Source organism: Acanthochromis polyacanthus, chromosome 19 (genome assembly GCF_021347895.1).
Source record: "Acanthochromis polyacanthus isolate Apoly-LR-REF ecotype Palm Island chromosome 19, KAUST_Apoly_ChrSc, whole genome shotgun sequence".
Taxonomy (NCBI): domain Eukaryota; kingdom Metazoa; phylum Chordata; class Actinopteri; family Pomacentridae; genus Acanthochromis; species Acanthochromis polyacanthus.
Window position 1 is genome coordinate 26,218,779 of NC_067131.1, and position 144,179 is coordinate 26,362,957.

Sequence of the window (144,179 nt, forward strand, 5' to 3'; positions counted from 1 at the left end):
AGTGAACAACTACAATCTGTACCTTGATCTGTGGTAAAATAATCTGAAATGTTCTGTGCAGTAATGCAAATTTTAAAGTACAATAAAATACAGTAAGTAGCAACATATACATTTAAGAGTAAACCTGAAAACAATAATAAACAGTAACAATACTCCATATTCTCCCTCCTGTTGTCTTCATTTACGGGCACCAAAAATATTGCTTCCTTGTCTGAAAAAAATCCCAAAATTCAGCAAAAAAAATCCCCCAAATTTCTGAAAATTTGCAAAGAAATAAAATTCCAGTAATTCCTTAACAGTTTCCCTGAAAATTTTTATTTAAAAAAAAATCCCCCAAATTTGGCAAGAAAATTCTTGTAAATATTTTCAAAAAATGAGTAAAAATATCTCAAGTGATTACATATATATCAGTAAAATGTCTAATATTTTCTTAAGAACACTGACAAAAAAAATCAACCAAAAACCAGCGAAATTTGCTGAATTTTGCTTGTTTTTTTATGTGAAAGTTCTGAAACGTTTTTAATGTCTTTTTTGCCACCCAAAAAATTTTCAAAAATTTCCCAAAAATGTTGATGATGTGGACATATGGAGTTTCACTGTAACAAAAAATATTATTTTTTCCACATTTTCAAACTTTAAACCAGCTCAATTTTGACCCACAGGATGACACGAGGGTTAATAACGCACAGCTCCGCAAACAGAGTGTTCTGCATAGAAATAAAAGCTGAAATGTTGATCTCTTGTCTCATATTCATCTTTTGATCTCAAACCCAAATGTTTTCAGTCTACAGCAAAAAGAAAAGAATTGGCCTCACTGTTGTAATACTGTTGGAGGGGAGTCTGTGTCTACTCATCTCATGCTCACTCATGAACCAGATCTGACAAACTTTGAATGAAACATTTCATATTAATTTCAAAGCCAAGGCAAATACAAATAATCTTCACATTTGTTGTCAGATATTTGAACCCCACTGACCAAGCACTACATTAGATTATTACATTCTATAACACTCATTTAGGCTTGGGTACTTATACTCGGTGTGCCTTCAGGCAAAGGAGCAGCATTTGTGAGTTTAAACTGAAGCACAGTGTCATCAGGCATTTGTCAGAAAGAGCCAGACAATCAGACATTAAAAAGTCCTGAAAGAAAGAAGTTCGCAATTAGGAGATGATTTTTCAAACAAATAGAAAATATTCAAAAACACTCCATTAATGACTCGGGTCAAGAAAATGTTTAACATTTTTATTGTTGAAAAAATAATGAATAGAGGGACCTGCTTGAGTTCCTCTCCTGTACACTGATATTTTCTGTTCTGCTTCAGGCTCATTATAAGACATGTTAAAATCCAGTTTAGCAAAATTCAAACACTCGTCACATTCCATAGTGAGGCGTTCCAGAGCTCATTTTCTATGACAGGGTTCACAGAGCAGTCCATGTTCAGCTCCTCGCTCAACCCTAAAAATGTGTCGGACTTCACAGAGATCCAACTCTGACAGAGAAGCTGAACTTGACCTGCCACTTTCAGTCCTTCAACAGGTTTTATTTTCATGACAGCAACAACACAAGCATTCACACTGTTCAATCCTACAGTCAGCCATAGGAAATGCATTTACACCTTAAAGTTAGCGTCAGGCATGGCATGAAGACACTTAAGTGGCTCAGTGTTATCCCTCAGAGAATGTTGGAGGATATCGCAGCTAATCTGAACCTCACATGAACACACAGAGAGAAGTTTGTACCTACAGCAAACTTTCAGTAAAACCAGCAGACGTTTTTCTTTTCTGTTCTCTAACGCTGCATCTGTGTCAAAAAAGGAAAGACGGTTAAAATGGAGCTCATCTCAGTTTTGAACTGTAAATGTAGCTTAGTAAACATCTGATGAATGCAGTAAGAGGAGACACAAATAATAAAACAATGATTCACCTCATTTACTTCATTGTTCAAATCGCTGCTCTGTTTTTAAAAGCGCCCAATCAGGTTTTAGACTGAGTTGAGGCAGCTGCTGGTTTCACATCACTTCAGTGTTCTATGAAAATTCTTCACGCTTAATTGCTGCAGTATATTCAGTAGTTTCTCTGTGGTGTCTTAGTAGAGTGTTAATTAAAAGCCATAGGATGTCTCTCCACATAGAGTTGCTGCTTTTTGCTTTCTTGTGACAGAGTAGCTTTTAACTTTTTATTTAAACGGTCACATACTCGGAATTTTCGCTTTGATTTTTAATTTATTGTAAGTTGTATGTAGTTTTTGTTTGGGGAATGATGCACAATCATATTCTTGACAAAACAGTTGAGTCTAATGCAGGGTGAAAGCTACAAATGTTTCTGATACAGAGACTCAATGGACATTCAACCTGCTCTTCATTTGAACCCTTTGATGTGTAGTGTGGGCCAGGAGATACCCATTTTCATTTAGTTTTGGGTCACTTTTGACCCATGTTGCATATCAAAGGGTTAAGACAGAGGTCCTTATGGGTTCTCAGTTCAGCTGTTTTCCACTACAGAAACTTCCTGGCTGTTTTAGGGCGGCCTTAACCTTTGTGCATGTTCCAACTGCAAGAACCGTCCCTATGGAACGAGGCCCATTTTCAGAGCAGAGAACAGCTCAGAGTCCAGGGCAGGTACTTCTGAGCTGCCGATTGGCTAAAATTGGACACAATTGCCATTTTTCTACCCTCTTGATGTCCTCGACCAATAGCAGTCTTCCTACTATTACTGCTAACAATGTAAAATTCAATAATTGTACCATTATCCTGTCTCTTATGTGCTCATAGACATGGAGTCAGGTCTTGAAACTATTGTTTGTTGTTGTTTTGGTGCAGTTGGAGTTACGGTTGTGGTTGAAGCCATTGAATCTACACCACAAAGGAGAAACAAAAGGCTGAAATGGCCGTTTATGTGGCTGTTCCTGTGCGTGACCCAGTTCCTGCAGTGGAAATCCAACTAATAACTACGTTGATTGAAACCTGTCTGGCAGTAATGTAGAGCACACCATCCGTAGTGGTAGAAAACATGTCACACCACCTTTAAGGTCCTTTATTCGGGAGCAACTACTTTTACTTACATAATCAGCTCACAGGAGAAAGAGCAAATGTCATACATAACTATTCCATTAGTCTGCATGACAGACAGTTACAGATCAAAGAACAAAAATCAACCCAGAATCGACCTGTTAATGTCTTAGAAAACAAAGCAGACAAATCATGTCCTAGCCTCTAACATTTCCTGGCTGTGAGGAGAGCAGTTCAAATGTAAACAAATGAATAGAGCACGTATAAAGAGCAACTGGAACACAGCTTCACTTAGTCTCATCCAAGCAAAGCCACTGTTGCATCCTAAACATCATCAGTGGAAAGTCAGGAAAGTCAGGTAATGCACCAGTTTAACATCTACTGACCACACCTGGACTGACATTCATGTTACATCTCCATGAATCCCTCTGTCCTGGTCAGTGTGGTCCCTTCTAAAGATAGGTAGATATGACACAGTGTGAGTAATTAGCAGGACTCTTAGGTACTAACATGTACTGAAGTTTTACAGATTTCCAGTAAAGGTAAAAGTGCATCCAGACATTATACTGCAACGTGCTGGGGCAGAGGAGGTGGGCAGCGTTAGCCACATGCAAATCTATGCCCTTCACTGACTGTCCACAAACATCCGGCCTGAATCTCAAACCTGGGACTGATCTTATTCCACACAAGCCAAACAAGGCTGAAGGTAGAGGTCAACATCAGGCTACATGGCAGTAAAATATTTATGCATATTTCAGTGAATCTTTTACACAAAAGTATTAGAAGTTCTTTGCATTTTAATGATGCATTACAAATATCAAACTAAAAAATAAAATTAAATGCTTGTCAGTTTTTTCTGTTTCCTTAGTCTGTCTTTGCATGCTGAATGAATGAACGGCGCATTTTTAAAATCTCTCTACTTTCCATTTCATGGCTGTGTTTTTTTTTAGACAAATACGTATTACAATCTCCACTTCTCAGCAAATTTAGTTAACAGGAAAAAAACACTAAAAATGGTAAAATAAAGTATGGGTAAATTAAATATATAAAAAAAAACATGCAATAATTAAATATGTTGTGTGATGCAATCCATTCTGAACATCTCGCGACTGTTACAGCGCTTAAAGATAGAATGAGGAAACAGAATTATCATGATTATACAGTTATTCTTTTTTTTCCCATTTTAAGCTTTATATTGCAGTTTAAATACAAATGGAAATCAATCATATTCTTTATTTGATCATTTTATTTAATGATAGAGTTACACTAACAACAGTTAATTCTGACTTTTCAAATCAGTCTGCACTTACAAATTGTCAAAAAACACGGAAATGCAGACATGATGTGAAAGTCATTTGAAAAAACAAAAATTTATCTAAAACACTATAACCTCCTTCATTTAATAGGCTCTAATATAAAGGAGAAATGTGTAATAAATGTGACTAACAGGCTTGTAAAGTAACCAGTTTAAACAGACTAAAAGGCTGGTGTTTGGAATCTCCTCAACATTTAACACGAGGTCAGAAATGGAGTGGATGTGCTGTCAGTAACGCTGCCCACCTACAGAAACAAACTGCTTCAGCAGCACGACCTGACTTCATGACTTTTACACTGACTGAATGGATTTAAGCTGAAAGTTGCATCACTGTGACTCAGCCAATGATCAACAATGCCCTGTATCGTATGCATGATATGGTTTTTCTTAGTGATCCGTGACATGACGGGCTGGAAAATCAGAGATTCACAGAGCTGCCAAAATGATCAATATTCAATATTCAAAACAAAGAGAGCACATTGAGACATTAACAGAAAATAAGGCAGTGATAAAAACAAAAGCTGTTCTTCTCTAATTCCCGTAAACATCCTTTAAAAGCCTCCTAAAGGTTCCTCTTGATTATTTCAGACAAATTAATAAATCAAATCAATAAAAAGAAGCAACGTTAAAGAAAATATTGTACTTAAACAGCTGTCTGTTTCTTTTGGTTCTCAGCAAACCAAGACACATTAGCTGAAAAATGATCAGGATTTTCATATGTTTCATTATGTTCATATATTACAGGCTACATGAACTGAAGAGGCTTGTGCATATTACTGTTAGAATCAGGTGGGCTTGTGGCAGATGGGGGCAGTGAGATTCAACACGATGCTTTAAAGCAGCTCCAGTGTTAGAGTGGAGAGCACAGGCTGGAGCACACAGAGGCACCAAAACTAAAGACATATGCTCTGAATTTAAGAAAGACAAACTCAAAACTATTTACAGAAAATCCTCTTAAAAACACACAGATGACTCATCAAATCACAGACAGGTCTTCAGAACTTTTTAAGTACTGCCATCGCACTGGACAGTAGGGTTATACTCATTTCTATTTGGACTTTTTAAATGCCCTCAAATGAATCAAATGAAATGAAAAGAAACAGGACTGCATTGGTAATTCTGCTTAGTCTTATCTCAGGGTGTTAGACTTTTTCTAGCCGTTTTTAGGAAACAAGAACAGCCGTTTGATGAAGCTAAAGTCTTATCTTAAAGTCTACTAGCTAGTTTTTTCCAGAGCTTTCAGACACATCTCATTGAGGATCAACACATGACCCTTACAGTTTTGTCAAATTAAAGCTGGGCTCACACTACAGGAGTTTTTAAATCCTACACAGAAGAATACATTTTAAAGATGTTCTTTTTAAACTCACACATGGACAGTACAGAATTGGGAACTACTGAAGCATCACAGACTGCAGGATGTTACGGAGATAATGGTGTCAGAGGGAGCAGAGCACCACCTCAAGTCATCTCATGGGATGGAAACAAGAGAGACTGTGGTGGAACAACTTGCCATAACGCTGATAAAATACAATTAAAAAAAACCTGTAGTGAGAGAAAAAAAAAAGGCTTAAAAAGATCTGGATGAGAAAATGTTGCATGTGTTCAACCTGGGTTGTTTTCTTAGCAAGAACTAATTGTGACATTGTAGCTACCACTTTTATTATAGCTAGCTATTTAGCTAGTGTAACTTTTAAGGGCTCGAATGTTCTGTCTCTTAAAGGTAACCATCTCAATTTTAATTCACAAACATCAAACATTTAATATCGGTAGCAATAATTTAACATTGACTGATTAATTCCCATTAATAATTCAACCAATTAAAAATGTACCAACCAATAATGCAGAGGAAATGCAGATGTGTTGTACTGAAAATGTTTTATAGATTATGTTGTAGAACGTAAACTAGCAGTACCTGATTGTATCATGAGGTGGAGCCACTTGCTGCTAAATGGGATGGAAGGACTGCAGCGCGTTTACCGTTTAATATCAGAGGGACCTAAAGAGGTGTCATTCAGACTACAAGGAGTTTCACGTTGGCAAGCAGGGAACATTGTAACGGTTTAACACCATAATGGAGCAGTTAATGCTTCCAGCAAGAGCTCACATATTGACATGCAAAAGGTTACCAGGAAAACATTCCTGTAGCTGAATATCAAGTATATTCAAAGGGATTTACTGGTGAATATTAACTGTTTAATAACCTCATAAGAAATATCTGAAGATTAATTCATAATGTGCATGACCATAGAGGGTTTTTTTTCCAGTTTGTAGCCCTGTTTTGCTATTATTGGGGGAGACCTAGTGAGTTTGCAAGTAGTTGTGGAAGTTCAGACTGGATCAGTAAACTCCTCACATTACCAAATAATCTGGATTAAAGGTCAGTTTGGACAAGGATCCAAGCCCAGATTGTTCTTCTAACTGTTGGGAACGGTAGAACAGGAATGAATCTGCCTAAAACTCCTGTAGTGCAGGCCCAAGCTAAATCTGTCTTCTGAAAAAAAATCAAGTCTTTCTTGATCCAAATCTAAATCTACTACAGCGACAGGATGATCTTTGTTTCAACAGAGAACTCTGGTTAAAAGACACATTCACTAAACCTTTGAGAGACGAGCATGAAAATATTAGAATCATCCAATCTCTGCTTGTTTATAGGGTGCCTGCTTCATCAGCCTGGATCTCAGCATAAAAATCAACATTAGTCAGGCTTCAACCTTTAGTCAACGGCTATTGTCTGAGCTTTCAGCTGAAATTAGAGTAAAAAGATGTGCTGACTTGTCTCTCCCCTACCACCAGTACTCTGACAGTTCTGTCCATCTGTGCCAAGCCAAAAAAAAAAATCAAACACAAAACACATGACATAAAACCATTCAGTTGCTGTCTTTCTATCTTTAGCATTCTGTCACTTTTTGAGCCTGTCCGGACTCGTTAAAGCAGCATGTTTCACACATCTTTTTACTACAATCTTAAAATCCTCAGGGAACTTATATCATATTAGTCCATACCATGTAAACCAATCCCAGCCCATCATGTGTCATTGAGTAGAACACCTTACTTCTGGCAAACAAAGACACTAAAACAAAACAAACAAAACCCCTGAAACGATGATCTCTCCAGGATATGGGAGGGAAATTGCAGATTTTCCAATTGTTGCCCAGTTACAAATAAATTCATTCCATTATAATATATAATAACTTAAAATCACAGAATAACTCATGGGTAATGCTAGAGCAATGGGCATGAGCGACGTATAGGTATAACATTAGCATATAATCCTGTTGCTAAACCCAGGACAGAAAAGGAGGGGAATCAGAATAAGCTCGGCGAAGAACACAGGCTTTTAAAAGGAGAGGTGATTTGGCAGTTCAACATATACATCAATTAAAACAGCCACAGTAAAAGACAATACTTGAAGTGTAAGCTCTTAGTAAGGTTAAGAGGTCAAAAACGCGACTCAGAGGTCAACATTAATGAGATAAGGTCAATTATGAGATAAACACCGACTATATAAAACAACCGTTCACAACTGAACAACTAGACAGCATGAGGATCATCTTGCTGAGAGGATAATAGGACTGATAAGTATTTTTTCTAACTGTAAATACCTGAGTTAAATACTTGTAGACAGTGGTTTAAACAGGAAAAGGACGACCCGACTTTAATTTCAACTTTCTCCAGGTTTCTTGCTTTACCGCACGCTCGAAGACTTTCATTCTCAGCGGGCCCAGATGAAGTGTGGCATCGGTTTCCTAGCCCTGGCATGTTTTTTAATTTCACTGTGTACTTGTAAACAGAAATGAACCAAATCCAGCAAACCGCTGTGCAGCTGGGTGGCCAATGTGTCAGCATGAAATTGGACTGAGCCATGTCAAAAAGTAGAGTTTAGGTAGTTTACTAGGCAGACTGCGTTGTCTGATATATGAGGGTTGATCATAAAACTACGAAACCGCTTCTCATGCATGAGCGTCAAGCATGTCACCTTCACATGCACGCAAAATGTGCAAGTAGTAGATGCCACGAGTCCAGACGTTGCACGACACCACGGTATCAACAAGCAGCATTTCTGAGGGAGAACTTTAGGGTAAGTTTAGGTAGGTGCCCCACACCGTTTATGTGCCAGGTCATAGCACATTAGCTGGCCACAACAACACAATTGTCGCTCTCAATCCACCCTGCTAGCCAGAGTTGGCCCCTTACAACTTCCCATTTTGACACAGATTAGAGATTCAGTGCATTTGTGCTGCCTCTGTTGATAGCACAGGGTCATGTGACATCCTCCTGACAGTTACTGCTCACGCATACTGCATGACTGATATGCTCAGAGCCTAAGCACGAGGAACGGTCTTGCAATTTTATGATCAACCCTTCCACACATCTTATAAATCACACAGAACTGTTTCTGGCATTCACTTTCCTTTAAAAAACTCCTGTTGAATCTGGAGACCCGCTGCCAATCCATAAACTAACAGCTACTAGGTCTGCATGTCAGCATGCCTGTGAGACTGACAGGAAGGATCAGGAGTGGGTCTGATCCAGGATTTTCTGAATGGATTATGTGAGACACACAAATCCATTTTTGACTCTTAGTTTGCTCCTAATATGTGTCGCTGCCACAATGGTAAAGAAAAACAGCCAAAAATATATGGACATCTGACTAATTCTAATTGTTCCACACTGTGTATTATCACCTCATCCAGCCCTATTTCAGGTGTACTGATTTTAATAGAAACCCAACAAATGTTTTCAGTAGCCATGGTATCAAAATATAACAATCAAACATTTTTTTTAGCTGAATGGAATAAAGGTGACACTTTGGAGCATCAGTAAACCAACAGCTGAAGATGTTGTGTTCAAGTACAGGGTCGTAATGCCTTCATAGATTGATTAGTGCATGTAGAGGTGCTGATGAAAACTATCAGCCTCTACTTCCGCCACTCTGCTCACAAGACACCCAGACAAACAGAGACATACTGACGGACCATCGCAATCTGGTGAGATGATGATGATGACAGTGATGGTTTTGTTTCAGCATTCTTTTCTTTGATTCTTCCTTTGCTCCTCTGAAGATCTATGTCTTTTGAGGGGGAAAAAAAAAAGCAGGGTTGACAGGAGGACACTGGCTTTTTTGAGCAGGTAAGGAGGTAAAGAGATTGGGAACTCTACGCAGCGTCACAGAGGATTTGCTCCAGCACTGTCAGCAGGTGTTTCAGGCCATAGATGTAGCCGTGATCGTGGCTGTCGCTCGGGAAAACGTGAGCGAAATCAATCATCCTGACCTCAACTTCAGCGTCTCCTGCACCCACGTCCGTTGCGTCATCTTTCACCTCCTCCTCTCTCCTGCTGCTGCTGTCTTTGTCCTCTCCATCCTCATCCTTCCCTTCCAGTTGTGATTTGTTTCCGTTTCCATTCGGTGCTTGCTGCAGCTCCACTCGTCGTTTCCACACTGAGTTGTCCTCTTCACACAGTGCCGAGAAGTTATCTCTACAAACTGAGCTTTCTGTATTCTGCACAAAACTACCGTCTCCACTGCTGCCGTGGAGAAGAGCCTTGGCGCAGTGGTGGTCGCCACCTTTCCTGTGATTGGTGTAAATAGTGGTGGCCAGGCTGTAGTCCCAGGGCACCGCCACCTGAATGTTGTTGTTGTTGTACTCAGCCACCCCCTCCTCCTGCCCTGCCCCTTCCTGTTTTCCCTCCCCGTCGCGGTCGCCCACCAACGAGGCGGTTTTCGTTGCAGTTGGACTGATCGATGAGCTGCTGAGGAGCGAAGAGAGAGAAGACGAGGAGAAGGAGGAGGGAAGGCCCTCGTAAACAAAGAGAAGGGAGCTCGCATAGAATGTGAGCTGCTGCTGGGACTCGAACCACTGGAGGATCTGCTGGACTCTGCGGATGCTGGCCGACAGCGAGTCCTTCCTCAAACTCGCTCCGTTGTGGAAGAATTTAGCCAAGCCTGAAGGGAAGGTGAGAAGAGTTAGGGTTAATCCTTGTGCCTCAGTGGCCGTCCTTCTCTCAGCGTATGTGTGGTTTGTCATGTGACAGCTTTACCTCACTTTACCGCCACTACACTGTAAAAAAATTTTGATTTTATGGTAAAATTCTGGCAGCTGTGTCTGCAAGAATGCTGTCTTAAAATCACCGTAGAACATTTTTTACATTTACGGTAAAGGAACGTATTGATATTGTTGATTTTGGGGTGAAAAAAAAAAACATGCTTTATTCCATATTTTACTGTAAAAAATAAAGTTTTAACCTGTAAAAATTTAAAAATTTACATAAATATTACAGAATTTTTCCAATGACAGCACAACATTTAGCATACTTAACTTTTAATGTGTTTTTTTTTTAGCAAAAACTGCAGTTAAAGCTGTCATAAATATTAAAGCATATGTCCATTATTAACACAAAAGTACATCAATCTGACTGCACTGTAAACTGTATTTTTACATGTAATAAATGCAGAAATTCTCATGTTACTTGTTATAAATATTGCAGCATGTTTCCATTATCAGTACAACAATATGTACATTTAACTGGGAAAAACTGTATTCTTTTTCGAGAATTAAATAAATTTATGATGTATTTTATTACTGTTTTCATTATGCTCCTCTTTTTTTATGTTTGTTGATTTTATATGTAAAGTGTCATTGAGTGTTCTGAAAAGCACTATACAAATAAAATGTATTATTATTATTATTATTAAAGTATTGTTACACACATTACAGCATTTTTCCATTAAAAACTGGTGCAGGAGTCAGAAAATGTATTTGTTTAAGAGAAAAACAATCTAAAAAACACACTTTCTCCTGATTAACCTGCTTATGGTGAATCAGGGTTCTATAAACTGCCTTAAACTGTTTTAGAGTTTACAGATTTTTACCGTCATGGTTTAAAAGTTTTTCATTGCAAAATGTACACACATTTTTTACAGTGAAGGGACTCAAATTTTAAACAGTTTTTGAGCTATAGTCAACTATATTATCAATCAATAATCAATTGATCCTCCATATGTTGATGAAGCCAGTTTTAACCATGGAGATTTCATATTCTAAGCAAACTCCACACAGCGAGAATGGGGGCTTCAGAAGGTGATCTCAATATGTGAGCTCAGCATCCCTTATGAAAACACTTGGTAAAAATAATCCTGTGTATAATAATACAAACTTTATTCCTAAAGTACTTGAAAAAATTAAGAGAAATAAAAACAAACAGAGGGATCAAATATAAAAAATAAAGTTAAAAAATATTGAACAGCAACAGAAGGATAATAAAAAAACAGCAACAGAACAATAAACATACATAAACACTCTGAGTATTAAAGAATGTTTTAAGAGGGGACTATAGCCTGTCTGATTCAACAGCCAGTAGTTCACACACACCAGTGCAAATGGATGCAGACTTACCATCTTTAATGGTCTCCTTAACCAGTCCCCTTCCATAGTGTTGGTCATAGGTGTCAAAAGAGTCACTGCACATCTTATACACCTGAAATACAAGAAAGTACTTGATGTTAACGTGTCTGTACTGCATTCGTACTCACCTGTCAAAAGAAAGTTAACGTATGCTGACCAGCAATGATCTTGACTAAAGTGCTGACTCCATCTACTGGTCCACAGATGCACAAACAAAAGCCTCCACACCTCACCAGATCAAACAATAAAAGCTTTCATTAGCATGTTGCGTGCAAAGCCTGATCATAAAGAGCTTCATATGTGGTTACAGAAGCATCCCAAATAGAATGATGATGACTGTATCTGCAACAAGTCCTTCAGCCCAGACCTGAAAAAGTGCAGCTGGATAGTGGGCTACTTTGGGTTGAATCCCCAACATAAAAAATGTCATTACAAGTCAAAAAGAAGTCCAGGGAGAGGAGGAGCTCCAACATGTCTACATCATGTAACTGCATCCAAGCACATGAATGATGATGATGGTTTTAAAACTCATACTAATTTGTCATTATTTCAAAATAAACTGCACTGTTGCTCGAGATAATTCCATCTAGATTTAACAGACAAACTCTCAGACTGCATTGACAATCAGATTAGCTGGATAAGAGTGAACAGGATCTTTTTAAGTCTGACAACAGCATGCTAGAGTGAATTAATCAGGACACATTTAAAGAATATGTCCAAAGTCTCTGCTGTTTTCTTTTCAGTCCCTCTCCAACTCCCTATTCCCCCTCTGGTACTCCCTGATCAAGGAGATCCTAATCACTAATTAGTCTCCGTTCCATCTAAACAAACACTTAACAACGATTAGGATGGAAGTTTACCCAGCTCAGTGACAAGCACACTGTGTTCTAAGAGGTACACTAGAGTTTAGACTAGTGCTGTGCAGAAACAAACTGACTGCTTCCAATCTCTGTGAATCTCCACCTACTGCAGGACCCGTTTCTTTACACACTGATAGTGGCAACACGTATTCAAACCTACAAAACTCCATTAAAATGTGTATACGGATCAGAGGGTCTATATTTTTTCAGTCACACCAAACACTACATGTCAGGACAGATGCATACAGATTGCAAGAACTGTACAATTTTATCAATATTTGGACCTCCCTTGTATTGAGACCATTTTTTCTATCTGGATATAAGTACGTTTTACTGATTACTGCAGACAATATGCAGACATGGTCCACTTGTAGGTTTCTACATCATATATGTACAGTGGGTCATATGTGTAGATATGCACTTTGGGCTGCATGTGGAGGGGGTTGTGCATAATCACCTACTTAGGAAATTTATGTAGAAATTTTCACATTCACCCAAGTAGACCCTCACATATCTGGGGAAACAGAAAGCCTATGGCCAGATTTATAGTTTGCATGTCTGTGAGTGTACCTACAGACCCATTTGCAAATGTCCATGTGCTGCCTAAAATTCAGGTGTGTTCCATACTGTATAATATGCCAGAAAAAGATTTAGTGTGTCAAAATGCATAGTAGGTGAGACGCAGTACACCAGAAATACATTCAGCTGCAGTTCACGGTATGAAAGTCATCGTGCTTTTCTGGCTGTTCTGACTCACAATCCTCTGTGCAACAGAAAATTCATCACATAGGTCACAGTGTCTCATTACTGAGGCCAAGCCAGTGAGGCCACGCAAACGGGTGATTTCATGTTGCAGTTTGTCATGGATATGTGAGCAAGATGTTAAACACCTAAAAGCACAAATATTATGAAAAAGCAACATGTTCTAACTGTATTCAACAACTACTAATGTGAGTATAACCAAGGCCTAGCACTGGTCTAACAGTGTCTACTAGCTATTTGTTACTGGACATGTCCTGCATAGTGATTTTGAAGAGCTTTTTACAGCTTGTTGCAGCTGCAAAACAAAGCTAAGTAGGGCAGAGGTGCTGAGCCAAAGCTGAGAGAGCCAAGAGGCTACAAAGCTCTGTAGAGCTGAGAGGAACTGCAGAGTCTGTGATAAATATTGGTCACTATCAGCAACACTTTTCAAACTATAAATAATAACTGTCTATTCGTATGTATATATAAAAAAAAAACACTGAACAATGCGGGAGTTTAGCCTCATTAGAGGACACTGGTGAATTCAGCCCCCTGTTCAGTATATGCTTCCAAATACAAAGTTATAATAGTTGGTTAAACATTAAAGTTTACTACTTATATATTAACTACCACCAGTCAAAGCACTCAGCTGAAGTCCTCGTTCAATTCATGAGCCGTTTACAAAGGGTGGGGAAGGACGGTCATAAATCCACTGTCCATACAGCATCAGGACAGACCATCAGTCAGTAGGCTGCTTCATCACACAAACACTAGCATTTAGAAATATGTTGCTTATTTCCTTAAAACACAGTCCACGACCTCTCCTCTCTAGATTTGACGTGCTCTTTCCCATTTCTTTCTCCACTAAGAGGCTGTTGTTCAGACTGACCCTCCTCAAAGTTATACAATTGTGGACAAATATGGAAATTCACAGCTTTAAGGACCTCTACGACTGTGGACCATCTAACCCAATGGGTTTAACAGGCATTTTCTGAAAACATGCCCAGAAAATTAATATGGTCTATGAAGCTTGTCATTTTGGCAGTAATCGGGTTTGCAAAGACAATCATGTATTCTGTACTAAAGTGAGAACTGTGTTGGTATAAAGTCTGATTAATTCCTTCTAAATGAGTCTTTTGGTCAGCACACAGCAGTTTAGCAGAACACTTTTACAGAGTTCATTCACCTTTCTAGCAAAACTCCAAATTTAGATTTAATGCCTTAATCATAATTTGTTCAGGGACATACAGACTCATGATGGTTAATGGTCTTAAGTACATAAATGTTTTAAAGAAGACAGAAACCAGCTCATTTTTCTTTCTGTCTTGCAGCAGGCAGGAAAAACCAAAAACCAGAACACTTACTGATGCTGATGTTGACAGCAGGTTGTAATGGAAACTGATTAAAGTGATAAAGGTTTCGCTATCTAACTCTCTTCCTTTCAAACTGATAAGTTATCTCTGTCTTTCCTGTCATGTTTGGGTTTTTTTCATGTGGAAAAAAAAAAACGAGTGCGAGTGCACGTGTGCGATACAGTTTCTGGAACCACATTGAGTTCTAGACTATCAGACTGAGAGCAGTTTGCTAAAGTGACCAACTTTTGACCGGTCCTGCTTTTTCACACCCTGTTTATAAGTTATTGTTTTGTTCTAGGGCTGAGGTTAGAATTAGCCTCAAATTAGTGTTACAGTTGAATGAAGGATTCAGTTTAGCGTTTTGTAAAAACAAGCAGTGCTACTCACAACAAAGATGAAACTAGCGTCTTATATGGCACATCGTGTCTGTTTACATTTACAACCAGACAGTATTGATTCCATCAACACTTCCTGGCATTATTAGAGGTCTAACAGGAAACAGAGTTAGTGAGTCGCTGAAATATATGTGCAACATGAAAGATCTGTTCTTTTTTTAAGTAACAAAAAGATCAGCATTCTCTTTCAAAGACAGACTGTAGCAACGCCTGCAATAGCAACAGCAATGTGAATGATGCCCCAGGGTCCAAGGGTCTGTCGTTAGTTTTCACTTGTCAGTTCTTATCCTTTGACGGCCTGGTTACCAGAAGAATTATCACATTTTTTGTCATAAATGAAAAGTCAGTTTAGGGCTTGAAAAAACACAGAACATCTTAGTCCTTTCAGTAAATTTGCACTTGTCTGCAAATGACAATGACTTACTAACGGGGCAGTTCAGTAGGTGGTGTATTCTGTTGCGTATATGATCCCAGATTATCAAGTTTAAAAGAAGAAATTACAACGTGACAATCTGTAGAAACACAGAAAATTGTAGTTATGACATCCAAAAACAATTACTGAGGCTGAAATGCAACTAAATGCGATGGATGCAAGAAGTGTTTCGACATCTTTATATCATAGCAGCATCAAGTTTTCTGCAGTTTGTGCAACAGTAGCTCTTCTGTGGTATCGTCCACAGTGAGTCTTGGCTGCCCATGACTTTATCTGGTTCATCAGTTGTCCTTCCCTGGAGCAATGTTGGCAGGTAGTAGCACCTACAACTAGAGGTTCAATGAAGGTCAATTGCATACCAGGAACATCCCACAAGACCTGGGGCCTCATTTATAAAGTTTGCGTACACACAAAACAGGGCTAGAAAGTGGCGTACGCCACTTTCTACGCAAAGGTTGTGATTTATAAAAACAAACTTGGCGTGAGAATGTGCGCACCGGTGCGCCAACCTTGATTCTTGATGCTTGCTTACGCACAAAACAGGGCGTAAATCACAAACTTTGCGTAGAAAGTGGCGTACGCTGTGTTCGTTGTGATTTCTAAAACAAACTTGGCGTGAGAATGTGCGCACCGGTGCGCCAACTTTGATGCTTGCTTAAGCACATTTTGGACACAGAGGGAACGGCAGTGCCGGAGGGTGAAGTGGCGAATTGAAACCAGACTGATCTCAAACCTTTATTGTTATCACATATTAGACTTGTAGAGCCGGATAATCATAAACCCTCATTGTTGTAGATGTTCATATAGTGCGTCATTCGGCCGATGACTGTATTTGCAGAACTATGTTCATATATCAACAGGGGCGGATTGAACGTTATTTCATTTGACCGAATTTCCGGTATCTGGGGCCGGTGCGGTGATCTTTATTAAATAATTTTGTTTACTGATCGCCCGGCGCCCATATGACTCATCAGGGAAAGCAGAAGACCCATTTGCAGGGGTGGTCTCCGACGCAGTGGCTCGGCTTCGATTCCTGCCCGCAGCACTTTTATGCATGTCTTCCCCCTACTCTTCTCCCCATTTCCTGTCACTCTTCACTGCAACTATCACAGTAAAAAGGCAAAAAAAGTAAAGAATTTTGTTTATTTATCCATATGTGGCCGAATGGGATGAGCGTCCAACCATTAATCAGCCCTACAGGCACGCAGGCACACATGCTTCACACCACAACCCCCGAGTGAAAATGAATTTGTCTATGTGAACCGAAAAAATGTACATTCAATCAGTGTACAAATTATTTGTACATCGGACATGATCATAACAAATTTAGTGGCAGGGTGGCCTGGGTCAACACATGATTCATTCATCCTGACGCACAGCAGTGAAAAGACTGCAGGCCGGCGCTGCGTGAAATGCCGTGGATCAGCAGCTTATTTATATACAGATACATTCATGAGTTACTTTGCATTGACCATTCATGATAAAATGTGGGTGTGTTGTGGGCGGAATGTGAGGTGGATCCACCTGTGCAATCTTCCAGCTGGTGTGTGATTTATCAAGAAATTGCATGCAGCTGTGCTTACGCACAGTTTTATAAATCAGGGGCGAGGGGCATACGCCCTTTTCGTATTTTCGGCGTACGCAAACTTTAGTATGGATCCTACGCAATGTTTTATAAATGAGGCCCCAGCTCTTTAGTGAGTGTGTTGACCCGGTTGTCTAGCCATCTCGTCAGTGTTGCTCAGATCGTCACATTTTTCCTGCTTCCAACACATCAGCTTCAAGACCTGACTGCTCATTTGCTGCCTAACATATATATATATATATATATATATATATCCCCTACTGACAGCTAACACTGGAATGAATATAAAGGTGCTGTTTATGTCACCTGTCAGTGGTTTTAACATAGTGTACAGGTGTATTTAAATTCAAACTACCAACCAGATACAGTATAAAGTTTGGTTCAATTCACATATCTGTGTGTAATTGAATACAACTGGTTTAAGTAAAAAAAAAAAAAAAAAAAACAGACAAGAGTTTTAAAGTGATTACACAGAGATACTGAAAACATTCCAGGTCAAACTCACCCTCATGCCAAGAACAAGGAAGCCTATCTCCTCCATCAGTGGGTACTTTCTGATCTGCTGTTCTCGCTTCTCCTGGGAGGCGAACGGATCGTAGCTCCGCTGGCCCAGCTTCACGTCCATGATGCACGGCTTGACGAAGCGCCGAGTCACATCCTCCAGTTTCAGGTATAAGTCTGGGTCAGCAGCACAGATGATATCGGGTTTGGAGTTATTGCACGTTCATTCACGTTTTCTCATTCTTATTCATTGAAATTGCATTGATTCAGATATGACAGATGTGTAAAAATCCACTAAAAAAAATTGCTAATTATCAATTAATATTTAAAAGGCCTATTCAGGAGAAGGTACAGTGGTTTGTGGTGTTTGGCTTTTATAGCTCAAACTCTACAAATGAGCAGTTTTTACACTCTTGTTCCCTTGAGGTTCTAGAAAGTCGGACCTATTCAAGCATACACTGGGTCAGAAAGGTCACCATTAAAGCTAGACTCATATGCTGATAGTGTGACATACTAGCCAATGTCAGTTTATGAAGATTCAGTATAGAATAGAAGAGAGTGTAACGCCTGTAGATATACGAAAATATGGGCTGACAAGATGACTCCCAGTATGCAGAGGCCTGGCAGAAAAAGAATAAGTATCCAAAGCACACTGCCAAAATGAAAAGAGTTTCTAAAGATGAATAAAGGGAAAACAACGACCTGGACCAGCATGACATAAATCCCATAGAAAACCCATCAGATATTGTAAAGTGAAAGGTAGAGCAATACAACATTTACAGCAAAGTAACAGCTGAAAAAAAACATTTCTGAAGAATTGAAGAACATCTCTTTAGAACTCTTTATGCAGATAAGGATTAAATCTGTCATCCAAAATAAAGGTGGACATGAACTATTGACAGAATAACTGATTAGAATTTTAGTAATGTACTAACTTATGTTGCATTAAGTTCCTACCTAGGCACTGCATTTTAATAAACTCAATCCAAACTTACATGAGAGTAAATACCCCGTTTACCTTAGAAATAAGGCAGAAACTATAAGGCGATACAATTTAGAATCCTTTGACATTTATGTGATATTGTGCAGGGATGTACTCACTTCTGTTGTATCAGTCAAAGTCATTTACAAGTGGCAGCATGTACATGCAATAAAACTGTAATAAAACTTAACAACAACGACCAAAACGCCCAAGGGATCCTATTAAGTCGGTATTTGTGCAAACAAAATACAGCATTTCTTTAATAACTCAACTTGGCCGCAAACACCAATTTGGCCTGAGCTATAATTGCCAGTTTATCATCGGTATAACACTCATACAACAGCCCAGACCAGCTTGTTCCTTCGCTGAAACAAGCCTTTATCACCAGGGTGATCTGAATAAGAGAGAGAGATGGTTCAGTACAGTTTAGTCTTTTACCATTGGGGCTGTCAGGAGAGGACCAGGTCCCGTAATATTTGGGCAGATAGTTCTGGAGGTCTAGAAGACAAGGATCACAGCAGTCCTCTGCATACACCTAGGACACACAGAGGGACACACACAAACATGTCATCTATCGCAGGGGGCTGAAGCCTGTCGGACCGTACATTCAGGAGTGAGTTATGCCTTAAATGGTAGTCTTGCATCGTCACTGAACAGTTATTGCCAATATAGCAGTTAGTATTACCTGATGGCACTGATCCCAATAGTTCTGCAGGAGCCTCAATGCAGAACTTTAATGTCATTTTACGACAATTGGCAAATAAGTGGAATAGCAAGTTAAGAGGTTAAACTGTAACATGTATGGTGTATGACTTTTGATTAAAGCCTGGTATAATTGCCGGTTAAATGCTTTTGTGTGTGAATAAGTGGGATCTTTGCATATGATGTAGCCTTGACGAAAAGGGTGTGTAAATTGTACAAGTGTACAAAGCTGTCATCAAAGCAAAAGAGGCTACTTGAATCTGAAATATAAAACATATTCTGGTTTAACACTTTTTTGTTTAAAACATATTTCCATATGTGTTCTTTGATGGTTTTGGTGTCTTCAGTATTAATCTACAATGTAGAAAACTTTTGAAACAAAAAGCATTGAATGAGAAGGTGCGTCCAAACTCTTGTACCTTCAGTACTCAATCAACCAACTTCAGTTCAAATGTAGCTACTACCACTGCAATGCTAAAATAATGAGATTCTCCCCATACATTCCTGATTCATCATGTTCAAAAGAATGGGACAGAAGTGAGATCACAGCAACTATAGACCATCAAAATCTGAACAGTTCATCCCGACATCCAAATGAACATTTGTGCCAAATTCCTTTAAGGTACTTCTGATGGACAGAGAACCCTGAAACATAAGGGCCGTGGCTGTTGAGTATAAAACTGCAACAAAAAACAACCCAAAAAAACCCAGTGCAATTTATAATACACTCTTCGGTGAGCAGCGTGATAATAGTTTTTGTAACTAGTCATCTCGCCCTGTGCAGGATTAACGAGTATTGTGCCTGCTGTTGAGATCTGGTTTGATTGGTGGGTCAGTAGTCAGACAGGCTTGATGCCATGACTCACTCCTGTTTGTATTAAAGCTGCTGAGGCTGACAGTAGTGCTAAGCTCTAAAGCAAACAGTGGAGCTTTGAACCAGGAGGGTATATACAATCAAACAGAACTGATTGCCTATACCTATAAGGAATGTCTGATAAGTCTACTGATTCATTTTAAATTATAAGTATGTGTTTGTCTTTTCTGCCAGCATGTCTGGATTACTTGTATTTGCTCATATTATGTTCCAATGCAGTTTCATCTGCAACAAGTCAAACATCAGCAAGCAGACCAGATTTTTTTGGAGAAGCCTGGCTGGTCTACACTGATGTTCTACAGAGAGGTGGACTAAGGAGCAAGTTCAACATAATCAGGCTGTTGACAAAACTTAAAGCCTCTATCAGAAATAACGGGTATCATGATGATAGTTAGCAGCTTCTGGGGTCACAAAATTAACTGACCTACTTCAGTCAATAAGAACAGGTTGATATAATGGAGAGCTAGGAAGAATATAAGAACTTTATTACAGCAAAAAGCATTGTTACTTCAAATGATGCAAGAGAGGGAAAGCTGGTGAAAACTGCTAATGATGCAAGTTATTTTATATATATTTTACCTCTCAGTGCAAAGTAGTCGCTTATTTCTACCGTGACAGATGCACGTTAGAGCTGTGAAACTTCAAAAACTCTTGCTCAGCATACCTCCCTAACCCATTAAACTCCCTGGATTTTTTGTTGTGATGACAGCTTAGACAGCTCATGTTTCTACTGAAAAAACTGAAACTACTGTGTTTGTAGTGTCCTGTTTGAATCCAGGATTTGTACCTAGATTTCTGCACGGTTTCTTTTTTAGAAAATAAACAACAAATACCAAAGCGAAAAACAAAGTTAACAATCAAGACATACAAAGAATTAAGTGTAGAAGTGTGTGTGTGTGTGTGTGTGTGTGTGTGTGTGTGTGTGTGTGTGTGTGTGTGTGTGTTACCATGCTGTAAAACTGTAACTCTCGTGGACCTCTTGGTGGAGGCTGAAGCTGCTTCAGGACTGTTCCGTCTGGGTGCTGCAAAATACCTGAAACAAACACAAAGGTGGCTTTAAAAAAACGAAGCAAAGTGTAGCACAGTAAGGGTTCTGGAGCTTTACACAGGGAAGACTGACATGTAACCACTGATAAAAGGACCCAGCGATTTAGCTTCAGTTCTGGTTCTAGCACATCAGTGTTTCTGTGAAGTACAGATACCTCAGTTTAACAGTTATCCAGAACAACTGTATTTACCATGACCATTAATTAAGAATTGTCACTAACTTAGGAGCTGTCGTCTCTCTGAACTGCAGCTGAAAAATCAACTCAGCAACTGAGAGAATATTAATGGGAAAGACAATTGTAACGGCTATATCCCATATTTTTTATTGTTTTGTTTTAGCGCAGGCAACACCAAATGTTCTTGTTGCCTTAGTACAGTCCCCTCAGTGAAAACATACGGTCAGTCGCGATTTACCGTTAATTACTATTATTATAAAAAAATGCTGCATTTCTGACAATGAGGAATGAACAGCCTTGATAGAGTAATGCGCTCTCTTAGTGTCTCCTTGTTCATTCTTCATCACTGTGTGTTTCATTAAATGGGTTTCATCACAAATCTGATTTTACAAAGAAAGACGCAGTGAGGAAAAGAGGAGTCTCCTGTTACATCATCAAATGCCGACAACAGCTGATCATAGATAGACTGAATGAACCTGCGGTGAAAGGATTAATCCGGTCTTTGGCTGATCTGTATCTGCTTCTTAGAATGTGTAGATGTACAAGCAAATATAAACGCATATCAATATAACCAGCACTCCACTGAGGAGCTGGATGAGCCTGAGGATGACATTTGGTTGGGTTCTGTACGCTCTGAAGCACTCTAGAGCTAATGAGCTGCTACTGCTTTTGCTTTGTCATTTATTTATCAGATATTTTGAGAGAAAATACGCAGAATTATTAAAAAGTTAAAGTGCTCATTCTGCATTATGTTCTCTATTCCACAGTCAAATGAACACACACTAATGGTATGAACAGCAGACATGTAGATAATTGTGTATCATTTTTGCTAAGAAAACTAATTAAATTAATTGATTTTCAATGTAATCATTAGTAGAAGGCTTATTCTAGTACATTGCAACTGGGGTTATATTTTTGTAATTCTGACCAACACATTTTTCAGGCCCTGATACACGGAGTCAGAGTGAAAGTGAGAAATCAACAGGCTGACTGATTCCAACTTATTACAATTATCAATACCAGAGTAAATGTTGGCTGAAATGTCACCCCATTAAATGTCTTAATCAGTTTACATCTAAAGTTATTATCCAAACTGCCTGTTCCCAAATTTGCCGTAGTTATGTCATGTTCCTTGGTCTCAGCTAATTCCCTGATGGTATTTAATGGATATAAATGACACAAACGGCAAAAGCTATGAAAATTAAACCTGAGTTGCTATACAACACAATATTTATCGATACATATTACTTTCACATAATAAAAAAAAGCGACATCAGATGTTTGCGGGTGAAACATGTCGTTTTTTTTTTCCCGTCGCAGCACAAACCATCACTGTGGGGTTTATTTGAATGTAGTTTAACGCTGTTTTACTTACTTCTCCCCTGTGATAAATGCACAGTTTCACAATTTCAGTACTTGCATGATCCAATGAAAGTTTCCACTCAGGTTTCAAACCTAAGTCCTGCCTTCAACATAAAGAGTCAGAACAGAGCTGCTGACAGATGAAACAATCGGACTTTCACCTTTGCTTCTTGGTCGGCACATGATAAAGCACCTACACAGACATACAAGCACCAGCAGAGCTCTATCAGAAAACAGAGACTGGCATGTAACATTTTAACTTCTCTGAAAATGTTCTGTGTTAATGCTTAAAAATTACACAAATCAAAAATATACAAAAGAAATAGTAACCACAAAAATTTAATAAAAATTAATACCACTATTTCAACAGAACACAGAGACAGGAAAATTAAATGTGGTCTGTTAAATATTAGATCTCTCTCGTCTAAATCTCTGCTAGTAAATGAGTTGATAACTGATCACCAGATTGATTTGTTCTGTTTGACTGAAACCTGGTTGCAGCAGGAAGAATTTGTTAGCCTAAACGAATCAACTCCCCCTAGTCATATTAACTGTCATATTCCTCGAATCACAGGCCGAGGAGGAGGAGTAGCAGCAATCTACCATTCTAGTTTAAAATTGAACCAGAGGCCTAAACCTGATTACAGCTCATTTGAAAATCTCACTCTTAGTCTCTCTCATCCAAATTTGAAAGCTCAGAAACCAGTTTTATTTGTTGTTATATATCGTCCTCCTGCTCCTTATTCTGAGTTTTTATCTCAATTCTCAGACTTTTTATCTGAATTAGTGCTCAGTTCAGACAAAGTTATTATTGTGGGTGACTTTAACATTCATGTTGACATAGACAGCGACAGCCTTACAACAGCTTTTAATTCATTATTAGACTCAATTGGGTTTTCTCAACATGTAAATAAACCAACTCATAGTTTTAATCACACTCTTGACCTTGTCCTGACTTATGGCATAGAAATTGAAGAGTTAACAGTATTTCCCCAGAACCCTCTTCTTTCTGACCATTTTATGATAACATTTCAATTTAAAGTAAAGGATTGTTTAGCAGCTGAGAACAAATATCATTACAGTAGGTGTTTGTCTGACAATTCAGTATCTAAATTTAAGGAAATAATACCTTCACTCTTTACTTCAGCAACATTTACTGATAAATCAGAAGGCAATTATTATTATTTTACCCCCACAGAAGTGGATTATTATGTTAATAATGCTTCAGCCTCACTGCGTACAACTCTTGATAGTGTTGCACCTGTAAAAAAGAAAGTTATATCTCAGAGAAGACTTGCTCCTTGGTATAATTCCCAGCTGCGGACTTTAAAGCAGGCATCCCGAAAGCTGGAAAGAAAGTGGTATTCCACTAATTCAGAGGAAGTGTATGTGGCTTGGAAAAATAGTCTAGTAATCTATAAAAAAGCTCTTCGTAATGCCAGGACAACTTATTATTCATCTTTAATAGATGAGAACAAGAACAACCCTAGGTTTCTCTTTAGCACTGTAGCCAGGCTGACAAAGAGTCAGAGCTCTGTTGAACCTTGTATTCCTTTAGCTTTAACCAGTAACGACTTCATGAGCTTCTTTACACATAAAATAGTTATGATTAGAGATAAAATTAATCTGGCCCTTCCTACAAATGTCACAGATGCTTTTGAATTGGCTGTTAGACCTGATGAATCTTTAGAATTCTTCACTCCTATATGTCTCTCTGAACTAATTTCAACAGTTTCTACATCCAAACCATCAACATGTCTTTTAGATCCTATCCCAACTAGACTCTTCAAGGAGATTTTACCTTTAATTAATTCTTCAATGTTAGATCTGATTAATCTCTCTCTAGTAACAGGCTATGTACCACAGGCTTTTAAGGTTGCTGTCATCAAACCTTTGCTTAAAAAGCCCACTTTAGATCCAGATGTGTTAGCTAACTATAGACCGATATCCAACCTACCATTTCTCTCTAAAATTCTGGAAAGAACAGTTGCAAATCAATTATGTGAACACTTACAAAGGAATAATTTGTTTGAAATGTTTCAGTCAGGCTTCAGAGTGCATCATAGCACAGAAACAGCTCTAGTGAAAGTTACTAATGACCTTCTCATAGCATCAGATAATGGACTAGTCTCTATACTTGTTTTGTTAGATCTTAGTGCAGCGTTTGACACAATCGACCACAACATTTTATTACATCGTCTAGAACATTCAATTGGCATTAAAGGGACAGCACTGGACTGGTTTAAATCCTACTTATCAGATAGGTTCCAGTTTGTGCATGTCAACAATAACTCTTCTGAGCATACTAAAGTTAATCATGGAGTTCCTCAGGGTTCTGTCTTAAGACCTATACTTTTCACATTATACATGCTTCCTTTAGGCAATATTATTAGGAAGCATTGTATTAACTTCCATTGTTATGCAGATGACACACAATTGTATTTATCTATGAGGCCAGATGAAACTGATCAGTTAGCTAGACTGCAAGATTGTCTTAAGGACATTAAAACCTGGATGACTTTTAACTTCCTACTGCTAAATTCAGACAAAACTGAAGTCATTGTATTTGGCCCCAAACATCTTAGAAACTCGCTTTCAAAGCAAATAGTTACTCTGGATGGCATCACATTGGCCTCCAGTACTACTGTGAGGAATCTTGGAGTTATTTTTGACCAGGACATGTCCTTTAACTCACACATAAAGCAAGTCTGTAGGACTTCCTTTTTTCACCTGCGTAATATTGTAAAAATCAGGAACATTCTGTCTCAGAGTGATGCAGAAAAATTAGTTCATGCTTTTCTTACTTCCAGGCTTGACTATTGCAATTCCTTATTATCGGGTTGTCCAAATAGTTCTCTCAAACATCTACAGTTGATCCAAAACGCTGCTGCGAGAGTACTGACAGGAGTTAGCAAAAGAGATCATATTTCCCCTATACTTGCCTCTCTTCACTGGCTTCCTGTTAAATCCAGAATAGAATTTAAAATCCTTCTTCTGACATATAAAGCTCTTAATAACCAATCTCCATCATATCTTAAAGATCTGATAGTACCTTATTATCCTAGTAGAACTCTTCGCTCTCAAGCTGCAGGCTTACTTGTTGTTCCTAGAATTTCTAAAAGTAGAATGGGAGGCAGAGCCTTCAGTTATCAGGCGCCTCTCCTGTGGAACCTGCTCCCAGTTTGGGTTCGGGAGGCAGACACCCTCTCTATTTTTAAGACCAGGCTTAAAACGTTCCTTTTTGACAAATCTTATAGTTGGGGCTGACTGGGTGACCCACAGGGGTTCGGCTTGTGTCTTCATTTGCACAGCTGACTCCTTCTTGGACGTCCCTTCGTTCTGCCTCTAGTCATGCTGCTATAGGCCTATAGGCTGCTGGGGGACTTTTCTTGACGCACTGAGCCCTTCTCTATCTACCTTTACATTTAATATGTATACCGTTATTGCAGTTCATTCACTCTGTTTCCCCCTGTGCTATTTCTCCGAGTGTCCCTGGTCCCAGAGCTGGATGCTTCAGATCTGCGGTTGATGTTCCACCAGCTGGTCCAGTCTCCACCATGTCCACTGTGGGATGCTGTTGCTGACCTTCCTCCAGCCCTCTGCTTCCAACTCCCTTTTTCCACCAGTCAACTCTGCATTGCCTTCACTATACTGTTATGCTAACTTACATACTGTTTGAATTTTACTGCTAGCTATATATGGAGTATGTTTAATGTCAGAGCCGTACATCATAAGAGTAAATTATGAGTCAGTTTTCAATGTTAGCTTATACTTTGTCTGTGTCACATATCCTGTCATGCATGTATCCAAATGTGTGTTGTGTTTTCCTTGCTTTCCCACCCCTCCCTCTTCTCCCATCCCTCCCCCTTGCCCTCTTCTGTCCTTCTCAACCCGCCCGGCCAGCAGGCAGATGGGTCCCCCCTATATAGAGCCGGGTTCTGCTCGAGGTTTCTTCCCTGTTAAAAGGGTGTTTTTCCTTGCCACTGTCGCCTTTGGGCTTGCTCTGGGGGTCAGGCATTTGGGTTCTGTAAAGTGTCTTGAGACGAGTTGACTGTAATTGACGCTATATAAATAAAATTGAATTGAATTGAATTGAATTGCTACAGCACATCTAGTTCATGAACCCTCTGAGCCAATAAGCAGTTTCTGGGTGATTTTTGTTCCCGTCACATTTTAACTCACTGTAGGCCAATTTTTCATGGCAATATGAAGTCCTACAACTTAATGGCAATAGTACAACATTGGCTGGAAGAACAAAATATTTTAAAAAAATGCTTAAAAATGTGTAATATCTTTCATTATTAATTTTATCGAAATAAAAAAATTCTGATTCAGAGGGTTAAATCTAATTTCATTCAAAACAACAGGGGTTGCAGAGCTCATGGGATGACCCCACACACATGTTGCATTTTTATTTTTGTTTCTAGAAAGCCAACTAAAAATGGATATCCATACCAATTTGCACACAAGTTAATGCAATGACCAAGCTAGATTAGTTTCTAAAGGGGAGAAAAAAAAAAAGCTAAAACAACACCTCTAGCAAAGAGCAGCTGAACGTCAGAACATCTCTACTGAAATGTGGTTTTCTCCATGATGATCACCAAAAATGAGAAACAAAAGACTTGAACCATGAATATTGAAACATCTAGCAGTTTTTGTTGCATTCAGTTTCTACTGTGGGGCATTTATTTTGAAAGAAATCTAAACTGCTAGCTTGTAATTCTACATAAGAACAAATACCCTACTGTTCTACTTTCTGTAAAGGTGATTCAAATTTGAATCTCTTGACATCTAAGTGATAAAGCACACTGTAGGGCAAATCTTCTCAGTATCATTAGAAAATTATAGCATTACTAGTGTGACTGTTTCTACAGATAAATTGCAGCAAGAAAGAGACTCACCAGAAAAACAAGTACGAATAAAGGAAAGTCAAAAAGTAAGCGGTTCACAAATCTCCCCACAGTAGGAAGCATCTCACCAATGTGACAGCTCCCTCTGATGCTATGGGAAAGTCTACCGAATGCCCAGTGGCAAGAACAGCGAAGATTACAGCTGATACATTTGGAAAAAAACACATTAAAACTACGGTTTTAAACAAATGGAAAACAACCCAAATTAAAGTAAGCACTGTGGCAAAAACTATTAAGTCCTTCTATCATGGTAAAACAGTGCTACTGTCCACTCGTACCACATCAACAGCATGACATATCAGTAGCAACTTTCAGCGTTAAAGCTTTAGCAGGTCCGAAGAGTAGCTCAGTGAGTGCATCAACAAGTAAATGACCAAAAAAGAAAACACATACAGCATACAGTGAGTAAATAGTACAAAACATTTAGTCGCAGATATCTGGAACTGAATATAGTATTTTACAACTTGTCAAGATCCAGATTTTTTTTTAAAATTTACATTCATTTCCACATCTGTGCAGTAATCCTGACCACCACACCACACAAACTAAAGTGGAAAATATAAAGAAAGAAGGTTCAGTTGTCCCCTGCCTTGTAAATGTATTAGATCTATACATAAAAACACATACAAGTTGTGATAGTACAGTGGACACACTTAAAATAGCAGTTACTTTTTCTGAAAATCTGCACTTCATGTTGTCTCTGTAATTTTTATGCTTTGCAAAGTTGTCCGGCGGGCCGGATTGGACCCTCTGGTGGACCGTTTTTAGCCCGTAAGCCGCATGTTTGACACCCCTGGCGTAAACTGTTGAACTATATTGAACTTTGGCATTTTCTGACAGAGTTGGTGTCTGCTCCAAGAGATGCTGTCGTGCTTTGTATTTGTTCAAACAAGCGTAGCGCCCACTGTCAAATGTGACGTCATGACACGACATGAGACATTAGTTGTTGTTGCCTGGCAACAGGGGCAACACCACAACCAGGAAACAAAGGCCTGCTGAAGATATTGTTGTGAAAGTGTACCAGAAAACAGGTTTAAGTCTAAATATGTCACACTGCACATCCACACGACTTGAAACTTCACACTGCACACTAGACTTCCTTAGATAGTCGGTTATACACCCACAAATGTGTGTAGATCAGATGAACATTGAACACAAAATGTGGGGAAAAGAAAAAACATTCAGACAGAGATCATTAGTGAGATGTCCCCACAAGTGTCCCTGATTCACTGATCTCAGGTCATATCAACAGAGTCATTGCTCTCATGTATGGATCCCTAATGAGGTCATGGTGGGAAATTTCTATACTGGAGAGCAGATCAGCTGGTGGTGTCCTTGTCCACTAGAAACTGACTGTTTAGGCAAAAGTTTTGCAGATAGTAGCCAACAGAAAGGAGAAATGATGTGACGAGTGACATCTATTGTTCATTCTGTCTTTCCAAAGGCTGAGCTCTGACAGATACGGCCACAGGCTTTGAGTACAGCTGCAGCTGCTCTGCCTCACATGCTGGTTAAAGCTGCTGTGGCTGTGGAAGTGAGTGTTGGTCAGACTATGACTGCATTTGTGGTTAAATATATAAAGCTAGGGGGAAGCTAGGCTACAATAGCTGCACTGTGACATATTTCCACTGCTTCCACTAAGATTAGCTAAGAAATGATCGTTTAGTCACACACAATCTAAACCAGCAGTGTTTCTATGAGATGTGTCACCAAAACACCACAGGGCTTCCAGAACACGTACTACAAAGCTATTAGTAGTTCAAACACACCGAGGCCGTCTTTTCACTGGAACCTTCACAACCTGCTGTCACTACTATTGAGCTACCTGTTGAGGCACCAGCAGGATGTTTTAGAGGAGAGAAATTCTAAAAGTCAGGTGAAGTGCACAGGCTCAGTGGATAAATGTAAACATAGGAGGATGATTCACGCAATTAAATAAACAACACTGTGAAAAATTTTAATAGTTTCCATCAATTTTTACTCCAAGGAGCGTGGCAGAGGTATGTGGCAATCACCGTATGTCTGTGCACAACATTACTCAATAACAGAATAATGGATTTAGGCAAAAGTTTCCAGGGAAAGTCAGAAATGACACAACAACCACCGAATTAGATTCTGGCAGTGATGCGGCTTATAGTCTGGATCCACAGATTTGTCAAAGATTTATGTATCATTGAGAGATAGCAGCACGGTGTCACTGTAACTATGACTACAAGTGAACACGACATCAGCTGCCTGCTGAGGACCACATGATTGCGATCCTGCTACAGATCAACCACGTCGGACTTATCAGGACTTATCCGTCGAAAATCATACAAGCGATTAAACTTTGGGGGTGTTTCCGAGTCTTATCAATTCACGCGTTTTGGTATCCGTATATGATGTACACATGCATAACGCACTCCTGTGCTCAACACAAGGCAATTTTCCATTAAAGTTTTTCTTGTTTAAGAAAGTGAAAAATGTATATATTCTAGACTTATAGGTAAAGTGAAATACTTGAATACTTCTTTATTTTCATTTTAGACACTGGGCTTATGGCTCATGAAATCAGAAATCCAGTATCTCAGAATATTAGATGAACAATTACATTTAATGTAAAGTTTGGGTAAATTGCTATTCAAACAGTAGAAAAACACGTATCTCTCAGTTTCATAAAAGTCACTGATGCTTTCGTCTTTTTGTTCTTCACCCAAATCCTGCTTTTTTGTATAGAGATTTAGCGAAGGGAAATTCTTTCCTCTCAGCAATATAGTCACAAATTTTCCCTTTCATTTAATTCTTAATTCTGCTTTGAAATTATTCTTCTTGAGTTTAATTTGACTTCTTCCAATTAAGAGGAGGCACAATGCAGCTACGTAAAGGTGCAGTGTTGCCTGAGTAAAAGTGTCCAAGTGTTACCAGGAAAATACATTTAAAGTACTAAAAGTAAAAGTACTAAAAGCAGAAATGTCTTAAAATGTTTTACTATTATACTGGATTATTACTAATATTCATGCAATAATGCCAGAGCAGGATTTTATGTGGTAGAAGCTGTAACCACCTGCCCTTCCAAGGACCTGGAATTGTTAAGAACCAGAATCGATGAGCAAATCTGGAACCGTAGTCAGAATAGTTCAAATATAAATAATACGTCTAGAGTACAATGTTAACGTTAGCCTGGGATACACAGCATTCACAAAATAGCTACGGTTTACTTTTGTCTTGCTAATTAGCTAATTGTAAGTCATGAAGTTTGAAAGGTAGCCAAACACCACTTTTGAAGATGAACCACAGCAGAACTCTAGTCTGTGTGTGCAGTACAGTGTCTGGACGAGAACTGTCAATGACTCTCAGTTAATCTACTGATGAAAATTTATTATGGAATTTGTTAATTGATTCGGACACACAGAAGATAAGAATTGGGATTAGTCCATGCATTCATTTTTTTCCCTACAAAATATGTAAAACATCTGAGAACTACAGAAAAAGGGTGGATTTTGTTTCACATACTGTTTTATTTTCAGACACAGATAACGTGACAACAACAAATGACGTTCAGTGAGATAAGTTATTTTGACTTTTTGGCATTTTTACTGCTAGTAGAACAAAGTACCATGTATGCACTGTGTTCAACAGCAACATTCTCTGTCTAAATGGCACGGCAACCATAATCACAACTTGAAGTGGCTCACATTCGCTTTGGATAAGCACTGGGGCTAATGTGGCAAAGCAACATCTTCAGCTGCATCGTTTGGATGAAATCTTGTTTTCTCCTTGAACTTACAGGTCAATGCTTCTCATCTCCTCTGAAGCCAGACCAGGAATGAGCCATAATGGTTAACAAAGTGTCAGTAGGATTTCAAAAAAACACCAGCATCGGATTACTTATCAGCTTCAGTCTGTGATCCTTCACACTTTTAGCCCTTTGTGGCACAACTGTGCATCACTGACATACATTTGAACAAAGGCCGATGTTGAAGAGGTGCTGGAAGCCAAGGGAAAGACTGGGAGGAGATCGTTTTCAGGCAGCAGCAGTACAAGCTGAGCAACATTCTAGGGCTTGTTCCACAACTGCTGTACTACTCACAGTACTCCCTTTCTCTTCCTGTTAGCTGGAACCTATGTGTACTGGTTTAATAATTATTTAGTACCAAGCCCAAGAGGGACAAAGATAAGGTTCTACATTAATGTCAAATACACTGCCTGCCTCACTGAATGTCTCTTTCTACTTCCAAGATACATTTTGAACAAGTCATCACCAAAATATTCTGTACAATTCATTAGTGGCACTCAATTTCCTTTAACTTTTAAATAATGAGAGAGAAAACTGATTTTATAGCATTAGATTAGTATTAGTGCTCGATTTCTGTATACTGTCTAAACTGCCTCAGAAAAGGAAATACAGGTCCTGGTCATGCAAGGCTATGACAGCGTCTCTCTGCTTCACCCTCATCACTGCAGTTGGTCCTAAAAGTACGTCCAGTGTTATACTTTTTTCATTTCATGAATACGCAAGGGTCCTGGTGATGCAACTTTCATGATCTCCTGAAGCCCACAAGAATGAACCAGACCCTTCCACAGATGTCTGCACGCAGCCAAAATTTACGACTGTGCACAACTAGGGAAGTAGCATGCCTGCTTGACAGTGGTGTGCATGTGCAGAATATGGTAAGTAAGGACTACTGCATATGAGTGGAATGGAGTTCTCCCAGCAGATTCCAAGCAGGCTTGAAAGAAGTAGAAGCAAAGCTTTAAAGACCAGTAAGCAGCTACAATCCAGGTTGGACAAACACTCAGCCTAAAACCAGTGGTCACCCTGCCACTATTAGGTAATACAGGATGTTAAATGCTTGTAATGACTTGGCTGAAGAGCTGGGTATTCAAGACTGACAGCACAGTGTTACGAACAGATTTGTCATTCTTGGACAAGTTTGTGAGACAATGAGAGGAGGACTCAGCTTGACAGTGAAATAGGATTTTAAACAGCAAAAAAAGGACATCAATAAATGGAAGTCAGTGTATTTTTGTGGTGGGTCATTACAAATCACTTCTCGGATATCATTGGACTTTTAAATTAGTGTTGGGCAACTCTGCGAATATATTGGCAGCCATTGGTGTTTGGAAAACTTAGCATACTATTCAACCCTAGATGCAGCATGTTAAACGACAGTCTCACGTCACACTTGTTACCAAACATCTACCAACTAAGTTACACCGTGGTATGCTGATTCACAGTCACAGAGTTGGTACAGATGGTAGGCGTGTAATTCAACATGGATGAAGTAAAACACTAATGTTCACACTACAAAAAAAAGGTGTGTACTCCACATCAAGACACTTTAACAAGAAAAAAAGGCTTTGACCAAGTAAATCTTTGCGGCAGGACAGGTTTGTCCAGAATGCACTACAGGTCACAGATAACTCCTGAGAATGCCGTCCTGTCTGTACAACAACATGGCCAGGGTATGTGTCTTTCGGGAAGATGCAATTCATCGCAGTAACTGACTGGTCATCAACGACTCACCTACCTGAAACAACACTTCAACTAATACCAATTAAATGCACAATTAATTCTGCGTAATACCTCGTCTGGCAGCATACAATAGACTCGTTCTGAGTCAGTGAGTGTGTAGTGTGTGTGTGTGCGAGTGAAGACAGGAGGAGACCACTGAGCAACTAAATCACAGTCTCAAATCGACAAATGATCTGTGATCCGTGAAGATGTAGCTGGAGGAGATCAGTAGTGACAATATATGAAAGATCCTTTACTTCATTTCCACAGGTGCATACATCTTATCTCATATACATCCTGCTCCTTCATCTGTTAAAACACCACATAAAGCTCAGATTTAATAACCTTACAGTTCAGTACAGCAAACATACCTGGCAGAGCGAAAACAAAGCAATTTCCTTAACTGTTACTTTGTCATACACATTTCATCAAATAATGCACAGGTGACATGTGCATTATTAGCAGTAGTGGAATAAAGAAAGCCGTGTGATGGAACTGATCAGAAAGTTCTTAGGAATATTTCAAATTTTCCACTGATCCCAGGCAGTTAACGCTATGTTTTCAGTGGTCAGTCATAGCTCAGGTTGTCCACCTGGCCAAGCGCAGAATCCCAAGTTGTGAACCACAGGTTGCTGGTGTGCGAGTGTGTGTTAATGAGTGAATTAGAAACACATTAGAAACACTGAAGCTCAAAAAGACGCTATATAAGTATTACTCAGTCCTCATAAAATGCTGAAGCAAGGAATTATGCTTTGCTCTAAAATTAAGATTTTTTTTCCAGGTAACTTACCCACTTTATCCACTCCATACTTGTGACCCGCCACCTGATGTGACAGCGGGACGCAGCCGTTCAGGTGAGCCGGGCTCTGGAGCCCTACGGGTCGCTGGCCGGACTTCTCCTTCGTGGGGCCGCTTCCAGAGAGCCGCGGGGTGAGACTAACCCCAACAGCGGCGGAGCTGGGGGTCAGCTCCAGTCTGCCGAGGGCCAGGGAGGACTCCATCATCACTCGATGTTGAGTTGTTGACATTGGTAAAATAAAAAAGAGTTTGGGGCAAGGCCTTTGTCCAGAGACAAAAAATAAAAAAATAAATGTAAAAGTCAAGGATGTGAATGCATCGATTCACATACTGTCATTACGTAAGCACAGAATAGAGCCCGCACACATTCAACAAAGTGTGAGAGGATGAGAAGCCTACTCGGGAACGGTCCAGTCCACACGAAGCTCGCACAGCAGCTTCGGTCGTGGCCGCTATTTTCGCCCACTGACAGTATCCACGCTGACAGGCAGCAGCACTGTGGAAACCCCGCTGTGTCCGCTGGTGAAGCAGCACTCCTTCACTGATTTTCATATCTTGGACAGCAGCATAAATACATCTCGGACACATCCCACTTCCTACCAGTGTCGACACACCCACAGCCAGGCACCATCTCCGGTCGAAGGCTTCAAAATAAATGCAGCCGTGCACTTAATACAACGTACACGCTTGACAAAAACAGCACAATGCTCTTTCTGGAATTGCAAATCAGCTGTTGTTTCTTTTCACAGCGCTGCCTCTCTGTCCAACCACCAAATTCTACTTTAACACGCGAACGCTGTTATATTTGATGCCTTTATTACGGAGACTAGTTGAGGCCAGCTGCTGTCGCATCCTCCTGAAGTTGAGCTAGCTTGACGCAATCCCACTTCCCCGCTTCACACAAGTAAATACTGCTGCCTGTCAGTAATGGTGATGTTACGACACAGTCAGAGTGAGATCCAGCTCCACTTAGCAAACACCGAGACGGGCGGGGCAAACGGACACAATAAAATAGCGAAATTGCGTGAAGAGGTTACTGAGTTCGGGTTTCGATTGCTAACTCATGGATACTGTCCATTAGACTGCTAATCAAAGCGTCACCGTTCAAAATAACAGAGCGACATCACGCCTGCCCTGTAACCTCCTTCAACACGAAGGCCAACCAGCTGTAAATGAACATAAACACGAAGCAGTGTTGTCCAAAAATCCATGATATGAAAAGAGGTCGGTGGAGTCCTTCTCAGCCACAGATATCCAGGTCAGTGTAGGCGGTTACCTCTCTACGTAACGAGCAGCGCCCAAAGCCTCCCACACGTTTGCGACACTTGCTGTCGCAAAAACGTCCATTCTGTCCCATTGACGGCAGCGCACTGAGACTGGTTTGTATTTATTATTGATCTATGGCTGTGTAAAGTAGATGTTCATAGATATTTATTGTGTTGTCAGCTTGCTGTCACTGTCAACCCTACGAATCATATCAGCACAATTATTATTATTATTATTGTTATTGTTATTATTGTTATTATTATTATTATTATTATTATTATTATTATTATTATTATTATTATTATTATTATTATCGTTAAAGTGTTTTTATAAAGCCCAACCACATTGAAGCTGTTCCTAAACAATAAGAGACTTTTTTTTATTTAAATTTACCAAGATTTTCTTTAAATCTCCATAACACTGCCAAATAACTATCACCTAAAATAATTCCTCATTATGTTTTCTAACATCTATGTGCTAGTGATGCAAAAATTATTAATGATTTATGATATACTTCAACTAATTACCTCTCTGTTTTAAAAAGACAGTCCTTACTACAGCAGCAGCACTGACCTCTGTCTTTGTTTTTGCCTCTGCAGAATTGACTTTGAGTATTATTATATTATCTAAACATTTACATTTTTAAGATGGTTTCATATTGGACTGAATAAAGAATTATATTATAATCACCCTTGTGGTTACTTCATCATAAAATTAGTTTAATTTATTACTGATAACTCTACAAAAAACTTTCAGGACAGACTTTTGTGTTTTTAGGGGTTCCCTTCTGTGAATTGTGCTGTTAAATGTTTCTACATGTAAAGAAGCATCGTTCCTGGGTCATATGGGAATATGACAGTTTTTCAAGATTTTTCATTTAGTTTTGAGATGACAAAATTGTGATCTGTTATGCTAGATATGTAACTGAATAACAACAGACTACAACTTTGTTATTATAAATGTTAATGAGCTCAAAACTAAATGCTTGGGCTCATGACCTGGGGGGTTTGGGATAGGGTGGGGGTTGTTCTTATTACATACAGCCCAGGTGCTCACATGAAAGCATTTTTTTTATGTAGACTTTCTTCAAAATTAAGATATTCTTACAGACGCCGATAGATTCACTTTGTGCTACTCAACAGATGGAAGTTCATTGATTCTAATAAGCTGTTTATTGTCCCTACATGTCATCTCAGCTACTGTTATAAGAAATCTCATTACAGTTTATTAGAAAAATATCTCTAATAATTGAGTACTGAGACAAACCTGAAGCATGAACACCAGGACAAATTAATCAATCCGTTTCCAATCATGTCTCAAAACAAAAAAACATCATAAATAGCATAGCCCAGAATGCATTATGCCACTTTGTCGCTTCAATCAAACAAACTGTTTTGAGGCCCCACTGCACATGGATGAAGCTTTTTATCATATGTGAAGAGACTCATAACTGCCTATATTTTAATGCCCCAGTATCTCATTGTTGTCTTGTAAAATGTAACTATGGCTTATTTTCTTGAAATGCATTACAACATCTAATGTGAACACTATATATACATGAATACAGAATATACTTTAAATATTTAACAAACAATATTTTATGAAGACAGTAATGTGTTACAGCAAGAAAAGGGAGTAGCAATGACAATATCTAGAGCATTATTTGACCTGCTTTGTCATTACAGGCCCTGTATATTATTTCAATAATACAGTGACTTAGAAAAAAACTCATCAATTGGCTCTACACTGAGCTTAACATACCTGAATGGTTGTGTAATTTCTACTATTCCACTATAATATTTCAAACCATTCCTATGACATTTTTCTGTTATCATTACTGCACATATACCAGGAGCTGTTATGTGGTTTTATCTCAGTTTTATCATGTAGTGACAAATGTTTGCTGTAGGAATTCAATAGTGAGTTTTATTTTTCTCTTAGATCAGTCGGTTCATCCTATAAATGATAGCTATTGCCTTTTTACCTCTGTCAGCATTCATGATATCAGCCCAGCTGTTTAATAGTCCTAGATGGGTCAATCTTTGTTTTTTGAATGTCAGGGTACTTCCTGAAATGTTCTATCTGGTTTATGTTTGCTTTAAACAATTTGGATAAATTGTTCCGAATCAAAGGCAACATTTGTCTGTCTTAATGTGGCTTTCAGTGTTCAGAATCATTTGATAACAGTAGGACATCAGATTTATTTTCCCTCCAATTTCTCAGAGAAAATATGTGACAAGATACTGATAAACGGTCCACTAAGTAATGGAATGTATGTGAAATAAATGGCTGTTTACTGAGTTCCAGATCCTCGTCTATAATTTCAGGGAGTGCGTGTCCCTAATTGCACTGACAATTTTGCTATCTGTTGGAAAGTTATTGCTATCACTCTAATTGGCCTGAATTCACATAAACACAAATGCTGGAACCAGTAAACAGATAGCATTCAGTTTATAGTAAGATGAAGAGCTGCTCAGGACGTCCTGATGCTCGCAACAGCATGAGAGTGTTTATGCTGAAGACTCACATCAGCATTACAGAATGTACAAACAGCAGAATTACTATTTAGATTAAGCACCATTTATGTCTGTCTAAGTTTGAGTCAGAGGCAATGTTCTAAGCCTGTCATATCACATTCATTATCAAATAATCATCTGCTTTTATAGACTGCCAACCGGAATTGAGAAAGGCAGACATCTGACATTGTACTAAAAACTAAGAACTAACATATAGAACACGCGATGATTAAAGCTGACAGTTAATGCAAATCAATAGGTATCTCTCTCACTCTCTCTCTCTCTCTCTCTCTCTCTCTCTCTCTCACACACACACACACAAACACACACACATGCATGATTGCAGGACAAAAATAAATTGTGTTTTATTTCCTTCAATAAAGGCTCACAACGAAATGCTAAAATATTAAAAGACTTAAAGACCACAGACATGACCTACCTAGCAAAACTTTGAGTAATATCAGCATGGTACAGAATAATAATAAGGTAAAACTCCACGTCATCCCCATAGTACAATAAAACAAGTCTTAAGAAAAACTAGGTTAAAAATTATAGTACAAACAGAGTGCAGAGGTACAGAAGACTGACTGTGGTTTTACAGGGTAAATTCAGGCAATTTTCACATTCACTTGAAGGTGAAAAGAGAACTCGGTGCAACAGTTATTGTTTTTTAAGGCGATGTTTGCCGCTTATCTAATTTCTACAGGCAATATCAATACTTTTTTGTCATATTGGAGATATTTATTTGCTTAATTTTGCATTTTGAATGATTTTAAAGACTAATGGCTTATGAAACTATCACAAGATACTATCTTTTCCTTACAGGATGTAAGCAGTAACAGGAAAGGAGAGGCAGTAAACTAATTCAGACGTGCTGCATTCATGTCCTGAGGGAATACCTCCTACACCCTCGTGTGAATCACTCATCACAGATACAAGTTTTGTGTACAATGTGGTTTGCCCTTTATTTTATATAGTTTTTATTTATTTATTTTTACTATAATAAGCTTCTGCAGACTGGGAATCATCTTGTCAGCCAGTATTTTCATTTATCTACAGGCATTTGTGGTGCCATTTAAAAATGTCATCTCCCCAACACCGTTTGACTGCTTCACTGTCAGGAGTACGGTAATACTGTGGTAGTCCGGGCTAAGTTCTTGTCAAATGTGCTGAAACCCATCTGAGAAAACCTTTTTTATTTAGCTATTTTCAGTGTTCTTCCAATATTCATCAGGAATCTTTTTGTGTCATTTAGTGTTGCAGTTTTGTACCAAACAGCAAGCAACAGAAAACTGACTGTACTTAGTGATCATGAGGAGAGCGTGTTTGGTATAGTATAAAGTGGCATAATAAGCAAATACTTAAATGTATGTTTCTTAAATATGTCCTTATGTACAGTAAATACGCACTTATGGTACATTAATGTACTGAGTGACATTCCCTCACTGATGTAAACAGCTTCAGTGTATTTCCCTTGGATGTATGTGTTTTAACAATATTCAGAACTACGTTTCCCGTGATGCACTTCGGAGCAGCGACCGTAAACAGAAGAAACGGAAACAAAAGAGGTTTTTATAAAAACACAAACACATCCCCGGCTGTCGAAGTACTCAGGGAATATACTATAGCTACTGACTTCGCCAGCAATAATACTGAAATCGAAAATAAAGAGCGAGTCGAAGTGAGTTAAACAGCGAACTGCATCAGTCAGCATGGCACTCAAAAGAATACAGAAGGTAAGATTGACCAGCTAGCTTTGGTTGCCAGCTAAAGGTAGCTAACTGGCTCAGCACAGGCTAACGTCAGAGTTCAATTTTACAGTAAGGTTGATAAACAAATAGTCCAACGCTCTCCACGTGTTAAAACAACTTATCTCGAACTTCGTGGCGTTTCTGAAAGTAATGCTCTTGCTGACATGTATCATAACAGACACAACAGAATAACAACTTCAAAGTTTCATGCTAGCTCGCTAACAAATATCCAAGTTACCGCACTAACTACTCTCTCTGACTCCTCCATATCTATCTGTCACCACTTGCGAAGTCGTGTGTTCTCTAACTTGTCTGAGTAATCAGTCAACAGTCCTGTTGTTCTTGTTCTTGCTCTCCTGTCGGTGGACAAGTACTGCAGTGAGTAGGAAAGTTACTTCTCAGCAATTTATTTTTGTTTTCCGGTTTTCCCTGTCGGCTGCACAGTGTGATAGTGGTTTCGCCTTGCAGCAAGAAGATCACCAGTTCAAATCCCGGGCTGGGCCTGGGATCTTTCTGCATGGAGTTTGCATGTTCTCCCTGTGCATGTGTGGGTTTTCTCCAGGCACTCCGACTTACTCCCACAGTCCAAAAATATGCTGAGGTTAATTGGTTTCTCTAAATTGCCCATAGGTGTGAATGTGAGTGTGATTGTTTGTCTGTATATGTAGCCCTGCGACAGAGTGGCGACCTGTCCAGGGTGTCCCCTACCTTCGCCCGAGTCAGCTGGGATAGGCTCCAGCACCCCCCGCGACCCTAATGAGGATAAAGCGATGTATAGAGAATGAATGGTTCTCCCTGTCATAACTCTGTTGTTTCCGTGTTGCTAGGGTAACTGCTTTGGTATAATATTAAGATCAGATAGTATCTCCAAACAACCATGAGTTCTCAGAAGCACTAGACTTTGCATGAGAGAATAGTAGATAGAAAATATCTGTCCGTATACTCATCGTTTTCTTCCACTTCTCCAGAGTCAGGTTGTAGCAGCAGGCTCAGCAGGGCATTCCAGTTGTCCATCTGCCCATCAGTGTGTTCCTACTGGAGGATCCCAAGGCGCGAGCGAGTTCTGGGCATCCCCTGGGGTCTCTTCCCAGTTTGCCAAAAACCCTCCAAAAAATGGTGCTCATTCGACATCTTAATCAGATGCCTCAGCCATCACATTCGGATCCTTTTGACACAAAGTAGCAGTCACCATTCCAAGCTCACTTCATATTTCAGATCTCTTCATTCAACTCGTAAGGCTGAGCCCAGCCACTAACAGAGAAAACTTATTTTGGCCCCATTACTGCTGCTGCTGCACCAGTCTGTCTGTCCATGTTGCATTTCATTTTCCCATCACATGTGATCCGGAGATACTTTAACTCCTTCAGTTGGGTTAGAAATGTTTACGTCAAACTTGGAGCTGCTAACTCATCACAGTCACTTCACATTGGGCTGCAAACCACACTGGTGTGTGCTGAGTGTCATGGTCTGATTTCAAACATCAGAACCACGTCAACTGCAAAAAGCAGCTTTAGTCACTGGCTAAGCTCATAAAGAGAGGAGTGTCGTAATACCGTCAAGATTTATCATTTATCAATAGTAAAAACAGGAGAAAACACCACAATAGTTCCCACAAAGTTTGATTCAAATGTGATCTCCAGTTAATTCCACATTAAAAATACGGAATGTTATATTTAGCCATGGGGTGCACAGTGGGTCGGTGGTCTGCACCATTGCCTCACAGCCAGAAGATCCCTAGCTTGCGTCTCGACTGGGTCTGAGATCCTTCTGTGTGGAATTTACAAGTTTTCAGGTTTTCTGGCTTCCTTGCATAGTGCTAGCTACTGCAACACTGTGCTGCCTCAATTATTTCACATTACTAAATAACTAACAGCAGTATTTTTTTCTGTGTTGAGTAGGAGCTACAAGACCTGCAGAGAGACCCTCCAGCGCAGTGTTCTGCTGGACCAGTGGGGGATGACTGTGAGTACATGACCATTTTATTTTACAATATGTCACTCAGGTGTATTTAAAATTCCTTCTTTCCTTTGCGGCTCTTTTTTTTTTTTTAACTTAATATGTGTTAATGGCAATAAACTATGGCAAAAGCAAATGTTTACCACTGTGTGTGAAACCAGTAAATAAGACAATTGCATAGCTGCACTATGTCTTAGAAATCAACACAACATAGGCATTTTTCCAGAGGATTGTTTTGTCTTTTTCATCTTTTGATTTGGTGGACTGAGTCATTACCAAGCATTGTCAGTCTGTCAGCTACACTGACTGTTATCCACATCTTGAGTTTTACACTTTTATAGTGTAAAACTGAAGACAGACTCACTCTCTGGAAAGGCAAAACATGGAGCCAGGTTATTGCCTAATGCACTGTGTTTCATGTAACAAGAAAACTTGACTTTCCTGTTTTGCCTTGTTACGGTTGCAAAGCTATGACTGGACAATCAATGATTCACAGAGGGGCTTACCAAGAGAGTCACTTATTTTCTCATTCTTTTTTTGGAAGTGACAAGAACAATCCCAGAGCTGAGAACAATCCCTGAGCTGAATGTATCTTCCGTACTTCCAACATGATAGGTTACATTTTAACAAGCAGTGACTGGAAATCAGAGTGACTGATATTAGCAGCTCTGTGAACACAGAGAAAACCCTTCCTTTTCTATGTTCTATATTCCGTAGAATAAGAATAAGTGATGGGATGATGGCCGATGAGCATGGTGTTAGCGCCGTGTAATTAAAGCTTATATTCTTATGTGTCTCTCTCTTTCTCCCTTATTTGCTTCTAGTGTTTCATTGGCAGGCGACCATAATGGGTCCGGTAAGTATCATGCCATCACTTGAGGCTTTTGTTCCTTTCATGCAGATTTCTGTGCTACACCATAGAAATTGCCTGGAAAATCCAGACTGACTTTATTTATGTATTAATATAAATACAAATAAAGGCAGTCTGGCATTGTGATGATAGGAGACGATTTCAAAAAGGAGGGGCTAACGAATGCAGCTTGAACGAGAAAGAACCATTCAGCGTAACACGGATGTGACGCACAAACAAATCGACCTTGAAGTCCATGTAGTCCAAACAATCAATGGCATGCAGCCGAGAAAGCGTCACGGTGAATGATTACTGCCGTTTTTGTCACAAAAATCTGCGAATACATGGGGTACTCTCAAGTACAACACTTATTTTTGAAAAGGCTACGCAACAAAAGACTCCTTCCGAACGATTAGCGGTGTTAGGAATAACTTTAAATCGGAGCCAAACCAAGTCGGTGCGTATGTGTAAAAGTTGCTTAAATTTACTCACACGTTTGGAACGGGATTTTCCTCTGTACAAATCTTGAATATTTGTGTTTGGTTATGGGAGGTGCGCAGGTGTTTTATGGGTAATCCAGGCGCTGAAGATGACACAGCATTAACTCCCGCCTCCCGTGCTATGATTGGTCGTACCAAACTGTACCGGGAGGGAAACGCGATTCAATTCGCCCAATGCCAAACTGACTCTCCTGTATCTCCTAACATGGAGATAGGAGATTACATGGAGATTCAGTTTGGATTTTCCAAGCTACCATAGAAATGGTCTCTTATTTGTGTGGAAATTTAAATTGTTACAGTAGTTTTTATAGACCTGAGGGATTGCAATTCCATTCAATAGTTGTGCATTTTTCATGTTACTGTGGTTCAGTGCAGTTACAAAGTGCTACATAAGGGGTAAGTTCTAAACTGACTATTAACTTGAATTCAACTTTCTGAACCCAAATAGCCGTGATTAGCTTTGAAAGGCATGCTTTAAAGTTCGCCAAAAGTACACCATTCATTAGCCAGACATAAGAAAAGCAGGAAGAATCGGCAGATTTACAGCCGTCTATTCTGAACTTTTCTTGAACTACTCACCTGCAATGTGCCATTCTGTAAGGAAAATGAACCAAATCTGAGCTTGAAATCACTTTATTTTGCTTGTCTCATTTAAAATTTCACGAAAAATAAACAGTTTGCATCAGATTATGTACAATGCAAAGAAAATGTACTTCTGTGCTGCAACTGTCAAACCATGAATGATTTAGCTGTCACCTGAAATCATGTGACGAAAAAATCAGGGATTTTCAGTTGAACTGCAGGCAGTGTTTAGACACAGCAGACAAGTATGGAAAAAAATAATGTCAGAACTGAGACATGATCAGTAATCATTTTTCCCTCCTGCAGAGTTTTCTGCACACTGCCATTAATTGTAGTGAAGTTATTTTCTAGTGGTGGGAAGCAATTAAAAATTAATCCAATTAGTTACAGGCTTTGTAATTAACCATGATCAATCACATTTTTGTCAAATAGCAATATTTGATACATTAAGTAAAGTTTTTCGATTGAAGTAAAGTTTGTTTGATGACTGAATCAATGAATAGACATATACTATAATTTAAAATTTATAGAATTCAGAACATATAGAAAAAGGTGATTTTGATGATTTAAAGCCTGGATTTAGTCAGTTCCCCCTCTGTATGGCACATAACATAAGCATAAGTAGTTAAAGGACCTTTAAAAAGTTGAAAATGCAGATTCATTCTGCTTTCATAGTTTCTGGGTCTGATAAATGAAGCAAGTGGTTCTTTTTTTAGGAATATATATTTTTATTTATAAAAAATAAACCTGTATTTTCTAAACTTAAAGTTTATAATTAATTTGTTAAAAGACAGACAAACCAACGCTGTACTTCACATAACTCTGCTGAGACTCTGCCTCCTTGGCGGAGTAATAACTTCAACAAAAATGTTTGTTTCATTTATTTTTATCTGCATTTTTCATCTGTCTATTACATTCACGGATTACTTCAAACTCAAAGTGCAATTATAGCGATTATATTCAACATTTTAAGACTTTTGTATAAACTCAAGCACCTTCAGTGTCTTGAAAAGTGGTCTATTATGGGATGGCTACACTATTTGCTGGTACCAGGACAGTCATAGCTAAGCTTAGCTCTGTTGCTCACTGGAACATGTTTTACACTGAGGTGAGACCGTCGGCTTAAAGTGCTGTGGTGATCAGAAAACTCTTTGTTGCACAATTTGCACACAACCACGCTTTTATCCAAGCTGTCATCGAGAAGTTTTTTAAAAGAAAACTTTCTGCCCCACAAGCTCAATGTGGTCTCGTCTTCCTTCACTGTTCACCAAACTTTCTTGTGTGCTGACGCCACTCAGTGTGTCCTGTACTCTGTCTTTGTGGCTGGTAAATAGTTTAGGTTCATTACCGACACGTACGGGGCTGGAGTGTTCATCAGTGTTACTGGTGTGTCATAAATTAGGGTGATTAAGTGTGTTATGTTTTTTAACGTGTATTTTTTTGTGTAATTAATTAGTCGTAATTAAAGCCTTAGTCAAGAAGAAAATAAATTCGTTATTTACAGTCATGAAAATGGTAAGGACACTCATCCAGCAGGTCAAAATCATCATCTGACTTCCTGATGCTTGTCTCACCATCAGAATGCTTCTCTTTGTCACATGTCTTTACTTTAGAGTGACAGTCCATACCAAGGAGGAGTTTTCTTTCTCACTATCCACTTCCCCACGGACTACCCATTCAAGCCCCCAAAGGTAAGAGCTGGTGCAGGTAATCAAAGCTTTGTCTTGTCATACCAGAGCTCCAGACTAACTTTTTTTTCGAGGACCACAGTGGTCCCTAACTTAAAATTTTAGGAGCGCGAGCAGAAAATTTAGGGGCGCACACCGAAATTGACTTACGAAGTAAATATTCACATTTCCTCTCATTTTCACTGTATACTGATAAATATTTGAACAATTATTGCAGAAACTATAATGTTTTCAATTCATGATTTACTGTGCAGCAGTTGACACAACATAACAAGAAAAACACTCAGAGAGTGCAGTACTCCTCCAAGGCTGCTCAGTTGACGTATAACTTCTGACAGATGAAATCTCTAATAAGAAATGATCTTGTGCTGAGTACAGGCATGTGTTATGCATGTGCACGTTATGTGTTTATACCGAATCACGTGTAAACTCTTTCATTCATACTTTTTTAAAATGTCTTTCTTTCAAACTTTTATTAATTTTTTTTTAAAGTGACCTTCCTATGAAACTTCCTGTCTTCATTCACCAGTGACTCCCATATTCACAGCATTACCGTCGGAGAAGTGAACCAGAAAATCACATCAGCAGCGTACTTTACTACATTAGGACTGCTGTTTTAAAATGGTCACTTATAATAAAGATATTATTGTCAGTACTATAACGAGCTCTAGGGCCACATTATAAGCTGATCAGTTTGCTACAAGACAAACACTAGTATTGTAACTGTACCAAGATTTTTCCATGCACATAACTGTGTGAATAAACTGTGGCTGTTCTTTACAGGTAGCATTTACAACAAAGATTTATCACCCAAATATAAACAGCAACGGCAGTATCTGTTTGGACATTCTACGGTCACAGTGGTCTCCTGCACTAACAGTGTCTAAAGGTAACTATTCCTCCTCCTGTCCCCGTATCAGATGTCTTTATATCTTTTTGAATGTAATCTAGGACCACTCAATTTCTAAAAAATGACTCGACTGTATTTTTCCCTACATATATATATATATATATATATATATATATATATATATATATTTTAGGGTGGTTTTATGGAAGGATTAATTTGCATAATTTTTTTTAAAGCTGAAATATGACATTTCTCGTGAAGACTTTGAGTGTGAACTGTATGGAACTTTTTTTCTATGGTGTAACACTGGCAGAGGCATCCAAAATCTTCTTTACTTTGGATGGCATTCCAGTCTGGTTTTGCTCTCATCATACAGAGACTGGTGATGTTTATTTAAAGGTCGTGCACATCCATCATGTTGCAACAATCAAAAGACTGACAGAGTGTCTGTTTTTGGTTAATATCAATATTAATATTTTCATAGAACTGACTAGGCCGGCACAGTTATGACTAAAATGATAATTATGATTATTTTTGATCAATATTGAGGTCATACTTATTTACCATAATTATTCATCTATTTCAGAGATAAAATATTTTTTTGCGCTTTTGAAAAAACAGTGTGCAGCTTTCCCTCCTATGTTGCGTTCTATTCCTACTAAGACCTAAAAGAAGAGTTTTTGCAACCTGCATTTACAGCATCTCTAAGAGGCATAATATTTAGGAAAATCTTGCTCAATGTCTGCCTATCACCAAACTCTACAGTTTACAGGTGTTCTCTAAGCGCCTCACATCCTGGCTATGGTGGAGCCTGGCTGTGTGATGCTTCACAAAAAAGCCCCAGTTTCCAATCAGTTACAGCAGCACAGTTACTCAGGTGTCAGAATCAGAAAAAACTTTATGCATCCCTGAGGGCCAATTAGGTGGGCAAAGAGCAGCACATTAAAAAGAGGAAGAGAAAGATAAAATCACAAACGGTGGATGGGCGAAAGCAGTAGATTATGTGTGGTGGCAGGCCTGCTGCAAGAAATGGTATGAGTGGTTGCTGTGGAGGTAGTGAAGGCAGTAGTGTCCATATAAGCGTCAGACATGTACAAGTCAAGTCAAGTCAAGAAATCTTTATTGTCCCCGCAGGGCAATTTTTGGTGCAGCCAGCAGCAAAAACAACAAACAATCCAGCACAATAAAATGCAGGCGTGTGAGGAGAAATGAGAACTGCGCGAGTTTTCTTTCTGTAGAAAAGTTGTTTTTGCGGTTTCAAGCAACAAAAGCAGCACGTGTTTGAGATCATTTTTTTTCTTACTTCGCATGGCACTTCCCACAGTGTGACTCCTGTGTGCACATCACAAGTTCCTCTCTGAAATTATGTAATAATTATTAGTTTCATTGTTGTATTTTTGTTCTCTTGCTTTTCCTTCTGCTGTAGAGTTTGTTACAATATTGATTTCTTTGTTTTTTGATATAGTTCAGAGGTTTTGAATTGTCACGCAAAATTTACTTGTTTACTAGTTTAGGAAGAATAGTGGCTCTCAGATAGATAGATAGATAGATAGATACTTTATTAATCCCAAGGGAAATTCAAGTCGCAGTTCTCAGTGTCCTGGACTTAACAGGATGTTGGAAAGCTTCCTCTGTGATTCTCCTCCATGTTGACCATTGCATCACATCATTTCTGCAGACTTGTCCTCCTGCAAATTCAGATCTGGTGTCACTGAAGTCATTGTCATGTTCATATAAGCAGTGTGAGACACCAACTTAAGTGTTCAGTAAGTTAACTAATGGGATATTTTCCATTTCTTCATTTCAGTTTTATTGTCCATATGTTCATTGCTTTGTGATCCAAACCCAGATGACCCTTTAGTGCCAGACATAGCACACATCTACAAGAACGACAAAGACAAGTGAGTATAAACACAGATGGTGCTGAATTGTTGACTGATGTTATTGTTCTTATCAGGATCGCATCCACTCACTTTTCTCTCTTATTTTCTCTCTTCAGATACAACAAACTAGCAAAAGAATGGACCCAAAAGTATGCCATGTAAACAAAAAGAACATCAAAGATATAAAAAAAAATCATGCTGAGATTTTTTCTTTTTCTTTCCTTTTTTTTAAGTCACAACACACTGTAAATTATAGTATGAAACCATCAGTAATCTTAAGTAACTTCCATCAAACTGTACCTTCATCGGCACTGTTATTAATCTGAGAGCGTAACATTTACATTCATTGTTTTTGAGAGGAAGCAGGAGGTTTTACTTTCAGCAGTCATTTTATGGATACCTTTATATCTTGAAGTTTGGCATATTGTTTTTGCGAGGAAATTGTACTTCTAACATACAGATTTATTACAAATTGCTCTACAGCGTTCTGTATTCTGAGTCAAACTAGAAAATTGTAGTGCAGAAATCCAACCACATGCTGTTCAGCAACAAGCCATTTTCAGAGGTGCTGAGAGACCAGCTTCAGTTCCTGCTGTGTCGATCAACCAGCAAGAAACGCACAGTACCAAGGGAACATTGAAGGGGGAATGTGAAATACGTCCGGCCCTCATTCTGACATATGTCTGTAAAAGGAAAAAAAATGGAATACTGACAAAATAATAATGTCCCCTTTAACATCAAACCCTCATATAGTTGTGGCGATGGAGGTTTTTGTTAAGTTCTTTTGCATCTTGTAGCAGACGAAGTAGGCTGAAACGATGTACTGTTGCAGTTGTCCTGAACGTGGGAGCAATTACTTACAGGTCAAGTCATGTATAACTGTGTTCTTTTATTATTATTATTATTATTATTATTATTATTTGCAAATGTATAGTATTAAAACCCTCTGGAACAACATTCTAGTTTTTTTTCTGTTTAATTTAATCGAGTCATCACAATGAATTCTGCCATTAAAACAATGTCCTCTTGTTCCCTGAGAATAGCTGTGATGTTGGGTTTTTAGTTGCTTTCACGCAGGCACAAACACCCCATTTTGAACCTTATGAAAGGGGTTATGTATGTATGTTCTTCTGTTTTACCTCCAGTCTATCAGTATGTCTGGTTATACTATAGAAAGGGTAAAATCCTGTTTTCTGTTCCTGTGTAAACAGTGTCTTGGTTTCGTCTCTGATGCCTGTGTGGCATTTTTTTGTACTGAATTAAAGAATTGTGGGGATTTTATCATGACATTATGGTCTAACTCAATTCTTGGTGCTTAATAATAATCTACCATATAACAGAAGTGAGTGCACTCCTAGGAAATATCACTTAAATGTCAAACGATTCGAAATTGTATCAGCTCTTAATAATTGTTATTTCTGAGAAGACAGCAGAGTTTCTCCTGTATGAAATAGATATAGACCCACTAAGAATCAGTGGAAATGCAGCAGTAGTAACCAGGAGGTGTAGAACAAGCCATGGTACCTCTAATTGGAGCTACAATGGTCATTCTCCAAAAATGATACTCCAGACAGTGCATCATTTGTATAATGTAGCTCTGAAAAACAGTCAACTCTATTAGGCTTGGTCTAGGTTTCTGTGACAATGTGAAATGTGAACATTTACAGATAGTGTCCAAGAAAAGTACCATTGCTAATTGTTATAATATCACAGAACCTTATTTTTCTAAAAGACATTAAAATGAGATGGAGATCAGTTTGTTTTGTTGAGATGGGGTAAAACATGTTTTGGTGTGATCCTAGCACCGTGTATTATAATCTGGAGAGTGAAACAAAGAGGTGGGAGTGAAAAGGGTGTGCAAAACAGATGACATTTATAGATTATCATGGACACCTGTGTATAAACAAAAATTCTGACTGACAAGATGACTCCCAGTTTGCAGAGGCTTGGCAGAAGAGGAATATTCAGACATGACAACATTCCAAAGCATCCGTCCATTGTCTGTACAGGTCATTGCTTAATCCTGAATATGGTCACAGGGGGCTGGAGTCGATCCCAGCTGACTTAGGGTGAAGGCAGGGGGCACGCTGGCCAGGTCACCAGTCTATCACAGGGATACACATAGAGACAGTCACACTCACATTCATGTCTATGGACAATTTAGAAATATCAGTGAACCTCAGCATGTTTTTGGACTGTGGGAGGAAGCTGGACTACCTGGACGGACAAGGAGAACATGAAAACTCCGTGTAGAAAGATCCCAGGTCCAGGCCAGGACACAAGCCGGGGATCTTCTGGCTGCAAGGCGACACTGTTAACCACTGAGCAGCCCCATTCCAAAGTATGGTACCAAAATCGCATCAGAATTTCTACAGAAGAACTTTTCAGGTGTTTTAAAGAAATAGAGCAACTGAAAAAACAAAGTCTCTGAAGAATGTTGAAACGTCTCAGGAAATCAATGCACCACTGGTATCCTGCATGCCAAGGAGGATTTAATCTGCTGCAAAAATATAAATGGATGTGAAGTATTGAAAAAATAAAAGTAGCTGGAACATCTCTGAAAAAAAAAAATTGAGTGTGCCAATGCAGCTCCTATAACTGATATGTCCTGCTATGATTATACATAAGGTATAATTTATATAAGTAGATTTTATTTGAAAAGCCAGCATATTTCACATACCCTGATGAGATCTTTCTAGCATCTAGAAAATATAGAACGCTTCGCAGAGTCCTGGTGACTCCTTGTAAATACTAGTATTTTTAATGGACTGTGGAATTGAGATTTTTTCTTTTTAAAACAAAGCTTTTAAATCCAGGGTATAACAGATTTGCTAACTAAGCACTGTAAATAAGTATTACTATTACTTTTGAAGTGAATCCACACTTAAAGATGGTTTGTCCATAAGTATGTATGTGAGAAAGAGACAAAGAAGTACATATTTGGTAAGCGCCTGACGACTGTGGGGACAAAGGATCTCTTGACCTGTTCAATCCTGCAGCACAGTGAGATGAGCCCACTGTGGCTGTTCCTCTGTCCAGCCAGGATGCTGTGAAGAAGGGGGCTGACATTGTTAAGGATGAACTGCACTATGTTGTATATGCGTCTCTCAACCACAGTCTTCAGCAATCCCAAACTCCTGCCGAACTCAGAACCAGCCTGTCCAGTCGCCTGGTTTTACAGTTACATAAATTTCCCATGATGGAAGCAACTAAATAGAAAAGGCAAAATGACAGTGTAAGTGTCAAGTAATGAGTAAGTGTTGGGACTGACACCAGCATAAATGCTTCACAACCTTTCTATTTTAGACCTCTACATTTATATAACAGACAGAACACAACAAAAATGGGACCTTTAACTCTGTCAATGAATTCCCCTAATGGTTTTCGGAGGGCAGAAATGCGCCTCTGCTGCGTCTAGTCTGCTCTAATTTCCTGAAGAAGAAGAAAATTATTTTCCCACAATCCACCGCGCGCGTGCAAAGGCGCCTTTCGCAGTTGTGCATGTCAACAAGGAGGAGGACAGGCTCGACTTCATTTATAACACCTAATGCATGAGTGTGGTAACACGCTAGTTTTGCGGTTCGATACGCCAGTGTTTCAGTACTCCGTTTAACAGCTGTTTTCGTGTAAGGCCGACATGGCTCCATTCAACTTAATGACAGCAGGTGTTAGCCTTCTGGCTAAGTCCTTCAGTGTGCTCTCCTGCTCAAGTTCTGTGGCAAGGTAGCCAACCTCAACTTGTTCTACTGTTAGCTAGCTGCACTTGTGGCACAGCTAAGTTAGCCTAGTAGCTTCAGTTCGCTGTCTTGTAATTTTGCATGCTGAACGTATTTGTATTTTTGGAAGTTGTCACATGTCTTAACAAAGTTCTCTGTGTTGGAAAAAAGTAGCATTAGTTAGCATGAAATGAGTTAGCTGTCATTGGAAACATGAATGAATGACTGTATGACCCTCGATCAACTGTCAGCCAGCCGACGTGTTTACTGATCTCGTTTAGAATTTCACCTGCTTTTCACTGTTTGAAAGCTTTGAGGGTGTAAATACAGAGTGGTTATAGTTAACTAATTAGAAATGTTATTACCTGAAAGTAATGCACAGCTAGGAAAGGATTAAAAACATTTTTAACTCTCTGAACCCCAAACAGTTTCTGGGCGTGTTTTCACCCTTGTTTTATTTCACTGATTCATGTTTTACTGCAATATAAAGTACTGCATATACATGACAAAAACAAACAAAAAACCCTACTGTGGCTACAAGTTAAGAGAATTCAAAACACAATATTAGAAACCTATAGTGCAAATCATAATATATAATTATAATGATACAATAATTACAAGAGCAAAGCAAGCAAAAGTTAAATTCCCTGGACTATTTTACAGCAATTGAGGGGAAAAAAATGGTACTGCTACTGACAACTTGCCCCTCTGTATATTGTTTCTGAATCCTTCTGAATGCATTTTATTGATTCAGTGTGTTTTCGTCTCCTTTCTGCTGTGCATGAACACTGCCTGCACTTTACCTGAAAACAGTTTTGTTTTATGTAAAATAATTGTTGATTACAGCTGAATCAGTCATGGTTCTGGTTGTGCTAAAGAGCTCTTTATTTTAGTATTTTTTTGCATGATCTTTTGCTAAAAGATAGAAGTCTTCAGCCTCTTTCCTTAGAATGCTGTGTGACTAAAAGAAAGCGTCTCAAGATCCTAGCATGCAAATGATCCTGTAAGCAACCAAATAAAACCGATTTTCATCTCTGCAGTGGATTTTATAAGGGATTGAAAGAGGTCAAATCTGTGCTGAAAAAAGTGGTGTTTTGTTGTTTGGACTAGATGGTAAAATATTTGGTTAATAGGAGCAGTTATTTCAGGCTGCGACAATATTTTCTTTATCTGAAATAGAAATAGTAAAAATGTCCTTCACAGCCTTCCAGAGCCCAAAGTATGGTTTTCAGAAGTCTTTCTTTGTTTGAATCAAGGTCAAAAGCCAAAGATATTCAGTGGTAGACTATTATGTTCTACTTACTCTGTAGAAGGCATCATTAGACCGTAAATAACTGTCAAAAATTCTCTATAATTTTGTGTGTTCCTCTGTACGCTCTCTTCAGGTGTACCAGTGTCCTACCTGCTGCATATATCAACCCAGTGAAATGTCTGACCTCTCAGGCCAGTGGCCCCCCAAAGAAACCTCTGAATGGATTCATGAGATATGTTCAACAACAGAAGCCTCTTGTGACCAGACAAAACCCAGGTAAATTTGCAACACTTAGTACTTTTTTGACTTCACCCAAAAACAAACTGCATAACTCCCATTTTGTGGACAGCGATTTAAGGCTTTATAGTACACAGTGACCCTCCAAAATAGGAGTTACGCCCTTTGGTAGTTAAAACTGAGATCTTTTTGAAGTACCCTTACATTTTAAATTTATGTTGCCAATTCTCTTCTGGTATGGAAGTAACAGCTTGTAGAACTTAACAGTAATCTGTGACAGAATGACATTAAAATCTGATTACAATGTGGTTTTACAGCGTGTACCTTTGCTACCTCAGTATGAACTTTTTCTGTAAAAGACTCAACTAACACAATTCTGGTATCAATTATAACCATCTTCTAATTATTGCCTTCAGAAATCAAATTACTGGATCTCGTTAAGAAGATTGCCCAGCAGTGGAGAATGATGAGCCCAGAGCAGAAGCAGGTATTTCCAGTTCACAGTATCAACCGTATCATTTTAATTTAAAGATTTAACAGTTCCACTGATTAAAAAGTGGCCAATCATTCTCAGATAAACACATACAGTCTCTTCTGTTGTGACCAGAATGTGTTTTGGTGGCTCTCTCTTGCAGCCTTATCAGGACGCTTTTTTCAAAGCCAAAGACCAATTCAAGGTGGACCTGGAGCGCTACCAGGCACAGCTGACTCCAGCACAGCTCCAGCAACAAGCCCTGGAGAAAAGGCAGCGACTGAACAAGAGGAGGGCCATTCGAAAGAAGAGGGTAAGTAAGATAGTTGTTTGATGATACCTGTGTTCATCTTGCGATAGAGCAAGGTAATAAAACCTAAGTAGCTCCTAATGATTGCACCGGTACCTTGCGTGGCACTTCAGCCTCCACTGATGTGTGGAAGCAGGTGAATTGTAAAGCTTTTTGTTGATGAACGCAACAAAGTGTTATCTCAGCGTAATTTGTTAATCAGATCCATAATATCTAGACTTTGCTCACAGTATTTTGCTGTGCCACACCAGCCCCCTCACTGCAGCAAAGAGTGGGTCAGGACAAAGCTGTTGGGCTGCAAATAACTGGAGCTCTGGACATAGTGTGTACTCGAAGCACAGCCAGCGTTCTAACTAGTAATGCTCCTTACAACTTTTTTATAATAAATATGCCTGTGTGTGTGTTTTTCAGGAGTTAAACAGCCTGGGGAAACCCAAACGTCCTCGCTCTGCTTTCAACATCTTCATGTCAGAGCACTTTGAGGAGGCGAGAGGACTCACCACCCCGGTATGGAACCGCAAAACTACACACGTGGACAAAATTGTTGGTACCCCTCAGTTAAAGAAGGAAAAACCCACAATTCTCACTGAAATCACTTGAAACTCACAAAAGTAACAATAAATAAAAATTTATTGAAAATTAAATAATCAAAATCAGCCATCACTTTTGAATTGTTGATTAACATAATTATTTAAAAAAAACAAACTAATGAAATAGGGCTGGACAAAAATGATGGTACCCATAACTTAATATTTTGTTGCACAACCTTTTGAGGCAATCACTGCAATTAAACGATTTCTGTATTTGTCAATGAGCGTTCTGCAGCTGTCAACAGGTATTTTGGCCCACTCCTCATGAGCAAACAGCTCCAGTTGTCTCAGGTTTGATGGGTGTCTTCTCCAAATGGCATGTTTCAGCTCCTTCCACATATGTTCAATGGGATTCAGATCTGGGCTCATAGAAGGCCACTTTAGAATAGTCCAACGCTTTTCTCTCAGCCATTCTTGGGTGTTTTTGGCTGTGTGTTTTGGATCGTTGTCCTGTTGGAAGACCCATGACCTGCGACTGAGACCAAGCTTTCTGACACTAGGCAGCACATTTCTCTCCAGAATGCCTTGATAGTCTTCAGATTTCATCGTACCTTGCACACTTTCAAGACACCCTGTGCCAGATGCAGCAAAGCAGCCCCAAAACATTACTGAGCCTCCTCCATGTTTCACCGTAGGGACAGTGTTCTTTTCTTCGTATGCTTGCTTTTTGAGTCTATGAACATAGAGTTGATGTGCCTTACCAAAAAGCTCCAGTTTGGTCTCATCTGTCCAAAGGACATTCTCCCAGAAGCTTTGTGGCTTGTCAACATGCATTTTTGCAAATTCCAGTCTGGCTTTTTTATGAGTTTTTTTCAGCAGTGGTGTCCTCCTTGGTCGTCTCCCATGAAGTCCACTTTGGCTCAAACAACGACGAATGGTGCGATCTGACACTGATGTACCTTGGCCTTGGAGTTCACCTTTAATTTCTTTGGAGGTTGCTCTGGGCTCTTTGGATACAATTCCAACGATCCGTCTCTTCAATTTGTCATCAATTTTCCTCTTGCGGCCACGTCCAGGGAGGTTGGCTACTGTCCCGTGGGTCTTGAACTTCTGAATAATATGAGCCACTGTTGTCACAGGAACTTCAAGCTGTTTAGAGATGGTCTTATAGCCTTTACCTTTAAGATGTTTGTCTATCATTTTTTTTCGGATGTCCTGGGACAATTCTCTCCTTCGCTTTCTGTTGTCCATGTTCAGTGTGGTACACACCTTTTCACCAAACAGCAGGGTGACTACTTGTCTCCCTTTAAATAGGCAGACTGACTGATTATGAGTTTGGAAACACCTGTGATGTCAATTAAATGACACACCTGAGTTAATCATGTCACTCTGGTCAAATAGTTTTCAGTCTTTTATAGAGGTACCATCATTTTTGTCCAGGCCTGTTTCATTAGTTTGTTTTTTTAAATAATTATGTTAATCAACAATTCAAAAGTAATGGCTGTTTTTGATTATTTAATTTTCAATAAATTTTTATTTATTGTTACTTTTGTGAGTTTCAAGTGATTTCAGTGAGAATTGTGGGTTTTTCCTTCTTTAACTGAGGGGTACCAACAATTTTGTCCACGTGTGTATCACTGATCGTATTATTGAAGCATAGACTGGCTAGTTACTGGTCCAACCAAACTGAGTTACAGATGGTGTTAAAGGACAAACATGTTTACACCTGGATCACAACAACACAAGTACAGTGGGCCTCGTGCAAGGATTACTTGCATGAAGACATTTGTGTCACATAAAAATGAGAATTTATTGCATTTAAAGATTTTGTGTCATCAGTATGTTTTTACAAAGGGATATTCAGAAGTGGCCTCCCTCCACCAGGACAAAAAATGAAATGAACTAAAACAACACAAGAAACGACTTAATGCAAAATTAATTATCAGTCAGTTTTATCAGATGTGCAGCATGACTGAACTCAGGTCAGTATTTTTTAGAAAATCACCTGTCAGACTCTTAACTCTCTGAGCTGAAGGTGATCTTAGTCAACGCTTAGGCAACAGAGTCATTGCTTTAATGCGGGGGTGTCAAACATGCGGCCCGTGTTCCAAAACCAGTCTGCCAGAGGGTCCAATCCTGCCCCCCTTGGGACAACTTTAAAGTGTTAAAATTACAGAGAAGACATTGACTGCAAATGACAAATTTGTAAAACTATAAATTTAAAATAATTTCCAGATCATGATGAGTAATTTTGATCATAAAGTAAAATACTAAATTGCTCATTGTTCTTTTGTCATTTTGTGTCTCATTTTTGTAATATTGCTTTTGTAGTTTTTTTTGTCTTTTGTTGCTTGACTTTTGCTATCTGTCTCATGTTTTTGTTTCCTTTTTGTCTATGTTGTTTTTATCTTATTTTTGTCATTTTTTGTTTTGCTTTATTTATTGTTTTATTTGTCATTTTGTTTTTTGTCTTACTTGTGTCAATTGTGTCATTCTTTCTCGTTTTTGTTGCTTTTTAACTTTTTTGTCTAATTTTTTCTCTGTTTTGTTTCATGTTGTTCATCACATTTTTTTGTCATTTTGTTTCACACTTTTGCCTTTTTGTACCTTGTTTTTGTCATTTTATGTCTCATTTTTGAAATATTTTTGTCTTGTTTTTGTTGTTTTTTGTCTTTTTTTCAGACTGTTGTCATTTTGATCATAAAGTAAAATACTATATCATTCAGTTCACGTACCTGTGACTACATGTTTTGTGCCTTTATAGACCCTCTGTGATCTGTAGGTTGTAATGTGTAAATGATAAACAGAGGCATAATGTTGTTGAACTTAATTCATTCATCTTAAGAAATTTCATGTTCATAATATTTTGCAAAAAGATAATTCCTTAAATGTGAACTTTTTTTTGCACTAAAACAAAAGAAAAATCAGGAGTTGTGGTGATTTCTAAATGCTTATGCTGTGATTTTACTGGTGTGGCCCACTTCAGATCAAACTGGGCTGAATGTGGCCCCTAAACTAAAATGAGTTTGACACCTTTGCTTTAAAGTAATGCAGCTGTGGTTAGCTAGAGATGGATTAAAATGTCCCTTAACCCTCAGAACATCAAAAGGTCATCATTTGCTCATTTCTCACACTTAGGGCTCATTTTCACTGCAACATAAAATCCTACACCTCTATGGAAATGACACAACTTTGGCTAGAAGTACAAAGAACTTAAAAATGTCTTCTGGTCACAATCATAGAAAACCCCTTGAAAATATTTTTTTATAAAATATCATTAGTTGTGCAAATAAAACAAACCTAGACGCTGCATTGACAACACTGCTGTTACCAGTAATGAAAAAGAAATGGTGGTTCCACATGTTATAGGAATTTAAAGGGGAACTTCGTTTTTTTTCAACCTGGGGTCTGTTTTCATGTCTTTTCATACATGTGAGTGATGGAGAAATGAATTTTCGACATAGCTCTAGTATTTAGCCAGGCAGGCAGCTTAGCAGCTCGGCTAGCAAAAAGTATGGGGCAGCTGCCCCCCCCCCCCCCCCCGCGTCAAAGTCTGCCCTAACGTGCTTTTTTCCCACACTGACCGGCTCAGATAGTCTCAATGAGTGTTCCACAACATACTAGAGATGAGAAGTGAACGAAAACCTCCACATTACCTGGCAATCGCTATTTGTTGTGGTCTGTATCCAAATCTGAGGATGCTAGAAAGCAGATCTCGTTCCGAAATCGCGCGAGAGCTCGTGCCAAAACACCGGTGACTGTAAAGAATCTGTTTTGTTTTTTTCCTGCTGATTCATGACAGCAGAACATTAAGCTTTGCACTCTGAAGTTCTTCTTTGGTAATGTCCAATATTGAAGGTTTAAAAAAAAAAAAGGAGCATGACAGGTAGCCTTAACACATCTTATGAGCATGGATTATGCTAATCTCTCCAACACATAAGGAAACATATTTGTGTAGTTAGAGAATCTGATGAGTTAGATTTACTTCTAGTGAATCTTGAAAGGAGAAGGTTAAAAAAAAAAAGTTTAGGGTGGAAATATAAAGTCCAAGTGTATTCAACCGTCCACAAGCTTTTTTCTTCTGCTTACCTCTCTATGCAGTTGAGATCTGTGCTGAAACCAAGTCACATCTTCTGTAACTAATAGAATGTTGCCTCTGATATTGTTACAGGCAAAGATGAAGTCGCTGTTGGAGGACTGGAATAATCTGTTCAGCCATCAGAAACAGGTTGGCCACACAAACGCAACACATCTTTTATTCTTGTACTTCTAAGGCCAGCCAGGTGTCCAGTGTTGAGATCTCTGTTGGTTCCTCATCTCAGGTCTACACACAGCTTGCAGAAGATGACAAAATTCGCTACAAGAATGAGATGAAGTCATGGGAAGACCACATGTTGGAGATTGGACGAGAGGACGTGATCCGAGAGCAGACCCTGTCTGCCAAGAAGAAAGCCACTGCTAAAAGTACAGCAGCTAAGAAAGGAACAGCGAAAGCTAAAGCGAAGGTAGTGAAGAAAGCCACTGGTGGAGGAAAGTCAGAAACAACCAGGAAGACATCGAAAAGTACCTCCACAAAAACTGCCTCCCAAAGATCTACCAAGAAGTCATAAGAAGCATTTATATGGTGACACCAGAGGATAAAGATGTGTTTATGACAGCTGAATACAGGAGATCTGATGAGCCTGGGCTCTGCTCTGCTTTGTTTTTTTAAAGCCACAAAGTCTCCAGTTCTAATGAATGTTCTTAAGGTCCAATATGACAAAGCTTTCACAGCAGCTGGACAGATTAAGATCATTCCGCACCACATCAGCGTCTCTTTTGCTGAACCTTACAGCACATAAATCCTACAACAGTATTTTTAATGATACATTATTCTCCCTCTCTTCAAATACACATCAAAATAATGTAGACATATTTCAGTCTGTAATGTTTAGAAGGCTCTGTAGCCCAACCACAGTGTATTTAAGGACAATATAAATGGTTCTATTGCCATCCAAAACAGCCACAACTTTTTTCTATTTTTGGTATGTCATATATAGTAATAATGTAAACGTGCTTTTCAGTTTGATTAGATCTGTTGACTTTGTTAACAGTAGCTTTCAGAAAGCAGTGTGCTCATTGGTTGCAAAATCCTCAACGGTATTTCATTTGACAGCACATCTGTTCCCATAAATGCAGCCTGACTGAATTCTTTGTATCATTACTGGTATCAGTGTAGCATAAGCGTCATTTGCAACCTCAAACTGTGAAATCCTGTCATTTCTCCTTTATGGCATAAGAAATATTATTAACTGACTCTTCCGATGTTGCATGGCTCCAGTTTAGAGTTATAGAAGATGCTTTTTGCTCTGGTAAAAGCTGGAGAAAACTGTTAAGGTTGATAATAAAGTTAGCTTTTCATTATTTCCCCTATGATGAGAAATGCCAGTTCATTCCGACTTCACTGAGTGAAGTCAGTCTTTTGCTACATGTCTCAAACATGAAGGAACTTTGGCTAATGTCAGTTAACATGCTAACATCCACCATCTTCCTGGTCTGCTGTGGTCACCCACACTGGTTCATTATTTTTAGTACTGCTTGCATTTTTGGTTTGTAGGATGTATTTAGTGCTACCATATTAACTGCATTTAAGTACAGCTTGTTTTCTATGTGTTGTGTGTTTTCTCAATAAACATTTACATACACTTCTCAACAGATGGCCTCTGATGGTGCTATCACATTGTTAAAAAGAGAATAAAGCAGCAAATTGTTTTAAAAAAATACATTATTGTATTATTATGTAGAGTTGTAGAATGACTATCATGAGAAAGAAACAAAATAGCTTTAACCATGTTGACACCTATAGTGCTAAACTAAAATGGTTTAATATCTGCTAAGCTTCATTTATAAACCCTTTATTACATGGTATACAGTTTCTAAATGCTGAATGGGGGACCGTGTTACTGACTTTGTTATCGAAGATGAAACGTTCTTTGATAATAGTGAATGATAAGTGACACTTTTATTAACCGTTTCATGTACACTACTGTCACTGAGACACGTCCAGGCGTAAACTAACCGTGACATCACCCGTTGGTTTCAACGCCGAGAAAATGAAGCCCGGATTTTGCTACTTCCTGGTCGCTGTTTTGGATTTTTTGGAGCCAGTGACGTAAAAAGCGTCATCAAACAGGCTGGACCGGAGAGCAACTAGGGGCAGGATTGGCTGAGGACTCTCTTATCCCGCCCACATTTTATCGCAGAGGCTTCTGTTGCTGTCAATCAAGTATAGCCACACCACCTGGCTCTGCCAACTTTAACGATTTATTTAAAATTCAGTATTGATTTATTTTAAGATCGGCCACCTGATCTCTCATTTTGACCATGAAAACTAACGGGAAAAAAATCCTGAGCTGTAGAAAATCAGTCTATCAAATTTTATTTTCTCCAAAAATGAATTGGGGTCTATGGAGAAAAAGCTTTTTGGAGCCAACCCTAGCGGACAGCGTGATATTGCAAGTTTTTGACACTTCCGGGTTGGCTTCAATTCTGGAGCCAGATGCTACGTCCACTGTATATACAGTCTATGGAAACGTCCTTATTTATGAAAAAAGCCATTCGTGTTTTTTTTCAGTTAACATTAAATGAATCAGAAATCCAGTCTATACATTGTTAATGTGGTAAATGACTATTCTAGTTGGAAACAGTTGATTTTTTAATGGAATATCTCTATAGGGGTACAGAGGAACATTTCCTGTGTTCTAATGCTACATTGTGTTAGCTAATGGTGTTGAAAGGCTCATTGATGATTAGAAAACCCTTGTGCAGGTATGTTAGCACATGGATAAATGTGAGAATTCCCGGGGTGACCCCAAACTGAACAGTGGGGGGACGTGAGCTGTTTTTGGCTGGTTGAGAACCAGACGTGCTGCTGCATTCTGCATCATCTGCAGAGGTTTGACCGTGCATGTAGGGAGGCCTACCAATAAGCCTGGACCAGGAGCTGTGCCGCATGTTCACACACTAAGGGTCTGATCTTCAACAGAGAGCTCCATATGAGCTTTGAAGGTTAGTTGGTCGTCAATCATGACACCTAAGTTTCTGGCAGATTTGCTGTGTGATGAAGAGACAAAAATAAAAAAACAAACAAAAAGATAGTACGACTACAACTGCATTTACATTTACTAAATACAAATGTTACAAATTCCATTGTCATTAGGTACATCATTGTAGTACTTAGCACTGCTGGTGGGTGTGGAAGTGGCTGTGTTCTCCCAGTAACAAGTCGTTCTTCCACTGACGTGTGCTCAGGTAACAGCAAATGACAGTCCATGTGGATCAACATATATTTGTCACAGTACAATTCTGAAAAACATTGTTTCTAAGATTTCACAGAAAAAATATAAAAGTAAATTACCTCGATAGTAACATTTATAGCTGCCCTAAAACCCTCATAGCAGAGAAGCAACAGTGTGATTTTACCCCCTCCACAGTGATCAGATTGTGTGGTAACCAAACAACACATCCCTTTGGATCAAGCAAATCTTTCCTTGTGTTACAGAGTCTGTAACATTCATCTCTGCTCAGCTCCAGTGTAGCAGATTTAAGATGAAGGGCCCTGTGGCTGCTGTGTTGAGGCTTGTCTCAGTAAAGCCTGGAAATCAGGAGATAAGACCAGTTTGTGGTGTACGTTTCCCAACACCATCATGTCTCCAGTTCGCCCCTCAGACAGACGCACAGATACCAGTTGCTGCGGAAAGAAGATGGAGAGAAAGTTTCTCTGTTACCTTTCACATACTGATACAGAGGTGGCAGTCTTCCGCAGTATGGCACAGTGCTGCTAGTCTACTACTCCAATAGTTTTTAAAAGGGGTTATTGCAAAAATGAAAGTCTGTTCCGGCCACTTAATGGTGTCCACATGACTGATAGCCACTGAAGGCAGAGAGCGCATGTGCAAGTCGAGGTATTCATACTACTACAGCTGCATGTTAGTCACACATATCACACACAGAAAAACACACTGGATCCCTGTGGCTGTCTGAAAGGCTGTGACTTTGCATGTTTTACAGGTATACCAGTCAGTGACAGTATACCACCCAGTGAGATATATATACATATACATTAATATATATATATGTGTGTGTGTATATATGTGTATATATATATATATATATATATATATATATATATATATGCATCAGGCAGTATATATAATGTGTTATAATGTGATACAGTACCTGCAGAAAAGAGAATGCAGCGCCCTCTGAGACATCCATGACAATGTCACCCAGCTTCAGCTCCACCTTTCCAGACTTCCTGATTTGCAGTTTACCCAGAAATCCTTCAGGGAATTGTGAGAGCACAGGACAGCCCTCCTTCGACACAGGATCCTGACCGGAGACACACAACTTGTAAGAAAGGGCTGATTAGTACAGCATTTTATGATTGAAAAGGTCAACATGTGATATGTTGTCATAACCTGAAATAGCTGTGAATTTTAAGATGAATGTTTAATTCTGTGAATGGTCATGGAGATGTACCACTGGAGGGAAGTAACATCATCAGGACTAACACAATTTAAGTATTTGGAAATAACTGATCAAAGATGCTCAGAAGTGCACAAAGGCAGACACTTCATGAGTTGGATTGGCAGCTATTCTGGATATGTTTTATACACATTTATATAGATAACTCACTTGTGCTTGATAGTATGTACCGGTAGTCCTCTTGTCTTCAAGCTTGCCTTCCTTCTTGGCAGGTTTCTCTACTGCAGATCCCTGAGCAGAGTCGACCTTCAGTCCAGATGCTTTGCCCGGCATACAGTCGGGTAACTGCATGAAGAAAAGCTCCTCTCTGCCAGACAGGCTGAGATCCTGCAGCAGTTCACCCAAGGAGCACTTATCTGGTGTGGGCATCTCATTCCTGCTGTGGCTCGCTTTACTCATAACTCCACAGGACGGAGGCCTGAACAGAGGGGGGTTCTCTAAACCTGTCAAAGTGACATCCACAAACATTTTTGACCACACCTACATGGGGTCTGCAGTAGTTTAGGCAGGTAAGGAAGTCATTTTATTGTCAAATGTTTAAAAGACACTTGCATCAATCAAACAGTAGCTGCTCATTGAGTCTGAACACAAAATCCCTCAGTCCTGTATCCTCATTAACACACTGCTGCCAAATTTTAGAAATGCAGCTCCCTCTAGCCCTCAGCCACCATCTGTACAGCATTTAGGTATATATGAATTACTGGCAGAGGGCATGGCCTGACACAAGCATTGTGCCAGCACTGGGTTAGTGTTGTCAGCAGCAGTGTCAGTAGTCAGAGGTGGTTTTCTCACATGTCTTGGTGGTCAGCGTCTGACACTTGGTGAAGCTGCTGGACTGACACAGGGGCAGCTGGATCGGCTTCAGTTTGGCATCATTCCTCAGACCTGGATCATCAATAAACTGTAGGGACACATAATATAGCATTAGTTATGAACCAAAAATGAAATGACAGTGACTATCGTTATTATAAATGATGATTAAACTTCACTGACTCACAGGTGGAGCACTATAAACTTATGCAGTGCAGTTAAACATTGTCCAAATGATCAGAGCCTAATAAGCTGTGACTATACTGGTGTGGCTGGCAGATAAGAGCAAACAGCCACGTTTGACTCACCTGATGTGAAACACATGAAACTGTCCAATAGATCAACTTTTCTTTCATCCAAAGAGAGGGAGCAGTCAATAGACTTAATACACAAATGAAAAATAATGCTACCCCTTGTCAGTTTGACAATAGAAAAAAATACAGAGCATTCATAATGTACGACATCAAGTGTTGTGTTATCAATTTCTGGCAAAAAAAAAGTATGCTGTATCTCACAAGTGACAGATTTATTATTGTCAAAAATCTGGTCAGGTGACCATGACAAAACATACAGTAGGGAGTACAACCCTGTGTAATATTATTTAAATACCAAAATTATCTAACCTCTCAATTGCATTATTTCTGATCTGAGTTAGTCCCGTAGAGTAAGTTGTCTGAACTACTTTATTGGTTTTGGACCTACATTCTACCTACGATTGCAACAGAAAATATCGTATCTGATAGTTAGACTTCACAACAATGAAAGAGGACACAAAGATCAGCGACCAACTACAAACCACTTAAAACACAGCTGCAGCAGTAATCTGGAGGTGTAGAACAAGTCATAGCAGCACTAATCTGAGCCACAGTGCTTGTCTTCTGAAATGATGGACACACAAATGTTAAATATTAAAATTTTAGCATGTTTGCTGAATTTATTTGCCTGTAATTTTGATGAAGTAAACTCTAAAATGTTCTTTTTTAAATTTTACATTAGAGAAGAATTTAGAAAAAAATCTAACTACTCTAAGGTGATATCATTTGGACACACTTGACATGAGGTGTACTTATTTCTGTTTTATAATATATTAGAAAGACACAGCCAGTACAAACATGAGAAATTACAGCAACTAGGCACTGGACTATTGGCACCTAATTACTGCTGTACGACTGATTAGAAAATCTGTGAAATCTGACCTTAAAAGCTCACAGAGATGAAGAAGGAAGTACTCACGTCATCTCTTTGTAGTATACTGAGTATCTCATTTTCATCTTCGTCGTCCTTTGACTCTTTCCTCTCTTTCTTCACCAGTTTGCAGACAGGTGAGGTGGTAGAGTCCTGCACATCTACAGCACTACGCCACCCTGTAGGGAGAAGCATCGGTGGTGCAAAGAAGAAGAAAATTCTCGGTGACGAGACCTCTGGTGTGCTTGTTTACATTCCAATGAAGAAAAGAAAGGATATTAAAGATGTGCCACGTTGTGCACCTGTTTTGCGTAGAGTGTCGGCAGGACCCTGTTCAAAGATGGAATGAGACTGGATGGTCTGAGGCTTCTCTTTCTTCCTCCTTCTGTTCTCTCTCCTCCTCTCATCCCTCTCTCTTCTTCTCTCCTTTTTAGGAACCATGTGGATTTCTTCCTTTAACCTAGTGAAACATGGTGGTCATGATCAAACACTGGAAACATGTAGCGCTTAATATTATCATTGTTAAACAGGAGACATCTTATTGAAGGTTACTCACTCCTCTTTACTCTTCCTGACAGCGTGGACATTAGGTTCAAAGGTTTTCTTTGGAAAAAAAGAAAACACAGAGTCACTATGTAGTTACTGTTAATACTCGGTTTTGCTTTATGGGGATGCAGAACAAAGATGCTGTGGATACATGGCATATGTAATAAGGTATGAATGCTTTTCAACCTATCAGATAAAATATAACATTACATTAACCTTATTCACATGTTTGTGATATACAGATCTTCCGTTTTGTCATGCTTTTAAACACTGACCATGCTATTAGTACCTGTAATCACAACAAATGAGTCTCTAACTGAGATGAGGAAGCTGAACTTGACCTGAATGTGGCAAACGTGTTATCTGAATGTGGAGATTCATCGTCATTTTAATCCAGTAAGGATTAGAGAAAATTACTATGTCCATGTTTTCTTTTTAAGGCACTCAAAATCTGTAGGCACCTTGACAGAAATAAAATCTTTACAGACGTCTCTTTGACATGAGTTCATCTTGCTTCCCTATGTTTTACATTTTAAATTAGACTGAGTTACATTACATTCAGCTTTATTGTCACTGCACAGAGTACAAGTACTAAGATGATGAAATACAGCTGAGGATCCTATGTGGAATGTGGAAGAGAAACAGGTTTAATAGCATTACGAGTGTGCTTAGACAAATACAGCATGGGCAGATAGGGGATCTAAGTATGCAAGCTATAAGAATATTAGGGCAGCACAGTTGTGCGGTGGTGAGCAGTGTCTCCAGACAGCAAGAAGTCTGGGTTTAAACCTGCTGGTCAGTAGCGCCCTTGATTGGAGGAGTCTTTCATGTACCTGGATGGGTTTTCTTCAACTTCCACAAACAGCCCACACACATGATTTTAATCCCACAGCAGCAAAGGTGCTAGTCCAAGTGTGTAGGGAACATTGGTAGAAAACAAAAAAAACAAATCTAGTGATATTGTACAGATTCCTCTGCATGTAGAAAATGATATTGCACATACTATATGAAGATAGTCAGAAACTGATATCAGAAGTTCTGGCAATGTACAGCATTTATGTCTATTGAACTGAATCCCATATTTGTGAAAGAAACTGATATTGAACTGAATTTTTTTTAAATGTAATAAATATTCATAATGCTCTACGCAGGGTTGAATGTTTGCCTGGTAGGTTAAGTGGTGAGTGTGAATCAACAGTGGGAGAGAGTGTGTATTATGGTCTGTGTGGTTATGTTTGGACTCTGTGTCATTAAATACCTTTGTCTTTTTGAGGGCTCCTCCCAGGGTCAGGTCCCTGGTTCTGAGGGACGTCAGCCTTCCAGGTGGAGCAGGGGAGGCCAAGCTCCTGACCCGGCCTGGGAGTCCTCTGCCCGCACTGAAGCTCAGGGGGGTCCCCGCTGTTGCTGCCGCTGCGGAGGAAGAGGAGGGGGCGCCCGGAGCACTTGCTGCACCCCCCAAGTCGGTCATTCTGTGGTTTCTGGTCCTCTGTCCTCTTAATGCTTTTTAGGGCCTGTAGGCGTTTCCCACAATAACACACTGTTTACACTGTGCACAAGGGACACATGCAGTGCTTTTGTTTAGTTGAAAGTCGTTATTAACCAGTTATTTGCTTGCTGAGTGACTACATGGCTCTCATCACTGACACTTTACTTCTAATGCATTACTCATTTTTTTCTCTTAAATTCTCTGTGTGCAACAAAAACATCCCGCAGACCTTGATCGCTCCGCGCTCAGCACAGCTTCATTCACACCAGGCAACTAAACAGCTTATTACCCTCCATTTTGTCCCCACTCGCGATGTAAACACAGACTGCGCTCGGATGCAAACTGTTTCCCTATAAAGCCCCAAAATGATTCTGTCACCCCAGAACAGGCCTACCATTGGTGGGAGTTATATTCGGTGCACAGACGGTTTCCTTCCTGACGACTGCATGCAAATAACCGTTGGTAAGGCACATCTTGCTGGTCGTAACCCGGAGGTGGCTGTAGGATGAACAATGTCGAGTCAGTCCGTGTAAACTGTTCAGCCAGTGGTGGGAGTCCAGCAGCAGCTTTAACCATACCACAGCCTACACTTGAAAGGTTCTAATTTCCTTCCTCCTTGCGCTGTTATTATTGTCCTAAACGGTACTACTCGGGTGCAGCCACAAGATGGCGGTGTTTGTAGACGCGCGCGTGTGTATGCGCCTTCTCAAATTCTTTTTTTCTTCATATTTCCCTCACTTTAATGTTTAAGATAATCAAAAAATTTAAATATCAGACAAATATAACCAAAGTAAACACAACATGGCGTTTTTAAATGATGATTTTATTTATTAAGAGAAAAAAAAATCTTCAAAGCAACCGGACCCTGTATGACAAAGTAATTGCCCTAAACCTAATAACTGGTTGGGACACACTCATCAGCAACAACTGAAACAAAGCGTTTTCTATAACAGACAATGAGTCTTTCACATCTCTGTGGAGATATTTTGGCTACCTTTTCTTTGCAGAATTGTTTTAATTCAGCAGAAACTTGAGGGTTTTTGAGCATGAACAACATTTCAAAGGTCATGCCACAGCAGTCCAATCAGATTCAAGTTCGGACTTAGACTTGGCCACTCCAAAACCTTCATTTTGTCTTTTTTTTTAAAAGCCATTCAGAAATCGACTTGCTGGTGTGTTTTGGATCATTGTCCTGCTGCAGAACCCAAGTAGCTACGCTTCAGCTTGAGGTCATGAACTGATGGTCGAATGTTCTCCTTCAGGATTTTCAGGTAGAGAGAAGAATTCATGGTTCCATCAATCACAGCAAGTCGTCCAGGTCCTGTAGCAGCAAAGCAGCCCCAGACCATCACACTACCACCTCCACGTTTGACTGCTGGAATGACGTTCCTTTTCTGAAATGCTGTGATACTTTTACGCCAGATGTAACACACACCTTCTAAGAAGTTCAACTTTTGTCTCGTCAGTCCATACAATATTCTTCCAGAAGTCTTGGGGATCATTCAGATGTTTGTTTATCTCTATGGTCTTTTTGGTCAGCAGTGATTTTGGCCTTGGAACTCTTCCATGGATGAATTATTATTGTCTCTTCCTTATTGTTGAGTCATGAGCACTGATCTTTATTGAAGCAAGGGAGGCCTGCAGTTCTTTACACTGGGTTCCTTTGTGACCTCCTGGATGAGTTGTTGCTGTGCTCTTGGGGTAATTTTGGTAGGCTGGCCACTCCTGGGAAGGTTCACCACTGTTCCATGTTTTCTCCATTTGTGGATAATGGCTCTCACCGTGATTCGCTGGAGTCCTAAAGCTTTAGACTGATAGATGTCAATTATTTTATTTCTAATCTGTTTTTGAATTTCTTTGGATGATGAAATTTTGTTGCAGCCTTTTGAGATCGTTTGGCCATCTTCATTTTGTCAGGTTCAATTTAAGTGATTTCTTGATTGAACAGGTCTGGAGGTAATCAGGCTATAGTGTGGTCAGAGAAATTGAACTCACTTTCCAGAAAATGTGATTATCCACAGTTAATTTTGATTTCACAAGGGGGGCAATTACTTTTTCGCATGGGGCCAGGTGGGATTGGATGACTTTTTTCCCTTAAAACATTAAATCATCATTTAAAAGTGGCATTTTGTATTTGCTTTGGTTATCTTTGTCTAATTGTCTAATAAGTTTGTTTAATGGTCTTGAACATTTAAGCGGGGGAAATATGCCAAAAAATTATTTTGATTTGAGAAGGGGGCAGTGTTTCCTCTACATGCATTTAGGAGCGGGGGTGCCATTCCTAAATCCCAGCCACCACTGGGTTTCTTTTTTCTTCTTCTTTTTTTTAATTGTTGCAAACACACCACCGCTGCATGTTTCCACCTTCACAGCAGAGTTCTGTACTAAGGTAAACTCCAGATAATTATCTTGTTCAGTATCTACTCTTTGATATGGGTTAATACTACATTAATTACTTACGAAAGTGCACCAGGACAACCTTGAAAGTAACATCATGTCAAGCACCCAGGCACCAGGTCAGAGTCATCTTGGAAAAGGTCAGCGACTTACCAGAGAAAAGTTATTAGCTTAAGATAACTCCTAATATATTTTACACATTAAAGAGATATTCACAAAATATTGATGTCCAGCTAATGTTACATATCATATCAGTAGCTTAAGTTAATTTGCCTACTAATTGATAGTATTAAGCTAATCTACACCATGATGTAACTGCTGACTGCATTTTGAGATGAGCTTGCTCAAATATTTTTTTTTTTAATATGGTCAGCCTTTATGAGAGAGAAGGAATTCACCACCAGCACACTATTCTTTACTTGCAGAATATAATTTATTGTTTCAAGTTCACAAAACACACAAACACAACTTTTATTTTCTTATATGAAAACATAGTTCTTCTGCATTCATTCTCAGCTTAACAAAGTGAATATTGCAAAGAATTAATTTGTCATTTTATAAACTGTCGTAGTAGAAATGATCGATTCAGCTTTTATTCATTTAGTTTTTCTTCAATCTTCATTGTATTTTTTTTTTAATTTATATACCTGTAAAGCACTTGGCAAAATTGTTTTTGAAAAGTGCTATATAGTTATTCTTCTTCTTATTATTATTGCAGCAGGCATGCTTTGTACAATCAATACTGTATGTTAAAAATTTAAACAAACCTTTGACGGCTTTTTTTCTTCTGACTTTTTTTTTCTTTCAGGATAAACATTAACATTTTTATGCTTTTTTCCCTTTGCACATGTGGTAAGAAATGGTAAACATGAACACAAGGACAAGAAATCCCGTCACTGCTGAAAGACCAATCATCACCTCCATGTGAGTATTCTTCCCTGGATCTGCAGATAAACATGCACAAGGTGGTATTCAGCTTAACATACTTCAAGAAGGCAACACACATTCACAAAAAAGCCCAAAACAACCACAAAAAAAAAAAAACATGTTGTGTTACGTATTTACAAAAAGATACAGTAATTACTTATAAGATATGACTTTACAGCTGTAAGGCAAAGTACGACAAACTCTGTAATGTCAGCATCATGCTGGCTATCACTGGACGAGATTGAAGGCTCTTATCTTGTCAGTATGATACAGTTCAGGGACACAGTGAATAGCAAATCCACCTTAAATGTAGTCCCATTTTCAGTATGATATAATTGTTATCGCAAGGGATCATTTTAACTTGAACAGATGAAAGATTCAAAGTGCAAACACAATGTCCAGTATGTCTGTTATAAAACCACATGAAAGAGCCCAGTAATAAGTGTTGCCCTTGTGAGGCGGAGACTGTTGGTAAGTGTAGCTGTGCTATCTATGGCTATTCGGCACAGGAGACATGTAGGTAAAAAAACCTAAATTATGTATCATATCCAACTATCACAAAAAGAGTGGTATTTTGACCTCACATCCCAAATATCATCGTGGTCCAACTGCGTGCTTTTTCTGGAGATATCAGCTGCATCTCACATTCTAGATTAGCAAATGAAGTTGTTCACTGAGCTGTTGTTTGTCCAGTGATTGACATGCAGTTTAAAACTTCATTCATATGGGTGATTTTATATGGAGATTAAATCAAGCTCCAACAGACTTAATCCTCCTTGGTATGCAGGATACCAAAATTCTGTTCAGATGCATGTTTTCAGGTGCTAGATGGGTTGTGTTGCTCTTTCCCTGCTCTGATGCTAAACCCCATCTGAGCCAAACAAGTTCATATGATGCACTTACTTTTTCAAAGCTAGGTTGTACAAATCGTGCACTGTCTGGTATCACTTTAGGAGTGCCACCACTGCAACTCTGATTAATGCTGCAACTGTGTTTCCACTGATTCTCTGTTGGTCTTCATTGTTCCTGTATGCTTCCATCTTTGTGAAGCACACAGTCAGACAGTTCAGTTCCTCTAAAATTTGTTTTCCATGTGGAGCCATGATATAGACATACAGATAGACATGGACCATTGGCTCAAAACAAAGAAATTTCTGGTGTTCACAACTCATTTTATAACTATGTTCATGCAGCAAACTGGAAATCACAAGTGCATTTAGTTTTGCTTTTAGCGATCACATTTATCTTGGGGCCTTGATTTTCATTTTAGTCTTTGTAAAAAAAAATGTTTTTGATTGTTTGTGAGAGGAAATACTCTACTCATCAGTGTGGAAATAGTGCAGTTAGTAAGATCTGATAGAGATTTGAATCGTTAGACATTTAAATGAAATGGCACAGGGTTAATTTACTTCTGTTGTATATTGTGTCAAATTGTGGTGAAATATTCATGCACCCCATGACAGCAGTGTCCACAGTTTGTTATGGAATCTTTTTTATTGCTTTTCATGCATAAGAAGTCTTGTCATTGTTAAAACTAAAGAACTCTCATTCACATGCTTTATTAGTCCAGAAATATGGGAGTGTGAAGAATGTGCAGAGACTTTTTTTTCGTATGAGCCCAGTAAGATATTAATGAATATGGTATTCGCTACTAATCTTCTCTCAGTGGTGCTTTTTGTCAGAGTCAGCAACAGATACCTTTCACATTTTGATTCACTGATTGTTCAGCAGAGAATTAATAGCACTAGTGGGTGTAGGCTTACCACCATTGTTTCCTCCTGTGGTTGTTGTGGGGCCCAACATGTCTTTGGACTTGTCCAGGTGTCCATCATGGATCTCTGGCGTTATCCCCAGCAGGTGGCACATCAGTGGGTACAAGTCAACAAGATCAAAGGGACCTACCATCAGGTCACGCTGAAAGTCAGGTCCCACCGCCCTGAAGAAGGCTTTCATGTCCATTTCTTCATTGTCGAATCCATGCTCTCCTTTGTTGAAGTGCACAGGGAAAAACTATAAACACAGACATGTTTCATGAAAAACATCATCATATAGTAATTTAGGAGGTTGCATTGTCTGTATTTGATAGAGCACAGTAAGGTAACAAACAGGAAATGTTAGGACAGAGCTGGGCTGTTATATCAGAGTTTCACTACATGAAGAGTGTGGCCAAAACAATTCACCATAATGATATTATCACATATCAATAGAAAATTTGAAAAAAAACAAAAACAAGTAAGAGTATCATTCAGTTCATCTTTAACTTTCTTTCTTATGTATTTTCTCCATTTCTTCAGTGAATTAATTACAGGGGGAGTCTGTAACCATTGCTGTTCTGTATATCTTGGAGAGCCAGTCACAGTTACCACTGTATTTTTGAGAATGTTATCGTATGTGTATAACTAACCACATCAGTATAGCATTTCTTTAAAATACAATCACCAACAACAATTATCCTCAATCAGGCATTTCCTGAGACATTCGATTAAGTGTCATCTGCTTTACTGTTTTTAAGTTAAATCCACAGGCCACCCAGTAGTGGTTGGAGAGAGAGCCAAGTACACTCACATTCACACCACACTATGGCCACAAATTTACATAAGCATGTTTTTGGACTGTTGGGGGAAGCTGGAGCACCTGCACATGCAAACTCCACACAGAAAGACCCCAGGCCAAGATTCAAACCTGTCAGGTGACAGTGCTAGTCACTGCATAACTGCTGCCCATAGAAGCTTTCGGCAGTTATGTACACACACAAACAAATAGGGCTCCACAGAAGGTAATCACATCCTACTGAAATGGCCTAAATGCTGTACGTTCTCTCACCCCATTGACAATGTATCCAGGATCAGCGATGAGGATGATGGGTAGGAGTCTTGGATGTTTACTGTAGTGCAGCCTTTCTGGCATGTCCTCTTTTTTATACACATGAAGGTGAGGGTGACTTCCTTTCAGAGCCTGATAAACCTTCTCCAGCATCCCCTCTTTAGGAAGCAGCATTCCAAGAGGACCATAATCCAACAACTGAAACTGGATATCCTGGAAGCTGAAGCCAGGGATCTTGGACAGGATGATCTCTTCCACTTGTCCACTCTGTAGAACTGTAGTCATCCCGTGGTCAGCAGTCATAATAATGTTGAGCCGATCGGTAAGGCCGTGGTCCTGGATCTTGTCCCGGATGTAGCCCACAGTCCGATCCACTTGCCGAACCATTTCCTTGCGTTCTGGGGAATCTGGTCCATATGTGTGCCCAATCAGGTCTGGTTCTCCAAAGTACAAGGAGACAAAGTCCAGGTCTTGCTGGTGGAACCACTCACCGATCACCTTGTCGATGTTTAACCTCCATTCTGACTCATTAGAATGACCATAGAAACGAGGTTCCACTTGTCTAACCATGACAGTCTCCCCTTTATAGGTGGCTGCTGTGCCAGGGAAATGCAGAGAGCCTGCTTTGAGGCCCTGAAAGAAGACAAAAAAAGGAAAACACATAAAAGACTGTACAAGATAGAAAAAGATGGAAGACAGTAATTCAGTGATTGCTATTCCACATGAAATTGATCTTAGCCCATATAACGGGAGATTTTTGAGGTAGGCAGGTAGTAATTCGATAGCTGGCTCTAAAAACCTGTCTCTGTGCTGTTATCCAGATGGGTAAGCTGCCGTTGTCCCAGTAGGAATCAACAAACTGGCTCATGTAGTACTGCTTCTTCTCCTGAGTGGTAGTGTTGAACCACATGTTGTGGATTACTCCGTGGTTCTCAATGTAGCGTCCTAAAGTAAAGAAAAAAACAAAAAAACAATCACATAAGACAAACTGATGTGGTTGAATGAATAGGACCATTTGTGAGTACGCTGGTGTTTTAAACCTGGTTACTGTGGTAACACTCCTGGCACTCAGGTAGTGATACGATTCATGCCAGTCAGCAATGATTGGTTTGCCAGAGTGAAAGCAACTGTAATGATGAAGACAGAATAGGCTACATTTACTAGGGGTACAATGGAATCTATGACAGAAAGACCTAAAACGTTTCTGATGCTCCTGATGAAAAAAGAATCTCAGAGGAAGGAAGGAATGGAAGAAGGCATACAGGTGCAAAGGGACAGTGATTGATGGTGAGATATACATCATCATGCTTATGTCAACGTGTGTGTGACTTTGTAAATTACTCTCACTACCAGAAGGGGACGACAAAAGTTCCACACTGCAGGTTGTGCATACCATCTAGTGTAGATATGCTCGATGTCTTCTGCATCATTTTGAAAACATTTTGCCAACATTCAGCTTTACTTGGTTTCTTTAGAAACTTTGTGAATTGTTCCACAAATGAAACTTCATATCTTACATCCGTTCTGGCTTGAGTGGACAGTTTTTGTTATGTCATTATACGATACACTATTAGGGCAGAAAACCACAAGCTGTAGGCAGTTACTGGCAAATTCAACAACATTTTCATGAAGAACTATGACTTTAAAGTTTGTGATGTATTCTTTTGAAATAATACATCTTGCAGGCAGTTAAATATACAAAGTTAATTTGTGAGTGTATTCATCGCCATAAACAGCTAATTTTAAATCACTCTGTGCATTATTACTTGTGTTGCTTTTTGAAATGTGTGTGGAAGTTTAAAAGCATTTATCGAAAACCCCATTAAAGGTCCCATACGCTGAAAATCAATTTTGCTTGTGTTTTGTGTGTAAACATGTAGGTGTTTACATCTGTTAACTGCTATATTGCTGTTTACGCTCACATATACTCACAAAAGCAGTTACAGAGGAGTCAGTTTGTTCTGCGTCTGAGCAAAGTTTTCGAACACACAGAAGCAACAGACACTAACACTGTATTACAGAAATAGCAGCATGTAGAGCAGTAAAGCTGATCATCATCCCTAAAACTTATAGTAGCCACAAGTGATGCTCCTTTTTAAAGAGTGGGAACACAAGTATCCTGGTATTTATTAAACAATCCCTGTTGAGACAGAATGATCTCCAGGTGGTTTATGAGGGTAATAAAATGTATTGCCTTCATCTGTAATTCATTTGGTGTATGGTGCTGAGTAAGTGTTGTCTGCTACATATGCAATAAAGACAGACACAGACACGTGCCTAACATTCAATTAGATACTTTGCATATATTGTTAATGCTATTTTCATTAGCACAATGCCGTGCAAAAATATTTGCCTCCCTACATATATCTTCTATTTTTGAATATTTGTTACACTTCTTTCAGTTTTTCTCACTTTTATGATGTTTCAGATCATCAAACACATTTTAATGTAATGCAAAGATAACCAAGGAAACAGGAGGAATTACTTTTTCATGGGGGTGATATATGTTTTCAGTAATTCTTCAATAAGCCATAATTTAAAAACCGCATTTTGTGTTTTGTGGGTTTTCTCTGTCTAATATTCAATAAATAGAAATGTTAGTTGAGTGATCTGGAAATATTTAAATGTGAGAAATAGGCAATAAAAAAGATCTCTGTAGATGCAAATACTTTTGCTCTGCACTGTATTTCCAAACTACACCTCTATGAAACTTTAAGCTACAGTGTGTATAAACAAGACTTTGGTGGACCGACAAATAGAAACTAATACCAGGTTGCAGCGAGGAATACCGTACATGTCACATTTAAAATTCTAAACTTATTGGTCAGTGCATGTACTCTATTGGTATGATAAGAGGACCCATATCCATGTGCACCCATCATATCTTTTACTACTGTCCAGTTAACACTTAGATAAACAAACACAGATGTTATTTTGACTGTATGAAAATGTCCAAGAATACATCTAGCACTTATAAATTACACTATAATGCTTTCAGTAGGGTCACATGTTAATGTTATGTTTTACCTGTCAGCATTGTGAAGTGAGAAGGGCTGGTAATGGTGAGGAAAGCTGGAGTGGCATACAGTGCCTTCACACCATCCCAGGCCATCTTATCCAGGTTAGGGGTATCAACATCTCTGTCATAGTCCCAGCGGAAGCCATCGAAGGAGATGAGCAGCAGCTTGTTCCTGGTGGACCCAGTGGAAAGGGAGTCTTGCACCGGAGCAGCAGTGCAGGGAGAGCTGGCAATGAGACCGAGTACGAGTCCAAGCAACAGCATGGCCAAGGACTTTGTTTTCAGTGAAAATCTGCTTTTTTTCTGGTTTGCGGCAATCCACTGGAAGAAGACCTTTTTTCTGTAACCTCTTAATATATATGTGTGAGAAACATTGCCCTCAGCACAAAAAGAAGCTGAGGGCAATCAGCCATACAATCGTAGTATACACCCCTAATTAATAATTAATCTTTGTATTCATTATGGGATATCAGTCAGCTCTTATCGACACATCATCATAAAACAAATTTTATACTTTTATTAATGGAACACACATGTATACTTCTATATGCAACATCCCAGATTTGAATTATGCATGTTAATGTCTCATTGTACACTGTAATAAGCATGTCAGGCCGGTTCTCATCAATGATAAATCAAATACAAGAAAACATTCATTTCACTGTTTCTATGGACTTAAAACTGTCAGTGGCAATTCCAGAAGCATGCTGCTGAAGTGGTGCAGCAATACCAAGTAAATTTGACTAATTGAACTACTAATGCCAAATAAAATATGACAGAACTAGAACATATATCTGCCAGTGCTGTTGGTGTTTCAGGCACCTGCTCATTACAGTAGGAAAGCAACACTAGAAATGCATGATGGCAAGTGAGCCATGATTGTTTTTCAAATTCTCTGTGTCAGATAATATTAAAAAAATCAGCTTGAGTAAAATGCAGTTTATGTGTATACACAGACACAGACACAGACACAGACACACACACACACACACACACACACACACACACACACACACACACACACACACACACACACACACACACACACACACACACACACACACACACACACACCAGTTTTTCCAGTTTTTGTTGGAAACTATTCATGTTTATGTCTCATTGTACTCTGAAGTGAAAGCATAGAACAAATAAAAAAAAACTATTTAGAAGCAAAAATGTTAACTTTTCTAAACTTTTGATTCAGCAGTGGGCTGCACAGTGGTGTAGTGGTTAGCACTTTTGCCTTGCAGCGAGAAGATCCCTGGTTTGAGTCCCGGCTTTCCCGGGATCTTTCTGCATGGAGTTTGCATGTTCTCCCTGTGCATTCATGGGTTTTCTCCAGATACTCCGGCTTCCTCCCACAGATTACTCTAACTGACCGTAGGTGTGAATGTGAGTGTGATTGTGTGTCTGTATATGTAGCCCTGCGACAGACTGGCGACTGTCCAGTGTGTTCACTGCCTTCACCCGAGTCAGCTGGGATAGGCTCCAGACTTTAACTAAAAACGAAAACCATTTGAATGATGTTTTTGTTTTATTGTTTACTGCAGTAAGGTGATTGACAGGCATGCATACAGCAGATACAGAAACTGAAAGGCAAATGTGCTTAAACTTTTATCCAGTCATTGTGAGCGTATTTGTGGTGCAGTTCTCATGTTGTTCAAGCAAGACCGAAAGACACAGGAATGTCACATTATCTACAAGCGTCTTGTTTGTTATATCAGGGAAATTGATAAAGAACAAAGTGTTAATGCAACAATTGCTATACATTAATTTTTAATGATCTAAATTTTCCCTGCAATAAATCGGTTTAAAAGACTTCTAGTAAAAACAGAACCTTTGTTCCATAAAGCAGATAGTTGCCAACAGCAGAACATTTACAGAGTCATAGTGGGGATAACATGCAGATGGTGTAATATTAAAAAAAAAAAGTAACGTTAGGTGAATCATGTAATGCACTATGATAACACAATTGCAGAGAGTCAATTTTCACAATATATCAATTATATTTAAAGGTATTTATCTGTTATTATTATCACAAGATAAAATAATTCTCACTCTTTATTTGCATCATATTACTACTACTGCTGTGGTATAATGTAAGGCAGATAATTCCATTGGCAAAGTTCATGTAAAGCAAACTCAAAGCACAAAGGAATTTATTATTAATTATTTAAATTGGATATACAGCTGAGAAAAAACATGGGGATATGGTTATAGCAAGGAAAAGAACCAAAATCATTCATGCTTCAGCTAATTGTTACAGTACAGCATCCACTGTTCTGTAATAATAAGTAACTGACTAAAAAGTACTTTTGTGCTTTAGTTTCAGATTTGTAATAAATAGAAGAGGATGGCTTGAACAAGAAGATTAGGTAAAATTCACACAAGCATCAGCATTTTCAAAAGTTGGTTTGCTTCATGTCTTTATCTTCTTCTTTATCTTCTTTATCAGCAGCATGCTTGAAGCTGCACATAAGGAAACACAGGAAAACAGAGAGATAACAGAATGAGAAATGACTGGTCAGCTCTGTCTGGATGAGCACTCAACAATCTGTGATCTGGTGTAGTGGTAGTTTAGTGGAATAGATGCAGTTTAACAAACAGTATGCACAATACATGTTCAGAATTTGTTTATAATTCTAATTCCTATACATATAAACTCACTCTGATATATAGAATCTAAACAGGCTGCAAACACATTGAAACTGTTACGTTCAGAACACAATGATAGCATCTTACCCCCTTCTTTTCCTGTTCCACCAAGTATAGACAGTGGTCACAATGAACACCAGTAACAGAAACCCAGTCACTGCTGTCAAGCCAGTTACTGCTTGGGAACGGGCATTGCTAACTGGATGTGGAGATTGACAGAAAAATATTACAGTTAACAACAGAGAAGTAACTGTCTAAAACTTCTACATTCAAAAGATTGGACACACCTTCTCATTTAATGCTTTTTCTTTATTTTCATGACTATTTACATTGTAGAATCTCACTGAAGGCATCAAAACTATGAATGAACACACTTGGAATCACGGAGTAAACAAAAAAGTGTGAAATCAGTCAAAATGTGTTATATTTTAGATTCTTCAAAATAGTCACCCTTTGCTTTGTTTACTGCATTGCACATTCTTGGTTGTCTCTGGATGAGCTTCATGAGGTAGAACCTGAAATGGTTTTCCAACAGTCTTGAATTAGTTCCAAGAGATGCTGAGCACTTGTTGGTCCTTTAGACTTCACTCTGTGGTCCATCTCATCCCAAACCATCTGGATTGGCTTTAGGTCAGGTGACTGTGGAGGTCAGGTCATCTGATGCAGCACTCCATCACTCTCTTTCTTGGCCATATAGCCCTTCCACAGTGTTTGGGGTCACTGTCCTTTTAAAAAATAAGTGATGGTCCAACTAAACGCAAACTGGATGGGATGGCATGTCGCTGGAGGATGCTGTGGTAGCCATGCTGGTTGAGTGTGCCTTCAATTTTGAATAAACCCTCAATACTGTCACCAGCAAAGCACCCCTACACCATCATACCTCCTCCTCCAAACTTCATGGTGGGAACCATGCATGTAGAGACCATCCATTCACCTTTTCTGCTTCACACAAAGATCTCAAATTTGGACTCATCAGACCAAAGCACAGATTTCCACTGGTCTAATGCCCATTCCTTGTGTTTCTTGACACAAACTAATCTCTTCTGCTTGTTGTTTTTCCATAGCAGTGGTTTCTTAGCAGCTATTTGACCATAAAGGCTTGATTGGTGCAATCTCCTCTGAACAGTTGATGTAGAGATGTGTCTGCTACTAGAACTCTGTGTGTGGGTTCTAATCTGAAGTGTTGTTAATGTGCCATTTCTGAGGCTGGTGACTCAGATGAACTTCTCCTCAGCAGCAGAGGTGGTTCTTGGTCTATCTTTCCTGGGGCAGTCCTCATATGAGCCAGTTTTTTTCGTAGAGCTTGATGGTTTTTGTGACTGCACTTTGGGATACATTCAAAGTTTTTGCAATTTTCCAGGCTGACTGACTGTTAGTTCTTCAAGTAATGATGAACTGCCGTTCCTCTTTACTTAGCTGATTGGTTCTTGCCATAATATGGATTCTAACAGTTGTCAGATAGGGCTGTCAGCTGTGTACCAACCTTACTTCTGCACAACACAACTGATGGTTCTAACCATATTAAGAAGGCAAGAAATTCCACAAATTAACCTTGACAAGGCACACCTATGAAGTGAAAACCATTTCAGGTGACTACCTCATGAAAGCTTACTGAGAGAATGCCAACAGTGTGTTTTGACTTATTTCACACTTTTTTGTGTACTACATAATACCATATGTGTTCATTCATAGTTTTGATGCCTTCTATGAGAATGTAGATGTAAATAGTCATGAAAACAAAGAAAAAACATTAAATGAGAAGGCATGTCCAAACTTTTGATTGATAGTAGCGTTTGCGTGTGTGTGTGTGTGTGTGTGTGTGTGTGTGTATATATATATATATATATATATATATATATACATATATACATATATATATATATAAATGTGTGTGTGTGCGTGTAGGTGTGTGTGTGTGTGTGTGTGTGTGTGTTTGTGTGTGTATATATATATATATATATATGCATTATATATATATATATATATATATATATATATAAATGTGTGTGTGTGTGTGTGTGTGTGTGTGTAATGTTATGGCACAGTATTTCTTACCGTGGTCGGTTCCTGCTCTGCTTGCCTTGCCGACCAGCATTTGTTTGGTATTGTCCAAGTGTCCATCGTTCTCAGGGTTGATTCCTATTAAATGGCACATCAGTAGATACACATTACCCATCTGAAAGGGCCCAATCACCAAATTTTTCTTGAAATCAAAGATTTGATTTGAATCACTGTTTCAAAAATGATTATTGAATGTCAGACTATAAGCCCTTGAACACATACGTGCTTGTTTTACACTTTCCAGTCTGAGTATGTGCATCCACTAATCATCAGCTACAAAATTATGACTGCTGACAGATAAAATAAATAACATCGATCGTCTCATTACCATGTTATACGTATTCTGCTGGAAATCCTTGGGCCCTTGCATTCATCTAAGTTACTCTGATACATACCACCCACCAAAACTTTGCAGCAGACCATATACAGAACTGTTTTGGCAGCATTACAGGGACCGATAAACCTATAAAACTGAGGTGAGACCTACTCTACGTTTTCTTCAGTTCTGAAAACTATATTTTAATCTGCTAAGACAGTGATCATGGTAATACTTGCAAAACATCTTGGACTTGGTCTTGTGATTGTGAGTCGTAGCGTTAGCATCAACTCAAAGCAACACTGTCACAAAGCAGCCTCACAGAGCAGCTGGTGAGGATGTAATCTCGTTAATTCATATATTTGAAAAATAAATGTGGTCTATAAATGAAAGAAATACAAAATCTTTTCAATGGGCCTGAGATCAGTGAATTCTTTGCGTTCAACTGTATGTTTCTGTTTTCATTTTGCGATTTGTCTTCAGACGCTAGATTAATGATTGATCAAAATGTCATTAAAGTTTTTGTTCTCATAATTCAGATCTATCTTTGAATGTTATAGACTGAATTGGCCGACAGAGGGCAAATTGTTTATATAATCGGCCTAATTAAGAACTGAGCAATGTTCAGAAATAAATTGCAGTTAAGATGAAAAATCAGTTTAATGAATAGAAGATTTCTGATAGGAGAATGTGTTTTGCCACAACACAGAGTCTTGCATTTAAAGTGGTTATTCCTATATTTGGCATCGTGGTTTTAGCAAAAATCTTCATGTCTGTCTAGCGCTGTAACTTCACTTTTCCTTTATTTTTCTGTTGATCAAGTGCAAGCTGCACATCACCCTCCAGTTCTTTTTTCTAGACAACTAACTACTTACCAATGTTTTACATCTCTCAAGGCAGAATTGCTTAATAGAAAGGCTGCAGACTCATATTGTCCCAATCACAAGTTTGAAAAGTATGTTAAGGATTTAAGTATTGGTTCTTACATCTTCACAGAGAAATAAAATGCATTCTAACCAATTGTATTTTCCTACTGATGATGTTTTACATCCATAGTCCTTTCAAGCCTCCATTTCATGTTAATTTACTCAAGTTAATTTAAATGAAACCTTGTTAATCATGGGAGATGTTTTCAGAATACCTGTGAGCAGAACGGCACCATCCTGGGTCATCTTATTCAGATTTGGAGTGTCCAGCAGAGCTTTATTCCCATGTCCTGCAGTGTCCCCCAGTGGGGCAGCAGCACAAGATATGTTGCCAATAAGGCAGAGGACAACGAAGCAGAACAACAGCATCACGTACGATTTACACCTAAACTGAACTATGTATAAGCTCCAAGAAAAGCTTGAAATGACACACGGTTTACCTGCTTCTCTGACCTTTGATCATACACTCTGTTTTACTTCAGTATTGCAACAAACAGTCTGGAGCACTAAAATCTAAATGACTGCTTAAGTATTGCATATCATGTGATCTGACGCGAATCAGACTAAGCCAGAGACAGGAAACAGCTGACTTGCACCTTCTTATCATGTCATAAAAAATAAATATTTACTTACGTAATTATATGATAGGTTACAAATGGTCAGCACTGACAAAGAACTTTATAATGTACATGCACACACACACACACACACACACACACACACACACACACACACACACACACACACACACACACACACACACACACACACACACATACACGGTGGCACAACTTGCAAGCCATACAATGTGCTTGCAAGTTGGGCCTTTGGTTGAGTTTATGTGCACATGAGCACAGTACCTTCTGAAATATTTGGACATTCGTTGCAGTTAGTCCAGTAGGGGGTCTGGGACTGTGGGGAATTGTTGCTTGCCTCGACTAACAGTTAATCCAGGTATATGTAAGAAAATGAAAGGAGATACTCTTTTCATGATGTTGCGGGATCTTTAAAAGAGGTTTAAAGAGGGATCAAAAACTGGTAGCAGATGAGAGCAGAGATATTCTGACTTTTAGCCTGTGTAGGTCAAGCTAAAAGCATACTGAATCTCACACCTCCCTCTATACAAATCACTGACATTACTTTGTAAAAACCTGCTGGTAAGCTACCATGTTAAATGTTAAATAACAGTTTGCTCCCTGGTACAGTATCAAACGCTGCATGAGACCACAGAGAGTTCACAAGCTCGTTTGTACAACAAAATGTCATGATGAGATCAAGTGCTAATCACAAAAAGCATAGCTATGTCAAACTGAAGTCCACATCATCAACTAGGACAAAAACTTGGAAATTTGATGGAACTCTCAAGTGAAAAACAAACCAGGTAATTCTTTCCACTGACCAGCAGGTGGCGGCTCCCCTCCATGAAGAAATGCAAGGCTGCTTTAGTTTGTTCTTTCTAACCTCTAACCACTAATTGTCGTTTCATTCTTGCGTTTTCCCTGTCAGGCAAAGATAAACATTCACCACAGTCACTCATGGTGGGTGAAATTAACAAAATGTCATATATATGTGTCAGAAATGCTGAATGCAAGCCACACCTACACCTACAGACAATTTAGAACCACCGATTAACCTCAGCATGTCTTTGGATTGTGGGAAGAAGTTGGAGTACCCGGAGAAAACCCACGCATTCACAGGGAGAACATGCTAACTCCATGCAGAAAGATCCCAAGTCCAGTCCGGGACACTTACTGGGGCTCTTCTAGCTGCAAGGTGACAGTGCTAACCACTGAACCACTATGCAGCTCCCATCGTAACTATAATTTTGGATTTAATTTGTGAGAGAGGATGGTGTCAGAATAACATATTGTCAGACATTTTGCACACTTCATCATTAGGTGGCGTTCCACTGCAGGAACTCAGGGCAGCTGCAAGGTGATGCAAACACTTACAGGAAACTTAATCTGCCTTTCCAGCTTTTCTGGTTTCCATTGCGTTGTAAGTTCCAAGAAATTAGACTTCAATATTAACTCTGAGTGTACCCAAACAATAAAAAATAGTAGTTTCTTCATGTAATTCCACTTCTGTTAGAATGTGGGAAATAAAACAATGCAAGCTATGTCACATTAATCTATATGGGGGAATTTTACTTAGAGAGGAGAAGATTTACACTCAATGCGGACATCAACAGGACAAAAAACAGTGCTTGTTGTTTTTTCTGAGTTTATTCAATCAGAATTTGTCTTCTCTGAGTTTAACAACCAGTGTCAAGACCTGCACAGTAGGTTTCAGGGTTGGTGAGTGCCTGCTCACATACCTATTCTCTACTGAAAACAGTCCTGTAAAAGGTTTGTGTCAGCAGCTTACAAAGACCACGTGTTAATTCAGTTTAACAGTAAGGGTTCATTCAGAAAAAGATAATACACTGCAGTTTGTATTGTTTATAACAGCATTTATGACACTTTATTCTTATTTTAGTAACAACAGGAGTTTGTCTGTCTGACTGCTGCACCATTCCTCATGCAGAATGTGGAGCGATCTCGCCTCACTTAGGTACAGTGAGGACACAGGTTGTGTCATTTGACATGTTGAGAGCTTTAAAGTCTTTATAAAGCTGTCTAAACCTTGTAAAGATGATGTCATTTAATTCATCATTATAGATAATGGTGGTGCTTATCTAGCTCTTCCTTTTTAAAAAAAATGTGTTTACCATTCTTCTTTTGTCTCCTTCAGAATCAGCTTTGAACTACTCACGTTCAAAGCTTTGCATGGTCTGGCAGCAGAGTGTCACTCCTTATTCACCTGCAACTTTGGGTCTTTTAACTGTTCCTTTGCTGTGTTCCTTGATTTTATAAAATATAAATAAACTACTGTTTCTACAGCTGTGGCTGTTTTCGCCATTTTAAAGCAAGATCATCAATTTTGTGTACATCTATCTGTCAAGATGACAAAAAGAAAAATAATTTCCTCAACACCACCATTATCACCATGCATACCAATATTATAGTATCCAATCACACTAGAAGAATAAAACCGGATAAAAAGCTTTGAAACTGAGCTACGATGTTACTTATGCATACCAGGCAACACAGCAAAAGCGCACCTTTAATCCATTCCTTCTCACTACATGTCTAAGATGTAAACACCTGAGGGCTTCTTCATTAATCTATGGAAATGCATCCCTGTAGTTACATTACACATTTTCCACAACTGTCCATCACATAACCTGACAGAGGAGGCATTCGATTTTTCCCCTGCCTTGGCCCTGAGGCAAGCATGGTTCAAGGCTGATGTCTAATCTATTACAGGATGAGATCACATGTGGCTTCTTGCATCAGGAAACAATGCCATCCATATGCATGAAATGTTAGTGGATTCAGGACTGATAAACAGAGAAGAGTCTTAGAGGGGCCCCCAAACATTGGTTAGAATGAATAGAGATGAGTGATGCCCAGTCAGGGACTGCATGCATTCACATACAAAAATAAGTCAGTTCCTAACCTGGTTACACAGGTTTCATTAGCCAGTGAGCCTTTTTCTTTCTTCTTGTCTTTAGGTACAAACCAGATGCAAACATTACCTTTAAACCTGGATACTGCAAAGACCATCTATACCAACCATATTGACTTGGTGTTCACATATGTGGACATCATTTTTTGATGTTGTTCATAATAATAACAATATTAATAATGGCAATATAAAATTTAATAAATAAGATAATCAGATATTAGATATTATTCTTCTTTTGTAACACCAAGAAAGTGGTCTCTCCTCCAGCTTTCTTGGTGTTACAAAAGGTGTGCCACAAGGTTCTGTCTTAAGACCCACTCTCTTTGCTATTTATTTCAACACTGTGGGTCAAAACATAAATGCACCTCTTTATATTAATGCTGAGGACACTATCAATTACTGCTGCGTGGATGCTGTTGCCCTTGTGTTTGAATATCTTCAGTTACCATTTGACATCATTCAGTCACATCTGTTACACCTTAGACCAGTGTTAAATGCTGACTAAAGTTATGTTGTTTTTTGGTAAAATGAAGATGCCAGAAGTTCTCCCTGGTATTATAATCGCACAAGGTACCCCTGTTGAGTTAGTGGCCTCACAATTGACAAAAGCCGCTGTTTTAAAACCCACGTTGAAAATCTTTTAAAGAAATTTAAATTAAAGTTGGGTTTCTTTTTCAGGAACAAATCCTGTTTCTCTTTTAATGCCAGGAAACGACTTGTTGCTGCCACTTTCTTGCCTGTACTCAATTACGAAGATACTGTTTACATGAATCCTCGACCCACTCCCTCCAACTGTTGGATGCTGTTTATCACAGAGCACTTAGATTTATAACAGGCTGTAAACCTCTCACACACCACTGCACTTTGTACTCCTTGGTTAACGGTTATCACTGTCCATATACAGACTTTTCCACTGGTATTATTTCATTTACAAATCCATCCTTCATCTGCTGCCCACATGTTTATCCTCCTTCATGTCATGTAAACAGTTCAGCCATAGTCCACGTTCTCTGGACTTCATTACTTTCAGGGGCTCCTTCCTGTTATTACCGGTGCTACAAAATAAAAATAAAAGCCAAAACACTATCTGGAAATCACATTTTGATAAGAGTGAAAACTACATATTTTACAAGTACCCATGGATCAGATTAAATGAATAAACTTATGCAACTAAGGTGTGTTTCCCCTTTTTTTGAGTGGCAGTGTAAAAGGCCATCACAGCCCTCTGTCGCCCTCTGCTGTGTATCAACTGTAACTAACACCTCACACACTTGCTACTGAGGGCAATGTGTGTAGCTGAAATGGGTGTGTGCATTTGCATGTTCACAGTGGGCGTTCGCCATACGTTTCACGCCCCCTTGAGATTCTAATTACAAGTTGAAGTAGAAGAAGAACAGCGGATGCAACGAAGTAACATCCATTCCAAGCACTGGCCATCTGTAACCCCTACTAGCCTTCAGCTTTGTAATGTCTCTGTTTTACTGCCGACACATATGCTGCTAGCACTTCTCCTGCTTTGTAAGCCATGAGCAGTTTAATTACCTGCAATTAAGATACAGCTCGTTAGATGAGGAGGAGGAGGAGGAGGAGAATGCCAAGCAGAAAGAAAAAATGAGCAGAAAGACTTGAATACTGTGGATGGTTGCGCTCTTATGGCTTTGATAAGCATGTGTTTATGTGTATTTGCTTCATAAAACCATGAGCTGCATCTTTGAGTAGCTCCACAGTCTCCATAGTTCCATATTTTGCTTTTCTACATGTACATCGTTTTCATGTCTGTAAACATGGGATTTAGTTTGCTGAGAAAGAGACAGGAGGTGTGTGCCTCCATGTGTTTGTTTGTGTGTGTGTGTGTGTGTGTGTGTGTGTGTGTGTGTGTGTGCACGTGTGTGTGTCTGTGTGAGATGGCAGCACTGTCACCCTAGTCTCTGTTGCGGTGACAGTGATGTATGGGTAATTTAAAAAGTCGTTCTTTTCCACAGAGCGGTCTGCAGTCAGGCCAGCCAACCGCAGCCCATTCCCCCTACAGCTCTGAGAAAACTCATCTACATCCACTCCAGTATGCACACACAGACACACAGACACACACACACACAGACACACACACACACAGACACACACACACACACACACACACACACACACACACACACACACACACACACACACACACACACAGATGCAAACAAAGGGAAACATAGCACACACACTGACGCTGCAGCGTACAAGCAAATACAAATTGTCACATTTCTCATATGAAGCTCTTTTGATCTTTAATTTGGTTATACTTTTTATTCCCAGTTGTGTTTATTGGTCTGTCTACAATGCAGTTTTCTTTAAATATGTCTTTCTAAGACCTCAGTGATTCACACACGGACAGCAAGTGCCAGAGGTCAACGACGTTGTCCTGGAAACCACTTCGTTTGTTTGCTCTGAACTTCAGCCTTCAGCATTTCAGTCCATTACTGAGGAAAAAGAGGTTTGTGTGTGAGCGTGTGCATTTTTGTGTGTGTAGATGGCGCCATATGATTCTAAGGGACTGGCTACTAGACTAGACATACAGGTCAGACTGTATCTGTCGTACACACACACACAGAAAATCATTCAACCCAAGCATTGTCACAAACAGTCTCCTCATTAATGATTCACTCTGCTTTTTAATCCCGTGCAAAACAAGTTGAATTAAAGTCATTGTCGAGGGAACTTTGGGAGAGAGCTCTTCAAGATTCACATAAATGTCTTGTTGATATTAATTTTATTGTTGATGTTAGGGCAGACAAGAATAAATCTCTCAGTAGCAAGGAAAGAGGTGAAGGGCTCGCTGCTTTTATCAGCAACAAATGATGCCAGTGAAGGAACCTTTCTGTGGCCTAGATATTAAACAGTTATCTGTTGGGATACATCAAAATTATACACCCAAGAGTCTTCACATGCCATCTTGGGCATTGTTTACAATTCTTTCTCTGCTGAAATGTGACTACGTGCAACTCCATCCACTCTGCTACATGCTGTTAAAAATTCCCGACTTTGCACCCCACTGCTTTCTTGTATTGTATTGTTCTACCGTCTTAAACAACTGTTACCAAGCAATTGCGCAGCAGGAATGATTAAAATTTTTCGGATTCTGACTGTGAATCTGAAATACTAGTTTTACATATTTTGCTGACTGCATTCATTTCTCCTGTTCAAACTGAACATTAAAAGAAGGTCCTTTGTACTTGATAGTGAACCAAATCCAGAGTTCTCATTATGTGCAGAAATGTAAAGCCAAGTTTCTGTGAGACCAGAATGAGATTTCAGCAGCCTGACATAGAAATTAGATATGTTTCTGGTCATTCTCTGGTCAGATTGCATTTTTAGTCACTGCGTGTCCATTTTTTACTGCAGTATTCAGCATCTCAATGGAAACTGTGGATAGAGTAGAGAACTCAAAAAATGTCTTTTTAGCAGGAAAAATTGAAAAAAACCTGGAATCACCTTAGCAACAATTTTCCAAGAACCCACAGGTGTTACCAGTGCCTAAAGAGGGTGGTTCTACATGCCACAGATATTTAATTACTTACATTTTTTTTGTCATATTCATACTAATGTCATTATTAATACGCATAAAAAAAACAAATACCAACATTTTTTTTTTTTTTTACAGAATGTGACATAAGCAGTTTATATTTAGCAAATTTTAAAATGAGAGAGGTAGCATAAAATTGATTTGGATTAGATGTAAGTTCAGATGTGGTTTATTTTCTCACTCAGGTGGTTGTTGAAAGTTTCTGTTTTGACAGTTTCTGGATGATAATGGTGTAGCATGGGTTATTTTATGAAAGATAGCTTTCTTTTCAGACCTGGCGGCAGGTTTAGAAGGGGTCAGAGGGTTAAAGTGGAAAATACAAGACATGAATGAAAAGCATTTTAGCTTTAAATGAAAAAACTGAATGACAGAATTGTTCTGTAAGTTTATTGCAGATATCAGATGTTTAAAAACTTTTGACTCAGGGATAATAAGGACAATAAAAAAACTGGGCAGGTGTTTCGTGACATAGCCATATCAGATATTTGGACCCTAATATTCAGTTGTTTAATTTCTCTAGGTGGATAATTGGTTTGCTACTCTGCCTATTGCTTACCTGACCACACATGATTGGTGACATACCTGCCTAAGGAGAAACAATTATTGTAGTGGCCCACAACTGCAACCTAGGAGCCCAAACAAGAATGGCTATACGTGGTCTAATGCTGGCAAAGTTTCTGTTTTAATTTAGGTAGAATTTTTGAATGTCTTATCTTGATTGTTTCCAGAGTCTCTTTGACTGTACTAGGAGCAGTGGACTGGACAATCAAAAAAAGGGCCTTCCTTCTGTTGGGTCCCTGATGGATGAGAGCTGTTTCAGATCACTAAATGATGACACACATATAATCCTATCCCATCTTCCACTTCTCTTTACTACTCCCCTCTGTTTGCCTCTTTAATTTCTCATGGTTCCTCCATTTATATCTTTTCTTGTCCTTTCCCTTTCTGGTCTGGTTCTCGTTTGTCTCTCCGTCATTTCCCCCCGAACCTCATCTTTCCTCTCCTTTATTTTATTCTTTTTGTTTTGTTGTGTTTTCTGATTTTTTTATTTACATTTCTGCCATGTACATCTAGTGTTCCACTGGTTTCTTCCTTCTCTTCCCTGTCCAGAGTAGCACTAGGGGTCAGTCTAGGAGTTAATGCTTTATGCTCTGTGGGTTTAGTGTGACAGATCCTGACAACAGTGTTGATGTAATGCAGTGTGTTTATGTTAATTCCTCCTAGCATTCTAACAACATGCCTGAGAGATAGAGCATGAGCACGAGCACATTTTTTCCTTGTCTAATTAACAAATAATCCTGAGTGTTCTGCCTCTTCTTATCAAGTATTATCATGTCCAGTCAGATGCAGTCCCATCAAGATGATAGATTTCAAACAACTGGTGTAAAGACAATATATGTGCATATACATTCACGGCGGTTACAGAACTGTCAGAGTACACCGGAAAAAATGCCCCTCTCAAAACAACAACAGAAAAGCTTATTTCAAAGAACTTTTACCTTGAAATAAGTGAAAAAATCTGCCAATAGAACAAATGAAAAATGTCTTGATAAGATTTCTTGAAATAAGATATTTTATGATATTTAGAAAACTGAGATCTTAAAATTAGTTGGGGAAAGTAATTTTAAGCTATAATTTACCAGGATTGTCAAGATTAGGTGTCTTAACCCTCCTGTTGTCCTCATTTGCTGCACCAAAAAAATGTTGTTTCCTTGTCTGAAAAAAATCCAAAAATTCAGCAAAAAAATTCCCCAAATTTATAAAAATTTGCAAAATCTTCAGGTGGAAAAATTCCTTAAAAGTTCCCTTAAAAGTTATATTTACAAAAATTTGGCAAGAAATAAAAATTTAAAAAATAAAAATAAAAATTGTAAATATTTTCAAAAAAGAATAAAACATCTTCCAAAAAAATCCTAAAAATATCGAAAGTGATTTCATACATATCAGCAAAACTTCTAATAGTTTCCTTAAGAACATTCAGAAAAAAATCAACCAAAATCCAACATTTGCTTGATTTTTTTTCTGATCGTTCTTAAAGAAAAATTTTTTGCCACCAAAAAATGTTCAACAATTTCCCAAAAAATGTTGAAAATTTGGAAGTTTTCACTGTGAATATATATGTATTTTTCCACATTTTTAAATTTTGAAACAGGTCAGTTTGACCTGCAGAACGTCACCAGGTTAAAACAAGAAAATTTCAAGATTGGTTGACTTAACAAGATATTTAAGATGCATTGTCTTAAAACAAGTCCCTCCATCTTGCTGAAATGTCACTTGTTAAATGAATTTATCGAGTGGGATTAGACATTTTGACTAAAAATAAGACAAACTGAGTTTTTACAGTCTCCTCCCTCCCTTGGGCCTGGTCTCTCTCTCCTCCTCTCTTAGGTATCCAGTGGTGCAGCTGAGTGGCGGCAGGTGTGACGAGTTTGCAATCAGCTGATGAAGTGCAGGTGTGAGTGATGCAATCTACTCTGGGCTCCCTGTAAGATGAGACACCAGTTCTGAGCTGGACCGTGGTATTCCATCCCCAGTTAGTGCTCTGCACTTTACAGTCTGTGCCTTCTGTTCTCTCTGTTTAGTATCAGCTCTTATTTGCTCGTGTTCCGGGCTCTCCTGCAAACAACATCTTTTGCTGCAAGTTGCGTTACCTGGAATCCTCCATTTTGGAACGGCATACTTACCCAGCTTGGAGCCAGCCACTAACTTGCAGGCAGAACAGACAGTAAGGAGGAGATTTGTTTCCCCTCTGGACTGTCCAGCTCTGGCCTCTGGTTTGGACTCCGCTTCACCTAGGACATTCAGATAAGTTCTCTGGCCCTGGCATTACCAGACTGTTGAACCAGGCCACTTCATTATATCAGGGTGTTCAGTTACTAATAATTCTGGGGTTACTGTTATTTCTAGTAGTTGTGACTTTTTGCTAGAAATTAGATCATTTTGTTCTTGGGAATTTTGATATTCAGAATTGCTCTAGGTGAGAATTTGTATGTAGTTTTGTGATTTTTATTTTTATTTTTTTGTTGAATTCCTGCCTTGGTATTCCCAACCGTGGCTTTTCTGTTTTCTAGTTCTTGTAGTTAGTCCGCCTGTCTCCTAGAGAGTCTTGAAGTTCTATTCCATTCTGCAGTCAGTTCTGGTTTCTGTGTTCTGGTTCAGAGCGTTTTGTATGTAGTTTGTTGTAATAAATTCCTTTAAACTGCTTTTGTGTCCTGAATCTCATTTCCTGCACTTGAGCCTGAGCACCTGCTGTAACACTAACCTACCTTGTGTCAATAGTGCAGGCTTCTGCCAGTAGTGTAATACTGTGGGGAATGATATCTTGACTCCTTTTAGATCCCTTAATATTATTTGAACATTGTCTGAAAGATGCAACCTGTCTGAGTGTTGCTGCTGTCTTCATAACCCCAATTTACTATATTCTTATGGCCACTACTTAAACTGGCTTCATGAACACATACTAAGGTCAGTATACTTCAGTGGAAGTCGCCAGATCTGAATTAAATCATGCCAAGATGGGACAGAATTGTAAAGCAACTGTTCCAACATCTTGTGGGTCCATGCTACAAAGAAGTGAATGTTTTCAAAGAACAATGAAATAGAAGTTCATTATATACACCGGTCAGTCCCAACATTTAAACCCATCTGCCCAGTATTGTGTAGATCCCTTCATACCATCAAAACAGCCCTGATTTCTTGGTCAATGGACATCCCTAACTGGGACAACCATGTGTTGTCTGGTACCAGGACACTGGCAGCAGATCTGTTGGGTCCTTATGAGTTTAGTGTTGGTGGGTGGGGGTTCCATTGGTCAGGCTTGTTCTGGTGCATCCTATGATGCTTGATTGGACTGGTTTCTAAAAGGTTGTGTGGTGTCAGTGGGTGCAGTTCTTCAGTGGGTGGTATGTCACAAAATGTCAAACTTTGCTGAGTTTTGTCTTGACTTTGGTTTACATTTTCATGGCAAACTGAAAAATCCACAGAAGTACAAATGCTACTGGGATCTCACTAAACATCTTCTCCTGCCACACTGAATGTAATATGAATTTTGCTTGACATTGAGAGAATTTTCTTGATGTATTCATTCAGTGAGGTCAGTTGGAATTTGTAGTAAGGGAAGAAGTCTCTCAAACCGTTACCTGAAAGTACAGTTTAACCAAATCAGTATAAAGGTAGACTCGCTAAAAACATCTGCACCACCAAGCAACTGTGAGACTTTGTGTGCTATTGTGTATGATCTCCTATCCCAGTATACTCAGCAGTGGTTTAATGCAGTAATGTTTGTGGTAGGAATCCTATCCCTCCATGGGTTTTTTAAAAAGAAAATGACAACTATTAACCCACCCTAGCACTGTAAAATACACGGCAAGGTCACAAGTTGCTGTCAGCTCACGTAATGCCATCTTCACTTCACCACTGATCTGCTCCATCTGTTCTGCCCCATTACATGTTGTCCGTTTCACCATGACTCCGTGAAGCACACCAGAGGAGACCCAGCAGCCAAACGGACACCCATGAACCGTCGTGGTGAACAGCCACTAACTTGCAGGCAGAACAGACAGTAAGGACAAACTGAACATGAGCATACAGAGGTAAGAAACAAAGCAGAAGTCTCTCACACAGATTGGGTCTGAGATCAATTTGATTTGATCCACCACCTCCTTTGTCATTATGAAAATCTGTAATTTCAGAACCACCGTGCTCCAATCACTGTGGCTCTTCTGATGTATTCCATGACTTTCCCTCTCCCTGACCATTTGAAAAAGTGCTGTTTAAGGACCGCCTAGTTTACAAATTAAGCGTGTGAACATGTGTGTGTGAGATTGATAGCCCTCAGTTATAGTGTGTGGCAGCTGTAGAGGGCCTGCAGAGGTGTCTGACCATGAATCACTGGTGAGCAGCCAGGCCAGCTCAGCCAGATAGATGAGAGGGCAACGCATGGTTAACTCTCATTTCATTTACAAGCAGCAACTAACCCATACACTGCAGCAGAGGTGGTGGGTGATGGCTGACAGATGCATGTGTGTCAAAAAGAGAGCCAGAGAGGGTCAAGCACCCCCCTATTGGTCTGCTGGTTTAATAGAATAGTAAAATCCCCTCAAGCATAGGTGCTTCAATGAATAATAGGCTGGTTGACACGGATTGATTGCTGTCCGTTGGCAGGCTTGATCAGCAGACCCTAAAAAGCTTCCTCAGAACACAGTTTCCCAGAAGGCTGTGGGAAAATCCACAGCTAGGTTTGACAGTATGCTCACGTCCAGCGAGAGTCAGGGAATGGACACACATACAGAGGAGTTTTTCAACATTTTACTCAATGTCTTTCACAGCCACAGCAACCCTGAAGTCTACCATGATGATCCAATATGTAAATTGGTGAACAAGTACTTTACATTCTATGTGATAAGATGGGTCTAGGCTAATACTCTGGCTTCAAAACCCCTTACTGGATGTAGTTCCAGGTTCAGTTTCTTAAGAGAAAGAAAAGATTACACAGATATGAATGTGGAACCTGCATTTTTAGCATCTGTATTTGGAGAGCTTCATGGGCGTGTTTACAGTCAGGTTTGTACTATTTTTCCTTTTTACAGATTTTTGGCTATCTTTAACTGTAGAATGGCTAATGTATTTAAAAAGTCATAATTATAGTCAATTAAAAGAATGCAGTTGTGTTATGGAAAATAAACTCTGGTCTAACGTCGAAAAGTCTGATATGCTACTTGTCCTTCCACCTGCCAGACCTCCAGTATTCCAAATCTTGAACACAAAATCACACAACTTCCTGACATGGGACATAAATTGTGGGGCACAGAGAGTACTGAAGAAGTTGCCATTGTATGGGTGTGCTTCGGTGACAGGATAAAATTGCTCTATTTCTGAAGCCGTGACACTCCACAATACCAAGAAATAGTACAGCAGCCGATGCATTGTAATGTGTCAGCTCATGATGCATGATGCATGCCATATGCCACCGGAGTGTGGTGCCCTTAAGGCCAGCATACTAGTGTCGAGGTTCTGGGGGGAAAAAATGACAGTTGCAATACACTGCAACGTCATCCAGCAATGCACTGTGTCCAAACTGTACAGGATCCTGGTATTTGATAGGCCCTCAAAGTCAAGGGTGTATAATTCTGACCAGGCTGCGTCATATTTCACCTTCTCCCTGGCACTGAAACCACACTACTCCACCAACAATAAAAATGTAATGAAATTCTCACACTGGACATGACTTTAGTTTGGGGGTCCAATGCTTTTGAGTACAATCTCACACTGGTGACTGACAGATCCCACCACTGTAGTCTCTTTCTGAGCTGTTTAATTTACGGGGCTCATCGTGGCCTGCAGACAAATATTCAAGAACTTTGCTGTCAAATACACAGCAGAAACACAGTGGTTATCCTGAGTTATGAGATTCTTATTTTGCAAGTTCCCTTCACACAGCTGAAAAAACTGGTAAAATGAAATAAAATAGAATGTAACAAAAATAAGAAAAAAATAAAAACAGTTAAATAAATTCTTTGTGCAAATGTTAGCATCTCATGCAATACTGTCATATGTGAACAGGTGTTATGTGCAAACGTTGATATTCAGTTCAGTTTTATTTATATAGAGCCAGTTACTATTCAGATTGTCTCAAGAAGCTGTACATAATCCATATACCTGAATATGTGCAAAGGCAGAAGATATTTACAAAATATTGCTATTTATAGATTTGCAGGTGAGTCGATGATTTAGTAGCCTGGTGGCCTATGGATAGAATCTATTTCTAAGTCTGGTGGTCTTTGCTTTCACACTTATATAACATCTGCCAGATGTGTGAACAGTGTGTTTTGTGGGTGGATGTGGTTCTTGATGATAACAATAACAAAAAGTAAAAAACAAACAAAAACAAAGTACGCACAAATCTGTTTGCACCAGTCATTTTGAGTTAGTGGAGAAAAATTACATTGTCAAGACAATTTATTTAACTCCAACTTAATTTTTGTTTTAAACACTGAAGTTTTAGTTTCAATTACAAAAAGGATTAGGTTAGCATAACTACTAATATTATTATGCAAACACAACTTATTAAAACAATTTTTGCAATTTAAAAATTTCATCTATATCAGTTCATTAATTTTTTTTAAATTTCGCAATCATTGAATTAAGTTGTAGGTACAGGTCTATCAAACTACTATTACCAGCACTTGTGGAGAAGACACGACAGCCAAATTATGGTTTTCAAAAATATAGTTTACTTCCACAGAGGATAGAAATATTAAACTTGTTTCAAACAGGATAGACACACAATATATAACAAACATTGTTTTGCTTTTGTTACTTACAATGAAAAACTTTGTTTCCACCAGTTTCTTCTAAGACTGAAATCATTTTATTGCTGTATTGAGCTGGCATTTTGTGGTTTAGCTTTTAACAGCTTTGCCCAAATCCTCAGGTAGAAGTTTTACAAACCTGAGTTAAGAGGACTGTCATATTCCTTGCCTAAAAATGCATTGTTTAACAGATTTCTGTCTAGCTGCGCTATTCTCTCTCTCTCGTCGTCACACACACATGCACACACAGCCGCTTGGTCTAGTCTTAGTATTGAGTGGAGATGTGAGCCTCACAGCTCCCCTGCAATCTACTGCCATTGATCTGAGAGAAAGATCAAACTCTGGCCAGACACTCTCAGGAACCCTGCTTTTCATTAACTCTGTGAATGTGTGTGGAGATGAACGTTGAGGCATGCATGTGGATGCGCATGACCGAGATGAACATGTTGAATTTCCAAGCATATGTAAATATTTTACAGCGCACGTCGAGTGAATGAGTGCAAATCTGCCTGTGGTAATATTTCTGTGGGTCGCGTGTGCATCAGAGTGTGACAGTGCCTCTCCTCCCGTTTGTGTGTGTGTGTGTGTGTGTGTGTGTGTGTGTGTGTGTGTGTGTGTGTGTGTGTGTGTGTGTGTGTGTGTGTGTGTGTGTGTGTGTGTGTGGTCATGTGCAAGCGGTTCCTGAGTGGCACCACCAAACCTGATAGTGTATTGGACCAGAGAGAGGGGCAGGCAATCAGACTCCATCCAGACAACCCGCAGCCAGCAGCGTCTCCTTGTTTTATCAGTTAAAGGACAGATGGACAGCTCCAGCTGCTCTAACTACATCACAGAGAGTTTTTGAGATGCCAGGATTTTTAATTCAGATATTCTGGTATTGGCCGTTCTCTCAGCTGTGGACCAACATATTATTAGACGCTAAATAAATGTTGAGGCTGGTACCGTTTTAAAGATTTGACAAACTTTAAGTAGAAGAAAAACTGTTTTAAATCTGACCTTTCAAAATAAACCCATTGCTTCAAGCCTATAATTAACTGTGAACATATGCTACTATTTTGTATTAAGAAGTCTTGGACCTAGTTAACTTTTCTGCATCAGTAAAATTAGTTTTGAGGGAAGAATAAATCTGCATTAATTGTTATTTATCTGTGAATGACCCACTGAACACATCTAACTACATTCTAATGTCTTTCTTAGTCTGGTATAGGAACTTATCTTGAACTCAAAAGCTGGACTTGGACAAGAACTGGCCGGTGTGAAGGCACAGAACTAGGTGAACAGGTTAGGGGTCTGAGGAGTTGATCCTGAGGCAAAAGCAAACAGACTTATTTGAAAATTCAAACAACATAAGGAATCACTTGTAAAGTGGCTTGAAATGGCCATAGTGTTAATCCAGGTTGACAGAGGAAAGTCAGAAATAAGATATAATAGGCTGGGAGAAACTGGTTTTAACAGAAACAAAAAAAAAGCAGGATGAATTCTGATGGTACAAATTCATTTTAGTTTGACTGCTGATGGGTTTATAAACAGAGACGTCCATTTAGCCAAGGGCCCGATGAAGTGAGGCGACAGTTACTTAGATTCAGTTTTTAGTGGGATAGTCTGTTTAGAAGGAAGTCATAGACCTTGTTTGTATGGTAGATCAGGAGTCTGGTGGTAGTCAGCAAGGCGTTGGTTGTGGTTTGTGGAGCCGGGAGGAGTGAAGTAGCATGTACATTCCTTTGAATTTTTTGGCAAAGGTGTTTTGGACAGAGGGGATGGCAGGATCATTTTCTGGAGGAGGGATCAGAGAAGGTTGCGAGCTCAGAGACAAAATGTGTTCCTGCATTATGGCTAGTTGAGTATAACACAACACATGCAATTGTCTATCTTTGTAGAGAAGAGATTTATGCCCTGCTATTTTCCAGAATATTGTCCAGGCCCCTGAGTTCAACACAAACCATCTCCAGCGACCTTACGTGGTACACTATCCATTCAAACAGCCAGGCTACCAACCCAACGTGCTACACTAGAAGCCCTAGTAGACCAGTACTAACCTTAGCAGCTTAACGTGAGTCACATTATGCTGCTTCATCTGTAATTTAGATATTCTCTCCTCAAACTAGGATTACACCTATCTTTATACAAGAATTCAAACATTTACATGCTTTTAGACTTTCTGTAGTACATATTCTTATCCAGCAGGGGTAATAGAAAGTTTGTTTCTTCTCCAAAGTTTGCATTTCCTCTGATATTCTCCTGACAGTTTGGATGCTGAAAGGAAAGGAGGAAAAAGTGATTCAGTTCCTTCCTACCACTCAGTGCTGATTCAGCCATAATCCAGGGTTTGGGGTTCATGTAGGTCACCATAAAATTTCAGGTAGCTCAACCATCTCCCGAAAGGACAGAATAACAAATTTGACTCTGAAAGTTCACAGATTGTGCACAGTTATTCACTCACAAAAGAGTTAAACTGAAAAGTTCAGAAACAAAACGTCTTAACACTTAACTCTGCTTAATCGCTGGTTTCCCTATGGAAGCTCCACTGAAAAGCAACTGAACAGTATTATCAGGCTAAGGTAATTACTGCTTTCTTTCATTCCTGGTACAACTGATTACGACATTGATGTGGTGATGGGACATGCGATGAGAAATCTGCACACGGTCTTTATTGACCATATATTGAACGGATTCTCTGTGCCATTCCTGTGTCTGACTTCCTGCCTGCTTGATCAGCACTCTTGACGCAGCTTCCATCGAAAACAGACTAGGTGCATATATTTAGTTGAGTGTAGTGAACAGCTGCATCGAAAAACCTTGTGAAATCTGCTGCAGTGTGTCTGCTGGAATCAAATCCATTGTCTGGAGTGGCCACAGCTGCAGCCAATGTGTTACTGGGTTTAGCGTGGCACTTTCATTGTTGTCTGTCCCTCAACTGTGCTGCAATCAGCACACTCATCTAACAAGCGCATAAAAACTGTCATGAACTGACTTAACTGGAATAAAGCGCAACACCACCAGGAAAGGAGGAGTGAAAGACAAAATACCATAGACCTACTGTACTTTAAAATGTGAATGCAAGAGGAAATAGCTAAATGATACTTGTCATGCTTGAGAAAGAAAGAAGGTGTACAGTAAAGTGCTCTCTTTCTGGGGTTGTTCTTTCAGACACACATTCTCTGTCTATGACTTACAAATGAGAGACCAGATGATTCTTAAGGTAGTGGACAAAGAAAGAGGGAGACTTGAAGCTCAGCCCGCTGTCTAACTCTTTCATATGAGAAAAAAATATGAAGTGATCGATTTTCTGTCTCTTTCTCTCTCTGCTGGGAATATTAAAACACACAGTGAGGTTTCACATGCACCCCCACCCTCTTCCTCTCCTCTATCCATACCTGATCTCCTCACTCCTGCTCCTTCTGTCCATGTTTAATCTGCCTATTTTCTACTCAATGATCTACTTTGATTTGATGCCCCCCATATCACCCCAGAATCATTTCATTTTCCACTGAGGGATTCTTCCAGAAGGTCGCTGTGCAAATGGGCAGGGTTCCTCCTCATGGGTTGGAGGTAGACTGAGGTCTTTGAGATGAAGGCTGAAGAACAATAAAGATGAGAATTTAAGGGAGCAGGAATGGGAAAGAAAGATGTTACTGGCTCATTCATAGCTCTAGGCAGTGGTCTGTCAAATGTGCTACTCCAAAGCAGTGTTTGAGCCTCCCCTCTTAGCATTTGGCTTCACATCTATGTTGATCTCAAGAGCTGGCAAGGAGAGGGAGAGGTCTGGAAAGGTCTGTGTGCGTATATGCGTTCCTGTTAGATTCCTTTTATAACTTGTTTTAAGGCTCAAGGCTTCAGACTGTGTAAAACACATCTGCATTCATTTGACACATTCTACAGTTGGGAGCTTGAAAACAAATTTAATATGTTCAGTCGAGGGACTATAAACAACTCGGCTACGATTTCTATGCAGCAATCCATTACCAATTTAGATTCAGTACCTTCGATTTCTGTCAGTGCAGAAGATAACTGCGATATACAAAAATAAATTAAGATGTTATTTACAGTGCATTAAGATCAAAGAGATTTTCATTTTGGCAGCAAAAGGGATTGTATCTTGGCAATAAATGGAGATGCAATCAGTGGTTGTTGGAATTCCCCTGACCAACATTAAGAATTGAAGAAAACAAACACTAATGCTATAACCTAAAATCAACATTGCACATTCAAGCTATACTCCTAAGCACTTTCAACAGGAGCCTATTCAGTTAAGCACAAAGTAAAAGCTGGCAGCATCACATGGATGAGAAGTACCGCAGAAACATATTCCTTGGCCATGTAGACTGAGAAAGTCCAGTAGACCTTCCTAGAAAGATGTCAGGAGTTGTTGTCCTGCCAAACACTGAGAAATCATTTCTCACTTCAAATCCACATACAGTAATCAACGTCCATGTTTTATTACAAAAGTGTAATGTTTTTGCAGAGTAAAGGTAGAACTCAAATACTATTCACATACTCGTGTACAGATGGATGCATGGGGATATGTCCTTTCAGAATCTACACAAATGAGGTGACAGCAGCGCCTCTGCTGGCAAGTGGAGACTGATGACTGTGTAAGTTTGGCCACAAAAACTCACAGGTTGTCAATGTACTGTAAGCGCACATTGTCATGATGGAGCACCCAGTTTCCATCGTACCACAATTCAGCTCTTTTGTGCTAAATGTTATTCCTCAGACACCTCAAGTTTGTACTGAACTACAGACACCTTAAAATTCTATTCTTGTTCTCAGCATGTATTGATTATTGGATGTTTCTTTGTGTATTCTTTGCCACATAGAGACAGCGCAGAGCATGCAACAAAAGACCTTCTGGAATTACAATAGTAAGTATACAAGAGTATGTTTGCTTGAGGCTGGTTCTCATGTGATCCCAGAAAATGTCAGACTGGAGGCACTTTGAGAAGTCAGAACCAAGGACTGTATATTGTTTTCAGCATCACTTAGAGAGGATTGGCCAGCATTATGAAGGATTCATCTAAAGGCATTATACGATGCGTACCCCACTCTTTACAATTAAAAGCTCAGTCCAAAAATATAGAATACTTCGATTTCCTTTTTTGGCAGTAATTGCAAATCATCAGAGGGACCAGGACCTCTGCTATTCAACTCTTACATGGCATAACTTAAACCGGTCAGGTGCAAAGTGAGGGGAGGATTTGGGCCCTCCTCAGGATGACGTGATAAACCTTATTTTCATCAAGTGACACCTGTGGATATTTCGTATTTTTCTATCAAATCATCTGATTTGCAGCACACATGGGTAGTCACTAGGGGTGTAACGAAATGGTCAACTCACAATACGAAACACGGCTCATGATACGAAATACTGACGATATGAAATAAAGATTAAAGAAAATCCCTAACAGTAGGAAGTTATGCAAAAATCTCATTTTCTTTTCTTCCTTATGCAGACATACAAAAAATAACACCGTTCTCTCGTTGTATACATAGGAAGCCAAAATAGGTCCACACAACAGATTTATTTGACAAAGGAGCGTCAGCTAAGTCCTCAACCTCGCCTTCCTCCATTTTGAAGCGAGTGTTTTGCAACAGTAGGCGAGGAGGGTCAAAAATCATCAGTCTGTGGTGTGTGGCACCCCTTTGCGTTTTTTTTATTCCGTGCTTTTATTTCGTGCGTCTTTGAATTTTACTTTGTCATTGTTTATTTCGTTACACCCCTAATAGCCACTGGAATGAGAACGTAGCCTGTGACTGGACCAGAGATGAGCTGTCAGTGACACAGATGACTGGGGCTCTAGCTTCTCTGAAACTGCTTCCTTGCTCTTCTTTACCAAGAATGGTATCCAGTTATGAGAAATATTTTGTCTATATACTTGTGTATTTACGATATGTAATCTCATGAAAGCAAAATATTCATTTCCCACAAGTAACAGCCTGGTGAGAACACCGGCAACACAGAAAGACCACAGGCCAGGAAGTAAACCCAGGGCCTTCTACCTGTACGGAGACAGTGCTAACCATTTTGCCGCTATGCCTCCTCCTTTTGCACCAGGTTTTGTAAAAAAATAAAATAAAATAAAATCTTGCTCCACTGTGCAGCTGAGAAGTCATTAATGATTAAAAGAAGATTGATTTCTTGTTTGGAAAGATCATTTGGTAATCAGCAGGATTGTTCTTGCAAAGTTTGGAACGCAGAACTGATTGAATAAGGCTCCTCTATCTGTAATATGCTATTTGCCAAAAACATTTCTGCTGAACACAACAGCTAACATTTTGTTACCCAGTGGAGAATCATTAGGACACACTACACGTTCCAAGACATCAACAGCTGCTTGTCCTGAATGCTCACCTTTTCCATCCTGGTGACAGTGATTCAATACATTAACTTCGGCTTTAGTACACATTTGTTCTTGCTGCCACACACAGCCATACAAATTCAGATATTGTTGCAATCTCATTTTTATTCTTTGTCAAAAGAGGGGAGAGAACTTTAATATGAATGCAAACTGCAAATTGTTTATTTCCAATGATCAAATGGAAAATAGTTGAATGTTGATAGATAGTTAACAGGCTAGAAATGTTTATTTTAGATCCAAAGCTTTGTGAATCATGAAAAGTGAGACTAATGATGCTCCTGAGAGCTGATGAGAATTTGATCTGAGCTGCTGAGGCAACAGCATTAGTGCTGCTGCGAGAGTCCACATGGAAAAGGGAATCTGGTGGTTTGTGTGCAAGCATTTGCTGACATTTGTCTCGATGGGCGTATTTGAATGCAATTACACATGCATGGGTGTGGATTGAGCTTCTAAATAAGATTTTTCATTAGGTGCTGTATGGCTGTCTCCCAAACCCTGGATTATGGCTATTTCTTTGAATTACACTATCTGTTTGTCTGTGTACACCGATCAGACATAACATTATGACCATGTGCCTAATACTGTGTTGGTCTCCTTTATGCTGTTAAACCTCCTCTGACCCAGTGGGGCATGGACACAGGACCTCTGGGGATGGTGGCAGTGAATTCTGTGGGTCCTGTGGGTTGCAGGGTGGGACCTACCTAGATGTTTAGGTGGGTGGTACATGTCAAACATCCACATGAGTTGTGACATTCCTGTGAATGTCAGGACTCAAATTTTCCCAGCAGAATGTTGCATTATAACAAGATGATCAAAATTAATAACTTCACCTGTCAGTGGTCAAAATATTGTGACTGACCGGTGTAAATCAATACTTTAAAGCCTTATCTGTAATGGGATAGCACAGTCCTTGTTTCTATTTATGTTAGTAACACAATAGAACTTCACCAAAACTAATAATATTCATTTTAAAAGTGATAAAAGGAATCAGAATTGTCATCATCTACAGCTATTTTCTTTTCTTTGTTTCCCTTTTTTGAATATATGAGAGTTTACAAACTTTCGAAGCCATCACACACTTTTGTCAATGTCAGCCACAAGGGCTTCTACATTCAGCATTCGCCTGACAAAACCAGAAAGTGTATTCTTATTCTCAACCTGTCGGTCCTACTCCTCAGAACTCCAGCTAGCCTTAGCCCCTCTGCTCAAGGTTGTCCTGAGTCCTGCTTGACAGAAATACAACACTCAGTAACTGTTTCAAATGATACTGCAGCGCTGCCAAGACTTGAACAACTTTTCTTCTTTCTTCTGCGTTGTCTTTTATTCCCCCCTCTCTCTTTTGTTCTTTGGGACCGTAAATTGTTTTTCGTTGGGGCCACGGCTTCTCCTTGAGCTTGTCATTGGTTTTCCCATTAAAGGCAACTTATGATAAAGTTTGGCCTGTGGAGAAGGGAAGGCCTTCTCAAGCCTGCTGGTTTTTGTGTGTGTGTGTGTGTGTGTGTGTGTGTGTGTGTGTGTGTGTGTGTGTGTGTGTGTGTGTGTGTGTGTGTGTGTGTGTGTGTGTGTGTGTGTGTGTGTGTGTGTGTGTGTGTGTGTGTGTGTGTGTGTGTGTGTGTGTGTGTGTGTGTGTTCAAATGAATTCTCTTCAGCTGGAAAAGCACAGTTTGTCTCCATTACATTTCCTAAAGTTTTGTGGAGTTTGGCTGATAGTATGGAATTGATCTGCTTTCATGTCTACTGTAAATGATATTCGTTGTTTGTTTTTAGAATGCTTACAGTCTAACATGAATTCAGGTTTGACTTCAACCCTGCTCTGGCTCTTTCGCACTAGTTACCAAAGAAATACAGAATTTAGTTTATTATTCTCATTATTGCTTTTGTTGTTCATGCACTGGCCCTGCAGTTATAGTGGCTCTGTGTAGCCCTGCCATGTCCACCCTTAGATTCTTTTTATTATTCTGCAGTTTTTTGTTGATCAGTTCTGTGATTTCACAGTTATCTGCTTTCACTCTTTTGTTTTTATAGTTCTACCTCTTTTTTTTTATCTAGACACTATGCTTTACCTTGGTTGTCCTGATCATGTGCTGTCCTCATGTGTTTATGCTGGACTTTTCTGTGATTCTTTTCACTTCATGTATATGCATTTATATGCGTGGTGGCAGAGCTTGTTGTTCACTGATTGCAACGTTGCCAGTTTGATCCCTTGCCCCTTCACTTGTCAAAGTGTTTTTGGAAAGACACTGAACCCGATGTTGCTCCTGATGGCAGATGAACCTTGCATGACAGCTCAGTGTGTGTTTGAATGAGTGAATGAGAAACACTGTAAAGCTTGGAGTACTGCCAAGTACCGGCAGGCAGCCTTGACTAGTTAGGGTCAGCCTGGTTCTGCTGGTGGTCCCCTCCTGTTTAAAGCGGCTTCTTCTGCACTGTTGCCAATATGCTGCTCAATGAGAATCTTTATATTTGTTTGATTTACCATGTTTAATTCTGTAAACTTAACCTTCATATTTAAATTCAGGCTATGTAGGGAGAGGGAGCTGAGTAATTTCCCCTTGAAAAAATATTAAATCATAATTTATTTAATGTATTTCTATATTTTTCCTTGTATCAAAACATGTAAATATTTAGGTTTAATTAGCATCGTGGCGTTACACCACAACATATATTTTTACTGCCTGTAAAGCATGTTTTATAGCCTATAAAACAGAAAACAACAAAAATTAAATCATCTTTCTGATATTTTTATTCTATTAGTTTTTAAAGCAATTGTCTAACAAGAATACATTTTAAAAAGATTTTTTCCAAACAAAGTAAACAAAAATAGGCAATATATTGATCAAATTGACCTGATATAAAGATTTTCATTATTTTGTTCTTAGAATTGTGCTGCCTGCTTTGTATGGATGACACACCTATGTAGCAGAAATATATTTATATGTAGCAAAAATGTGTAGTCTAATTGTACATAATTGTAGAAACTACACTTTATGATTAAAATTGCACTCATTTATCAGGGACACCACCTAGGTATTTAATTTATGCCATCTGAGACCTTTATCAAGAGTATTTCAGGTTGAATGACCAAAAATTTATCAAATCTACTTGTATTGATCAGTCTCATAATCAAAATGGTAAATGGTTGTATTTATATAGCACTTATATCCAAAGCACTTTACATTATACATCACATTCACCCATTCACACACTGGTGGTGGAAGCTGCCATGCAAGGCGCTAACCACGACCCACCAGGAGTAATTAGGGGTTCGGTGTCTTGCTCAGGGACACCTAGACATGAGCACGACGGGCCGAGGATTGAACGGCAACCTTCCAGTTACAAGACGGCCACTCTACCCACTGATCCATGCCGCCACCCAAGTCAATAAACTCTGATTTCATTCAACTCCAGTTCCCCAAACAAAGAAATACATGACAGAAAAGATAATGATACACAAACATTTATTTACTAATACTACAAACAAACAAACAATGCCGCTACAAGAACGGACAGTGAATAAATTAATCAATAAATGCAGATAAACACACTAACTGATCATCACTGGAAGCAGTTGGTAGGAAGGTGATGAATTTAGGATCACTCTGGAATGAGAAAACCAATAACAGAAGGCAAATGATACTTGTGTAGCTGTTGTAGAAGGGAGGAGGAGGCCACTGCAGGATGTGTAGCTGTGATGATCTGTTGGATGAGTTGGTTCAGGAACACAGAATGGAGCAGGCACTTTGGCTGGTTTGCATTGCAAAAGTGTGCCGAAGTAAACAAACTAAGACTTGATGCTCATAGTATAAAGAAAATGTTTGTGCTGTTGTATTATTAAAGTTAGTTTAAGAAGTCCAATTTTATGTAAAACATAAAACAAAGTTTAGCTTAACTTGTAGGAAAGAATCCTTAACAACTGTATGAAAAAGGTGTGGAAAAATATTCATTGACAAGCTCTAGTTTAAAGTTAATCCATATGTTTGTTTAAGTCATCATAAAAGAACCCAGTTTTAAGCCATTCCTATTTTAAGCCAGTGTTTTAATGTAAGCCCTTGATTTAAGTTTTTGTTTCAGTCCAGTGCCTTTCTTTTATAAAGAAAGTTTTGGTGTCAAATTCAAATTATCATCAAACCAATTGTGGACGTGTTTCTCCCAAGGGGTGGTGTTGAACTTCACTGTCCGGAAGAAGTCAGAGGCCAAATACCTTTGGAACTTAGTTCATTTCTTCAATGTACACATCTAACTGTTAAATATCTATGATGATCACAGATCTGAAATACTACTAAAACAATATCAAACATAATATATTTATCACGTATCATTCCTAAGATAATATAAAAAGTATAAATCTGCATCACCCCAATAACTGAAATTCTAACTGCACCTGTATTAGTCAAAGTGTATCAAATAATAAGTACCATTAACTGTAAAATGCAAAACCGATGTTGATCACTATGAATTTCCCTAACTCTTAGTTTTCAACTACCCTCTATACAGTATATGTGAAGTTCAGTTATGACATTTGATTTGTGTGTCACCCCAACACCTACATTGGCCCTAGCTGTTGGACATTCTTATTGTGATGTGCTTTTTTGAACATAACAAAACACTACTATGTAAACATAATTACGTGGTCAACTGGCATGTCTTAAACGAAGCATTACATTCACACTGTATCTGCACTTGCTTGACTTTGCCCAATAAAATAATCCATCTTCTGCCTTTTCCTTTGATGCATGTCAGCATAACAAAAAGAACAATGGTAGCTTGATGGGACAGTTCTATGTGAGGATAATGCAGTGGTGCAAGAGATGGCTCAAATATGCAGCAATTAATTTAGACGACAACACTACAGGCAGTATATTCCATATTACTATCTACATAGTCTAATACAATATCGTTTTGTGATTCATTTTCTCTTTTTGGGTCCATTTTCTTTTGCTCTAATTTTTAAGTTAATGTTAGTAAATGTTCGGCTTAAGGATGACAGGATGCGATGCTTTTACAGTTGCATCAAACTAAACTATATCAGTCTCTTGGTTTGAGCAGGTTCCTTCACAACACTGTTCTCTTTTGCTTCACTGCTGTAAATCTGAGCAGGTGTGTGAGCTGCCCCACAGCATCAGATAAAAGTTCAGACTTAAAGGTAAAAGCTTGAGCACATAGATAACTATTGACAGTTAGTGATGCTGATATGAAACCATCTTATGACATCAAATGAGTGTGATTGTGAAATGTTTACAATGACAAACTTTGGACCATGCCTCTTCCATTGCATGTTTCAATTTTCCAATCTCCCTGATGTCTCTGGAATGCAGAAGCATGTTTTTCAAAAGGAAACCAAAAGAGTGTGTGTATGTAAAGAGTACAGGATACATATGTGCGTGTGTACACTTCATCCTACTCGTTAGTTATGCAGACTTGGCACAAGCTCACTGCACTCTTCTTGTCAGAATTGGGTTTTAATTAAATGCCACCACCGAGTTTATTAGTTATTATTGAAAGAGCAGCTGAGGCTTAAGAGAGCAGCGTCTTCCTGTTTCAGTTTTCATCATCCCGCTTATTCTCACTCAGTAGGTAGTGTGTATTCACTCTGTGTCCACCATTTAACCATTCCCTGCTTTTATCTGTGAAATCTGTCAGTCTCTCTCTCACTCTCTCACACACACTCGGGTCATTTTGTGAGGTGAAAGTCCTGTCTTATCCCGCCACCTCCTGGGTTATTGATAAACACTTATTGTGCAGCCAGCCTTGTGAATTGTGGGTAAGTCCTGGCGGAACCTTCTGGTGGCAACATCATTTTTCTTGATGACAGCTCACATAGATGCTGTCCCGTTCCCTGCTTTTCTTTTTTCTGTTTTCTATTTTTTTCTAAACCCCTCATCCTTTAAGGCGCCAGCCAGTACAGACGACTAGGCAGATGAAATAAACCACAAAGTGTGTGTTTGTCAAGCGCGTGCCATTGTTTCTCTCTCAATTGTCTTGCCTTTCCATTAATCAACATTACAAAAATCTGTGATTAGTTCTGCATGAACAGAGATAAATTGTCGTGTCTAATTTTTGCATCGGTTACCATTGAGACCGGACTTTTCTCACAGTGAACCACTAGCATTGCTACAATTTCAATCTACCGTCGTGAAAGCGGGTCATATTTGAGCACAGCTTAATTTTCTGACTCAGTGCTTCAGGTTCCAGTGGTATAGATGGAATGGTGGTTGTGTAGGGAGGGATGGTGTGGGGGGAACAAACAGGGAGTCTGCTGAATGGTGGAACACAGGAAAAAAAATATATATGATGGTTCACAGTTTGAGACATTCAGGCAAATGGATGCAGTCACATCACAGCACCTCCTGTGGAAACAGACCCTGCTGAAGTATAGGGTGGTCTGAAATTACATTTTTGCCACGTTTTATGGTACAAACCACCTTCAAGTCTAAAGCATAGAGTTGAAATTGCCGAGTTACTTTTAAAATTGCATGATCGTGTCGTAAAGAGTGCAAAGAACTATTCAACACCATTCAAGCCCCTCTCATTCACTACATTTAACCCTTTAATGTGCAGTGTGAGTCAGGAGATACTCATTTTTCCATTGGATTTGTGCATCAAAGTGTTAAATGATGTTGGGAAAACGCTTGTATTTGTTTTTCTGAATTAAAAAGCATGTTTATGGTTTTTAATGGCTTCATGTTCTTTCTGAATTGTGATTTAAAAAAATATCACTTTTATTTGTCTAATGCATTCAGTCATGATAATTTATGATCTTATTGTTATCTTTCAGTTTCTGCAGGGAAGGAGGCTGCCAGGAGGGGTGAGGGGAGGATAAAAAGGGCATATGGCTCATTCTGCAACAATGATTATCTAATATACAGATTGTTAAAAAATGATGTCAGCAGCATTTTCTTTTCACCTTTTTATTTATTTTTTCAGCGTGGTTATAGGTGCCCCATACAAAAAATGCAGTAATAAAACAGTGTATACAGTTATTCATTCATACTTTATGGAAATTGAATTTCTGAACTTTAAACCTTAAATGCTGTGGTGTTTTAGCACATATTTTCAGATTTCAGACATGGCAGGATTGTAGCAAAATTCACATGTAAAAATGAGATCTAATAATTACTGCTGAGGTGAAACTGAAGAAATTAGTTTTCCTTTGCTGAAGTTAAAGACTTCATCAATACAAGGCAGTGTACATTCAAATATTCTATAACAGATTTTTCTACACATGCAAATTTTGTGAACATGTACAGATCTCATTTACAAATAGTGCACACAAGCTGTTCAGAACACATTATTACTCAACAAAATCTGCATGTGCTCTTATTATAAAATGATCTTTATATTATACATAGTTGTGGGATGTTATTTAAAAAATAATCTTATTAATTTGAGGCTTTGTAATGAATTAATCATGACTGATCACATTTATGTCAAATAATAGTTGACACATTAAGCAAGTTATTCTGTTCAAATACATTTGGGTTGACAACTAAATCGATGAATGGACATATACGTGAACTTAAACAGCAAAATGTTTGCTTCATTTATATTTATCTGTGCATGTTTCATCTGTCTACCACATTCACATATTACTGCAAACTCGAAGTGCAATTATAGTGATTATGTTCAACATATTAAGACTTTTTGTAAACTCAATGTCTTGAAAAAAGTCTACTGTGGGCTAGCGACACCATTTGCCAGAACCAGGACAGTGCTTGGGTCCCCTAATTATAAGCACTTTTGCTTCCTTGGGATTCCCTTTCATGTACATCTGCTGTAACTACTTTGGTAGAATTTTTGTCTTTCTCTGTGCATGAACAAAAAATCTGTCTGTCGTAGCTAATGTGTCCACAGGATCAACAATTTCTTGCATCCCATTAACTGTCTATGTAAAACACTGTGTTGCAGTGTGTTTCGGGTTGCGTTCTGGTGCGTCTCTTCGGAGCTCATTTGCATGAAGTCGACTTAACTTCTACTTTATGCAAATTCAGTGCAGGCAGCAGAGGTCCGACACATCGCAAAATATTCGTTAAACGCCTAAATTAGCCATCGCTGAATTAAAATGAGGACAGATTCAGCAACTGCACAGCTTATTTCTTGCCTCAGATACTTTCAGAATATTTTTTGCTCAAGTGTTTTTAATAAAAGACCATGCTGGTTGACATTTCTACAGAACAGAAGCTAAAGTGCTGTCATGTAGTGGCGCACTACAATGTATCCTGTGCATGTTCTTCGTGGCTGGCAAACAGACTTTAGGTTCATTACCGCCACCTACTGGGCTGGAGTGTGCATCAGTGTCTCCGGTGTGCCAGAAATTGGGGAACTGAGGAAGGTGCGATTAAATGCGTTATTTTTTTCTGTAATTAATCGAAATTGCCTCCTCAAAGTCCCAACCCTAAATATATGTTAATATTTTATGTTGGGATGTTTAAAAATTGGTTGGCATAATGTGTCAAGTCTTAAGCTGCTCCCAGAGATGAGATGAGGGCAGGACATGTCTCATTTATCTGTATGCCTAGGTCTTAAAGCGCTCGCTGTAAATAAGTGCAAACATCCTGAATGTGATCCTGAAGTGAAAACAACATATGCTTTAGCTTCGATGTTTCTATTGACCAGCGGTCGGCCCTGGCCTCTCGTCGGACACTCCATGAATTGCATTAGCCCGGACTCCTTTCTTCAGGGCAGCAGCGGCCCTGAGCTGGGCACCAGGGACACATTTAACGGTGACACACGGCTCATTAGATCACAGAGGTCAGACACTTTGCGCTCGTTACTGGCTGCTTCGTCCCTGTAATAGATGCTGGGGTGTTTGCAGGGTGAATGGGTGGGTATGGGGACTTGGGGGGTGGAGATGTGCCTCGTCTCGTCAGCTCAGTGTGGCGCGTACCGATGGGAGTGCTGGAGCTGTCTGAGATGTGATTGGACGATGACCTTGAAAGGGTTGTTGGCATTTTTTTGGGGGGGAAAGTGAGATTAATACAGAGCTGTTAATGTTTGTGGCTTCCATAGATCTCTTTCTCTGTCCCCCTTTCATTTCACTCGGTTTGGCTCCCTTTCTTTTTTCTCTCACTGCTTCCATGACTGATGGCAGAGCCTGGAAGAACAGTCTGTTCAAAAACAATTTACCTCACCTCCTACAATCTTCCAGCTAACATGCTCACAGTTGTGAAGCTGCAAACACAAAGCAGACAGCCCTCAGTTAGTACTGTTCAAGTCCAGAACTTCTGAGTTGTCTTGTGTTGAACAAGTGTGCTAACTCATCTAATTAACCTCACAAAGTAGCTTTGGTTAGCTGAGGCCTGAGGCAGTGATTTATGATTGGCTAGTGAGGGATCCGGCAGTGATCCATCATGGTTGGAGATAGAGATCATTGAGATGAATGGATCTGCTCTGAATTCACTCATTATCTCAGCACCAGGATTCGTGCCCAACCCTTCATCTTCAATTACACCAGCACTTGCACACATCAACATTTGCATGGGCTGTGATGAATAATCATCAGTAGGGGGATTTCTAATTGCTCTTCTCAAAGTTTATTGAAGATTGTTGATGAGAGAAACTTTTTTATGGGACCAAATTGACATCAGTGGTTCTTTGGAGCTTTTGCTATTGTTCCTGACGGAAGCATGCACTGGTGATTTTAGATTTATAAGCCGTTTTCAAGCTCAGATTTAAGGTTATATGTTGTTACGGAGCTGCAGGCATCCCCTCACTGAACAGGTGTACATGTTTATCAAATCTACAAATGCACTCAGACACCATACAATCGATTATTGATTGTAATTGATTACTGATTGTAATCGATTGTACCGATTACAATCAGTAATTTGTTTAATGTCTCTTTTTTAATGCATTATTATGCCAGAAATGAATCCTATTTATGCACTTTGGGTTGGGATTGAGGTATTATGGTTTATTTTCTCTTTTAGGAAAGATTAAGTAGTGGGAAGAACTGTGTAAACATTACTTTGAATCATTGTACATGACTGATATGTTATCTAGAGGCCTTGATGACGACACAGCCCCAGTTTGTATCAGTAATGGTGCAAAATGTTTCATTCAATTACTAGGTGGATGTCAGTTTTTTTGTCCTGGTTTAGGGTCAAAGAGAAGCCTTGTCTTTCAGTTTATTTGTTTAAATGTAATTATTTAGTTTTAAAAAAACAGCCAAAATCTGAATTCTGTGATTCTTTCTGCTGACCATATGACTCAGTTGCTGCTGCCAGTCTCACTAAAGGGGCATACCATCATGAAAATTTTACACATCTTCTCCAAAATATATTTGTTTGATTTTTACTAATGCTGCCACGACCTAAGCTGTAAAGTCCCTTGTAAATGGACACCAGTGATGGGATAACTGGTGTGGATAGTGATGCTAAGCTACTACCCACATGATACTAGATGCCAATGAAATGTTTCTACAGCACTTCCACTCCTGCACCATCAAAACAGACTAATGATGAATGCTGAAAACCTCCCCATCCTTAAACCAGCACACCTTTTGTATTATGCTACCATTTAGGGCCAGGTAGCCCAATCAGTGATGACACCTATTATATAAATAAGCTATGAAAATAATGGATCAGCATGCAACAAAATCCCACTTTAATTCAGAAAAAGTATAACATCTTTTGCTTTCCGAAATGTATTGATTTTTCTTCCACAAAAGTGTGTGAACAGACAGAAGGGTAGCAGTTAGTGGAAAATGTAAAGTAGCAAAACACAAAACAACATTTGACTGTTCCCATTTCCTTTTGATAGTTCCAAATACAAGATTTTGAGCATGTGAGTCTCTCCCTTTGAAAGCGTTTCCCTCTTAGGGTAAGGAAACAAACTGTATGACCTCCATGACTGCAATGCAAAGCCAGTGTCCCACAGACCAGAAAAACCACCAACAAATATCTCATTGATGTTGCTTAAGTCATTTGTGTGCTCTGGCTTAATTGCTGGTCACTGTGACACTGTCAGCTGCCGTCTTCCTCTTCTCCTCTACCTCTCCTTAACTCCGCTTTGTCCATGTGTCTGTTTCACCAGGTGACTCTGCTGCATGTCATGGCCTCATAGTGAATCACTGACCAGAGCAGACTGAGTGGAGTGAAGGAGAAACAGGTCATGAGAAGTTAACGCTACTCATATTGATAGTATGTTCTAGCATGAGCAGTGATTGTGGCTGGAATTTTTTTGGTTGCCTCTCAGCTACACAACCTTTATAGTTGTAAATTAAATGCAAAGGGAGGGAATGGGTCGATGAGCCCATTTATTATGGTCTGAGATTCAGGGATTTGAGCCACATACATGGTAATGAACGCACAGCACCTTAGAGCCCACTGATTTGGAATACTCTGTCATCAGAAAAAAATACCTTCACTGATTTTTAAAGGTTTTAATACTGAATCAAAACTATTGCTAAAACAAAGGCAAATCTGTGAGTTTTGAGATTTATCATCTCTTGTTGGTGTTATTACTGTTAGATGCTGTTTCTCTTACTGTTTGTAGTGATTGTTTTCCATGCTCGTTTTACGGTTAGATTCTAGTCTGCATGTGTATCAGAGCTTTGTTCCTTAAATGCCTGGCCAGGGACCATTTACTGAGAAAACAAATGTCTTTCTTCGGTTCTGTCTTGCATTCCATTTTCTATATCACAGTCAAGGCAAAAACACCTGAAATCAAATCTAAAAATGCGGTTAGCCAGGCCTGCTAATTAGCTATGGCTACAAGTGATACGTTGCATTATTGCAATTTATTAAAACATAACATTCCCTGAGCCTGCCCGCCCCTTTAGTTTAGTTCTCTCTGTTTCGTGACTACCCCATTTGGTTGGTCTAGCTTCAGTTTATTATCAGATTGCCTTAGTTCCTGTTCTGTTTTTTAGTGTGTGTTGTTCCTTGTAATTTTTCTTTTTTTCTGAATTAAGCTTGTTTAGTCTACCCCACAGTTATCTGGCCTAAGTTTCTGTTTCCCCACTTAGTTATACGATTGTGTCTTATTAGTTGTGTTAAGGAACACTAAATTGTTGAACCCAAGCAGAGAACACACAGAGAAGGCTGAGACAGGATTAAGCAGATTTAATAGAGAATTCGGGGGGAGATGAGGGTGGGGGAACGGGGTCCTGGGGGTCAGCTGTCTTCAGAGCTGCAGGTGAAGGCAGCGGAGCCGGGGAATGACAGCAGGTGAACGCCGTGGCCAGGCGAGGGTGTGGTGGCTGGGAGTAGACAGAGGCTGTGGCGGAGGCGAGTGGAGCGGCGGCTTGGAGACTCCGTCGAAGCGAGCCAGGTGGTGGTTCGGTTGCAGGAGAGAGGAAACCAACAGACCGTAGACCTGGGGGGCAGCGAGTCCAGTCGGCCAGGCGAATGACGGAACCAGGAGTCCAAAGGAAACCCACCGAATAATCCAACAGAAACAGGAGAAGATCGACAGAACCAGGAGTCCAAAAGGTAACACACAGAACAATCCAAGGATGACAGGAGGCAATCCGAGCAGCTGGGTCAAACTGCAGGAAAGGAAGGACAGGCAGGAATTAGTTTCACAGACTTGAAGACTTACAGAGTACATATGTGACGAGAGGGAAACTGACTGCATGAGCAGAGTTTACGATCTGGCAGGGTGTAGAAGCAGGAACCGGTCTTTTATTGCAGGTGTGTAGACTGATTGGTGACGCTCAGCTGCTCGTGATCTGGAGTAACGCTGATTACTAAGTGGAGCCAGCCGTGGGCTGTCTCCACCCAACGCAGCCAGGGAGAGAGAACAGGAGGAGAGAGAGGGAGGGAGAGAAAACAACACAATACAACACAACACAACAGCAGGAGAACCCTTACAAGTTGAGATTATATTTAGTCCTCAAGGTTGTTTTCATTAGGCTTGGTCTTGTCTAGTTAACCCTGCTGGTTTCCCGCTAGAATGCATCATGTATTAGAGGCCCTCATATTTTGCTGTGCTACTATGAAATGAGATAAGTGGGGATTTCAAATTGAACCTGTGTCATCCTATGATTTAATCTTGTGTTGCCTATTAATTGTTGAAAGCAAAACCCTTCATTTGAGGCCGATTGAAAAACTTCTGCAGCTAAGGTTTGTTGTGGTCTAATGAGCATCTTTACAGCATTCATTTTAGAGTAAATCATTATCCAGTGGTGTTCATTTACTTTAATTCTAAGCAAAGTGTGCACCTCATTATTCAAAGGTGAGCTCGGGAGTCTCTTATTTTCAGCTGACTAATCGATAAAGGCTGATTTGGGTGTTGTGTATTTATTGTCAAAATCAGAAACATCCTGTCCCTGATTTATGGTAAAAATCTAGTCCATGCATTTGTTACTTAAAGGCTAGACTACTGGAAGTCATTAATGTCAGTATTAGTATCTCCTGTATTAGTTTGTCCTCATTGGCTGCCTGTAAAATGAAGAATAGCATTTAAAATCCTGTTTTTCCACATACAAAGCCCTTAATGACCAAGCTTCTGCATCATCTAAAAACCTTATTACGACTATCCAAACAGTTCTTTGCTCTTGACAGGTTTGCTTGTGGTTTTCCTAAATTTTCCATAAGCTAACTGGGAGGCAGAACCTTCAGGCTCTTCTTTCTTTCACTTTCCATACATTTATATAACTTGTCTTGCTCATAGTTGGTGTTCTCTCCTCTCTACATGGATCTCTGGCTGGTTTGCAGTTACTCATGTCACCAACGAGCAATTCTGCTGTTATGTCATGTGTGAGAAATTTTCTGCTGAACATGAGATGAAGTTTTTACTGGCTGTCATCAGTTCTTTCGCTTCAGAATAGTTAAAGATTTATAAGCTCTGAAGATGTAACAACACAGATTCAACACGGTTTTGGTTTATATTTGCTTTTATTACAAAATTTTTAGGATAAAATACATTACTGTTCAAAACTTTGGGGTCACCCAGTTTTCCATGAAGACTCACACATTTATCCATGTGCTAACATAACTGAACAAGGGTTTTCTAATCATCAAATAGCCTTTTAACACCAGTAGCTAACACAATGTAGCATTAGAACACAGGAGTGATGGTTGCTGAAAATGTTCCTATGTAGATATTTCATTAAAAATCAGCCTTTTTTTTAAAAGCTAGAACAGTCATTTACCACATGAACGATATCTAGACTGGATTTCTGATTCATTTAAAAGAAAAACACTGCTTTTCTTTCAAAAATAAGTGGACCTCAAACTTTTGAAGGGTAGTGTATATCTGACAAATACATTGTCAGGTGACTGCAATGGAAAGCAACAACTAACAGAAACAAGCTGGTGCCCCTTATTACTTTTCTTTGCATTGTAAAACAAAAACAGTATAATACAACCAAGATAAAATCTGTAACAGCAAACAATCAGTTATGTGATTTAGATTATTTAATATTATTGCTCTATGTGCTGAAATCCATTTAGTTTAACACATGGAATCTGAAAATTCGCTATTTTTTAAATTTCCTTACAATGACAAAATAAGTGGGATTGACTGTATTTTAGACAAAAGAAGCACTGTATTATGGGCAAACAATATTTTGTATGAGTGCACATAAATACAGTGCAAGATTGTTTAATGTGGGACAATCAGGACAAACTATGTGTTTACTCAGGCATTTATGCACAAGTATAAAGATACAATTACCTAAGCATGAATGCATGAGTGATCTTTCAAACCCAAACAGACACATATAGTAGAAATGCACAGAATACAAACAGTCTTTGAGACAGAATTCAACCAGCAACCTTTAGAACATCACACATTAGTGGAACTGTTTAGTTGTTGCAGAAACTTCAGAGTTAAACCTTTGACCCATGAATACCTGCTATTACAAACATCCTTCCAGTCTGAACCAACACATACAAAAAGCTCGTCCTTTGAGTTGGAGTGAAACCAGCGACTGAAGGAGTTTTTCACCCCACATGTCTGATTGTTTTCTTATTGATTTTCCCTGTTTTATCCAAGGACACAGCAAGTGTAAAGCACAAGACCTTGACAAATCCTTGACGATTTCATTGAAGCCATAGGTTATTGCCTGCAACCTGTGTGTCTGTCTGTTTACCTGCATGTGTGTGTGTGTGTGTGTGTGTTTGCTTTTGCCTGTATACTCAGTAATCTCTACATACATTGTGAAAGTTTGGTATTAATATATTTGTGTTCATGCAGTTGTGCATGTTGTTTTTGATGAGTGAATGTGTGTGTATGTGCGTGTTTATCTCCTCCCACTGCTGCCACTTCTTTAATCCTCAAGACAACAGGCTAGCTGAGGAAGAAGAAAAATCAGAGGGAGGAAAGCAGAGTGTCAGGTGAGGCAGTGAAAGGTGCTATTAATCATATAGCCTGTCATCGAGCGAATGACTCCATGATGACTCCATACACAAACACACAAACACAAAAAGCTGCTGTGCAGATATCCACTATGCACCTGACCACTAGTCCCCAAGCTGACGTCTCTAGGACCTTCATTATGGGCATCATCTAAGGGCAAAACAATCATAACAAACCCACATACCTGGACGTCACCTCTTTCAGGTGAGACCAACCACTGCTGGACTATGGGGGCCTATTGGTTATCAAAACCAGTTCAAAATAGAAGCATCTTCACTTTTCAACCTCATTGTTCATGTCTACATATGTATCTACTGTATATGTTGCACTGATCAGCGACAACCCTAACCCTAACCCTAACCCTCAAATCACTTGCCCAATATTGTATACTTCCTCACATGCCACCAAAAGAGCTCTGATCATGGAGACAGGACCTCTGTGGGTGTCCTGTGGTGTCTGGATGCGTGGAACCCAGGGGAACACCTTAGCTGTGTCATGTTCCTCGGGCCACTCCTGAGCAGTTTTTGCGGTGTGTCAGGCTGCATTGTCCTGCTGATGGTGGGAGTTGAGGGTTTCCTTGACCTGCAATGTTTAGGTGGGTGGTACATGTCAAACATCCACATGAATGTCAGGACTCAAGGTTTCCCAGCAGAACGTTGCATCATGACAAGATGATTGATGCTATTCACTTCACCTGTCAGTGGTCTTAACATTGTGGCTGATCGGTGTATATTAAGCGAGTGTAGAAACACAAAATTCAGATGCATCGCTGAATGGTGAATGGTTTGAGTATGAAAATGATCTCCTCCTCCTCTCTCTTTGCTGCTATAAACACATGGCTCTCCACTTTTTGCCAGATTGCCAACTCCTTTTCTCATTCTATCTTGCTCTAGCCATCAACACATCTTGTAACTCTCCATTTTTGCTGTGTTAACTTCTGTTTGCTCAGCCTGCAGTTTGCTTGGGTGGCCTCCTGCATTTGTCTCCCTCCTGCTACACTGGAAAACAGCTGTGAATACACTAACTGCCAAACCTCCCTCTGCTCGCTTCAGCCAAGCTCCCCATCTCGCCTCTGCCTGGATTCTCTGCCTACTTCTGCTCCAGCCAGCTCTGCTCCCTAGTCCAGGCCTCATCTAATTGGTGGTGGCTCAACCCTTAAACTCTGACTTTTAATTTTACTTTCGATTTCTGTTTGCAAATAAAAAAAGATTTTAGAACTCTGTCTGGCTCATTTCTGTGACTCTGCAATTGCCTCAACACAACTGCGATCACTTTCATCAGATGTCAATCATGTTTATGTTCAGGTGCCAAAGCTTAGTAGTTGGTGTAGTAATTATGGTGGGAAATAACAAAAAAAAAACAAAAACAAGCCCAAGCTACAACAAAGCTCATGAAAAAACCCCAAGGGTGAAATAAAAGCTCCAGAACACATGCTCCCTAACAATCCAACCCTACTTATTAACTGATCTCAACCCTTGTCTTCCGACAGACACTGGTGGTGGGTACTTATGCACTGATTCCATCAGAATCAAAAGGCAACCAAAAACCAGGAACTCTCTGGAAACCTCCTTCATGATCCTAAATACAATTAGCTCCAAAGAAAGTGACTAGTGAGGGAGTCAAAGTAAGTGATTCACTTAAATTAATTGCATTTCATTAAAACTAAACCAATACAAAGCAAGAGTTGAGTGTAGAAGTCAGCAATATTACTGATGCTAGTAGGAAATTAATGTGTGTCAGGTGTGCTGTAGAGGTGTTGAAGGTGCAAACACAAAAGAAAGTAGATGTAAGATAGAGAAAAGAAAGACATGCCAGCTTTTACAGCCTGGAAGGCCCAGTGAGCTGCATTAGCTGCTGAGGACCGTCTCTCTCAGTCACGGACCCACCGAGGCAAGCTAAAACCTCTTCAAGACCCCTTCAAGGAGGGACATCACACATTAGGCTCGTTTGAGAAGCCAGACCTGCACAGAGCACCTCACTGGTGATCACTGCACAATGCTTGATGGTTAGTTCTAATGTCATACAAATGTAGTCAAAAATGCAGTTTCGGCATAACGAATCGCTGTATGTCATAAACCGAGGACCCCGCTGGAACCAGTTCTGACTTAATGACAAAACGCCACAGGTTGAGGACGTCATAAACCGAGGACCCCCTGTACATGTATATGTAACAGATGTGTTAAAACAAATTATTCATTTCACTCAAAATCTCCACTTGTTTTTGTTTTCATTGTTATTCAATTTCTTTTGCTTATAATATTATTATTGTGTATTTACTCCTTTTTTAGGGGGAGCTTTATTTTGTTTTGTGTGACTTTTAACTTCGTAATGTCACTTCCTCTGTGTTTGTGCTTTTTTCCTCAGTCACTCCATGGTCCTGATGAGGACATGTAAGTGGACAGACGGCTCTTTTCGTTAGTAGTTTCAGATGCAGAAAAAAAGTTAAAGTTTAAAATCTCTTATTTCGACTAACTTTGGTTAATGTCGGAGTTTTTATTTCAGTTTGTTTTAGTTGTAGAGTACAGCAGTTTAGTGAGGAGTCATGGTGGAGCCCGCGAGTGGTTTCACATGCGATTCGTTCTTTTCTTTTCTCCTCTTTACAGCGGCAGTTTGTGACACTGCATGGTATTTTATTTTGTTCCAGGTAAGTGAGTTCCCTCTTTTTTTTGCTTTTGTGTATATTTGCTTAATTGTGTTCATAGTTCTGTCACAATGCTAGTATTGTGTTCTGAGTTATTATTAATCGTTCATGAACTGCATATAATGTGAAAAATGACACTGACTGATTGGAGATGCTTTTTTGTGTGGTGCATTTTGGACAGAATGGCTTGTGACTGTATGATCAGCCTGTACATATTTCTTTTTATTTGTTGTACGTAGTCAATCGGTCCCATTGAGGATAGAATGGCAAATGTGACACCACATGGTTGCTATGCTGAACATATTTTGTTCCAGAAAATAAATCGGTTAGTGCGGAACAAGGTGGTCTGCTGTCACCCCTCATCCCTACACACAATGCAGAGAGAGATACAAAAAGAGATCAGCCCGGCCTCATTTACACACTATTTTGCATCCCCCCACTACTCCACCAGGTCAGGCTCTGCTATGTAAGGTTAAGCAGGCATCATTACTCTGTCTCACAGCAGCCTTATCTGAAGGCCTCTGGAGCAACTCATCTACATTGTATGAATATGAATGACTGGCACTGTATGCTGAGAGCTATTAGAAGCAAGGTTGGCAGTGTGTAATCAGTATAGAAAGACCACTGATACGAAGAATGACCTCGGTCACGTCATGGTTCAGTGGTGGAAATGGGAGTGTGCAGTTATGCATATAGGTATAGAATTGTCGAGGGCTTGCACCTATAAATTCTGTAATAATAACATAGACGGAGGGAATCATATCAGCTATTCTGTCCAATACAGACGTCATCCAAACAGAATTAGATCTAGAGTTCTAGAAGAATCACTGCTGTGGCTGCTGTAATTAATTCCCACAAGATAATTTATAGTTTGTTTGTTCTCTAGAAACTGCAATGCTTGCAGAACTCACCTGATTTACATGCAACATCTGTTCCTTTAATTCCAGGACCTATCCAGAGTCATTCATTTATAGCTAATGTTTGTGTCACTGCAAATCATTCACCTGAGATGACTAAGAGACAGTGACTAACACAATGGCTGTAAGTCAATGGAGATGTAGGAGTTTCCACGTTAGAACCACCTGTCCAGTAGACTCACACCTTAGTGTCATTCTGCCTGTCAACCAGCTGTTCACTTGTGACAGTCAGACACAGAGGAGCTGCTGGTGTTTTGTGCTCATATTTACTTTGACAGCATTATATTGTATATTTACTAGTACTGTATTTGTTGGTTACCAATTTTAAATATTTGCTAAGGGTACAAAGCTTCTGAAACAACAGGCAGGCTAGCATGGCAAACCAAATGGGAGTGTTCAGAGCCATTTCCCAACACAACACAACGCTTTGTGCATAGCTTTTCAAATGTGTTTTATTACTTTCAAATCAAATCAAATCAAATCAACTTTATTTATATGGCACTTTTCATACAATATAGTAACACAAAGTGCCTCACAGAGGATAAAAACAGGAACAACACAATATAAAACACTGTGAGAAACCCGAAACCTCCCACCCCCCCACAAATATACACACGAATACACAATCACATATATATTCACACTCATACGTAGACATACAAACAGACATACATACCCACACACACAAACATACCAACATACACACACCCACATACACTATCTGTCCGTAAGAGGTATAGAGGAGACATGGCTGGGCACCGAAATCCGAGGTGAGGAAGAAGCTACCTTTGGGGGCCACACACACCGAGAGGAGTCATGAACCATGACTGCAGGGGAGCCGACACAAGGACCACCCCAGCCCAGGCAGACAAGAGGCTCCATATGAAGGTGTGAAGCTCTCAAGGCACACGGGCCAGGGCCATCCACGGGCCGGCACCCCCATCAGTGGACCAGAATCAACTCCAAGTGTGGTAGGCCCCCAGGAGGAAACACTGGAAAATCGAGGGACTAAAACAGTAAAACAAAATAATAAATAAATAAATAAATAAATGAAAGAAAATAAATAAATAAATAAATAAATAAAAATAAATAAAAATATATAAATAAAAATAAATAAATAAAAGGTATGGAAGCTAAAACTGAGGATAAAAGAATAGGATGTGTAAAGTAAAAATTTATATATAAAATAGTAATAAAAACTATAAGAATAGAGGTCAACTTAAGAAATTATAAAGAGTTAAAATGAGTCAGTTAAAAGCCTGATTAAAAAGATGGGTCTTGAGCTTCTTTTTAAAAACGTCAACATTCTCTGCGGCCCTGAGGCAGCAGTTTCTCGAAAAATGAAGAGCGTGCATATTCAAGTGATTTTGTCTTAAGGTGCTCTCAAACAGTGAGCCGCTACATGCAAGGATGATGTTTTTTTTCTTTTTTGAATTGTAATACTATATATATATATATATATATATATATATATGTATGTATCACTCATTTTACTCATTTCAGCACTACAGACTTGGATGTGGGAGTTTACATGAGGTATCTTGTCTCATCAGGATTCAACCCCAGTAGTTCAACAAGAATTTGCCAGTAAGTCTAATCACTGACCTAACCATTCCCAGCTTTTGCAGAATACCCAGAAAAAACAACTCACAGCTCAACTCACAAGTATCTCCTTACTTACTGGTGAGTCTCGTCTTTTACTAGACAAGTGGGACAAGGTTAGAGAAAGCAGTCCCACCTTTTCCAGAATAAAGGTTTGAACAGAGGCAGTGAGCCCTCACTTCTGGTGATGCCCAATTTGCATGGCTTCATGCTGGAGAGGGAGACCAGGAAAGACCAGGAAATGGGCACTGGATCAAAGCTGAGAGAACAGGAGCTAGTGGCAGACTTGTAGTCATTTCCCTATGACTCTCCAGATGGCAGGAGAGATAATGAGTCCAGGTCTGGAGGTGTGTCTTGGGAGGCAAATTGATCTTTTGTGGAGGGCATTTTCGATGACTCTCCGGGGATTCCAGTCATCGTTGGTGGCCAGAGTCTGGAATTCCTCAAACTCAGCCACACTCTTGGAGCCTTGGCAGAGAGAGAAGTGACACTTGTGCACATCTTTGCCTCGGGCAGGGTGGTTCTCAGTGAATGTCTCATATGACAAGCAGATCTCATGCAGAAGACCAGTCTCACTGTCTTAATGCTCAGGTTTAAGCACAGAAGTTTCACAGGGGGTAAGGACAGAGCTGGATATCTGATTAAACATAGCTAGAGAAGCTGAGGTGGATCTGGAAAAAGAGGTGGAAGTGGTTCAGGAGACTGGCCAATTTATGATGCTGACAGTATCTCAGGGAACGACTGCAATGATGGATATATTAACAATGAGAAGCAAAACACAAGTGTGGAACTGCCTAGTTCTGCATAGCTCAGAACTGTAATGATCATTGTCTCTCTTTGTAAATGTCGTAGTCAACCTGATGTTACTTCATCTTTGCCCTGTTTTCTTGCACTCACTCTTTGGATGAGCTAGTGTTGTGGATTTTTTCCATGGTTTCATGGCTTTCAGTTTGATAGAGATAATTTTATTGTTAAAAGTGGATATTGCATCAACAACACAAAATGTAAAAAAAAAAAAAAACAGCAAGGTATGGAATTACTAGTGCACCTTAAACAAAATAGAATATTGTGAACAAAGTTTAACATTTTCCACAAATTTAAAATTGTCAAGCTTATCAGGTGTGGACTAACTAACCAATGTTTTTTGTGTCTTTCTACTTAGCAGTGGTTTCAAAGCTATTTCTCTGATTTTCATTGGCCTTAATGCTCGTGGTGTGGTTACCTGCCCAGATGCCCCTGAGACTAAGATGCACAATGCTGGAGTTTGTAACCTCTTACAGGCTTGCATTTAATGTTTGACTTTTTTATAAATACCACTAATCTTAACCAAGTAGGCATCCAGCCTTCACCATACCTCAATTGCCATGCATATTGCATAAATACTGCAAAAAAGCAAACAATGTTTAAAACATTGACTCTGGATGCAAAGTCCTGCATCAGGGGTTTGAAAAATTTTAATGTCACAGCCCTTGTCTGACCTGTGGGGAAGATTTTGAAAGTAAAAATTCAAACAAATCTTAAGGTGAAAAAAATCCACATTGTTATTATTGTATGTTCTTTTGATGAATCCTCTCTTTGCGTCGTGATTAAATAACGACCATGTTAAAATTGCTGTAGATGTCAATGAAGTCAATGTTGCTTGAGAGACTAAATGCAAGACAGCAGGGTGGATAAAGGTATCGCTATGTAATGTCATTACTGATGCTGACAGCATAATGGTGTAAAAGGCAAACTGTTTCTATCCACTCATCCATCCATTTTCTATGCCAGTATGGTCATGGAGCGACTGAAACCAATCCCAGCAGATGTAAGAAAAAGAGGCAAAGTGTTTGTCAAATTAAAAAGCTAAGATCTGTTTGCACACTTGCCTATTGGACAATTCATCCTTTGAATCTGTATGCAGTCAAGTACAAATGCAACCTACTGTAAAGTCAACAGAGGTGTATCTCCAAGCAGTGGACAGACACACTGTCATAGCTTGTGTTTGAGGATAAATTCTGTCCATGGTTCTGCCCTTGAGCCTTTATGCAGCTGGTTATTTCTCATTTTACCATGAACAACAGCAAAATCTCTTTTGTGTCTCCTCATAAAAACTAATGACAGTGCTTTATATGCGTTATTGGCAGGTGCTGCTCTCTGCTGTGTTTATCTTCTGTGTTGTGGGTAAAAACCGACTGGGCCTAGAAAGTTAATGGCTAAATGAAAAGCACTTCATTGTTATAAATCCCAAACCTCAATAATTGTATCAGTTTTTCATTAATACAAACAAAGCAATGTATTTTTTTCACGGTATTTCAGTTGTGGTCAATTTAAAGTTTCAGCTTTGTTGTGGCCTGTCTTGTCAATAACCACATCTCAGTCATGGAGAGAAGAGGAAACCAATAACTATGATATAGGGAATGTTTTTTTTAAGTCTTAGGATTCCATGCTTTGGAAAAAGTTAAAGGGTGAACACATGAATAGAAAATCTGTATTGCTATTTATATGATTAAAGAGGGTGATGAAGAGTTTTGTCGTGATGATAGATAACAAGAAAAACTTAAAACCTTGATAATACTTGGAACAAACATAACTAACAGCTCTATACCACTTACAAATGCACACACACACACACACACACACACACACACACACACACACACACACACACACACACACACACACACACACACACACACACACACACACACACACACACACACTCTTTCTGTTGGAACATACACTGTGGTCACATGGAGCCTATCTATTTCCTGCTTTTATTACATGACACTGTTGTGTGTGTGTGTGTGTGTGTGTGTGTGTGTGTGTGTGTGTGTGTGTGTGTGTGACAGGTGGTAATACACTGCCCTGGTCACACACACCCTCCCTCGCCACCCTTCCCCTTCGTTAGTGAGTATCAATAACCTGTTAAGACTTTTAGTAGAGATGAAAACAACATGATCTGGGAAAGTATTGAATAATCAATAGAAGGTAATTCTCTCCGATTACCCGGGTACGTGTACGAAGCACCTAAATGGGAGTCAGGCCTTGTAAACCACCCCACCCCTCCCCTTTTGCTCTCGCTGCTTTCACAAGGCAAAAATCCATACCCAGCAAATACAATCTAATTTCTCCCTGCCCTGCCAGTTTAAATAGCACACATTGAATTAAGTCGGTAAAAACAGAAATCGATCTTTCCGTTGGCCATCTCAGCGCGGCGCCTCACACCACTGGGCCCATAATCATCACTGATCCCTGAGAGAAATTAACCTACAGAGAGAGGACAGGACAGTAGTGTAAATGCAGGGTTGTGGGTGTGAGTGACACACACGTGTCGAAGAGGAAAAAAAGATATTGCTGTATTGGTTTGTATATATGTTTTTATTAGCAGCCACTATAGTCCTTGAGAGGCATTAAAGATATTAAAATCTTGATTTATATAAAGCACTCTCTATTTCTCTGCAGTAAATATGAGCAGATCAATTCCACTTATTCAGCTGGAATTCACTTTGTTCAGCTGAAATTCACTATAGTTATCTTTGCTTCTTGTTCGCTCACCTTCTACACTGACAAGCACACCCTGCACCTGCACCACACACACACACACACACACACACACACACACACACACACATGTTTGTACTTCTATCTTAGTGAGGACATCCATAGGCGTAATGCATTTCCTAGAGCTTTACCCTAACCTTAACCATCACAACTGATTGCCTAAACTTAATCCTTACCCTAACCCTAACCAAACCTCAATTCATACCTGTTCTCTAAAAACAAGTCTTCACCCTCAAACATGGCTGTTTCAAAGTGAGGACCGTCCAAAATGTCCTCACTTTGTAAAAATGTCCTCACTTTGATAGTTAAATGCAGAAAATGGTACTCACCATGTAGCAAGTACAAGAACACACACACACACACACACACACACATACACATACACATACACACACACACACACACACACACACACACACACACACACACACACACACACACACACACACACACACACACACACACACACCACACACACACACACACCACCTCTCTCTTTTGCCTCTCTCACCCTCTCAAGCACTTATTAACTCTCCACTCTATCTTTTCTCACCAAACACTGTGTAGGAACACGGATCAATACAAGTTTGTGATGTGATTCCCCACTTTGAGTGCCTCGCGCTTTGCCGATTTTCCTCCTCGTCCCTCTCTCACCTCCCTCCATCTCCTACCCTGCCTTGTCTCTTTGCAGACCAAAACAAGAGGCAGATCTCTAGACCTTTCAGCTGGCTGCTCTCATTTGTCTTCGTCCTGAGAATGAATGACTAAAATATGTACGGTAATAATGTGGCATCTGAACAGAGCAGATGTGGTAAGACATGGTCGGTATAATTTCAAGTCCACCGTGGTGCAAACTGCTGTGAGTGTTGTTTGTTGGGAAGATAGGTTGTTGTGGTCAAATGGGATTTTTAATTTTCTGAGAGGAAAATCAGAGCAGACAAATAAAATATTTAACTAGCAATTGCAGCATATATAACAACTGTTGATAATCTAGAAAGCTTTCTAAATGGGTCGTTACACACTGCAGCTGGTTACAGCTTCATATAAATATGCTTGTACAGCACAAACTGCAAAAACATGTTAACTATGTTATTGCTTCAGTGATTAAAAAGTAATTTCCTGTTGGTGTATTGAACAATTCAGTTTTAAAACAATTATTAAAAACTGCCTTTCAACCGTTTAACAGTCTTTTCAGAAATACTAACATGCATGAATGACATTACAAAAATTAATTCAGAAATTTGTTGCTGTCATATGAGGACTATCTTTTATTTCTGATTTGAGACACCAGAGACACAGTCATACTTGTTCTTACCTTTGCTAGAACTCTTACTGACACACAACGCAATCTTTGGTTGTCCTACCATTCAATAGGCATTTTCATTGCTCATCATTCTAATACAAGTTGGCGATCTTTTCCACCTTCTGGATGTTGGCCAATTTCACCATGTTTAGTTGGAGTGGTGGGCAGAGTCAGCCGGGAAGATCACAGACTGTGGCAGAGAGAGAAATGAGTCAACCAGAGATAACAACATAAGGGTTCAGATGAGCAAAGTCCTGAATTGACTAATTGGGCTATTCAGTGGTCCAGTATCAAGCAGTGGTCTGACTCTTATTGTGAGGCTTGATGAGTAGCAGGACGACCACTCCCTGCCACAGGTGTGTTCACTCAGGTGATAATTCAGTGGCCTGAACCTGCCCGTTTTCCACGTGCACACATCTCACTCACACTCACCTGCGAAAAAGGGAAAAAGAGGGAGAAGGAAATAGGGAAGGAAAGTAAGGAAAGGCTGCCGCTACCCAGAGCTGGAGGTGGGGGGTGTGACAAAAAACATGAGAGGACTTACACTGGGAGGCTCTAGGAAATGGAGGAGGAGTAAATCAGCAGAGTAAGTAGAGCTTCACCCAGAACTCTGAAGTTCAAGTTAACATAACTGTCTTTTTTTCTTCTCTCTCTGTCATTTTGGCTTTCCTGTTCACTTGCTGTTCTTCACTTGTTTGGTTAAGTCTAGATACCAAAACTACTTAGTTAGGTTTAGCAGGTGTCATGGTCTGCATTAAAATGCATCCTGTCATCATATTTATCATGTGTTACAAAGCTAAAAATCTCCTTTGTGGATTTTACATTTACTTAAGGGTAAGAGGTCATCTGGGCTAACAGACCAACTGGACGTACTAGAAGGTGCAGGCAGTCCCTGCTGGAACATATGTGTCACTGATATGTGCTGATAAAGGGCCATTAAATGGATTGATAATGTCTAAATGTGCTGCAATGCATTCTATAAGTATAACCTAAAGTCAAACACTGGAGGGTCAGGCAAAATTTCTGCACTTTCCAAAAGGTTTCCAAATCAACTTGGTCCTCTCAAAGACAGACGTACAGTTACACAAACACACCCACATGTCTGTGTGACAGAAAGTGAGAAAGAGGGAAAGTGATGGCAAGAAAGGGTTGATCTATGGCTGGCTGTCATGAAAATACATGTATAATTACTGATGTTGGCAGTTGATGCTGCAGGCCCATTCGATGTGGGAGATGTGTTTGTAACTGAAGGGAACACAGACACACAAACAAATGCAGGCACAGGGTTGATTCAAAGCACACAGAACTAATTGAAAGGCGAATGGCAGTATTCATTATTCATGGCTGGGGCCTTTGTGTTGGTTGTGCATTTATTTACAGACTTTGTTTGATGTGCTGCCATTTGCATGGTTGCCATATACGTAATTCATGTAACAGTTGGCAGGTAATCACCAAAACAAGTTAGCATGTAACCAACTGTTGCATATAGGTGTGCTGCATTTTTATGTATTAAAAATGCCCCTAGATGTCACATGGGATGAATGGAAGTGACTCTGTGGTGATTTGCAAATTTAGTGCCATAAATTCTCCTCTGTGCTATGGAAATTAATTCTGTAATCAACTCTGCATACGCTTCATATATTGGTTTTTTATTAAAAGTAGTTGACTTTGGGGGAGACTGGGAACAAGTAATGAGCGCTTGATGCGTACTAAACGTATAAGAAGGCTGGTGGATGATTCTTCATATATTCATGCAAAGCCTCTGGTGAGACAATTACTCACATGCAAGCCAGACTGTGAGTTGGTGTCATCTTGAGGAGGATCTAATGGCGAGGTTTCTGACAGAAACTTCACTTCCAGCAGATTTCCCCACAACACACCAGCTCTCTTATTATCAATTGCTCGCTTTCATTTACTACAAAGCAACTCTCGCGCTTTTAAAAATGTATTTATTGCTTTACAGTGGCAGAAAATTGCCTGAATTTGATGAGAACGCACACGTGTGCTCAATCTTCCATGCGTCCGTCATCCGGGAGCTATCAAAGCAACGTCAGTTAGGAGGAATGCGACGCGAAGGCATCATTTATAATAGAAAAAAATAATCACAAACAGCCCTGGGGGAATCCGCAACAATATTTGGTTGTGCCACAGATCCTTCTTCCTGCCCTCCTGCCTGTCACTAGCAGTACCTGTTCCCACTTACATCTGGGAGCTATCAGGGGCTAATTAGCAGCTAATCAATGTTTAATTAAAATCGGGCTGTTAATTAAAATGACTGGTGGAGAGGATAGGGATTTTTTTTCTCTCGTTTTGACATCTCAGGTGTTGTAAGAATGTGCTGCTCTAGGGGAACATGGGGAGATCTGCCAAACTGTAACTTTGGTAACTTCAGAAGGAGAGTTTGCAAAGTCATTAAAAACACACAGAGTTGAAATTCTCACATCAAGTTAACAAGTGAGGTATTATAAAGCTGTGTGTGTGTGTGTGTGTGTGTGTGTGTGTGTGTGTGTATGTATGTGTGGGATTTTTTTTTTTTATAAAACCCTGAGGTATCATTTTCTTCTGCTGTGTTCGTGGATGAGGGACATGACCTCAGTCTCTGGTTTAGTTGTGATGTGTGTGTGCTGTGTGAGATAGAGGATGAAGCAGAAGTAAGACAATATACTACAAATGACCTCATGGTGGAGATATTTTCTTCTGGGTGCAGTTAATCCATACTTGTAGAGGATGACGGATGGCCTTTTGACTTGTTTTTAGTGGCTTTGATTGAATACCAGCCTCTACTGTCTTGTTCCCAGTAGAACAAATGAGTTTCAGTTTGAGTAGCCACCAGCACTTGGGCTGCTCCCTCAAAATGAGGTATTTTTATCTGCTGCCTCTGCTGTGAGTAAATGGAAGTTTGGTGAGTGAGGGAGAAGGAAGAGGTTTCAGAATGAGACACAAATAGAGCAGCATATGTGTGTGTGTATGTGGAACAGAGAGGGGCTGCACTTGTTCCCTGGGCATCTCAAGAAGTTTTTTTTTTTTTTTTTTTAGCTCAAGCTAATTGGTACAACAGGACTTTCATAAAAAAAAACTGTCCCTTTTATTACACCCAGTGATTAACACTGACCTTTAGCTGAGGAGGAAAAGTGCTTAAGTTGTGAGAACAGCAGAGAGTAAGGGGGAGAGAGGGAGAGGAAATGACAGAGAGAGAGGCGTGACAGATCACAGTAATTAATGTCTATAAGAGACCTTAAGGCATTATGCAAATAAAAGATGAATTCTAAAGCTCAAACTCACCCTCAAGACACAGTCAGCCGCCAGATACATGGGTGCAGCATGCACACACATGCCACCTTACACAATGAATTATAACTCATTTGGTATAATATATACTTGTTTATTTCCCCTTGCATATGTAGACTGGATTTTTTTCACATATGTTCTATGTTACGTTACATTTCTATTCTTACATCTCTTCTGGGCTCTTAAAGTTGTCCCTCTCTGGATGGCCACAGGACACATCAGTAGCACCACATCTACAGCATGTCTCCATTGGGATTCAAATGTCCACTGGAAGCGTTTCACAGCTTTTTGTGGCAGACTGTTCTTCTGCAGACAAGTTTGCATTTTGTTCGCTGATATTTTTCCTGCAATTTTGACGACACACGCTCAGCTCTATCATAATCAGTGTTTTAACTCGGTGAGTAGACCAACCAAAAAAATGTGCTCAAGAAAAAGTTTTGTCACTTTGTAGTAAAAGTACTCAAGAAGTAAAAGACTTCATGGTAATGAGATAACTGACACTGGAATAGCAATGAACTGCTGGAGTAGCGAGTAGCTTAAATAATAGCAAAAAGTTTTATCTTTCTTTTATCTTTGTCCTCTGTGCTTTATATGCAGAGAGACTGTGCAGCAATCCTTCTCATGCTTCACAGACTTTGCAGCACAAGTAATGGAACTAAATAGTTTTATATGTAGTGTGTTAGATTGGAAATGGGGACTCATCTCAGAATTCAGCCATGGAAAATGGTTTTTGGTCGTAGATTGCAACTTCATAGAGTTAAGGAGCCTGAGCTGGTAGGGAGGAAGAGCGATGCCACCTAGATATACATAGCTGATGTCACACACAGCAGTCTAGAAAACAACTCCTTGATAAGAGATGGCCTCTCTCCTACTGAGCAGTTGTCCAAATAAGTATGTGGATGCTCATGAGTTCCTGACTGGATGCAGTGTAGTTGGAGCTTGGTCCAGTAGATCAGAGGCTTGCCTCAGTGCCACTTTGAGTTGCAGAGAGGAAAACTTTCTCAATTATGTGCATGTTTGTGGACAAGAGCAGTACAGAATATTCAGCTTTCTTAGTGAAAGTGGTGGGCTCTATAAGGAAACTGTTGAAACAATTTTAAAGTAAATTCTATCCCTTTACTAAGTAGAAACATTGCTATTTTTGAATAGACTTTTTTTGTTTGTTGATAAATTAGAATTGCTTCCCTGAAGTTCTTTTTGGAGCGCATGAGGTCCTTGTGAAAAAAAAAAGTGTCAAGTCCTGTTAAGTGATGTTGCACAGGACTGTACTGCATATTCTCTAGATGTAAATATACAGGGGGCAAATTAAAGAATGAACCACCATAAAGTCCTCGTAAGGTATTGTGCCACAATGTGCTGCCAGAAAATCTTCAATCTTGGCATTGATTTTCCAAGTATCTGGAGCTCTACTACAAAGATCAACCATTTTTCTTTCAAAAGATATTCCTTCAGTTGGTATTTTGATATTGGTGGTGGAGAGTGCTTTCTCAGACATTAATCCAAAATCTCCTATAGGGGTTCAACTGGTTCATTATATGGCTATCATCATTTTCATTCTACACAAACTATTCAGTGACCTCTTGTACCCTGCGGATGGGGACTTCGACCATGGACCCACATAGGTGAATCCTTGGGGATCAAGGGTTGCACATTTCACATGCTGATTGAATTTTGGTGCAGCAGACTTGAGATTAGCCTGGTAGAAATCTCCAGAAGCAATGAAGAAAATGTCCACATCAGCTGTCTGCAACACGCTGATATCTTATGGCTGACCCATATCCTCCTTGACACTGGCGTTCAGCAGTGCATAAACTGCCACAATGATGACTGCAGGAAGTAGAAATGCGGATAATTCACAGTCATGTACTCCAACTGCAGTGAGCACTACATGGAGACCATCTTAGCAGACCGGGCTGCATCCTGACACCACAGGTTGTTGGTGAAACCAGCCAGGCTTCCCTCTCTGAGCTAAATAGTTGAGGTTGTTCTGTCCACTTTTTGGACAGTTAGTCCATCCAGCTGGACTGCGTCATCTGAAATGTTCTAGTTTGGCCCGGTTTTGGTGAAAACCAGGGCACAGCAGTACCTCATGCTGCACTGGGAAGCTCTCCAGAGTCTGACATGGTCTGTTTTGATGACCATGGATGCGCATTTGCCCGCATGGCTGTAGGCCAGTGTGGTTTAGCAGTTAGCCTAGCATGTGTACCTCCAGACTTGCCCTGTTTCCTCGTCCTTTCACACTGCGAGTGTTGTTTTTGAGCCAGTGTTCGTAGCAGCCCCAACTCACTCAGCGCACTCAGCTAGTGCTTTTTCTAGTAAAAGTCTTGGACTATGAACTATGAAAACTACTGGTGGGCCTAAAATGAGTTGAGGCCAATGAGACTTTTTTTCTGACTTTGGATCACACGGTTGACCTTTTAGAAAAACTGTTACCTCTGTAGCTGAAAGTATTTTAATAGCTCCATAAGATGCACTTAGCCTACTGGTACCAAAGCTGACACTGTTCTGTTACTGCTGCAATAAATGGTTAACACAAAAGAAGGTGTGAAGTAAACTGTGGGGAATAATTGTCTCATACTATACAAATTTTTAAAGGGAATAGTGAGCAAGTAATATAAATGGAGTTTGGAAGAGATCAAAACTCCTTTTAATATAAGATCAAATAACATGAATGATGTACTCCCTAAAATGGCAGATTTATGCTTCCATGGATGTACATTCAATATTTGTGCAGGGCTGTGCACAGCCGAGTGTTATATATACCATGGTACAGGTAGGATATGCATACCTTGACACAATGTTGTCTGAATTTGTAAAACGGGAACACTAATTGGTTGATCCACAACTGTCTGGAGTTTGGTATAAAACTAAGATTAAAACAAATGTACAAACCACATGCATGCATAAAGACATCACCATGGGAGCACAGTAGAATGTGCTATTTGTGATTTGACTGTCTGTTTGTGTCTTTGCTGGCTTGTCTCTGTCAGAATAGAAAATATTTAGTTATGATAGTCGATGTGTATTTAACACCTGCTGTCTAACCAAGTTGTTGGATGCAGAAGGTATAATATGATAGTCGCTACCAGCAGGAACAGACCAAGCTGACTTTGAATACGTTTGGAATTTTCTCAGTTTGATGTTATTGGTTACTCAATCACCTGCTGACTGAATGTGATTTGTCTGTGTTTGTAGTCTGTACAGACAGTCTGCTAATTTCTTTTTAAATATTCTTGTTTGTTATCTGTGCTGGATAATGCATAATTAGCTTTAATTAAAGCAACTAATATTGTTGGCCTGTAGGCAATATTTTAATATTCAAAATATATAAATAAAAGCATTGCATATATCAAGTACAGGATCATTAATGCTTGAAAATTAGTGCTATGCATCTTTTTTTTAAATGAATTCAAAATATATTTCTTGACTTTGCTAATGGGAATTGCAGTTGACATCCTGGTACAGATTCAGTGTCGTATGGTTTGGTGTAATGGGCTCAACCTGGGTCCAATCTGCTGAGTCGCTTCCCACATCAATGTGTTTTTTTACTGGTTCAGTAATTCTTGCTTATAAGTGTGTCTTTATTTGAGCTAGACACAGAAAAACTGAAAGAATAATTTCATTCAGTGTGTGTGTACATGTTTCAATTGGGGATTTCAACTGCATTTCATGGTGTTCACAGACAGAACTTGTTTGGTTGACATGGAGATAGCCCTGTTGTGATTATGTGATCACCAATATTTTCATAGCCTCAGAGGATGAAATTGTCTCTATATGTGTCCTGCTGAATCTTAGTTCTGTATCTGACACCAATGATCATAACAGTTTATTACAGAGAATAGAACAACTAATTGTTACTGAAGGAACTGTTTGGTCAGAACATTATGATCACTAACAGGTTAAGTGAATTACACTGATTATCTTTCATCATGGTACATGGTAGTGGATTGAATATATTAGGCAGCAAGTACACGTTCTGTCCTCAAACTTGTGCTAGAAGCAGGAAAAGCAACTGTAAGGATTTGACGTTGGCCAAATTGTGATGGATAGACGCCTGGGTCAGAACATCTCCAAAACTGTTGTTCTTGTGGAGTGTTCCTGGTCTGCAGTGGTCAGTATCTATCAAAAGTGGTCTAAGGAAGGAACAGTGATGAGCTGGTGACTGGGTCATGGGCAGCCAAGGCCAAGGCGAAAATGCTAACCACCAAGCCGCTGTGCAGCCCCATAAACTAACTAACTAGTAAATTAAATTATTATTCTTTTTTAACAACATGACACATTAAAGCAGCGTGTTTTATGGATGGTATTTAAAGTTTGTTCAGAGAATGTCAGCAAATGTAAAAATCTTCCTTGGTTTTCTGACTTCTGACCGGGCCTTGACTCTCTGTCTCATTATAAAGTAGCTTCTTGAACAAAGCAAGACAGAAACTAACCCAACAATAAACAAACAGTACTGTGTGCATGTTTTCCAACGCTTTAAAAAAACAAGAGAAATCCGAGATTTCTGACCTCCGCAAAGGGAAGATGTGGATGGTAAAGTTGGAAAATCTAAATCCGGATCCAGAATCCAGATCCTTATCCGGATCAACACAAAATTTGAATGGAGTCTTCCCTGGGCCAAGATCCACCTCTGGTGAAAATTTCATGAAGATCCGACAAGTAGTTTAGGAGAAATCCTGTCCACAGACACACACACAGACAGACAAATAAATAAACGGACCCGATCGCATAACCTCCTTGGCGGAGGTAATAACACACGAGTAGCGATTTTATCAACTACCTTCACACCCTTTGCATTTCAAACAGCATCAGTTCTCCTCAGTACAGTTGTCCACAGTTTTTCAAGGCACTCGGCACGTTGTTGAGCTTCAGAGCATCTTGGACAACGTGCCATATTTGCTCATTGTCTCTTTCTGAGATCCCTACTGACACCACAATGCTGTGATCAGGTCTCTGTGGGAATCAACCCATCTGTAGCAGGATTCCTTCTTGTGGCTGAAGATAGTGCTTAATAAATCTGGCTGTACATATATGTCATTACTCCAGTTTTCTCTTACACTGACAGATTTTGCTGCACCTACGAAAAATCGAGCAGTCAGTGAAAAACAGTGTGTTTCGCTCTCTCTGCTGTGATTCGTCAGTCTGTGGGACGCGGCACCCTCCTGTAAAAACAGGCAGTAACATCACCCATTTGGTTTGTTGACTACTGTTTTGATGCCTCGACTTTGGAATTTGGCCATCATCATGCTGGTCTTTTGAAACTAGACACTTTTGTGTTTGTGTTAAGCACTTTGTAACTGTGTTTTGGTTTGTCTGACACTGCTGCATTTCATGTTCTAAGTCACTCTTGCTGTATTTATTTGCTTTTGTAAGTGAACAACTTTGTGTGTTTTAACAAAGGCATAAATAAAGCTTTACTTTCAACCTGATGAGTCGCCCCCCGCTGATCATTAGAGATTGCAGGTTCAAGTCTCTGTTGCAGACATAAAGGTTTCATCCATCTTTATATACAGTCACTGACACCAAATAAGTGAACAGACAAGAGGGGAGAAACAGAAATCACCAATAAGTAGTTTATTTTTATTTTTTGCTCTTGGAAGGATAGTCTTTGCATACCATTAAACTGCAATGCCCTTGGATTCCAGCAGAGACATTTGTTGTATGTCACTTCTCTCTCTTTCTTATTCCCTGTTAGTAGTAGCTATCAAAGGGACAAACGCACACATTAAGTGTTGAATTGAGGCACAATAGACATTGATTTTTTTTTTGCTGATTGTATATATAACTTCAGCTCTCCTCCTAAAGTCCATCCTTATGACTTCTGTGCAACATTAGAATGTCACATTCAATTTTTGTTTAACTTCAAGTAATTTCCTCCTAAACTGAAGCTATTCATTCATTTACTTTTGCAGGGGGAAACACGTAAAAAAAAAAACAACACGTACCCATTAATTTGAATTTAAAATTTTTTTTGTACTGTACCAGTCAAATGTTTGCACACACCTCCTCATTTAATGTTTTTCTTTATTTTCATGACTATTTACATTGTAGATTCTCACTGAAGGCATCAACATTATGAATGAACACAAAGTGTGAAGTAGGGCATGTCACTGCAGGAGGCAGTGGTAGCCATGTTGGTCCAGTGTCTCTTCAATTTTGAAAAAATTCCCAACACTGTCATAACAAAGCACCCCCACAACATCATACCTCCTCCTCCATGCTTCACGGTGGGAACCATGCATGTGGAGACCATCCATTCACCTTTTCTACATAGCATAAAGACACAGCGAGTGGAACCAAAGATCTCAAATTTGGGCCCAACAGACCAAAGCACAGATTTCCACTGGTCTAATGTCCATTCCTGGTGTTTCTTGGCCTAAACAAATCTCTTCTATTTCTTGCTTTTCCTTAGTAGTGGTTTCTTAGCAGCTACTATTTGACCATAAAGGCCTGATTGGTCAGTCTCCTCTGAATAGTTGATGTAGAGATGTGTCTGCTACTAGAACTCTGTGTGGCATTTGTTTGGGCTCTAATCTAACGGTGCTGTTAATTTGCCATTTCTGAGGCTGGTGACTCAGATGAATTTATCCTCAACGGTCCTCATGTAAGCCAGTTTCATCGTAGCGTTTGATGGTTTTTGCGACTGCATTTGGGGATACATTGAAAGTTTTTGCAATTTTCCAGAGTGACTGACCTTCAGTTCTTTAAGTAATGATGGACTGTTATTTCTTCTTCATTAGCTGATTGGTTCTGGCCATAATATGGATTTTGACACTTGTCAAATTGGGCTGTCAACTGTGTACCGACCTGACTTCTGCACAACACAATGGTGGTCCCAACCTCATTAGGAAGGCAAGAAATTCCACAAAACAACCTTCACAAGGCACACCTGTGAAGTGAAAACCATTTCAGGTGACTCACCTGAGAATGCCAAGAGTGTGCAAAGCAGTAATCAAAGCAAATGGTGGCTATTTTTCAATTTGTGCTCTGGTCAGATTTTTTTGAATTTCTTCTTGTCGTATTTTTGCTTTCTGTATTTACATCTAAATGAAAGTCCCGTGGATGTAATGAATCTTCTTTAAATGACTGTTGAAGACCAGCAGTAGTAACACTTCTGCAGGAAGTTTAGCATTTATCGTAGTACTTTTTGATGCTACATGATAGGGAACTAAAATATCAACATATTGACTTTGAGCATTACATTCCCCACTCACACACTTTATACTCAAATGTACGCATAAATAGCCTTGTATAGTGAAAGCTCTCTTTACAACTGTCAAAGATAAGACTAATAATCAAATATCACTGAAATGAAACGCATATGGGACTTCAGACACTGAGCAGGTTAGCCTTTTATATGATTTGTGTATGTCTGACCTAGTGTAGAACACTCAGCAGCATGTCTGAGTGCCCCAGCATTTATCATCTATGTAACTTTGTTTATTTTTTAGTGTTTGCACTGATTCTGATATGGCTTCTCCCTTGTGAGTACTCAGGCTTTTGCTTCTGCACTAACCCAGTTTCCACACGTTCCTGAATGAAGTTATCTTATCTTAGGACACACATGTTTTTATGCAGTTTATCAACATATGCACTTCACAATAAACTGGGCTGTTCTTGACAAGAATAAGCCCATCGAAGAGATGGAAAGGCAAAAAGGAAGAAGACCGAGAAGAACCAAGAGAGAAAGCGATTGAAGGAATGGAAATGGTAGAATTAAAGGGAGAGACAGACAGACAGAGGGAGAGAGGAGACGAAGAGGAAGCCAGAGCACTTCAAACAGCTCTTAGCTTGTTCCATGTGCAGTAATAATAAATGGGGCTTCATTATTTAGTTGTGTGTGTCTGTAGTGCTGCTGCTGCCAGTTACACTGCAAACCCCCTGCCTACTTATCACTCTGTTATTCTCCTATTTACTAATCCAGGAGAGAGAGAAAACCTGTTTGAAGAGAGAGAGAGTGTGAGTGTGTGTGTGTGTTTGTGTAAGTGTGGGGGCATAGACAATCCTTCCTGGTGCATGTGAGGATGCCTGTGTGTGTGTTTGTATGTCTGTTTTGCCAAGGGAGATGATTATCTATTTACAGATGCCACCCACAAAATCCCATGACCCTTCACTGTGGGGGCTGGATGATAGAAAGGTAAAGAGACAGAGAAAAATGAGAGACAGAAATGTTTGGATATTATTGTTATTATTTTTCCTCATGCCAGTCATTGTTAGCAGCGCCATCTTTGAAGCACGTCAAACAGACAATGCCTCACCTTCATCCTATCACCCTGCTCTGCAACCTGCGACAGGTGCCAGAGAAGGTTTAAAAAGGTTATATCCTGATTCTCAGCTTCTCTCTTGGTGCTATGATAGAAGTTAGTCAAAGGCCAGTGTCTGCCCTGTTAGCAGGTATCACAGCTGTGTAGAGGTGTCATCACCAGCTGTTAACCTCCAGAGAGGGGAGGATGTGAGGGAAGTTTCTCGAATGGGCTGCAGAGTGCCTCACCTCAGTCTGTAGAGTTAAAGTAGCAGCTGGCTGTGATGGGAAACCTCCAGAGATCAACTAGACAGACAATATTTCTGTGTTAGTGTGTGTAAGTGTGTTTCATGGATGCACAAAGCAGCCTGACATTCACACTGAACTGTCATTTTCTGGCATTCCATTATCCACTCTGACATTTCCCCCTTGATAGCCTCTCTGTGTGATGCTTTTTAGATTTCAGTTTAGGTATTTCCCATTTTATGTTGAAAGAAAGTTTCCTTATGTGTTCCGGTTGATTCTACTTCCTGTCCACATGTCGTTTCCTGCCTGCCTATTACCCTCGGCTCTGTGATGTACTTAGCCCTGTGTTTCTCACTCTGTCTTTGTCAGTTCTTCTGTTTACCAGTCTGACTTACACTGCAACAGCTCACCAGAGGGCTGTGCTACAACGCAAGTTCAACATCACCAGGCTTCCTTTGTGTTCCCTAAAACCTCAATTAGAAATAATGGGCAACACGAAGGTGGTTATTAACTTTCTTAGTTAACCAGTTTTTCCTCATCAGGTTTTCTATGAGCTCCCATAAAACGAGACGTTTGATGTGTCATGTGACTGTTCTTCCGCACAAAATGGACATTTCTCTGCCGCCTCATTCAGACAGTGGGAACGAGTTGTTATGAGGAATGTAAAAATGTGTGGATATGATGCAAGAGAGGCATGCTGGTAGAAAAATTTTATTCTATTACTAATGCAGCACTTTTCAAGACACTCAAAGATGCTTTACAAACTAGATAAGAACACAAAAAATGAGTAAAAAGGAAAAATGAGCATAAAACAGTAGGATTATGAGTTGTAGGCAGTGTTGAAAAGCTGGGTCTTTATGGTTTTCTTGACTATGGAGAGTGAGGAGGATTCACTTCCAGAGAGTGGGAGAGATGATTGAAAAGATTTGTCTCCCCGGGTCTAGTGTTTGGTTTGGATGGGGGTAGATAGGAGGCTAATATCAGCAGAGTGGAGGGAGTATTTGAGAGTGTGCCAGTGGAGATGTTCAGCCAGGTAGGGGGGAGCCAGGTTATGGAGAACTTTGTAGGTGATCAGAAGGATTTTGAAGTGGATTCGCCGGGGGACAGGGAGCCAGTGGAGAATCTGAAGAAAGGGGGTAATGTGATCACAAGTGTGGGAGTAGGTGAGCAAGTGGTGAGTAGAATTCTGGATTTATTGAAGTTTCTTGAGTGTTTTGGATGGTGTACCATAGAGAAGGCTGTTGCAGTGGTCAAGTCTGAATGTGATGAATGTGTGGGTGAGAGTTTCTGCAGCTCAGAAGGGAAAGGATGGACGGAGTTGAACAATGTTTGGTGGCAGAAAGCTGTTTTCGTGATGTGCTTAATATGTTGGTTGAAGGAAAGGATTTAAAAGAAGACGCCTAGATTTCTGATGAGGGGGGAAGTGAGTACAGTGGAGCTATTAATGGTCAGTGAAAACTTGTAGGTGGGTTTGGTGAGTGATATTAGATGGATTATGATTTTTGATTTGTTACAATTTGTCAAGTTCGCTTGGAGCCTTTTTTTTCTGTGATGCAGAATTGTTACTACTTATGTATGCTAACATGCAATATGTGTAGTTTACCACTCAGTCTCTCAATACAGCCTCTTATTTCTCATGAGAAAGCTGCACATCAAATCTCTGAAAAGTCTGTGTATCACACACATGAGCATTGAGCATTTTGGACATCTACTATGAGAGGACATCACAAGCTTCTTTATAAATCACATGTTCCTTGCCCATCCCCTCAAAGTCCATCCCTCTATGCCACAACAGGCGCAGAAAGTTGCAAATGAAAACATAGAATACTGAGAAAAAATACTGACATCCCAAAATTGAACAAAAAATGAATAAAAATTTGACTGAAAGAACACAACCATGAAGAAAAAAATCTGAAATTGTCCTTGAAAGTCGCATCAAAATACAAAAAAATATCAAAACAGAAAGAAATCATTTTGAGTACCTGCGTTTTATTTTTAGTGGAGCTTTTTTCAGAGACATTTTTTTTCATTGCCAATAAAAATGGCTTAATGTATAAACATTTATATTCCAGTTTTTTCCCTTTTCAGTCAAAAATGTTGTTTCCATTGATAATAAATTGTACTGTCTCTATTTTAGCCCCATACTACTGTTAGTAATACTCGAGCAGCACAAGTGGACAATTCTGCTGCTCAAAGAAATGTCCTGTTTGCTCATGTTTGAGATGTGTTTTTTAAAGGTTTATGTCATCAGCAGCAGCTTGTGGGCTTGGGGTTGAGTTCCACATACTGTGTAGGGATGTAGAGAAGTTTTAAGAGACAGATTAACTTATTGTTGGTTGTGAATTGTTGACAAAAAATTCTAAATTGTTCTCTTAACAGCTCAAAGTCTTATACAGTTTGTCATAGTTCTTCTCTGATGTTGCATTTTAGCTTGTTTTTGATATTAAAAATAAGTAATCATTGAATATGTAGCTAGTTTTCAACATACACTTCATAATACTTTTAAACTAATAGCTCTAACACAGTTTTAGAAGACCATGCTTTGTCACTTTCAGTCAATGTCAATGAAATGTGTCTCTCTACGTTGAGCTTGCACTGAATGAATGCAATGAAGACCAAGTTAATGCCACAGTCTAATGCTGCAAAGTAAACCTCAGAGAGTGTTGATACTGTGACAACTCAGGGGAAGAAAATTGATGTGAACTATTCGAAAAATCCCGTTTATTTTCTGCTTGTCTTATGTAGAAACCGTGTGAAGACACTACGATGGAAGTTGCTGTTTGTTGCTGCCTCTTACCAATGAGTAATTCTGACAATTTGTTATACATTAATACACCAGCACAGTGTTGTCCTGTGCCCAGATCTTTCATATGGTGGGTCACCTCTTTATACGTGCCACTAGAGTCATTGATATATTTTTATTTATCAAGCCATTTATGTATTTGCAACCTGAGACACAGCGCTCATCATCTTAGATCTGCTGTGTGTCCCCAGCATATTGACAGAGATGAGAAAGAAAGCTTTTGTGCTGTCTGCTCCAGTCACTTGGCATGTTTTGCAGAGAGAAATCAGATTAAAGACCTTGGTGTCCTGGGCTAAAGAGTTAAGAAGAAGCAGAACATCCGGCATCAAAAATAACTGGGACTATGTATCGACAGAGTGAAGGGAGTGAAGCAGAGTGATGACAGACACACAGCTTGAAGTCTTGTGTCTGAGCAACAGCAAAGAAACAGACAGATACACAGGTTCTCAGAAAGTTAACAGTATAGAGGTAGCAAATACAAAAACTAAAGTAATAAATAAATGCGCAAATAACTGAGCGGTTATGATGAAAAGCCTCTTTAAAACATACCGTAAGAGTCAGATAATGTTGTCACCAGGGAAGTTATTCCTGAGTAAGGCACAACGGGAAAAGGCTGGTGGCTTCTTTTTAACCACGCCTGACGAACGTCAGCAGGGTTACTGCATTCGGTGCGATATCTGGCTGGGTAAGTATGTATGTGGCTATGTCCGTTCCGATATCTCTGCAAGTGCTGAAGTCAGCATAATCAAACTTTGCACTGAAGATCAGTCTGAGGTCCCCTGCTCAGTTGTGGAGTTACAGGTCAGCAGATCAAGTAGGAAGGGAGATACGTACGATGATCAAAATGGATACATATTGCATCATTTGTATAGGGAGGACAGGGTTTTCGCCAGTAGAGGGCATGGTTCTGCCCTGTACTGAGGGCTCGTCTAGTTGAATCTGAGGATAGAGGGAGTTCTTTTTTCTAAAGCAGAGAGCATTGGATGGAACAGAAGAGATCAGAAAGTCAGGGTGGGAATCTGTGGTGATCTCATGATTCTTTTCCATTTCAGCATTGGTTCTCAATTCAAAATGATTCTAGAAAAAGCTATGTTTTAGATGTTACTTCATCCCAACCATTAGCACGTGGCTTTTGCTAACTAAGCTGCAACTAAAACATAGCTGACATCAAGCTGCTGCTCTTGACAAAGGTCATTGTCTGACCAACAGAAAAAAGTAGAGAAAGGTGTGTGAGTGTATTCAGCATTTATTATTTAACTTCTTTTTAACTGCCTTGACTTTGACATATCTTACTGTCTTCCTTGTATATGAAAACTATAAAGTGACCTGACCAACATAAGCAGTTCAATGTTAATAAATGCTTTCTGAACTCAGGTATTTCAAAATGAAACAGACTATGGATTGAGCTGTTCTTCTCTCCCCATCAGAGTTGGCTGACATTCTGTCTTTTTTGCTGGCACTGGAGCTCAGTGCTCCTCTAATCTTAGTGTAGATGCGATGGAACATAAGGCCTTTACAAAATCCTTCGCCTTTGTCCTTCCTAGATAATTTTTACATTTGCCTAATT

General features: G+C 39.4%; 5 protein-coding genes across 7 annotated transcripts; 2 read left to right on the forward strand and 3 right to left on the reverse strand.

Moving 5' to 3' along the window:
• Positions 1-1,227: 1,227 nt before the first annotated feature.
• Positions 1,228-35,303, reverse strand: ipmkb (inositol polyphosphate multikinase b). The gene is made up of 6 exons (XM_022211397.2): positions 33,937-35,303; positions 21,105-21,190; positions 19,020-19,116; positions 17,604-17,776; positions 11,721-11,802; positions 1,228-10,270 (listed from the first exon to the last, which is right to left on the reverse strand). The coding sequence occupies exons 1-6, from the start codon at positions 34,172-34,174 to the stop codon at positions 9,483-9,485; spliced, it is 1,464 nt and encodes a 487-aa protein (XP_022067089.1). The 5' UTR covers positions 34,175-35,303; the 3' UTR covers positions 1,228-9,482.
• Positions 35,304-39,256: 3,953 nt separating this feature from the next.
• Positions 39,257-49,073, forward strand: ube2d1b (ubiquitin-conjugating enzyme E2D 1b). Its single transcript, XM_022211388.2, has 7 exons — positions 39,257-39,462; positions 41,376-41,439; positions 42,258-42,289; positions 44,979-45,056; positions 45,837-45,942; positions 47,711-47,804; positions 47,903-49,073. The coding sequence occupies exons 1-7, from the start codon at positions 39,439-39,441 to the stop codon at positions 47,946-47,948; spliced, it is 444 nt and encodes a 147-aa protein (XP_022067080.1). The 5' UTR covers positions 39,257-39,438; the 3' UTR covers positions 47,949-49,073.
• Positions 49,074-51,251: 2,178 nt separating this feature from the next.
• On the forward strand, positions 51,252-59,995 carry tfam (transcription factor A, mitochondrial). The gene is made up of 7 exons (XM_022211392.2): positions 51,252-51,509; positions 52,888-53,030; positions 53,408-53,478; positions 53,627-53,776; positions 54,185-54,280; positions 58,475-58,531; positions 58,626-59,995. The coding sequence occupies exons 1-7, from the start codon at positions 51,424-51,426 to the stop codon at positions 58,911-58,913; spliced, it is 891 nt and encodes a 296-aa protein (XP_022067084.1). The 5' UTR covers positions 51,252-51,423; the 3' UTR covers positions 58,914-59,995.
• Positions 59,996-61,440: 1,445 nt separating this feature from the next.
• Positions 61,441-67,520, reverse strand: zgc:171971 (uncharacterized protein LOC569690 homolog). Of its 3 annotated transcripts, none has more exons than XM_022211390.2 (9): positions 67,251-67,520; positions 66,629-66,916; positions 65,381-65,427; positions 65,127-65,284; positions 64,873-65,003; positions 63,622-63,730; positions 62,980-63,272; positions 62,521-62,691; positions 61,441-62,032 (listed from the first exon to the last, which is right to left on the reverse strand). In XM_022211390.2, the coding sequence occupies exons 2-9, from the start codon at positions 66,836-66,838 to the stop codon at positions 61,886-61,888; spliced, it is 1,266 nt and encodes a 421-aa protein (XP_022067082.2). In that variant the 5' UTR covers positions 66,839-66,916; positions 67,251-67,520; the 3' UTR covers positions 61,441-61,885. The 3 variants fall into 3 exon arrangements, with proteins under 3 accessions (XP_022067082.2, XP_022067081.2, XP_022067083.2); XM_022211389.2 differs by having other exon boundaries at positions 66,629-66,881; positions 67,251-67,519; XM_022211391.2 differs by having other exon boundaries at positions 62,521-62,673; positions 66,629-66,881; positions 67,251-67,518.
• A 2,558-nt stretch (positions 67,521-70,078) lies between these two features.
• Positions 70,079-76,286, reverse strand: LOC110963168 (ectonucleotide pyrophosphatase/phosphodiesterase family member 7-like). The gene is made up of 5 exons (XM_051939999.1): positions 76,031-76,286; positions 73,803-73,948; positions 73,004-73,636; positions 71,947-72,190; positions 70,079-70,191 (listed from the first exon to the last, which is right to left on the reverse strand). Exons 1-5 carry the CDS (start codon positions 76,284-76,286, stop codon positions 70,079-70,081), a joined length of 1,392 nt encoding a protein of 463 aa, XP_051795959.1.
• Positions 76,287-144,179: the final 67,893 nt, after the last annotated feature.

Bases quoted from the DNA above. Each gene is read 5' to 3' on its own strand.
- LOC110963168 (XM_051939999.1), bottom strand. From the start codon at position 76,286: ATGCTGTTGCTTGGACTCGTACTCGGTCTCATTGCCAGCTCTCCCTGC. The intron at 73,637-73,802 runs GTTTTTAGAGCC...GTCTTCTTTCAG, and splicing joins GGATAACAGCACAGAGACAG to GGCCTCAAAGCAGGCTCTCT. The intron at 70,192-71,946 runs GTGGTAAGCCTA...CTGCAGATCCAG, and splicing joins AACCACAGGAGGAAACAATG to GGAAGAATACTCACATGGAG.
- zgc:171971 (XM_022211390.2), bottom strand. From the start codon at position 66,838: ATGACCGACTTGGGGGGTGCAGCAAGTGCTCCGGGCGCCCCCTCCTCT. The intron at 65,428-66,628 runs GTATTTAATGAC...TTTTTTCCAAAG, and splicing joins GAGCCCTCAAAAAGACAAAG to AAAACCTTTGAACCTAATGT. The intron at 62,692-62,979 runs GTGAGTTATCTA...CTTTCTTACAAG, and splicing joins GTACATACTATCAAGCACAA to TTGTGTGTCTCCGGTCAGGA.
- ube2d1b (XM_022211388.2), top strand. From the start codon at position 39,439: ATGGCACTCAAAAGAATACAGAAG. The intron at 41,440-42,257 runs GTGAGTACATGA...ATTTGCTTCTAG, and splicing joins TGGACCAGTGGGGGATGACT to TGTTTCATTGGCAGGCGACC. The intron at 42,290-44,978 runs GTAAGTATCATG...TCTTTACTTTAG, and splicing joins AGGCGACCATAATGGGTCCG to AGTGACAGTCCATACCAAGG.
- ipmkb (XM_022211397.2), bottom strand. From the start codon at position 34,174: ATGTCAACAACTCAACATCGAGTGATGATGGAGTCCTCCCTGGCCCTC. The intron at 17,777-19,019 runs GTAAAAGACTAA...CTGCTGACCCAG, and splicing joins CTCTCCTGACAGCCCCAATG to ACTTATACCTGAAACTGGAG. The intron at 11,803-17,603 runs GTGAGTTTGACC...CTTGTATTTCAG, and splicing joins TCCTTGTTCTTGGCATGAGG to GTGTATAAGATGTGCAGTGA.
- tfam (XM_022211392.2), top strand. From the start codon at position 51,424: ATGGCTCCATTCAACTTAATGACAGCAGGTGTTAGCCTTCTGGCTAAG. The intron at 54,281-58,474 runs GTATGGAACCGC...ATATTGTTACAG, and splicing joins CGAGAGGACTCACCACCCCG to GCAAAGATGAAGTCGCTGTT. The intron at 58,532-58,625 runs GTTGGCCACACA...TCCTCATCTCAG, and splicing joins TGTTCAGCCATCAGAAACAG to GTCTACACACAGCTTGCAGA.